Source organism: Echiichthys vipera (assembly GCF_963691815.1).
Source record: "Echiichthys vipera genome assembly, chromosome: Y".
Lineage (NCBI taxonomy): Eukaryota > Metazoa > Chordata > Actinopteri > Perciformes > Trachinidae > Echiichthys > Echiichthys vipera.
This window is the reverse complement of record NC_139849.1, coordinates 13,073,834-13,218,012: the sequence shown is the minus strand read 5'-3', so window position 1 is coordinate 13,218,012 and position 144,179 is coordinate 13,073,834. Positions and strand designations below refer to the sequence as shown.

Genomic DNA, 144,179 nt, shown 5'->3' with positions numbered 1-144,179 from the left:
GAACCTGTGCTAAATCTCGCACAGTCTTTTAGGTGAAGAGACAGGACGCGAATAGCTTTGGTTGGGTGACGTTTTTAGACCAAACAAAAACATCCCTCAGACATTACAATTCTGAACATTCTGAACCTCTCTCATCACAAGGTCTCTAACACAGGGTACAGATGCACAAATATGCCAATATATCATCATGAGTTAGTTATTTGCATTATCCATTAAGAAGGTGAGACAGAGGAGACACTGAACTGTGTCTGACCTGACAAAACTATGATTATGACTTACAAATATCCAAAATTCCCACATTACCACAAAGTTTATTTTTCTTACCACATTCATACGCCCATTTTATTGTAGTTGGGAATCCCTACACTCATGCAAATTATATTTGCATTTTAAAAATTTCTACTCCTTTAAAGAATTGATTGATCATTCATTGTCTCCCTAAATGCTTATGTATTTTCCAAGACACTTCTCTCATTTGTTAGTCAGAAAACAGCAAGCCCGGTATTTAATTATTCCAAAATGGCGCCTAAGTATCTCGTCTGCCTTTTCTGTTCTTTATTCACTTTCACAATCCACGCTAAATACTCCGGTGACGTATATGGTGCAACCATGAATGAAGTTATAACACTTCGCTGCTCTCGTCAACTGGGGTCAATGCCGGCAATGCCGTTCTAGTAAAGGAAGCTTCTACACAGACTCACGTCTGTGCGCCTTCACTCTCGGGGTTACCCCAGAACATGCACCACTTTTCCCGTTTCAGATAAAAACAGCTACAGAACTATACCGCCCTCTGTTGTCCCACAGAAATGTGAATCCCTTAGAACCTGAGTCTGATGTCAAAGTGGATATACACACATATGAGTCCCAGACTCGGCTTATAGCAAAATTGCGATGCCTCTACATATGAGTCCCAGACTCGACTTATAGCAAAATTGCGATGCCTCTACATATGAGTCCCAGACTCGACTTGTAGCAAAATTGCGATGCCTCTACATATGAGTCCCAGACTCGGCTTATAGCAAAATTGCGATGCCTCTGTGAGCTAAAAACTCACTTATAGAATTCAGGGTATCCTCAGTTCCCCGGGCCTCTAACCCAGTAACCTCCTAGGTTTTGTCCGTATCCTCGTCAGAATAACGGTGGGGTCAACCACGACCCAGGACCATTCTCAGTTTACCATTCTCAGTTTTGCCATTATCTCAATTTAAATAGTTTACTCACTGTGGCGCAGGCAAGACACAATGTTTTAGAATGCCCAATGTGCAGAGTTTCGATTAAACAGGTTCTGCTTACCTTTACTGATGTGCCAGCTTGTGTCTCACGCTGTTCCCCGTGAAGAAACCTTTTGGGTCGAATTTGCCTTCTCCTCCTTCCGATCCCGGACGAGCCCCCAAATTGTTGAGATCAACCTGCAGTTACCTCCCCGGGTCCGTTGATCGGAGGATAGAAGAAGAGAGTCACCAGCTCTCAAGCTCTGTGATTGGATGTTTTAGTCGCAGTGCAACTTTGGAATCGTAGTAGACATCTTGATGTCGGAACTCTCAGGAGGATCCTTAATTGACCCGCGCCAGACCCAGGTAAGTTTTAACAGATTCTCCGGATCATTATAATGTCGACAAATATACAAGCATAACCACAATGAAATATCTCCAAAGAGCAGTTTTTGTAAGAGACAAAGAGAGAAACTTCAAGAGAACCTCTGTATCATTTTTTTTTCTGCAGCAAGTGTTTTCATTTGAAAGCCTGTTATACCCAAACCCAAATAATGAATAGTATTGTATTTATATGTGTTTAATATTAAGCTGATTTAAAAAAATGTAGAAATAAAGTCTAAACACTTATCCCGATAGACACTTGACTAATTATGTTATGTATGTATTATGTTCAGCTTAATTGAGGATATCAGTGGTGTCCTTGCCACTGGCAGGCCTTACTCCATACAGTACACCCAGTGCACTGTATGGCATACATTGCAGTTAGTTTACAGTACATGTGATATCAGCATTTGATGATTTCTTATTGATTTTATGCTCCTTACATTGTCTGTTTAAGCACATTACAGCATTGCGTGTCAATTGAGCACAGTTTAAAATGTTGAATTAAATATTCTACAGGTTTTTATCAGAAGTCATAGATTGACCCATATATTCAGAGTTATACAGCAATTGCCTTGACCCTTCCGTTACCTGCAATCATACTCTAAGCATATGGCAATGTGTGCCACTGATAGAATCACAGCACACCAGGTAACATTGGGATTAAGGTACTGATAAAAAAACTGAAGCTGGAAGACAGATTGCGTACATTTTGTACTGTCTACTTATTAGTGCAACTGATTTGTGCACTAATAAGGACAAAAATTGACTTGTTAGTGTAGTAAAGCATACTGTTGTCAGGAACAACATGGTGTCAGAGTTGCTTAGCCCCCATCTGAGATACATAAATAACTATTCAATTCAATTCAATTCAAAAAACTTTATTTGTCCCCGGGGGGCAATTCAGGGCACACAGAGCAGCAGATAATGACAGTGCAAACTATACAATTTTACAAACTACAAAATTTTAACCTAACACAAGAATCGTCGGCGTGAGATGTAGAAAGAAGAAAGAGAAAGACATGTGTGTATCAGATGTAAGCAGACATGTGAACGGGTGTATAAGATGTAAACACGCAGTAGACTGTTGAAACAGGTATAAACAGAACTGTAGGGCAGAAAAGATATAAGTGGACAGTGATCGGATTCAGATGAGGTCAGACATGATACATATGTGTAATGAGCAGACGTAAACAGAACTATAGTGCAGTAATAGAGTATAAATATAATATATAACTATAAGCTAAATAATAAAGTGATAGTGGTGCATGGCAGGAAAACAGCAGTCTAAGTATATGCTAGCTCTGTGTAACAGATGAATCCTGAAAAATAAAGTGACCATAGTGCTGTGATATTGAAGATGCATACTGAAGTATTTTCAGAACGTTGTGTTTAAGTGTCTTATAGTCCTTCTGTAGAAATGTATTAGACATGTAGATAATATAAATGACATGTCATTCAGCAGATATTATTTAGCGCTGTTGGTAATTTGTAAATAAGCTCTTTTTAAGGATATGATATAAAGATATGATGTTCATCTGTGACAATAATTTTCTACACAAATCAATTTACTTATACACTGAATGTTTTCCAGATAGATAATCTAGATAGACTGATAGATTTCCCAGATGAATTGACTTAGTTCTGGTGTTAATTATTAAATTATAATATACATAACCCCAATTGTCATTTGTGTTTGAATGTATGATAAAGTAATCAGATTTAACCTGTGGAAGGTTACACACGTCATATGTCAAGTATTGACAGGATATTATACATAGCCAAAAAAAAAGGCATGCCCCTTCTGCCAGGCCCCAAATTCCCTTGGGAGAAAGACTTGCGCGGAATGTGTCCTCCCATTTCCAGTTAATGAAAAACGGACAAATCAAGAAGCAAAGCTGAAGGACTGTGAATGGGCGTCTTCTGTCAGGACTCACAGAAACTCCTGCAGGACCATAAAGTCCGCCCAGCTATCTGTGAGTTTTAATCACTGTAATTTAACAAGGGGTTTGTCCCATCAGACAATAACATAATGATCGGTCTTACTTTTAATGAATGTGAAACCACTATGAGAGCTGTAAAAAAAAAAGAGTTTTATCATTGATCAATATGCCTGTTATAGTTTGACTTAATTGCATGTATGAATTATTGAAATATTGTGACAGATTGTACAAAGCTTAGTTCCTAAAGGCTGAGCAAAAAGTAATTTAACATTATTTGCAAATTTGGGGGAGTTGAAGCTCTTGAGTGGGTGCTGATTAGCCTCGCTTATGCATGCCTAAACTCCTTTTATGCTTATTTGTTAAAACATTGTGTAAATGCATATATATTTTTTACTGTATTTCTTGCAGGTTTTTAAACTAAATGCTCTTGGCTGCTGCCCAATACTTTTTCTTGGGCAGCTGGGCCGCAATGGGGCAATTTGCGGCGACATGGTTCACCATATTCCTGTGACTGATGGGGTTGTCCAGGAGATAGTGAAGAAAATGAGGAAACTCTATGAGCACCTCCTCAAAAGTAAGATCATCCTTGTTCAAGATAAATACATCATAGTTTACTATCCTATAGTAGGGGTGTAACGATTAAGCTACTCCATCGATGTATCGATTGATATTCCTACGGTCCAATTACATCGATAGGTGCTCTGGAAGTTGTCCTTAACTCTGGACATATATCAATATAAAATTCCCCTGTAACGTAAATAATCTATTGTATTGATAGTAACAAACTGCACATTGTTTTCAAGCACAATATACATTATATCGATGTATTTTAGCACCTTTAATAGTAAATAAATATAAGATTAAAGGGGCCTTTACATGATAAGCGGTTTTGCACTGGGCTCTGTGAAAGAAATTCTCTGGAGTCCTCAGTGTTTTCTCAAATCATATCTTTACTAAATACTGCTGCAGACAGGAGAGCGGTCATACCAACACCGGGTATCCTTCCATCTCTGCTGCTCCTCCAGTCACTTCAACATTTAAAGCCATGACATCAAAAGGTCCTTACAAACACAAGGCACATCAAAGCAATCAAAAACACACTACCCCATATTTATGACCCCAGTGGGTGTTATCAGTGTTTACGACCCCCCTTTGTTACCATTTGCAAACCCTGTGACTCCTATCTACAATCCCCAACACTCATTTCCAGCTTGATTCTTATGTTAATCAAGGATTTACAATCATAGATGAATAAGGTAGGTCATCTTTGGTTATTTCTCACATTCCCCCCTTTTGACACAAAGTGTCAAATAATTTTTTGGAAATAACACAATATCATCAACTAACTCTTTCTTTGACTACACACTACAAACATTAGTAGAGATTCACTCTTAACTCTCCGAATATGACAAGGAAAAATAAAAACAACGAAAAACATTATAACAAACACAATTCTATTCACACCGTTTCTTCATCTGAGCCACTATATAGGTTTCTTTGCTTTATTTTGCCTCATTCGATGCCATGGATGCCATTTTCTTCTCTCTTCCATGTCCTGGTGTCAGAGGTTACTAGCACTTAACACACCGTCGGAAACAGTCTTTACCACTGTCCCATGTTCTTCTTTAGCACCATCATCTGCAATGGCGTTGCCTGTGAAAACTGAGTTGTTATAGTCAGCGTGAACTCTTTTAACTGTAAACAGGTAAAAGTGTTAGAGACAAAAGGTTAAGAACAAAAGGGTTTCCTGTAGGAGTGAGAATGCCACAGTTTTTCCCAGAGTGTGAAAGTTAGGGACAATATTAAAGCATATTGTGACTCTGACACTGTATCATCTGTTGCCCCTAGAAAGAAAAGTACAGATTAATACAAATAACTCTTCGCTTTAGCAGACGAGTTATTTGGCAGTTTAGTTCAAAGGCAAACACAGAAAGAGCAGTTAGATGGACTCCTCGCAGAACCATCTATGAAGAAAAACAGAATTATCGTTAGACACTATGTATCAAACAATGCTTCCCATGGTTTTGAACCACTGTTAAACATTTCCATTCAAGAATGGTTCTCCATCTTCAGCTGTAGGATCAAAGCTCAAAAATGAAGACAGTACAGCGCTTCAGGCTGACATTAAACATTAGTGTGACAATGAGTATCATGCAGAACGTGCACACTTCGAAAATACAATAGGGTCAGATGTTAGTGTTTGTTAATCGACATAAAACTACTGACATACAATTATCATGCGAAAATTAAAAAGAAACAATCAGAGCTCGATCAGTTAGGTCATTTTAAGTCGGTACAGGCTGTTTGCCTCAGCAGTCACAGTCTAAAAAGTCAGTCATTGGCCAAGTTTCTTTATACAGGGGGAGATCTCCACAGAAACATAAAATAATCCATAAGTGGCAATAGAATTGATCTATTTATTTATTTATTTATTTTAAAAACCCATCCAGTTTCTATGGATGCAGTCAGGACCCACTTATTATCATTATTAATAATATTATCCTGATTATTATTGTTATATCTAATGCTTCAATTTGCAAAAACAAGACGTATGTTTCTGAAAACTTCACCATCACTATGGCAGTTTTTTAAACCAGGTTTCCCAGAAAACTATATCATTAAATTCCAAAAATTCAAATACCATTGAGAGTGAAAGCAAAAAACCCAGAATAATGAGTCAGGATTTACAGTGATGCATCAATATTGCATTTTCTAAAATCAATCACCAGAAACTCAAACCTGTGACATCTATGATGCCTCTTTAGGTAAAATGGGAGTTATATTTGAGATATTCCACAATGGCATGTTTGTTTTATAAGAAATAATCAGTGTTGCTTTCAATATCTTGATTTTTTTTCTTATGTGAGCTAAAAAATATTTTGTCTGAGCATAGTAATCAAAACCTTAACTTTCTGTTTGTCTAAACTCTTACTGCAAAACCCTAATTTTCCCTATTGACACCAATACTTATTCTTAATAAATGTTCCTATATGTATATGCAAGTGTATGTATGTGTTGAACATTAACATCCTGTTCATTCTAAGTTCAACGGTGTCATCTAGTGTGGATGTTTATCTTTAATTTCCTATTGTGATTTTCAAATGCTCTGACCTTCCTCCGCTGTTTGTATTGGCCTGTTCATTGGGGAACGATGAAAAAACACGCAACCAGGACTTCTCTGGATCTTCAGCATTGAGCCATTGACCCTGTCTCCTTCTTTCTCTCCTTCTGATGTTGTCTCGATGAGGCCATCTTTGTCCAGGATTCTGTGCCTCATTCTGCTTGTATAGTGAACCAAATGGCTGGTCGAATGTTGCCCCATTGGAGTTCACACCTCTTTCGCTCCCCCTCCTTGCAATCTTTTAGTTCCTCTGGCTGCCACGTCCTGAACACAAGCTCTTCAGTGTTCAATTCAACTGAACATCTGGTGCCGTGGACATCCGTTTCCTTTTCTTCAGGCCAGTAGTCGAAAAGAAGTTGCTGTTTGGAGAGAGAACTTTCTGGAGAAGCAAAGTTATCTTTCTCTTTGTTTCAGTCTGTTTTCCTCTGTCACTGGTTTTGTGACAACTGACACATCAAATGCAGGTTCAGTCTCCCGTCCCCCTCATTGTCAGAGTCCTTCTGGGAATATGCATATGGGCTTGATGGAGGACTGCATGGCCTGGGGACAGCATGAGGAGGACCTGCCTTTTATCCCTAATCTCTTTCTTGTCTTTCTATAACTGAGTTTGCTTTCCTCCTATCTTTCCCTACTCGCTGTCCCTTTCTCTCTCATCACTTTACCCTCTTCACTATATATGTACCTAAACATGTGCCTAATAAAAGACGAAAAAACAAACAAACAAAAAAAACTCTTAGTCTAGTAATGCCAAAATGGAAGCTCTCAACCACATTAACCCATTTATCTGCTATAAATTTAGCAGGATCTGTAAAAATTTCCCATTTTGTTTCCCATTTTTCTGTTAACCCACTGGGATGTGCTTTTACTTTCAATGGGCTTATTGTTCACTCAGACAGATTTCACACATGCTGATCTTTCCATCCGAACATGGTTAGATCTTATCACACATACACTAACTTTGGATAATCTTTCAGCCAGGTGGTTTATAAAACACATTCGTTCAGAGCAACGCACCCTTTTAATATCCAAACCGGATATTTAGACACTGAAATTAGTTATTCCAAAGTTTATTTTTCTTACCACATTCATACGCCCATTTTATTGTAGTTGGGAATCCCTACACTCGTGCAAATTATATTTGCATTTCAAAAATTTCTACTCCTTTAAATAATTGATTCATAAATCATTCATTTTTCTCCCTAAATGCTTATGTATTTTCTCTCATTTGTTAGGTTGCACCAACCTCTCACAACACATTATATTAATTTATGTCTATTCAAGACATCACTTATATAGCTTTAAGTGCATATATATATATATTTTTTTAATTAAACTAGTTCTACAAAATAAAATTACACAGAAAATATGAAGACGGTCCAATCTCCAAACGGGACTCATTGGACCTTGATATTCAACCCTACAGGATTTATAGAATATCAGACAGCAGACCACATTGTCTCGAACTGTCACCTAGGATACCACGCCTTCTCAGAGCCTCAAAATCACACAGAAAATGAAACTAGTCTTCAAAACCACAAAGGACATGAAGACGATCCGACCTCTACAAATAGACTCGTCAGACCTTATATTCAAACTCACAGGAATTACAGAATATCTTGACAGCAGACCACACACAGGTTCTCGAACTGTCGCCTAGGTTTACACACACCTTCTTTTGAGCTTCAAAAACCCCACAAGTAAATGAAGCTTGTCTTCAAAATCACACACAAGATATGATCTAAAAAACACTGTACTCACGTTTAAAATGGATGGAGCGTCTGCTGTCCAGCACCCGTTCCTGACATCAGGCGGAATCCTGTCCTCCTTTGGTGGAGCGGAATTTTTCCTTACCGGTTTAACCTTCAGTCAGAAATCAGGCCTGATCAGCAGAGCGTCCATCCCATCCTCGTCGCCAAATGTGAAAGAAATTCTCTGGAGTCCTCAGTGTTTTCTCAAATCATATCTTTACTAAATACTGCTGCAGACAGGAGAGCGGTCATACCAACACCGGGTGTCCTTCCATCTCTGCTGCTCCTCCAGTCACTTCAACATTTAAAGCCATGACATCAAAAGGTCCTTACAAACACAAGGCACATCAAAGCAATAAAAAAAAAAACACACTACCCCATATTTATGCCCCAAGTGGGTGTTATCAGTGTTTACGACCCCCCTTTGTTACCATTTGCAAACCCTGTGACTCCTATCTACAATCCCCAACACTCATTTCCAGCTTGATTCTTATGTTAATCAAGGATTTACAATCATAGATGAATAAGGTAGGTCATCTTTGGTTATTTCTCACAGCTCACTGCGAGGTTGGGCGCAGAGACCCAGTAAATGGCGGAATCAACATTAGTATTAAAACATCTGTTAGCTTGTAAGTTTTTCCTACATCTTCCTAACTGACTTGATGTCGCTCTTTGGTTGCCTAGGAAACGTAAACGTCACACTCAAAGCTTCTGTCATTGGTTGTGCTTTTGAAAGGTCAGAGTTCAATTGATTTGAACTTTGAGCGCAGCGGGAGCATGGACATAGAAACAAGAACGGACAGCGTACCAAAAATGCGCCCCATTCATTCCTTTGGAAAGCTGCTCAGTGCCTCTGGCTCCCCTAAGGACACCGCCATTTTTCCTTCTTGTGAACACGGGAGGACTTTCGTATTCTTTTTCCTGTCCATGGTATCTATGGCTCGGTAGATTGTAGATTGAGTATGGAGACGGGAACTAAGCTGCTGGATGTGTTTCACTACAACTCTTTTTAGCCAGTCACGCTCCTTCTCCTGCGCATAACTCCATTTTGGTCGGGTCTAAAATTATGAAAACATACATTTTTTTAGTAGAGGGTATGAAGATAATTATGAGCCTTTCGATTGGTATCTAAAACATTTTTTGGTGGAGATCTCTTCTTCCCCGCATGTGTGGGAGGGAATGGGCGAATGTGCTTCTGGGCACAGGACCAGTTTTATTGCACTTATAGGCTATAACGTTTCCTGTTCACTTCACCGCAGTGGTGAAATATAAAAAAGAGCTTTGAAAAAATTCTTCCACCTGTAAAGAAGTTGTTAGATGTTGAGCTACCTTGAATGTTGACTGAATTGAAAGTACTGAAGTTGTTATTTTCAGATTAAAATTTAATTAATTTTGCCAATAAATGTTGTTTACATATTTATATCCATAATAATTTTACCCCTGATTACTTTACAAGATAATCTTCACCTGCATGTCCAGTATCCAGGTATTATTAATTCCCCCGAATATTTGGCCAAAACGGTTACTTGATCTATTTCAACTCATTGCATCGTATTGTATCGTTGTAGAAGAGCCAGATATCGTCCTTAAATCATATGGTAACCATAGAAAACGAAAATATCGTATCATTTTAACAACCATATCGTTACACCCCTATCCCATAGTGTACCTGTTCATGGGCTCTGTGTCAGTACATTCAACAAATGTAAATATACATGTTACATCTAGCCCATTGTAGCATTGAGACCTAATCCATTCTGAGCCTTTTTAGAGCCTTTTAATAATTCATTTGCAATATTTGCAGAGGTGTTTATTCCACAAGCAGCTGGAACACTTAAGGATGGTCCACCAGCCCCCCCTGTGGACAATCAATCTGGAGCAGGACCAGAACCAGGACCAGAACCAGAACAAACACCAGGAGAAGAATTTGTTCTTCCCCTTCTACCTGTTGTTTCTCCATCTTCTCCATCTCATACCGCCTCCTCCATCCTTCTCCTCTTCTCCATCTCAGCCGCCTCCTCCATCCTTCTCCTCTTCTCATCCTCTGCCTCTTCCTCCGTCCGTCTCCTCTTCTCACCCTCAGCCTCTTCCTCCATCCTTCTCCTTGTCTCATCCTCAGCCTCTTCCTCCATCCTTCTCCTCTTCTCACCCTCAGCCGCCTCCTCCATCCTTCTCATCTTCTCAGCCTCTTCCTCCATCCTTTTCCTCTTCTCACCCTCAGCCTCTTCCTCAGTCCGTCTCCTCCTCTCACCCTCAGCCTCTTCCTCCATCCTTCTCCTCTTCTCGCCCTCAGCCTCTTCCTCAGTCCGTCTCCTCTTCTCACCCTCAGCCTCTTCCTCCATCCTTCTCCTCTTCTCACCCTCAGCCTCTTCCTCAGTCCGTCTCCTCTTCTCACCCTCAGCCTCTTCCTCCATCCTTCTCCTCTTCTCAGCCTCCTCCATCCTTCTCCTCTTCTCACCCTCAGCCGCCTCCATCCTTCTCCTCTTCTCACCCTCAGCCTCTTCCTCCATCCTTCTCCTCTTCTCAGCCTCTTCCTCCATCCGTCTCCTCTTCTCACCCTCAGCCTCTTGCTTCATCCTTCTCTTGCCTCAGTCTCCTCCTCCATCTTCCTTCTCCTCTTCTCAGCCTCCTCGTAAGTTTGAATCGCCGCTACAGAGCCTTTCAGTCCTGGGGTCCGTTTCACAAAGCAGGTTTAGTGAAAACTTTGAGTCTGTTACAGTTTTTCTTGATTGCTAAGACACATTTCTTGAAAGCTTCTCTCCTTTTCTCTAAACTGTGAACAAAAACCCCAATTTTCAAGCTACATTCACAAAACCTCAGACTCTTCTTGCAAAACCAAACTTTCACCCCAAAACAGTTCAATCTGTGCCCAAAACGGAACTTTGTTGTCAAATCATGCCCCAAGTCAATCAAAATTAAAAACACTACTGAGCAGCCACTAAACACTACATAGAAAAATAGAAAACACAATGCTCAGGACATGAAGCTGAATGCATGTTGCAAAACAAAAAAACTTGCATTTAGCACTTTACACAAAGACAAAAAACAGAAATCTTGTGCATTAACATGTAGCACTTGTACAGTACAAAAAACAAAGATCTTTTGCATTTACAGTACACATATTATTCGTTCAAAACAAACCGTATGCATTTGCCACTTGTGTACAGTTCGGCATTGTCCTCACGGACCATATCAACAATTTGGGTCTCTTGGTGTGGGGAGAACATACCTGTCCTCACACCCTTATGTGACAGTCTTTCAATTCTACAAAAAGAGAACATGCAGTTACAAAAAATATACATGGAATACTAGGCCTACAGACAGTTAGACTAACCCTCCATTACAATACTACAGTACATTGGCACAGTGATGTACTGAAACATATAACTACTTACAGTATACTGTGGTGCAGTATATACTGTAATATGTCATACAGTAATTTGCTCTCAACATGTACATACTTTACTATAATGTCAAAAAAGATAATTACCTGTTCTCTTCTCTAAATCTTCGGATTATGGTGGACACAGTGAATCTACCGATGTTTGGTTGTACCCTTTGTCCGGCCTCCCTCGTGCTCATGCCATGGACAAGAACATGGTCAATTACAGTAGCTCTGATTTCGTCAGATATTACTGTTCTTTGTCTTCGCTGACCACCTTGACCATCTCGACCACCTCGACCTCCTCGACCTCCTCTCACACAAACTCTTCCTCTTAAAATTTCTGTCCATTGTAGTGCCTCACAAATCAGTGCTCTCTGAACTGGCTTTATATATTCCCTCACATCATTAGCCACAAGTGTTATCAATTTTGAGTTGTTGTGTTCAAGTAGTGACAACCGTGCTTTAATTGTGTTTGACTTTTGCCATTATTACAGTTTTTCTCAATTGCTAAAACACTAAACCCTGTTGTCTGAACCAATTTCTCTGTTGCTTGAACACACTGATTGAATCAATCACTCTTTTGGCAAAACCATGAGCACTTTTCACCTGTTTAGACACAACTTACCAACACATTTTCATTGTGATGCACATGTGCTGCATAATGGTGAGCACAGGTGGCAAAAGTCAAACACAATTAAAGCACGGTTGTCACTACTTGAACACAACAACTCAAAATTGATAACACTTGTGGCTAATGATGTGAGGAAATATATAAAGCCAGTTCAGAGAGCACTGATTTGTGAGGCACTACAATGGATAGAAATCTAAGAGGAAGAGTTTGTGTGAGAGGAGGTTGAGGAGGTCAAGGTGGTCAGCGAAGACAAAGAACAGTAATATCTGACGAAATCAGAGCTACTGTGATTGACCATGTTCTTGTCCATGGCATGAGCATGAGGGAGGCCGGACAAAGTGTACAACCAAACATCGATAGATTCACTGTGTCCACCATAATCCGAAGATTTAGAGAAGAGAACAGGTCTTTTTTGACATTATAGTACAGTATGTAAATGTTGAGAGCAAATAACTGTATGGCATATTACAGTATATACTGTACCACAGTATACTGTTAGTAAATATATGTTTCAGTACATCACTGTGCCAATGTACTGTAGTATTGTAATGGAGGGTTAGTCTAACTGTCTGTCTGTAAGCCTAGTATTCCATGTATATTTTTTGTAACTGCATGTTCTCTTTTTGTAGAATTGAAAGACTGCCACATAAGGGTGTGAGGACAGGTATGTTCTCCCCACACCAAGAGACCCTAATTGTTGATATGGTCCGTGAGGACAATGCCGAACTGTACACAAGTGGCAAATGCATACGGTTTCTGTTTGTTTTGAACAAATAATATGTGCACTGTAAATGCAAAAGATCTTTGTTTTTTGTACTAAAGTTGTGTTAAGTGCTAAATGCAAGCTTTTTTGTTTTGCAACATGCATTCAGCTTCATGTCCTGAGCATTGTGTTATCTATTTTTCTATGTAGTGTTTAGTGGCTGCTCAGTAGTGTTTTTAATTTTGATTGACTTGGGGCACGATTTGACAACAAAGTTCAGTTTTGGGCACAGATTGAACTGTTTTGAGGTGAAAGTTTGGTTTTGCAAGAAGAGTCTGAGGTTTTGTGAATGTAGCTTGAAAATTGGGGTTTGTGTTCACAGTTTAGAGAAAAGGGGAGAAGCTTTCAAGAAATGTGTCTTAGCAATGGAGAAAAACTGTATTATTATCCATTATGCAGCACAGGTGCATCACAATGAAAATGTGTTGGGAAGTTGTGTCTAAACAGGTGAAAAGTGCTCATGGTTTTGTCAAAAGAGTGATTGATTCAATCAGTGTGTTCAGGCAACAGCGAAATTGGTTCAGACAACAGGATTTAGTGTTTTAGCAATTGGAAAAACTGTAACCCTGAAATGAGGGAAACTCTGAGTTTTCCGTTTCACAAAGGGAGGTAACTCAAACCAGAGAAAGAGGGGTAACTCTAGCCTGTTTCACAAAGAGAGGTAACTTAACCTCTCGGTCAGTTACCATGGTAACATGCTCTCTGAAACTAACCTGGTCGGGACCAGGTTTTTCTCAGAAAACCTTGAGTTTCTCTCTGTCTCCGCCCTCTTTCAGCCACACACGGTATTTGATTTCCTCATTCATTCAGTCAGCAGGCGAGTTTTGATAGTATAGTTCTGTCGTCTGTTTTTTCAGAAAATCATTGCAAAAATCAGTCATTAGAAGTTATATTAGGTGGTTTCTATTTCACTACCACGGCGTGTCCTTTGATAATGATTCCGTGGATGAAGGTGCAGCATTACTGCACAGAGAATTAAATATTCGTCGGGAGATGATTATCAGACCGTGCATAGACGTCCTTAATATACTGCAGCCATAATTACAAAATGAATGAAATGGATCTTTTGAGCAAGTTGACGGCAGGGATTCTGAATACGGCACAACACCGTTTCATGTCATCATGTCATCATGTCATCATCATTTACATACACAACCTCATCGTCCTTACATTTCCAACATTAACAACCAAAGTCATGCTCTCACATCCCAGCAGATATTGTGTGTTGCGCTGCGTTTTTTTGCAAAAGGGAGTTTTTTATACAACATATAAAACAGCCACTTACGGTAATTTTTACTTTACAATGTAAAACATGCTCAAAATGAGGCGTCACCATGAGATTGTGCCGATGTTTTACCTGTTTGAACAATGTTTCTATGTTTCATCTTAAGCTGCTGCCAAGTGCGCTTCTCCCCCGTGTGAATGCACCTAAATTAAATAAATTAATAGGCTACCACTCAAGCAGTTCCCCCTATGATATTCTCGTGATTGCAACAGGACTACATTTAAACTTACGCACTGACCCGAGCAGCAATGTCCGTCTCCCTCTCCTTTGCTGCTGCAGCGGTGTTAAACTTTCGGCGAAAAACCTGCTCAAGCTCTCCGTATGAGCTCATTAATATTTACAGTTCTAGTTGTAGCGTAGCCCTCCCCTTCCCCGTTGCTATGGTGACTCGTCGAATCAGGGCTCCATTGATGCTGTCTTTTTTTTATTTGTGGTGCATGCGCTTAACTCCAGGTAAAACTACTCTGAGTTCACCTAACGCAAATCTGCTGTTCTGGAACTGAAAACTCAGAGTTTCCTATCTCAGAGTAAATCAACTCAGAGTTCAGGGTTAGACTCAGAGTTTTTTGAACCTGCTTTGTGAAACGTACCCCTGGTTCTGTCAGTACCCTCCTCTCTTCCGTTATGTGTGAGTTTGTCTCCCCCTGTCTGTGTTTCCCTGCATGTTCTCTCCCTCGTCTCTGTATAGGTCCGGTAGGCGTTCCCCCAAGCTGCAGCCTGTTATGCTGATTACCCCAACACCTTAAATACCTGAAGCTGACAGGCATGCAGCGCCGGACCGTCGTCGACCCTGTATTGGTAAAACTATTCCCCCCGGACTGGCATCCCCTTTCTCGTTGTGGTTTTCACGCTCCCCGTAGTAAGTTGATTAATCGTGTTTGTTTCCCGTGTTCCCGTCCGTCTCCCTGATCTTGCGTCGTCTTCCTGTTCCTGTTATTCCCGTGTTCGTTTAGTTTGTATTTGTATTTGTATTCTCTGTAGTGTTTTTGCGTTTGTCCGTTTATTATATTAAACGTTTATTTTGTAACTTTACTTTTTATCTGTGTCTGCATTGGCTCCACCTTTTGTGTTATACCTGTACCGTTCATGACCGAACGGTCCGGCCATAACATGGACCCCAGGGACATGGAAACCGAACCCCTGGGTTTTTCCGTGCGTCCCGCGGTTACTCCTCAGGGAGTACTCCTCGGTAAGCACTCACAGACGCTGGAAGGAATCCTGACAAGTCTCAGTCAGTTGACTGCCTGCGTTGTTCGTCTGGAATCAAGACATGTGGGACCTCTCCTTGCCGCTCCTGTGAATGTTGAGTCACCAACTATTACCGTGAGTACTCTCCTCCCTCGTGAGCCCAATGTTCCGGCACCAGAGCGTTATTGTGGAGCGTTGGGTGAATGCGGAATTTTTCTTTTCCAATGCTCTCTGGGGTTTGGTCAACAGCCCCGCACATACGCTAACGATAGCACCAAGATAGCGTATGTGCTAGGCTTGTTGTCTGGTAGGGCTCGAGTCTGGGGAGCTGCGTTTTGGAACAACCCCCTGACTCAGCAGGCAACGTTCCAACAGTTCTCCAGTGAGATCATGTGGGTATTCGATCATCCCGTCACTAATAGCGATTCCAGCAACCGGTTGCTGGATTTACGCCAGGGTTCCACCAGTGCGGCAGATTACTCCGTTGAGTTTCGCACTTTAGCGGCAGAATTAGGGTGGGATGATCGGGCTCTTCAGAGCATTTTCGTTAAGGGGCTTAATGAGGAGGTTAAGGACAGTTTAGTGGGTAGATCTGAGACTGTTAACCTTTAGGAGCTCATTAGCCTCGCTATAAAGATTGACAACCCTCTGCGTGAGAGACGCCGTGAGAGACGCCGTGAGGGACGCCGCGAGAGACGGTCAGGGTTTCCCGTGACTCCTGTTCCTCCTATTAGTTTTCCCGAGCAGATCCCTGTGGTACCCGTGAGTAGTCGGGTTCCTTTATCCTCCGCCCCTGACCAGGAACCCATGCAGCTAGGACGTAGCCATCTGACCCCCGCGGAACGTGAGCGGCATTTCCGAAACAGGTAATGCATTTATTGTGGGGATCCGAATCACCAGGGGCCCCATGTACTAAGACTTGCGTGGCTTTCTTACTAAACCATGGCGTACGCTAGAATCCAGAAACTGGCGTAAGCACAAAAAAATTCAGATGTATCAAAGTGTGCGTACGCATGGATCCAAGCACTTTTCCTTTGTACATCCCAATCAACGTGGAATTGAGCACACATGTAGAAGTGCTAAACTCCTCCCTGTCCACGCCCCCATTTAAATATGCAAATCAATGTAAATAGGGCCTGCAACGGGATTCCCTCTCTGCACCATCAGATTTAAACGATGAGTAAAGGTAAGAAGCGCAACTTCAACGAGTCTAAGCTCGAAATTGTATTAAATAAAGTGGAGACCCGAAGAGCTATGTTATTTGGTAGCCTCTTTTCAGGGATAAACACAAAGAAAAAGACATTTGAGTGGGAGTCTGTGTGTGAGGCAGTGAACGCTGTGGGGTCGGAGCAGCGCACAACCACCGAAGTATCACCGCAACGGGCGGGGTGACAGGAGGGGAGGAACTGACCCCCTTTTGATCAGAGAGTGGCGGCTATTATGGAGGACACAGCTCTAAGCGGAGTTGTGGGGGCCCATGAAGGCGACACAGATCATCTTCAAAATGTCATTATACTGGTCGTACAATAGGCTGCTCACATTACACATGCTCGTGCGTTAAGTTGCCAGGATATAAACACATTGACTCATGTTTAATTACTTCATTTTTTTATTATAATTTCTCAATAGACGATGAGACAGGAGAGGGCTCATCCCTCTGCACCGTGCGCCCTGGCGTCTCCACCGGCACCTCCAGCACCACGCGCCCCGGCGACTCCACGCCAGCTGACGTCAGCCCGACTGGCCGTGTCCTTTCACAAGCTGTGCTGGAATCACAGGAGGAAATAGTGAGAGCAATCCGTGGCGTCAGTGATCGTCTAGATCAAATTGTCAATGCACTGGGAGATATTTACCATGCAATAAATGCACTTACAAAGTAAATTGTGTCCTTGCCTCTTTACATCGTTGAAATCAGACGCTGCCGGGGCCGTATCGCTTCACGGGGTGGGTCGAGGTTGACGGGTCCGGCATCCGGTTCCTCTGGTGGGGGGATCTGCTCTGGCAGTGGTATGCCATGGCGGTGTGCCAAGTTGTCCAGGACACCATAGGCCAGCACGATGCGGCACACCTTCTCAGGTGTGTACAGCAGCACCCCGCCCGACCTGTCTAGACAGCGCCAGCGCCCCTTCAATAGGTCAATTGCCCTCTCCACCACTGCCCGAGTTTCGGGAATGGCGGTCGTTGTACCTCCCCTCTTGGTCGGTGCCGGGGTTAGTTAGAGGGGTCAACAGCCACGTTCTCAGGGGGTAACCATTTATATAAATGTATATAAAAAAATCACACTACTGTTCGCGGGAAAACAAACAGGACAAAACAACTTCATTACAAGGATTGACAAGACTGATCACACTTATATTAATGACTGCAGAGGTGGGCCGTGGCTACTGAAGTGTGACATTTCCAACTTTATGCACGCGTTTATTGAGACGAATAATGAACACAAGGAGTCAAGATAGCTCTGCCATTCTTTTTTCACCAAGGAAAAAAACAAATACACATATTTGAATGCGCGTGTCCAAACGGGCATTTTGCTGGTTTAAATTCGGGGCGCATTAAACGGATAAATTATTTACTCACCGAGAAGCCACTCATGCCAGCCTCCAACCTGTTACCAACCATGCTATTGTTTAGATTGAACGAGTCATGCGTTGCCAGAAACCCCAGAGTGGTCAGCACCTGTGTGGAAACGGACAACCCCGGGCTCCTGGCTGTGTGTCGTTCTAGGGCTGGCCGCAGCTCCGCGCACAGCTCCAGTAACACTGGCCTCGGCAACCTGAAACGACTCATGAGCCAGTTGTCGTCATTTGCCAACAGATCTTCCCGCTCTCTAAACAGCCTCTGGCGTCTGACATGACCATTTGCGATGTCTTTTAACAAGGCCAAGGCTGCCATTGTTAATGCCATTTTTTATTAAATTGCGCATGCTTTTATATCCTTCTCCTTATTTTATATCCTTATGATTGCAAACACGTGTGTGTTAATTGTCCATTAATGTGTCTCTAATGCGCACATTACACTGAGGATGAATTGTTTTCACATAATTAACAGTTTCCCAGCATCACCTCTAAGTGTCGCCAACGAAACAATAGCTGTAGAAACGTGCGTACGACAGCCATGAAGTTTGCGTGGCGCACCGCACATTTCCACGGTCATTTCACTTTTGATACATCTGAACGTTGGCGTGGAAAATGGCGTACGCCACGTTTTTGTGCGTATGCAACATTGATACATGAGGCCCCAGATCTCTAATTGTCCCAAATAATCCCCGTCAGCGCATTAATCTGGATGTGGTGTTGTCGTGTGAGGGCAGGGAATATTCCCTTCAGGCTCTCATTGACTCAGTTGCAGACACTAATATCATAGATTGTGATTTTGTTGCCGTAAACGCCATCCATGTGAGCCAGCTGGAGACCCCCTTAAGTGTTAACAGTCTCAGTGGGAGCGAACTCGCTCAGATCTCTGCTGAAACCTTACCCTTAACTATGTCTCTTGCTGGTAATCACAATCGATTGCATTTCATGTTATGCCTTCCACCAATGCTCCAGTAGTTCTTGGACTTCAATGGCTTGTCACTCACAACCCGGTCATCGACTGGTTAACAGGTCGGATTGTGAGTTGGAGTAGTTTTTGTCATTCTTCCTGTCTACGCTCAGCTCCTCCCCGTGCTCTCAGTCCCATCGTACCTGATCCGCCTGATTTGTTTTCCGTACCTCCTGTGTATCACGATCTCGCCGAGGTCTTCAGTAAGACTAGGGCGCTATCTTTACCTCCTCACCGTCTTTACCACAGCCCCATTGAGCTGTTGCCCGGATCAACTTTTCCCACTAGTCGTCTTTATAATCTGTCCGGTCCCGAACAGGGGTCTATGGAGACCTATATAAACGTCTCACTCAAATCAGGGATTATTCGTCCTTCATCTTCTCCACTGGGAGCGGGGTTTTTCTTCGAGCCGTTGCATGGCACAACCGTTTTCTCTAAGCTCGACCTCCGCAATGCATATCACCTAGTGAGGGTGAGGGAGGGGGACGAGTGGAAAACGGCGTTCAACACGCCACTGGGTCACTTTGAGTACCTCGTCATGCCTTTTGGCTTAACTAATGCCCCGGCTGTTTTTCAGGCGTTAGTTAATGACGTTCTTCGGGACATGCTCAAGCGCTACGTGTTTGTGTATTTAGACGATATCCTGATTTTCTCGAGGGACTTGAATGAGCGTGTGGTGCACGTTCGTCAGGTTCTTCAGCGTCTCCAGGAGAATCGTTTGTTCGTTGAGGCCGAGAAGTGTGAATTTCATGTGTCATCGGTAGCCTTTTTGGGGTATATTGTCAAGAGCGGACAGGTTAGGACTGACCCTGCAAAGGTCACAGCTGTGACCGAATGGCCCACACCTACCTCTCGTAAACAACTTCAGAGGTTTTTGGGTTTCGCTAATTTCTACCGCCGGTTTATTCGTAACTACAGTCAGGTAGTTTCCCCTATGACCAGATTAACCTCTCCCTCTACTCCATTTTACTGGACCCCTGCCGCCAACACGGCGTTCTTGACTCTAAAGAAGCGTTTTTCTTCCGCTCCTGTTCTTGTGCAACCGGACACTGGTCTTGAATTCATCGTCTAGGTGGACGCTTCGGATCTAGGAGTGGGGGCAGTCTTATCCCAGCGAGCGGTGTTCGACAAGAAGATTCACCCTTGTGCGTTCTTCTCGAAGAAACTGTCCCCTGCAGAGGAAACTAGGATGTCGGAAACCGTGAGTTGCTAGCTGTGAAGCTAGCATTGGAGGAGTGGCGACATTGGCTGGAGGGGGCAGAGGTTCCATTTGTGGTCTGGACGGACCAATAGAATCTGGCCTATATTCAGACGGCCAAGAGGCTTAATTCCCGTCAGGCCCGGTGGGCCTTGTTCTTTGGTCGATTTAACTTTACTTTGACATACATTCCAGGGAGTAAGAACATCAAGCCTGACGCACTCTCGCGGCAGTTTGGACCTGCCGAGGAGGAGGAGCGCGGTTTGGAGAACATCGTCCCTTCATCGTGCGTCATGGCAGAGTTAACCTGGGAGATCGAGGCCACGGTCAGGCAGGCGCAACGCTTTGTCCTGGCCTGCACCGGCTGCGCTCGAGGGAACGCATCTCATCGACCTCCAGCGGGTCTTCTTCATCCTCTCCCGGTTCCCAGTCGACCATGGTCTCACATCGCGCTGGATTTCGTTACCGGACTTCCCTTGTCTCAAGGTAAAGACACCATGTGACTATAGCTTTTCAAAGATGGTGCACTTTGTTCCTCTACCGAAGCTGCCGTTGTCCATGGAAACAGCACAGATCCTCGTGGACCACGTATTTCGCCTAGGGATGGCCGATATTGAGTTAAAAATGTAATATCGGGAATTATCGGTATCGGGTTTTTACAACCGATGTTAGTTCTGTAGGCTTCAGCATTTCCGAGTGTACCTGAATGCAACAAGGGCCGTAGGCTTCGGCATTTCCGAGTGTACCTGAATGCAACACGGGCCGTTTACAGGCGCGTGCTTGATGACGTATAACAACAACAACACGCTCACTCGTAGGTTGCTAACCGTTGCTAACAAGCTTCAGCTCTCCCGGTGCATGAGATGTCCGTGGTTTGGAAGTATTTCCAAGTGTCACCTACGAACAGTATATGTGCGCTTTGCAATGACTGCAAGGCGTTGGTTATGAGAGGAGGAAACAAGGCGTCTTCCTTTAATACATCACATTTGATCATCCACCTCAAGAAGAATCATGCGGAGTTAAACGCTACATCTGTGCAGCAAAGTGATGAAAAGAAGCAACAGCCGACACCGAGAAACAAACTTTTTCTATCGTTCAAGATGCCGGATTCACCAAACGTGTGGAGTTCCTCGAGCCCCGTTATGTCTGTTTAACGCCCAGTCGCATGTATTTCTCAGACCAGTGCTGACCTGAACTTTACAGCGTTGTTTACAGTCACGTCGAGAAGGTAATTTCTGGTGCTGTATCCATTAGATCCAATACAGGTTAGCATGTTGAGCTTGACTGCTGATTTATTGATTGTATTATTTGTCAAGTTACTCAGTCTGGGAAAAGAAAACTAAGTTTGTTTACTACTCTGGACTGAAGCTATGCATCTTCCTTGTTGTGATGTTGTCTGTAGTGTGTTTGAGGCAAAATATTCTCTCTAAAAACACAAACAATTAAATGAATGGCACTTTTTTATTTATTTATATTTACTTATTTTGTACAGACTGTGTTTACATTTGAAAAGCCGTGTTGCATCTATGTATGCATCCAGTGGGGCATCACAATAGAATTAGGCATAATGTGTTAATTCCATAATAGGTGATATGTGATGAATTTTGGTGTAAAAAGGCTGCATATATCGGTATCGGGTGATATCGGTATCGGAAATTAAGGGTTGGACAATATCGGGATATCGGATATCGGCAGAAAAGCCAATATCGAGCATCCCTAATTTCGCCTCCATGGGATACCTGCGGACATCGTCTCCGACCGTGGCCCCCAATTCACCTCCCGGGTCTGGAAGGCTTTCTGCCAGGCCTTAGGGGCCAAGGTTAGTTTATCCTCTGGGTTCCAACCCCAGTCAAATGGTCAAACTGAAAGGACCAATCAAGATTTGGAAACTGCTCTCTGTTGCATCTGTGCCCACAACCCTTCCTCGTGGTCTTCGCAGCTTTCCTGGGTCGAGTACTCCCACAACTCCCTAACCAGCACCGCTACAGGTATGTCCCCCTTCAAGGCGTCTTTGGGCTACTTACCTCCTCTGTTTCCAACCCAGGAAGCGGAGATTGCCGTGCCATCCGTCCAACACCATCTCCGAAGAGTGCGTCGGATTTGGAGGGAGACCCGTGGGGCGTTACTCCGAACGGCGGAGCAGAACCGTAAGATTGCTGATGGTCATCGCATCCCTGCACCTAAGTACAGACCTGGACAAAGGGTATAGTTAAACTCTCGAGACATTCCCCTGAGTGTCTCTTCTAAAAAACCTGCCCCTCGATTCATTGGTCCTTTCGAGATCGAGGCCATCGTGAACCCCAGTTCTGTCTGTCTGAAGCATTCTGCGTCCCTCAGGATCCATCCAACTTTTCATGTTTCTCAGCTCAAGCCAGTAACCACCAGCACATTGTTCCTGCCCGCCGTCGCCCCACCACCCCTCCGTACCGTTGACGGCCATCCGGCGTACACAGTCAGGACAATCCTAGACGTGCGACATCGTGGTCAGGGGTTTCAGTACCTGGTGGACTGGGAGGGCTACGGTCCTGAGGAGAGGAGTTGGATTTCCAGATCTCTCATCCTGGATCCGTCCCTGATCCGGGATTTCTACCGCGCTCACCCTGAGAGGCCCGGAAGAGCGCCTGGAGGCGCTCGTTGTGGGGGGGGGGGGGGGGGGGGGGGGGTACTGTCATGATCTGGTTCTGTCAGTACCCTCCTCTCTTCCATTATGTGTGAGTTTGTCTCCCCCTGTCTGTGTTTCCCTGCATGTTCTCTCCCTCGTCTCTTTGTAGGTCCGGTAGGCGTTCCCCCAAACTGCAGCCTGTTATGCTGTATATATATGTTATACCTGTACCGTTCATGACAGACCTGCTCCACCTTAGCTCCACTAATGTAGACAGAACAGTGTGTCTTTTCCTTCTTCTTTCTAAAGTCAACAATCAGCTATTTGGTTTTGCTGATGTTGAGAAGTTGATTGTTGATTTGCACCTGATGTAAAGTCATTGCTGTTTAATCAGCCAATAATGGTGCCGTCTTCTTGATTTTTGACTAAAGTTCTTCTCAATGTCTGTGATTGAAGTCGAGTGTGTTGTAATGTATTACATATGTATTTTTCATGACGTGTAAAAGCAATGGCAAGGTTAGGCAAGTGTTAAGTTGTTCTTTTATGTAAATGTATCTTTTTAATTCAAACATTCTTAAATATCCTTCAACATTATATGTCTATCAAGGTAATTTGTTTTTTACATTAAAGTCACCTTTTTCATGGAATTCTGCTCCCATTCGCAAAGTACCAGACTTTTTAAGTGACTATGCTTCAGCCATTATTCCAGAACCCACATAAGACTCTCCTCTTCAGTGTTTCCTATCTTTGCAACAATGTCTCCCATCCCATTTCTTAAAATGTATTTTTAATAACATCATTGCCATTTATAATAGTAATTCACAGATATACTTAAATATTATTTTGTACTAACTTAATACTTTAAATGCTCACCAATGCAGAAACTCTGTCTGTCTATACATTTTATAGCTGTGTTTTGTAAGTGCCTCTCATCTCTAAATATTTTACTACAATTTTTACATTGTTGCTTTATCAACACATTTTCATTCAAGACCGTTTTTTAACATCACACATAGATTTAAGATTTGTCTCTATAAGAAATGCGTTTTTCTCTCACGTCTACAAGTCACTTTTTCTGATGTCATGCCTTTCAGGGAAAGGAAGAAGTCAAAGTTAGCTGGACAACAGGCTCCAAGTGGTAAGTTTTTCCTTAATGAAAATTAAACTGTCTGTTGGTGTGAAAAACATAGGATCTATACAGTGATACATTGATCACCCTGCCATTTTAGAGTTACATTTTGGGTATTTGCCCACAAACACTTTTAATTGCTTTTGAGCAGTACTGACAGTAGCATGACATATTAATATATAGTAAATGTTTAATAAAGACATTATAAACAATTGAATGTGTCAGAAGCAAAGGTCATCCTATAACCTTTGTTTTATGTATATGTGTTTTTCTTTAATTTCCTGGCAGCGGCAAGGACTGGGAAGATACATGGGAGCCAGCCACACAATACAGCTGATACTCTGAAAAGTGGACCTTCAAAGCCTCGTTACAATTAAACACACACAATGTTCCAATGTTTCTGGTGAACAGGGTTCTGGTTCCTCCTCGTTTAAATACTTTTCTGTGACACACACATACACACACACACACACACACACACACACACACACACACACACACACACACACACACAGCTTACACACACACACACACACACACACACAGCTTACACACAGTTTACACACACACACATAGCTTAAACACACACACACACACACACAGACACACACACAGCTTACACACACACACTTATATATACTTTTTAAATAATAAAATCTTTCTGGTACGTTTCATGTCTATTACTGAATTCTTTTCGATTATTTGCAAATACAGCAATTCCTCTAAAATGCAATATTCAATTCAATTCGATTTTATTTATAGTGCCAAATCATAACAAAAGTTATCTCAGGACACTTTACAGAGTAGGTAAAGACCACACACTATGACTTATTTATGATTTACATAGACCCAACAATTCCCCCATAGAGTACGGTGGCATTGAAAACCTTCCCTATAACAGGCAGGAATGTCAGACAGACCCAGCTCTGTGGAGGATGGACATCTGTCTGCACCGGAGAGAGGAAGAAAAGGAGAGAGAAAGAGAGAAAAGACAGATGGACAGAGAGAGACAAAGACAGAGACAGACACACTTCCAGTAACTATAATAATATCTATAGTAATGTGAATATGACTTATATGTTATGGCAGTTAATACAGCAGAATAGTAGAAACAAGCACAGCTAAGGTTATAGATTATAATAGCAGCAGGAAGCGTCATGCAGAACCACGGCAGCAGGCACCACCACGATCAGCGGAGACCTGCGAGACGACAAAGCACAAACAACTCCGGGGAAGAAGTTGAATTAGTAACATGCATTGATGAGAAATGGATGATACAGACAGAGAGGAGAGAAGCCCAGAATATCTGGAAAAGTATTATCCCCGGCAGACTAGGCCTATAGCAACATAATTAAGCAGAATATAAGCTCTGACTGGTCGCGACCCGACCCCGGATAAGAGGTTGAAGATGAGAGATGAGATGTTTAACCATACATAACAAAATGATTAAAGGGTAAATATTATGAAAAACTCACTTTTCCGGTAGTTGTGCACATACATTTGAGTGCCTGGAGTGCCTACAAACACACAAACTGTGAAAGAAGAGAATCCTTTAGAAACCTTGCCTCACTCTGAAACCATGAGACAAGAGGAGCATCTGTGACAGAAGGTAAAGACAGTCCTTCAGCAATTGACAGTACGAGAAAGATATTGTGTTTTCTAGCATTGAAGCCTGAAAACACTTTCTAGTATTAACCATACATGAAAGTATATACCTAAGAAATTGCTAAAAAAAAAATGTTTAATGTAATGTACTATTTTAATTGGGGGGTGGTCAATATATGACATACCTGGTTAACTATACACAATAATACCGCTCCAGTTGGTCCTTATTCTATAATCAGTAAATCGACAATCATAACATAGGTAATTGTTCAAAGAATTGCCTCATATACATATAGCAGTCATACCCGTACAGTACAGTGGCAACAAAAACCTTCCCTATAACAGGCAGGATGGCGGACAGACCCAGCTCTGTGGAGGACGGATATCTGTCTGCACCGGTTGGGGAGGAAGAAAAGGAGAGAGAAATAGAGAAAAGACGGACAGATGGACAGACATAATGTAATACTAAGATAGAGATATAGTCCAACTGATTTCATTGTTTAGGGTTAGGATAGGGTTATGGTGTTAGTTAAAGACAATCCATAACTAGCACAGAAGTCCAATAACAGACGACCGCTCAGATTCAGATCAGGGAGGCCGTTCCTCCCAATCAAGCCTCTCCAGGTGTCTCCATCGTTGCCCACGTGGGCGTGGAAGTCTCCCAGCAGAACTATGGAGTCCCCTACTGGAGCCCCATGCAGGACTCCATTTAAGGGTCTTCAAGAAGGCCGAATACTCTGAACTGCTGTTCGGTGCATATGCACAAACAACAGTCAGAGTTTCCCCCCCACCACCCGCAGGCGTAAGGAGGCGACCCTCTCGTCCACTGGGGTGAACTCCAACACCGCGGCGCTCAGCCGGGGGTTTGTGAGTGTCCCCACACCCTGGGTAACTCCAGAGAAGGATAGGGTCCAACCCCTATCCAGGAGTACGGTTCGAGATCCAGACTGTGTGAGCCCAACCAGATCTTACTGGTAGCACTCCACCTCCACACAAGCTCCAGCTCCTTCCCCCAAAGAGAGGTGACATTCCACAACCCTAGAGCCAGCCTCTGCTGCCCGTGTCTGGTCCGTCGAGGCCCCTCACCTCACTGCCACCCGTGCAGCAGTGCCCCGACCCCAGCGGTTCCTCCTGTGAGTGGTGGGGCCACAGGATGGAGAGGAGGGAGGTGCCACGTCACTTGCACGGGCTGTGCCCGGACGGGCTCCGTGGCAAACCCGGCCACCAGGGGCTCTCCGGCGAGCCCTCCAACAGGGGCCCCGGGCTTCCTCCAGGGTCTCTCTTCCTCTTCCTAAATTGTGGACTATTTTAGGCTTATGCAGTGTGCTATGAACCTGTCCTAGTCAAAAACAGACAGCCCATATGGTGTTTGATAGGTAATTACTAAGGATGTCATCATTATGTACCTACACACAGAATACAGTACTATCAAAATGCTTTTATTATTGTAGTTAACATATGTATTTATCATAATCAAGGAAATTGTGGACTACTTTAGACTTTTGCAGTGTGCTATAAACCTGTCCTAGTCAAAAACAGACAGCTGATATGGTGGATGAAATGTTATTTCTGAGGATGTCGTTGTGATATGAACTTACATACAACAAAAGATGCAAGCAAAATTGTTTTTTTTTATTGTAGCTCACACATTTATAACATCTGAAGATGAGGAGCTTTAGTAATATATTTTTTTATTTTACAGAATATCACAAAAACATTATTACAAATATTTCAGCCATACACGAATGTGCATATCTGATTTTTAAAACATAACTGATAAAAACGTATGGTTTACCCGCTACCTCATGATGCTAATCAACATTGTGTGCTAAAAATATAAATAGTGCATTTGTAAATAAAAACATATATACACATAACATGGCTACACATACTAAATATAGTAACACAAATGTTTATAGTGAACTTTATTGGTATTGGACATTTCAAAATTGTTATAAAGTGTTTCATAGTAGAAATGTAATAAAAACAATTTTAAAAATCCTGTTCCTGTGACAAAAAAAAACAACAAAAAACTCCCGTTCCCAGAAAATAATCACAACACTGACCCGACTCCCGTTTATCTAGCAGCATGTGTTAAGTTAGGTCATTTACATTGGTTTTTAAAGTCGAAAGCACTGAAGGTACTTTGGAAAGGGCTTCATAGTTCGTCATCAGTAATGTCAGAGTCGCAGTCAGACTAATCATCCGCAACATCTGGCAAGAAACTGATGGTCTCTGCTCCAGTCAAAATTTGCAGGTAGCAGTGTCTCACATGAGCCATCATTTCTCGGATGTTATGCTGCTTTTTTCTGATGATGCTCTGCAGACCTTTCAACCCGTCTCCAGTTAGGCCCCACTGGGAACCTTGAAAGTATAACAGAAAAAGATAAACCCGGTTTCAGTAACCTCAGCAGCCATGTGTACATTCATATGATGTATAATTTCAAAACATACCTTGCATTGTCGCCCTAGAAACCAGGCAGGACAGCTCTTTCAGGGAGTCACCACGATTTGAAAGAGACTTCCAATGCTGGTTCATCTCTGTGACAAGAATCTTTTTCTCCTTCTAAAGACTCTTTACCGCCATGACAATGTCAAATGCTCTTCTCTTTGTCCTGAGGTCGACAGAATCTGGAAAGCATTTGTAAAAATACATAAATTTATATATATGAAAGATCAACATTCATCTATGAAGTTTTATGGAGTTGCAGTCATGGAGGCATTAAAGCTGTGCCACATTTGATGGAAGTATTCAACAGATTTAGTGTATCTACCTCTGTCTGGAAGTTGCCATGGCCAAGCTGTGTCTCCTGACAAAATGTTTTCCAAGCACAGGGTTTCTGTGTTTGGAACCATTCCATTGTATTTTTCCACAACAGAAGTCAGGGTCCCTTTCTCCTCCCTGATCTTGCGGCAGATCCTGGCACGACCTTTGTTGCTGTCTGTGTCTTTGTAGAGACGCTGGGAACGTCTCTTGACACTTGCCACCAGCACCTCAATCCTGGCCGCCAAGGCAGCAGCATCAGTGGTGTTGTTGGTTGCTGCTGTATGAAGGAAATGTGTGTTACACTTTGAGTAATGTATAGTAACAGTGCAATTTAATCACATGTTTATTCTCAAATACCATTATGATAAGGCAATGGATTGAAAATGTTTGTTTTGTATGCCATGTTCTGATATGGAATGAAGGCCAACAGTTCCCTTCTTTTCATGGAATAAGTGGTAACCCATTAAGTAAAAGTTAGATTCAATGTTGACAAAACTCCAGTAATCATTTCCTTACCATCTGCCCACTCCTTTACATCATGACCCAGTCTTCCAACTGGCTCTCAGTCACTGCCAATTCAGCCTTCAAGGTCTCCAGGTTAAGCAACTGGTTTTCCAGAGGTTTTGTGGCCTAGAAATGACAAAAAAGTCAGAGACAATAAAAAATAATTAAGTAAACATTCAGTCAACAGCCTCAACTACTGCTAACACTTAAAAAAAAGATTGTATTACTTTCTGGTATCTGCGGGACAGTGAGGTGGGCAAGTTGTTGATCTTTTGCCGATTCCAGCGCATGGCCATGAGTGTCAGCATGTCTGTACGTCCTGTAACAGAAAATATGATTTTGTCAATATTCAGCTAAAATCAACCGCTCCTGTAAAGAGTCTTAAAACATTTTCCCGTCCTCGTGAACTCAATATCGTTTATCATCTCATCACAACCCTCTTATCTAGCCATCTCACCTGCTTTTGACTTATGTTTGGTTGTCACTGCTATCCGAGAGAGGAAGGCATTGACCTGTTCCACCTCCTCCCCTATAGTTAGTCCAGCCCCCTCCTGATATGCACCACTCCATTTCACCTGGTTATAATGCATTCAAAAACAGGGCATGTTATAACTTGTCAATGTTGACCTAGATGTGTGTAGGTTTCCACATAAATGGATTCTGTCACATGGTAACAATTGCTTACTTCACATTTGAAGTCATGGGCTTTGGCATGAAACACTGAGAGGAAGGGCTTCATGTTCAAGAGATGCTGGAACTCTGGGCAGCTTTTTACTACCTTTTGGAGGTAGGGCCAGTATTTGCATGTCACATCCATGCAAAAAAAGGTACTACTGGCCAGCTTTTGTTGTATATACAGGGGATACTCAGAAATTTCTCCCCTGTACATATTGAGGGGCACAGAGTAGCACTCCATGCCGACAGACTGCAAGCTCCAGTCCCTCCTCATCCAGCTTGCTGGCCGATCTTTGGGAGGTCTCTCTGGCGGCTGACCATTCCCCTCCACAAACACCTCTTCCGGAGACCTACAATGTAAAAAAACATGATTCATGAAAATGGTCCAAAGAATAACCTAACTAAAAAAGAGGGAATTTATGTATTACTGTATATATAATTATAGTCTGAAATATTACATGTTTGGTTGTGCAGTGAATGTAGTTGACAAATCTAGTGACAACTTCATCCTTTGCTATGAAGACACCTTCAAAAATGGCCTGTTCCTCAGATCTAAATAAAAAAAGGGACAGTTTATGATATCTCATATTTTAAGGTTAACTGGTGCACATTAAGATACTTATGTTTTGTTATTAGCTCAAACACTGACATTATAAATATTTCAGAGTACCTAGCTGCATTCTTGAAACGGAAATGCTTGCGGTTTCCATCCACAGAAACTGCAAGCATATCTGGGCTGCACGCAGGACAGGTGAAGTGCTCCTCCTTGCAGATGCTGTCCACCTCATAACGCACAGCCTCCCACTCAAAGAAACGTTTCAGAAAGCTGTCAGCTGAGATTTTCCCAGTCTATCACAAAAAGGACACATTACACAAATTAAAGGACCCAGGTTTTGAACACACAATACAAATAGTTTAAAAAGGACAAATAACTTCAATACTCACACGACCAAAGCAGACAGTTCGCTGATCTAGCATTCTTAAAAATGCCTGACACGACAGTCCAGGAGCAGCCATTTTCATTTCTTCAAATGAGAAGAAAACATCCGTAGCATCTATAGTGGCAAAGTGAAGGGTAGCCGGCCAGTAGTCACTGTGAAGAAGGTCCTCAATTCTAGCAGTCCATGTGGCGTTGCATGCGTCACAAGCCAACTCAGGCATGCTGAGATCATGTCGTCCTTGAAAAACAACAGTGTGTAAAATTTCCCACACTTAATTGTATGCATTATTGTATAGTCTTATTACGATTACATATACACTACAAAGCTATCACAAACATATGTGGCTAGGTATTAGGTATTATTAGAAAAAAACTTTTTAAACAGGACAAGGGTTCTTTATAAGAATCACACCTGGTTTGTGAATAGGCAGTTTACCAGTTAACGGTTGTTTTTATAATAATGTTGATTTATCCGTTTACTGCCTCGCGGTGAGCCCTGCGCAAAAACATTTTCATGTGAAGGCCCCTTTAGGGACTCATTCCCTCTCAGCCAATCACTGTGGGCATGGAAGGTATGAACATGATGTCATCCATAGCAATGAGGTCAACCCTTCCCTCTTGTCTTAGCTTAGGAGTCCCTCCCATTCCTTAGTAAAAGTTGATGTCAGAGGCTTTGTGAATATGTTTTAAGAAATAACTCTGAACTAAGAGTTCTCCTAAGAAGCACTAAAACTTCTTAGTGCTGAGATCGATATTAAAGAGATCTTGGTGGCAATGGCTGGAAGGATCCTGCAGCACTGGCATCTCGGTTGTGGAGGGGGTGTCTGGTGTGCATTCCAACATCACATTCTGCACAGAAGAAGGGGCACGGTCTGCAGTCACGACAACGGACAACAGCAGAATTGTTCCTGCACGGCAGATGTGCATTTCTACATCTTCTTGTGCCACTGCGGCGTTAACCAGACTTGATCTTGCTGCCCTCCAGCTCGCTGAAAATAGACTTTTTCTTGTGCTCCAGTTTGTTGAAGCCAGAAGAGATGCTCTTGCCGATGGTGCTTCCTGTGGCATCCCTCAAGGACTGCTGGAGATCTCGCAGAAAACCCTCTGTTAAAAACGTTGAAAGCACAAATAGTTTTTTATTGTATTTAAAAGTGTCACTGTATGGAGTGGCAGTGAACAGTGTAACTACTATGACATAGTAATTATTAAAAACGCATATTAAAATACAAAGATGGAGTTTATATAGTAACCCTGTATTAATTACACCATAGAGATACAAGTTAACATTTCTGAACTTTATGCTTTAGGCTAATGGAAACCAAATTAGGTACATACCAACAGTCTCTGGAGCAAAGGCCACCTCAGAGTGAGTGTCGGGAGCATCGACAGAGGGACAAGTCTTCTGACTGCAACCCGCTGTACCAGAATAAAACACAGCAGCAATCAAGTATACCATTAAATCAAACAAATGATACACAACATCAGTTAACATAACAAGACGTAAAGTGGTGACTCTTACTTCCGCAACGTGATGATTTATTAATTAGTTTGAATAGTTTGTTTGCATGTGCATGTGTTTGTATAGAACAAACAGAGACATTCATTTCACAATCTTGTGTTGTATAATAACAAATTTCAATGGAAAATTGTGAAAATGTGATATAGAGGTAAGCATGCGACAGACCGCGATGCCAAACCGGATCTTAAACATATCATGAATGTAAAAACAATATTTACCCTCATTCGACTGATTCCTGCTTGATCATGGTCTTGCATGGATTAAGTTACCGTCACTGTCTTTGTTCTTCCACCTCACCGTTGGCCCGGGTGAGATCGTTGCTGCTGCCTGCTCTTTCTGCAGAAAGTCATCAACCATTTGAAGGTCATCACTGAGCTCCGGCTGCTACACCAGGTTATCCACACTCATGAGCAGATCCTCGAGCTCTGTATCACTCATGATGAAGGGCAGAGACACAGACAGACAGAGAGACAAAAAGACTGGCAATAGAGAGTTGGACAGATAAGACAAACACAAAGGAAAGCACAGTGACACAGAGAGAGAAACAGACAGATAAAGAAAGGCTAAGAGGTAAAACACAGCAAGGACAGGTTAACAAGACAGACGTGGCTCTTAAAAGTGCCTTTGGGTTGTTTTGTTTGTAGAAAAACAAAAAGGGTTGGTTATTAGAGGACAAATTTGCAGCACCTGTTGATAGAAGACAACGTAATTAAGGAACTCCAAACTGAACAACCTAAATTTCACACCAGTTTTTTTATGTACTTATTTACAACATTACTATTTGGCTAGTAACTAACAATTTGAGCTAATGTAACTTAAGTAAAACACATCACTTCTGGAGATTATGGATTTTTCTTTTGATTGTATTCTTTAATTGACAAATAAAAAGGTAAAATTTTATCTGAAGAGATATGTAGGTCTTTTCCCTGAACTGCAGAGGGGAAGTGGTTTCAACAGCGTTGAACGTCTGGCAGCAGCCAATCATTTATATATTTATTTAAATAATAACAACAACAACAACAACTTTACAGACTTGCTTTTATGTTATGTCGTCTTCTAATTAAATTGTATTTATCTTATTTTATTTAACCTGCTTATTTTGTTTATATTTTATGCTATTTTTGCTGGCCTTTTACCTTGTCATCTGTTAATGTTTTCTTGTTCATCTGTCAGTTTTACTGTTAGTTGAAGCATCAGACTTTTTATCTCTGGTGTCAGAATACTGTGTATGGATTGTGGAGATGTTTTTGTCTTTGCGCTGCCTGTCAAAGCACTTTGTAAATGTCTGTTTTTAAAGGTGCTTCATATATAAAGCAATTATAATTATTATTATAATTACATACAGAGATTATAATATTATATTTTAATGTTTGGCTTTTCACTGGAATCCTCAAGTATGAAGGCCGGTAGTTTTTTGCTAAATTCTATCAAACTTTATGTTTAACATACAAATATAAATAATATTTTATTGTTTTCAGGTAAAATAGTGTAAAACTAAAGTTTGGCTAATGGCGTCCGACTGGCGATAGTGACGTAACGTATCGTGTAACTACGTTGATGTAGTTCCCGTCTCCGTAGAGCCCAGTGTACTCAGGCAGAGAAACAACTCTGCTGCTCACACTTTTAAAACATTGTGTCCAATGTTTTTATTATTACTGTTTATCTCATGGACACAGTAAAAGGCTTTTCTAGCAGCATGACCTACAGGAAATTGATATATGTCATTTCAGGCATGGACGTATTAATAATAGGAGATGATGGTACGTCATCTCCTAACATTGTTAGTAGACTAATATAAACATTATTTTATTTTTTTTCGCTATGTAGCCTATGCCAGTGTACAATTTAAGTGTATTACAATATAGGTAGTGAAACCTCATCATACTAAATAGGCCTACTTGTGGTATTTTATTTAGTTAGTGCTTGGCATAAATATATGAATACAAATATAAAAACAGTTACAGTTATATTCAAGATAGTGCTTAAGACAGGGAAGTAAAACTAATATTACTATTTTCTTTAAGTGGTATTATGGCACAGTTTAGTCAGGGGATTGATTTAAAAATGCTAAAATAAAGAATACAAACATTACTTTGCCTGATTCAAACCGTTATTTCGGCTAATTTAAATACATATAAAACATATGCCAATTACGTTTATGGACAACATTTACTCAGTCTACTATCTACCGAGCCATAGATACCATGGACAGGAAAAAGAATACGAAAGTCCTCCCGTGTTCACGAGAAGGAAAAATGGCGGTGTCCTTAGGGGAGCCAGAGGCACTGAGCAGCTTTCCAAAGGAATGAATGGGGTGCCATTTTTGGTATGCTGTCCGTTCTTGTTTCTATGTCCTTGCCACCAACTACGCTAACCACACTAAAATCACATCATGATCGACAACATTTATGAAAACTGTTTCATATTCACGGAAACTGTCTTTTCAATTTTATGCAGTTTCACTTCAAATAATATAACCGAAATAAAGTGAACCTCAAATGCACAGCATTTTAATTAAATTACTACCCAGCACTTCTAGAGGTGCTACCAACAACATTATGGCTGATTTTATAATTTTTCCTTCATTATTGTGGCTTATAGTTTAGTATATTCTCTATTATCAAGTCGCCGTTCTTACCTGATTAAATGGAAGACTGCATCTGCGCATCGTGGGATCGTCGCATACGATGACATCATTCAAGTGCGTTATATGCTTAAATGGCACGTTTTTGGAATAAAATATTTATTACTAAAAATACTAAATATTACACTGCGGTACAGAACGAAACATAATAAAAGCCAATTGTCTGATGTCATATTGCGTCAGTAGGAAAATCTTAACAACATGATTTTTTGGGAGTTCATATTGTAAGATTCAGCCGTTGTGGGAAATAGACTGTGGTGTGCAACCGTACTAGGCGTTGCTGTTTAATTATTAATCAGTTCACATTCATATTCTAGTTCATTTGGAAAAAAAAAAAGTTGAAAACTGTTTTGTCAAGCAACTGCCGCTGAGGATCATGGGTAGTGTAGTGACTTAATTTATCAAAAACGGAGAAAGAACTCCTTGTTTCTCAAAATCGAAGGGGAAAACAAGAAAGTTAATGCCCATACAATTCACCCGTCTCTTGTGTGTAATCAACAAGGCTACATTTGTGTTTTGTGTTGAGAAATGTCGCAGATATCATTGTAAAATAGCCGCTAACGTAAAAACTGACAGTAAGGTGAATATTTCCGGGATTCAGGTCCTCCGTTAGCCAATGGAACAGATTTTCACAGCGTCTGGGTTTGCCGTGGTCGGGTTAATACTGAATGAATGGATGGCAGCGGCACTCGCCCTGAGCTTCAAATATCGCCGCGGATGGGCTTACATTGGAATGAGTTGAAAGCCCCTTGAGTCGGGTTTGCACGTTTAAGGAGCGCCCCGAGGAGCCCTGAGCTTCAAATATCGCCGCGGACGGGCTTACATTGGAATGAGTTGAAATCCCCCTGCATCGGGTTTGTACGTTTAAGGAGACCTTTTTAGTCAGTAACTAACGCCAAAGGCCCCTGACTAAGCGTCAGTTTCTGACGTGTTCAGTGTGAGACTGTGTTGGATTGAGAGCAGGGTGTGTCTCTCAACACGCGCACCGACCGCTGATCAACAGGCGTACCTGTTAATGATACTAACCTGTCAAAAACAAAAGGTTCAAAGCAAGTGTCAAGACTGTCGCCATTCCCCATCTTAGTATTGATATATGACCCTACCCTGATTAATCCAATGCCCTAAGGCGCTAGAACTTAGGAAGACCGTTCTTTTTGTTTAAGGGTCAAACAGTTGGCGATAACATGCCCAGGTCTATGACAGTAAAAACACTCCCGTTCCTCTTTCTTCGGACTTGGCAGTTTAGACAATCAGGTAGTGCAGCCAGTGTAGAACTGGGCTTTTTAACAGAGACTGATGAGAAGGCAGTCTTGTGAGTCAGCACATACTCATTCGCTAGTATAGCAGCAGCAGACAGGCTGTCCACCTTTTGCTAATTCAAATATACAACAATGCAGTCAGGCAAACACTTCTTAAAATCTTCTAACAAAATTAACTCACGTAACAAATTAAAGCCATTTGCCTGACATATCTTGCTCCACTTATCAAATAGGGTTCCCTTTTCCCTAGCGAACTCAGCATAAGTCTGATTTGGGTTTTTTTTTAGAAATCGGAATTTCTGTCTATAAGCTTCCAGGGACCAACTCGTACGTGTGCAAATTGCGGCTTTAACAGAAGGAATGCAGCTACAGCGTCTTGGGCTTTCCCATGAATTTTGCACTGAAGTAGGAGAGGCCATACTTCATTGGGCCACCGCAAGGCCACCAAGGCAAGACGTTCAAAAACACCAAAATACGAATCCACTTCTGTCTCTCAAAATTCAGGTACTAATGCAATGTGCTTACTAATATCAAAAGGAATTTGAGGTGAGGTGGTGGAAGGGTGAGACATCTGTGCATAGGTTGATACACTTTGCACATGAGCCTCTTTCTGTGATTCAAGTTCCAGCTGATGCAGCATCACAGCTTTGTCAGCTTCAATCTCCAGCTTTATTACTTCCAGCTGGAACTGTAACTGTGCTTGTCTTTTGCTGAGATTCCATTTGAAGACGGGCAGGGCAGACTTTCAGTCGGGCCTCATCTATGGAACCAGTACTGATAGAAGGGGAAGGATCATAGTCAGGGTGCCAGCCACAAGCACAGGAAGCTCAGCCTGTGCAGGCAACGCAATAATCTTCCATTCCACCAACTTACCAACAATTAGAGCTTTAAGCTCTTTTTTCAGTATCTGCCTTGAGAAGGAGATCTCGAAGTGATTCGCAATTTGTATCAAATCATCTTTATGGCAGGTATCTATCTGATCCAGCGAAGGACCAGCCACAAAGCTGTCTAGACGGCACATGGCGCCCCATGCACACAATTAACTAACTAACAACTAACAATTTAAACTCAATGCTAACAATTTACCCACGGGAATCCTTTTAACAGGTGTGTTACAGCCCCCATTTATGTTACAACCCAGCTTGTGAGGGGAAAGGGAAGCAACATAAAACCAGCTGTTCTTAGTATTGTAAGGTATTTATTAACAATAAAGTTTAAAATTAGAAAAGGATAACTACAACAGAAGGAGAGGGCCTATGGGTGCTGCAAAAGCAATAAACAAATATAACTGAAAAAGGACTCTTTAAAACTAGAGCTGAAACAAAAGGCAAACAAAAGATCATCCACTTAACTAATCCTTTAAACCAAATACAATACCCAAATACATCAAACTAATACATAGATGAATAACAATAATTAATAATAATTAATTAAAGGAGAGCTAATTGTCCCTCTAAATGATGAAATGTCTTGCTCAGAGTTTTACTCTGTGGCACTGAAAGACAAACAGCTCCTTGTTGCAGCAAGAGCTCAGTAGAAGTACAGACAGAAGAAAGAAATAGACTGACTACAACTGTAGGCTACAGTCACGGCCTTTGTTTTTTGTTTACAAGTTTTACTCAGACTTTATGTTTGCACTTTTTTTGTTGCTTTTTTGTGTACTATGTTCTGCTTTGTGTTGTTTTATATTAATTTATACAATTTTAAGTTAACCAGGAAAGATATTTATTTTTTTCTGTTAATTTTTGTTATTTTGTATAAAAATTGCTGATGATTATTTATTTTCTGTGTTTATATCACTCAAATATTAATGTAATTCAATTCAGGTTTGAGTCAAATAGTAAAAAAAGAAATCGCTTCACATATACAAAAAAGGACTAAAAAGATTCACTACGCCAGGAAAAATGAAGGCAATCGGGCCTGACAATAAGGTGTCTGTTGGAATAATTGTGCATAAAGTTATCTCATATTTACTCAAATTGCCTTTACATATAATCTAACTTTATTTGGTGTGTGTGAACAGCTAATTTGTGCAGAGTTGTTTTGCAGGTCGAAGAAATCAGATAAGCATGACTGTTGATGAGTCACCAAAAAGGTATCTGTGAAAACACAGACACTGCTCAACTCATTAATGACAGGACATGTTTTAAGGAAGAACAACATGTGCCCCCTCTTCCTTAGAGTTGTAAACTCATAAAGACAATGAATTGTCCATATGTGACGAGTTGCAGCTGTGTGCCCCCTCACCTTAAGAGTTGTAACTCATTGTAACTTGGAACCACCGAAAGGAAATAAAAAGGGCTCGGCAGAGTGCGCTTCAGAGCGGTAGGATATTGTAACTGAACGCATCTCTGTCCGTTCTCCTTGCAAGTAAAACATAAACATAACTCTTGTCTTTCTCTCTTTTGTTATGTTTTGGATGTTTTAGGTTGCTTGAACCTGACAGTGTCCCTTTTCTTTTTTTTAGGGAATTGGCAATCCGAGCAGCGGCTCTACTCTGAGTTCCTCACGGACGGCTGAACTTCTCACCCAATCTCTAAAGGAGACTCCAGCCACCCTCTTGAGAAAACCCATTTCGGCCGCTTGTACCCGAATCTGTCACATCTATATGATGTATTCAAGTGCTTAAACAAATGTATATGAATTTTCTGGTCTTAAATGAACACAAACAAGTTCAATTCAATAGCAGATGCATATTGCAGATGTAGTAAGTTGATAATTTATACAGTTTATTTGCATCATCATTTTGTGATATGCAACTGTCATAAACAATCCTCATATTCATTGCAGATGCATATTGCAGATGTGGTCACGTTATTGGTAAAAACCTAATGTGAATATACACGTTATACTATAATGAAGAGTCTGAAAGCACAATAGTAAAGAAGTTTTTTCAAACAGAGTTCCTTCAGGTGATGGTGGCAGGCTGATGCAGTCGTTGGTGAACAAGATGATACAACTGGACCCATCAGAACCTTCAGGTCTGTGCAGTACACACTCTGAGGAGGATCAGTTCTTCTTAGACAAGAAGGTAGACAGATGCTTTATGATGCACTGATCACACAGTAAATGGATCAATACTTAGTGGTGAATGTAAAAACTAACATCCGGTAACGTTTGAGGTATCTCCTTATTTTATATGGTATAAGTTATTGATTTGATTTGGATTTCTTTGCTACATCTGTAAAGGGTCTCCACACAGAGAAAGGTGAGTGACCGGTGCCAACAGAAGGAAGAGCTGTGGAGGGGCATATTTGGTGTCAGTCATCTGGTTGCAGAGAAGGGTGACTGCATGGACAACATTTTTAGTTCTCAAATGTGTGGTGATGATGAATGAATGGATGGTCATTTATATGTGATTCTACGACTGTGAAAGAAATTCTCTGGAGTCCTCATTGTTTCTCAAATCATATCTTTACTAAATACTGCTGCAGACAGGAGAGAGGTCAGACCAACAGCCGGGTCTCAATAATCTCTGCCTGTCTCCAAATTTCTTCAGCAGATATACAAGTCAGATCAAAGCATCTTACAAACACAATGACATTAGAATAAACAAAACACACTACCCCATGTTTATGGCCCCCGTGGAAGTTATCAGTATTTATGACCCCCCTTTTGTCACCATTTGCAAACCCCTGTGACTCCTATCTACAATCCCCCCAGCAGTCATTCTCAGCGTGACTGTTATGCTAATCAAGGATTTACAATCATAGATAAATAAGGTTTTGGTTAATTCTCACATTCCCCCCTTTTGACACAAAGTGTCAAATAATTTTTTGGAAATAACACAATATCATCAACTAACTATTTCTTTGACTACACACTACAAACATTAGTAGAGGTTCACTCTTAACTCTCCGAATATGACAAGGAAAAATAAAAACAACGAAAAACATTATAACAAACACAATTCTATTTACACCGTTTCTTCATATGAGCCACTATATAGGTTTCTTTGCTTTATTTTGCCTCATTCGATGCCATGGATGCCATTTTCTTCTCTCTTCCATGTCCTTCTGGTTTAATTTCTTTAGCACCATCATCTGCAATGGCGTTGCCCTGTGAAAACTGAGTTGTTATAGTCAGCGTGAACTCTTTCAACTGTAAACAGATAAAAGCGTTAGAGACAAAAGGTTAAGGACAAGGTTTTCCTGTAGGAGTGAGAATGCCACAGTTTTTCCCAGAGTGTGAAAGTTAGGGACAATATTAAAGCATATTGTGACTCTAATACTGTATCATCTGTTGCGCCTAGAAAGAAAACCACAGATTAATACAAATAACTCTGTCGCTTTAGCAGACGAGTTATTTGGCAGTTTAGTTCAAAGGCAAACACAGAAAGAGCAGTTAGATGGATTCCTCGCAGAACCATCTATAAAGAAAAACAGAATCACTGTTAGACACTATGTATCAAACAATGCATCCCATGGTTTTGATCCACTGTTAAACATTTCCATTCAAGAATGGTTCTCCATCTTCAGCTGTAGGATCAAAGCTCAAAAATGAAGACAGTACAGCGCTTCAGGCTGACATTAAACATTAGTGTGACAATGAGTATCATGCAGAACATGCACACTTCGAAAATACAATAGGGTCAGATGTTAGTGTTTGTTAATAGACATAAAACTACTGACATACAACTATCATGCAAAAATTAAAAAGAAAGAATCAGAGCTCGATCGGGTAGGTCATTTTAAGTCGGTACAGGCTGTTTGCCTCAGCAGTCACAGTCAAAAAAATGTCAGTCATTGGCCAAGTTTCTTTTTACAGGGGGAGATCTCCACAGAAACATAAAATAATCCATAAGTGGCATTGAATTTAATCTATTTATTTTTTTTAAAAACCCATCCAGTTCCGATGGATGCAGTCAGGACCCACTTATTATCATTATTAATAATATTATCCTTATTATTATTGTTATATCTAATGCTTCAATTTGCAAAAACAAGACGTATGTTTCTGAAAACTTCACCATCACTATGGCAGTTTTTTAAACCAGGGTTTCCCAGAAAACTATACCATTAAATTCAAAAATTGAAATACCATTGAGAGTGAAAGCAAAAAAAAACCCAGAATAATGAGTCAGGATTTAAAGTGATGCATCAATATTGCATTCTCTAAAATCAATCACCAGAAACTCAAACTTGTGACATCTATGATGCCTCTTGTAAAATGGGAGGTATATTTGAGATATTCCACAATGGCACTTTGTTTTATGAGAGACAGAATGACAGGATCTATGCCTTCAACAGATTCTGGGCTACATGGATATTGTCTTTTGCATGGGCTGAACAGTAACAGGAATTGCTCTTTTTACATTTCCAAAATCAAATTTATTTTGAGCCCACAATTTCCCAGGTACTTGTTGAAACCAATGCTTCCTCTTCAGTAGTTAATGTCATTAGTGTCACCTCATTTGTGTATGTGTGAATTTTTCGATTGACTGCTGCTTTCATGTTTACAGGATAAGATGTGATTTTCATTGATGGGGAGTAACAACTACCATTTGGTCTATTTTGCCAGTATGTCGTCAGTAAAGCTGCCTTAACCCAGGGTCCCAAATTGGTCCATGCAACATCGGATTTTTTTTTCCAGTGGAATGTGAGGCACAGACCCAGGCATTGAAAACAAGGTCAACTGAGTTTCAGACAGACTTACTGACGCAGCTGCGAACTCTAAACCCACAACAACTGTATCTATACCTATGTCCTCCTTATACCCTCCAACATTCCATGTATTTTCATAGGTGTAATCTTTAGATTTTTGTGAGAAATGTGACACACACTGCAGATACTTAGGTGTCTCTGTAATCTGTGGTATCATGGACAACAGTTTGTCTATATCCTTTAAATTTAGTCCAAGAATTAGGTCCCAAGAATATTGATAATCACGCCCAGAAACAGAGACAGGATATAGACCAGCTGTGGCACATGTCACCTTGATTCCTGTGGAATCACAATGTACATCAATGCCTAGAGCACACATAAGGTCACGTGCTAACAAATTATCAGGAGAAGGAATTGATGCTCACCTCTGTAATCTCCAAACAATACAGTCAGTGGCTGAGACAATGGCTCAAAGCCTGGAACCCCTGAAGCTCCTATTGTCTTTAAAATTTACTTGTTTTGGGTGCCTCAGGGAGCAATTTGGATTGGATAACAGAGACTTGTGCTCCCGAATCTACAAGGAATGTCACATTAATACCTTTATGTTTAATAGCAATGTAGGGGGTGTTTTAGAGTCTTGTGTTAAGTGTATATATTGTTGATATGTGACAACTGGATTGTCACTATCCTCAACAGTGTCTACATGTGTATATGTGTCTATGTGTTGTATTTTCTGACCTGCCTGCCCCAGAGACTGCACAGAGAGACCTCTTGGTGGTGCGTGTGGCCATGATTCCCCTGGATTTTGTCCTCCTCGCTGGTCGGATGTCATTGGACAATCATATGACAAATGCCCATGGCCCCCGCAATTGTAGCACTGTATCTTGCATCTGTCTCGGCTGTTGGTGTGCTCCTGGAAATCCTGGCTTGGACCCAGTCTACGCCTCCCTCTGATGTTGGGTTGGTGCGGCTTCCATTTATTTTCAGGATTATATGCCCCACCCTGCTGGTAATACATCAGTTGAGCAGTCTGAAGTTCTTGTGTCTGTTTAGAGTCCAAATCTACCTTATTTCGTCCGGCGTGTAGAACATGTGTCCAAACATTCGCTATGGTCCCAGTCTCCCATCCAACACATGTAGCCATGACACGATCCTTGAGGCTAGGATGAAGTCCATTAATCAAAGCTGTTTTCAGCAAATCATTGTATACCTCATTGTCTGCGTCGATGCCGGAGTGAGCTGCGAAAACAGATTCCATGCGAGTGCGATAGTCAGCTGCTAACTCACCCTCCTTTTGTTTTGTGTTGTGGATCTCAGGCCAACACACTCTTAAGGGGAAAGCAGCACGGACAGCTTCAGCCGTCCTGGTCATCATGTCATTGAAACACATTGATCCAACAGATGGGGATGAAGACCAGTTGGCCGGTCGGATGTTGGCCCATCTGAGCTTAAAGCACCTCCGACACACAGCTTCTACCTCCTGCAGAGTTGGATTATACATTGTTAACAGCTGTTGCATTGCCGCCACCCATTTCTCACCTCCAGTTTTTTGAGGATCCGGCAGTTCTCCTGCAATCTCCTTCAGTTCATCCGGTTGCCACGGCCTGTAAACCAATACTTCTGGCTCCCAGTGAGCCTGTGCCTCTTCATCTGTTGGCCGTGGCTGTGGATTTGGAAAACGTCAGCATAGGCATCTGGTGGTGTCCTTTGTCTTTGTGACCCCTGAGCCAGTAATTGAAAGAAGGTGCTACTGGAGAAGAGACATCTCTGGGAGAGGTGGTGTTAACTAGTTGATTGGTAATTCCAGTCTGTTTGTTGTCACTCCTCGGTGTTGAAAGATTTGACAGATCAGGGTACAGCTCTGGTTTCTCCTCCTTCTCCCCTTCACTCTTTTGGGGGTAGTCAGCATCCGGTGATTGTCCTTGTTTTTTTGTCTCTGAGGGAGGAGGGGCTGCAGACATGGGGGCACCATATGGGGGAGGCATATTCCATTCTTTGGCCCTACGTCTTTGTTTTTCTTTCTTTGTATCACCTTCTTCTCCTATTTCCTTTTTTAACATTAAACCTGCAACAGACTTAGCGTCCCTAAAAGCTGCTTCTCTTTCCCATTTTTCAAATGCTTGCCAGTCTATAGTTTTTCTTACTTTCTTTCCCTTTTTCTCTTCTAACAACACTCTACACCTTTTCAAACAATCAGTGCTCAATGTGCCTATTATAGGAAAAACTTCTTCAGTCAAATGGTGCCACAGTGGAACATTTTCAACAACACTTTTACCCCATTTCTCTGCCACTAATTTAGAAGGACCCGTAAGAGGATCAGATACTGACTTGAGTTTCCCAGTTTTGTTACCCATGTTGTCTATTGATTCACTTAAACGGATGTGCTTTTCACTTTCAATGGGCTTATCAATCACTCAGACTATTTCACACGCGCTGATCTTCCCATGAAAAGATGGTCAGATCTTATCACACATCCACTAACTTCGGATAACCTTTCAGCCAGGTGGTTTATACAACACATTCGTTACGAGCAACGCACCCTTTAATATCCAAACTGGATATTTAGACACTGAAGTGAATTACCACAAAGTTTATTTTTCTTACCACATTCATACGCCCATTTTATTGTAGTTGGGAATCCCTACCCTCATGTAAATTATATTTGCATTTCAAAAATTTCTACTCCTTTAAATAATAGATTCAGAAATCATTCATTTTTCTCCCTAAATGCTTGTGTATTTTCCAAAACACTTCTCTCATTTGTTAGGTTGCACCAACCTCACACAACACATTATATTCATTTATGTCTATTCAAGACATCACTTATATAGCTTTAAGTGCATATATATATTTTTATTAAACTAGTCTACAAAATAAAATTACACAGAAAATATGAAGACGGTCCAATCTCCAAACGGGACTCATTGGACCTTGATATTCAACCCTATAGGATTTATAGAATATCAGACAGCAGACCACATTGTCTCGAACTGTCACCTAGGATACCTCGCCTTCTCAGAGCCTCAAGATCACACAGAAAATGAAACTAGTCTTCAAAACCACAAAGGACATATGAAGACGGTCCGACCTCTACAAATAGACTCGTCGGACCTTATATTCAAACTCACAGGAATTACAGAATATCTTGACAGCAGACCACACACAGGTTCTCGAACTGTCGCCTAGGTTTACACCCCTTCTTTTGAGCTTCAAAAACCCCACAAGTAAATGTTGATGTGCACAATATTTATTCATATCCACAGTTATTGTAAATGAAAAATGTAATAAATGATTATCCTAGTTTTCTGTTTTCCTGCTGTGATTTTACAGTACTGAGTGTATTAACATGAACTACAGAATACTCTTGCTTGATTAATCACAAGGCACATTTCTATAATGTTGATAACAGCTAACATACTGTATAAAGAGCATTGTAACAGATTACAAGTTGTGGTAAAAACTGTTATCAATGTGTTCTTAACTGATTACAATACCGTACATGTTGCTTATGTTAAAATTCACACCAGATCTGCAACATAAAAAACACACTTTGGCAAGACCTTCATAAGAACTTTTATTGCACATTAAAATCTGAATTAATTCATATTCATTCATTCATTCATCTTCAACCACTTGTCCCTGTCGGGGTCGCGGGGGGCTGGAGCCGATCCCAGCTGACATCGTGTGTAATGTAAACCCTTTAAAGATAATTCAATCAATTCAGTGCAAAAATTTACATTCAAGTGTATCTCTGTAAAAATACATAGAGTAAATACAAAATGCAATATGTCAGCTCCCTCAATGCCAAGGCTGTTCCCCTGTTCTCTGTAGCTCTGTCAGCCCATCACCGGACATAATCTCCTATAACCCACACACTGACTGGATGGACAGAAAAAACTGTAATGGTGAGAAATTTATCATATTGTAGACTGTAGAGGAATAGCCTTAGTTATAAACAATAAAATGTCTGCTGTACTGTTTTACATTAAATAGCAATAGAAATGTAACTTATTCCTCACATAGAGCGGGTTTACATGCCATGGTGACTGTCACACTGTTTTTGTTCCTGAAACAGTAAAGATTAATATCAACAGCTTATTAGTTAAATACTTTGAATGTCATTAACAATATTAATAATGCAGACTTAAAAAATAAAAAACGTTAATTCTTAACACACATAATACTGAGCTGCACTCAGACAGTATTCTGTGGTGTAAACTAGTTAAATTATCTAAATTCGTCTGCTGATATCCTGAGTCTTAAACAAACAGCACGCCATTATCAAACTGAAGGTAATATTATAATAATGTAATATAATGCCGTTATCGTTCCATTATCCACGTTATCTACAGTCAACTAATGACAGTGAAGGCTTACACAGTGTAACTTCAGCTACAATAACAACACAAGGTTAACAGTTATTTTTCATGTTTACCAAACGCAGTTCTACTACAGTAATGAAGGTTGAGTTAGCTGTACAGCTTCCCTCCAATTATTCAAGCTAATGTTTTTAGCAGCAGCAGCCGCTCAGACACGTCAGGTTGCTGATAGAAGTGGGCGGGCACATGGACCCCTCGTGAGGTCCAACTCAGGATCCAATCGATGACCCTGGTCCCCCCAAGTTCCTCCCTTTACTTTCCATTGCAAAATTTAAAGATGGCAGTGCCCCATGGACCTAGAAAAAGAAGATGGCAGCGTCCGGGTAGGTTTCTTTACGAAGGTGTCAGGATACAGGTTCTGTTGGTCTCTTCTCTCTTCCTTTTGTGTGTTTGTCTCCCTCTGTCTGTTTCTCCCTGCATGTGTCTTCCCTGTGGGTTTGTTTGTCCGGAGCTGGTAGGCGTGGTTCCACACCGGCTGTATCCAGTTCTGCTGATCACCTCCCTGAGTATAAGAAGCCGGAGGTGACACACTTCCGGCGCCGAACCGGTGTTCTCATTTACGTGGTAACTTCTCTTTGTGTTGTTTGTTTATTAATTATTGTTTCTTTGTTCCTTCCCTCCGTATTTTCCCGAGATCCCGTTACCCGTACCTGTTACCCTCGACCATCTCGTCCTTGTTGTACTTTTTCCCTGTAATTGGTTCCCTTTTGTTTTTTTTATTAAATATTTGTTAAGTACCATACCCTGTGTCCTTGTCTGAATTTGGGTCCGGTTCCATTGTGTTATTCCCCCCCACCGTTCATGACAGAACGGTGCGGCCATAACATGGACCCCGCAGACAAGGAAATCGACCCTCCGGGTTTCTGCGTTCGTCACGCGGTATCCTCTCAGGGTATTCTGCTCGGTCAGCATTCGCAGACGCTGCAGGTAATCCTTGGGAGTCTTAACCAGCTGTCTACCTGTATTCCACGCATAGAGAGACAGAATGGGCCTCTCCTTGCTACCTCTGCGAATGCTGAGTCACCCGCTACCACAGTGGGTAACCTTCCGCCCCGTGAACCTTATTTCCCTGCACCTGAGCGCTATACTGGGAAGTTGGAAGTTGGGGGAATGTAAGATTTTCTTATTTCAATGCTCGCTAGTGTTCGGTCAGCAGCCCCTCACCTACGCCAGTGATAGTTCCAAGATAGCATATGTGCTAGGTTTGCTAACCGGTAGGTGCAGGGAGCAGCTTTCTGGAACAACCCTCTCACACAATATGCAACTTTCTAGCAATTCTCTAACGAGATACCTTCCGTGTTTGACCACCCAGTTTCGAATTGTGTCACTAGCAACCTATTACTTGACCTGCGTCAGGGCTCCGCCTGTGCGGCGGATTATTCTGTTGATTTCCGTACCTTAGTAGCTGAGTTAAGGTGGGATGATAGGGCTCTACAGAGCATATTTTTCAATGGGCTGAACGAGGAGGTAAAGGACTTATTAGTGGGGAGATCTGAGACCACTAACCTTCAGGAGCTCATCGGCCTTGCCATCAAGAATGATAACCGTCTCCGTGAAGGGCGGCGTGAGAGGCAGTCATCCCCCTCCGTAACGCCAGGCCCAATAACTGTTTCCCTCGACCCTATTCCTAGTGTACCTGTTTACAACCGTGTCTTCCGCTCCAGTCCAGGAAGAACCCATGCAGTTGGACCGCAGCCGGTTGACCCCCGCCGAACGTCAACAGCGTTTTTGAGGCAAACTGTGTATTTACTGTGGAGCTCCTAACCACCAGTTGGCTACCTGTCCGCTTCAGTTAAACGACCAGGATCACCAGTCGCAGACGGGGTTCTGGTGAGTCGATCTGTTGTTCCTGCTATTCCCCGTAACCGCATTCATTTGGACATTGTTTTGAGCTGTGATGGCAGAGATTTTCTCCCTTCAAGCTCTAATCGACTCAGGGGCGGATACTAACATTATCGATTCCGAGTTGGTGGGAACTAGTCAGTTCCCGACTGTTCATCTAGACACTCCGTTGGTGGTTAATGGTCTCGGTGGTTAGGAGCTTGCACAGATCTCTGTGGAGACAATTCCTAGGACCATGTCACTTGCTGGTAATTATTCTGAGACCATAGTTTTTCACATTATGCCGTCCGCTAATGCTCCCTGGTTCTTGGTCTCCCCTGGCTTATCACTCACAACCCTGTTATTGACTGGGTAACAGGCAGGGTTTTGAGTTGGAGCAGCAGTTTTCATTCTTCCTGCCTTCGTTCGGCTCCTCCTAGGTGCCCCAGTGACTCCAGACCCTCGTTGCCTGAACCTCCAGATTTGTCCTCCGTGCCACCGGTTTATCATGACCTCGCGGAGGTGTTTAGCAAGGCTAAGGCGTTATCCCTGCCACCTCACTATGCCTATGATTGTCCCATTGAGTTGTTACTCAACTTTGTGGTCAACTTTCCCTACCAGTCGTCTTTATAACCTGTCAGGACCCTAACGTGAGGCCATGGAAACCTACATCAACGACTCACTTAAATCCGGGATCATTCGTCCTTCTTCCTCCCCCCTGGGAGTGGGTTTTTTCTTCGTGGCCAAGAAAGACAAGTCGCCACGGCAGTGCCCCATGGACCTAGAAAAAGAAGATGGCAGCGTCCGGGTAGGTTTCTTTACGAAGGTGTCAGGATCCAGGTTTTGTCGGTCTCTTCTCTCTTCCTTTTGTGTGTTTGTCTCCCTCTGTCTGTTTCTCCCTGCATTTCTCCCTGTGTATAAGAAGCCGGAGGTGACACATATTCGGCGCCGGACCGTTGTTCTCATTTACGTGGTAACTTCTTGTTGGTTTGGCACCCGTTTCTTGTTTTGATTGCATTTTCCCTTTGTGTTGTTTGTTTATTAATTATTGTTTCTTTGTTCTTTCCCTCTGAGATCCCGTTCCCTTGTCCAGATCCCCGACGGGTAGTACCTGTTACCCTTGACCATCTCGTCCGTGTTGAACTTTTCCCCTGTAATTGGTTCCCTTTTGTTTTTGTTATTAAATATTTGTGTACTTTGGGTTTAATTGGATCAATAGTGTGATTATCAAATGAAATATTTGATAAAGAAAATTAATAAAGAAAAATTACTAAAAATTAATAACTTTAATTTATTAAAACTTCACACGGAGAACCAATCAAATGTAGGGCCTTGACTCAAGTTCAGATTATGAGATTGAGTATTCTCAATAAACTTAGCGTTAATCAAGTAAATATTAGCTATCACCAATAATTATCAAAGATAATAAAAATTACTCTAGTCAAACAGTAGAGGCTGGCTCATTCATCTTTGTGTAATATTAAATAAACAGACATACGGTAAACACAAACATTTATGAACAAATTAATAAATGCAACAAACAAAACACAATAAAGAAGAAGAACTTTATTAATCCCACACGGGGAAATTGGATTTTTTCACTCTTATTATTATACATGTTACACACACAGACCCGAAATACACACATGCACAAACAGGGCCTATACATGCAATTAAGGAGAGATGTTAGAGCGAGGGGGCTGCCAGTGACCAGCGCCCCGAGCAGTTGGGGGTTCGGTGCCTTGCACAACAGCACCTCGGAAGTGCCCAGGAGATGAACTGGCACCTCTCCAGCCACCAGTCCACGCTCCATACATGGTCCACATGGGGACTTGAACCAGCGACCCTACGGTTCCCAGCCAAGTCACCTATGGACTGAGCTACTTCCGCCCCTTGGACTAACTAAAGCTAACAGCAAATGTGTGTGTTTGTGTGTGTGTGTGTGTGTATGTGTGTGTGTGTGTGTGTGTGTGTGTGTGTGTGTGTGTGTGTGTGTGAGAGAGACAAAGAGAAGAGGTGGGGGCTTGGACGCCTGCAGAGAAGGTGTGAACATTTAAGTTACACAAAGGCCCGCAATCTGGAGATCTCAGTTGTTATTCAGGTTATGACATAGTTACAATTGTATCTAGCCGTTCATACAGTCCTATAACATGTAGTAATGCCCAGTTGGTGATTAGTTACCAGTCCATGAGATGGGAGATGTTTTGCGTTGCTTGATGCCATCGGCTGGTTGAAGAAAGGTTCTTGTCTTAGTCGTTGCTTTTAGGCAAAAGAGGAAACAGATCGCTCTTTGCTGTGCTCAGTTGAGAATAACCGGTTGGTTAACCTTCACTGGTGATCCTGGGCCATAGGCCAGGTCCAGGGCCGAGGGGACAGCGGGCAGCTGGTCTCCTGGATCCGCAGGAGCGCGTCGAGTTGAGTGCGAAGGAAGAGAGGCCAAGAGAAAAGAGGAAGTGCAGGTTGTGTGCTACACTTTATATAGGCCCTGGTGATGTCATCGCCAGAGGTCAAGTCAGCCAATGAACAGTTTGGGGGTCCCTTGGAGAATCACACCTGGGTGTGATTTGTGGGGGAGAAGGCATGGCAGGCCTTTGTTTTATGGCCATGCCCTCAGAGACAAAGGCAGCCAGGCTTTGGGCCTAGTCGTCCCTTTTGCCTGAGCAGGCCGAGGCCTTCTCATAATAAAACTGAAAGTTCACGTTAATCCAGAAATGAACAATCATCTTTGGGTGCCGGTTGCACCTACATTTGTTTAGTACCATACCCTGTGTCCTTGTCTCCATTTGGGTCTGGTTCCATTGTGTTATTCCCCTGCACCGTTAATTACAGAAGGTTTGCAAATCTATGAATGACGTCACCGTAGCTCCGTCCATTAATTTATAAATTAATTGGTGTGAAGGTGCACGACAGAGAAAAAAAACAGGAGGAAAAAGAGAAGGCAAGAGAAACCCCAGCCTGAGAGCCGCCTTATTAATTATTTTGCTACATTTCTCCATCTGAGATCCAGGTTGTTTTTTGTTCTTGGGCCCAAGATACACAAATAACTGAACTGACATAAAAAACTGAAGGTCGAAAACAAAGATAAACTGATAACTGAATAAAACTGACATCATAAGGAAACTGAAAGTCGACAACCAGTAAACACTGAAGTGGTACCACATTTCTTTTCTTTTTTTCCTAAAATGTTTGGGGAAATTAAATACTTAATTTTTATTTTATTTATATATATTTTTTAAAATCCATTTGGGGTTGTTTAAATTAGTAATTTATATTTATTTTTCTTAAAGATCTTCCTACTTTAAAAAAAGGGGTAAAGGAAACTGAACAAGTTATTTACATAAAATATAATTTTCTGTTTCATAAGCCTGTGGTCTTGTGTGTTGTGTTGTGTGGGTTGGAGGTCATATTTATTCTCTCATAGAGCCTGCAATTGCCAATCTTCTTCCCAAACCTAGTAGATCAGTGCGTGTGAATCTGAGTTAACCTGTGATAATCCTGAACTGAATGGTCCTAGGTCTAAGATTTTTGATACAAGCCTAGATCCAGATTTTGTCGATATCATACTTAGGATCAGCAGTATAGCTCTCTTTTATAAAAGAGAGGGACACACGTCCAGGTTACACATGATACATGCACAATAATAATAATAAACTTATATGATGTATGACTTCTGGTTCAGTAAAATACAGTTATGAAGAGATTTTGCAATATACGTATGTCACATGCTTTCAGGTTTGTTCATTTGGTACCACACAAACATCATAGCAGTGTGGCCATACAAGACATTCCAGAGACTTTGGGGGCCGAGGACAAGGTAATATGGGATTGTTTAAACAAATACAATCAGTCTTCATCACAACTAAAATCTGATTATACATTTAAACTCACTCAATGCAGCAATTAAGGGAGTTTAGAAGAAGAATTACTTTATTTTTATCCCACACGGGGAAATTCAATTTTCACTCTTATTATCATACATTTTACACACACAGGCCCAAAATACACACATGCACAACCAGGACCTATACATGCAACTGAGGAGAGATGTTAGAGCGAGGGGGCTGCCAGTGACCAGCGCCCCAAGCAGTTGAGGGTTCAGTGCCTTGCTCAACAGCACCTCGGCAGTGCCCAGGAGATGAACTGGCACCTCTCCAGCCACCAGTCCACCCTCCATACATGGTCCACACAGGGACTTGAACTAGCGACCCTACGGTTCCCAGCCAAGTCACCTATGGACTGAGCTACTGCCAGTTTTCAATGACTCATTAATATGAATAATATTAGAAGGGTACTATTACAATGTATTTAATGATTTGTGCTCCTGCAGGGATCGGAGAAAAGATTAAAACGGTTTAAAGCCATAATAAAGAAAGTTTCTTCAACATTTTCAAAGAGCCTGAAAGCCTGTGATCACAGTGAACCAAGGGCAACTCCTTCTCCCCTGAACCTGACCTGATAAAATGACCCCTACTGTGCATAGTTAAGTGACACGGACCTGAGAGGCCGAATATGCCTATTTTTCAGAATCAGAAAAAACTTTATTGCCAACTATGTACTCAGATTTCATACTAAGATTGTGAATGATGTTTGTTCATAATGGATGCAAAATACAACATTATACCCAGAAAATTTACACTAGATTTTAAAGTTACACAAATGAAATTATGACAAAAAAAGAATGGCTCTATAAGTTACAAGTTGTCCTTTATAGTTTAGCATTTTACATTTAATTTAGACTATCAAGCTAAACTGACTAGATTTATTTTATTCTTTAACATCTGTGTTTCAGTGTTCATACAAAATGCCTATCTATTTTTTTTTGCTTACAGGTTTCATTGACTATTAATGTTTTCATCCACTAATTGTTTGTTTCCAGGTTTTATTGACCATTAATGTTTTAACCACTAATGATTTCTAGAAAAGGTACTAGCCTGTTGCAGAACTTTAGGTGTTCCATCTAAGGTGCCTTGATTCAGTGCAGCACTGCAGGATATGTTCTGTCCAAGTCCTGTGACTACCCTTCCTGTGAGAGAAGGCAGAGAAGGGCACTAAAGAGATGGGCACTACAAGTGCCCCAGGTTGAATCACCTTGTGAGGATCTGCTTCGCTAAGTCCACCCTGCATATGATGGAACTCTCCAGGGGTAATGAAACCCCTATCACCAGAACCTCAGAGTTGGGAAAAATGCAGAGAATGCTCTGTGGAGATCAAGTGGTGGTGTGTTTTCACTGTGGAGGCAAGGAGGCATCATTTCCTGATGTCATTCCAACAACCACAACCACAGTACCTCTCACTGGTTGTTGTGGCCATCCAATGTGCGTAGAGTGCATGGCTTGAAGACCACCCTTCCTGTCAACTGTTGTTCCTACATTATTAAAGTCACACATCAACGTCACCAAAACCTCTTTCTTACACCTCTGTGACATTTCACGCCTTCGCCCCACTCTCTCCTTTGCAGCCGCCAGAACACTAATCCATGCCTCATGTCATCACGTTTCTATTGTTGCATCCAGCAGAGTGAACTGTACAGTGTTGGACTGGCTGATAAATTTAATACTAATGTGTTATGTTTCTTTCCAGGGTACTAATTGTTGATTTGATTATGTTGGAGGTTAATCAGTTATACTACTTAAATGCAACAAATGGCTTGTTGAATTAAAAAAAAACTTAAAGGAAAGCATTTCCAACATTATTTTATTGAATACATTGAACGAAAAAGAAAATGCACCACAAATTAATTCGAGCCAAGTAGGCCTATGTATGTATTGTACAAATAAATCAATGATTGTTGATGGACTGCGTTTAAGGGTTTCACAGTAAAAAAAAAAATCTGTGTAACCCACACACAGCTATGTCAGCTGAACTCCAATACGACAGGAGCAGGAGACCGTTGTAATCCTGTAGCAGTTGCCATGGTCCTCGTGACGTCAAAGCCCCTCTCAAGGTGCTCAGGAAACCCCCTGGTGCGGTCGCCATGGATACTGGCGCGGGGTGGGTTTTTGGAGGAAGCGGAAATGTCAGAGCAGGCGGAAGTGGTACTGCCCTGAATACCCTGAGCAGCAAGCGGAGGACTGTCTCACAAACTCCCATCGTTCAGAGATAAAATCGGGATTCCTAGCACGCTCTAAATGTGAGTTCACTTGCATATCACTCGATTACTGTCTTGTGTACAGGGTTAGGACACTGTTTCGGGGGGGGGAACAGCAGCTCCAGCGGTGGCCCCTTTCCCTGCCTCTGCGGCGGAAGGTGCCTATTGTGGTTTTTGAGGCTGGGTGCGAGGATTTAGGCCGAGAACTATGGCTAAATAGCGAGACATAACAAGCAAAAAAACACCCATCATGAGGTTGCACCGTGGTCTTAATAATGTGCTGTATAATGTGCTGTATAATGTGCTGTAGATCGCTCATTCTTAAAGGCCCAGCAGGCTCCGCTCGATGCCATGCATGGTGTTTGGCCATTTTGACAGCTTTGCAGAGCCGTGTGCCCCAACCTCGTGAAAGCAGCGTTTTTAACCGCCAATACTAAAACACAGCCAGTACATGACACCACAAATAACGTAACGATAGTGGTGAGCTGCTGGCTGTACCCGACATTACGGTTAAATGGCCCCCTGTTATTTGCAGAACAGCGTAACTGACACCTATTAGCTTAGCTCAGTTATGGCGTAGTGATATGAAAGCTAACACACCCTGCCCTATTTCCCGGGAGTTTCCCCTTCAAATGCGATTTAAATTTCAACAGTGTTTCCCATGCACAGAACAATGTCTGACGCGGCGCCACACAATCAACACTGAGCGCCGCAAATTTATTCCGGATTTTTTAATTTTCTTCAACGCGCTTTTGAAATATTGTTACTTTTATTCATCTCCGCATAGCACTCTTTCTCCTTGTCATCCTCGCACACACACGCACGCACGCAGACGCGCACCTCACTGCAGCCTGTCTGCTGACGGTCTGCAGTGTGTGTGTGCGCGCGCACAGTTTTGCTCTAACTTCTGGTTGGTGCTGAAATCTGAGCTAGGGATGTAACGATGCATTTTGAGACATATTTTGAAATCGATTCAAATGTGTGACGTTTCGAATTGGTTGAGATGAAAAATAAATCAGATGCCACTATCTACTTTTGACTTTTTGTTGACGTCCGCAGTCAGTCTCTCAAGATGGCGCAGCCGCAGCACGACACGCTGGTCTGTTTTAATCGGAGGTTCTAACTCAGTTTTGTCTTTAGGAAATGAAATAAGTTGTGTATCTTCATCCATTTCCTGTCCTACGCGCTGTCAGTGACACAGGCTGGCAGCAGTGCGGAGCAAGTTATTACGTATCATTACGAATCATTTCAAGAATAGCCCAGTACGCTACGGAGGCGCATGCGTGAAAAGAGACGGAGGATGAACTCAGAGCATACAGCTGGAGCTGGTGATGGTCAGAGCAGAGAAGAAATAAACAGTTATGTTTTAGTAAATGTTTCATATTTCCTGACGCTGGTTTGTTTCTGTAAACGGTGCCTCTAATAGAATGGTATTCATCAGGTGTACGGGAGAACACAGGCCAAGCCTCAGTTTCTTTGTTTTTTAAATTGCATTATTGCTTTTGTTATTTAAACAAATACATATGTCCAGCTTAACTTTTACAAAGAAAAGGAGATGTGCACTGTTTTGCAGTTTATACCTCAGAAATAAGAATAGCCTGTATATTTTGGAGATTTTTTCAATTTTTGTGAAAAACATTCTATTGGAACCGAATCTATAGTGAGAAGAGTCAGTGTATTCTTCCATCCCTACTGATCATTCTCCTTAAATAACAGTGTGTGTAATAACAGGCTTGTGGTCTAGCTTCAGTATTGTTCTCGTTGTTATTGTTGTCAGGCACCTGGCCTGGTTAAAGATTATCGAAACAAACATGATAATAAAGCAAAAGAAAAGCTCTGTCATGTCCATCATGGTGCCAAAAAGATATTTCAGTCAAATAAAAAAGGATTTCTGCAGATCAAAGGGACTGGGTGGCTCTAATGTGTCCCACATAAATATATACAAGTATAGCCTAATAGATGTATTAATCACATAAATGTCAGCCCCATCACGCTACAAACTTTAAATGGGATTGTGATTATTAAGTTCCAAGAAACACGGAAGTTTGAAGACATATCTTTGCTATACCCACTGTCGTACCACACGTCGCATCCCGCTGAGAGCGACATCCAATTAGCAACCGGGTATATATCAGGGGGCAAAAGAGGGCCTGCTCTCTGATAGGGCCTCTTTCCACTCAGTGAAACGGCATCTTGAGTGACTCACATGCAAATTAGAGGTGTTTTTGGCGAGATAGACCCGCCTCATTCAGGGTAGTCGACACATAGTGGAAACGCACCTAAAGACAGACAACCATTCACACCTACAAGCAATTTAGAGTCATCAGTTAACCTAACACGTTCATGTCTTGGACTGTGGGAGGAAGCTGGAGAACCCAAAGAAAACCCACACAGATACGGGGAGAAAATGCAAACTCCACACAGAAGGGCCCCAGCGGGGATTCAAACCAGGAATCTTCTTAGACTTCTCTTTATCGATCCCTTTGGTATGAACTCCCGCAGCTTTTCAGCAGCTTACAAAAACACAAGGGTGGTATGAAAAAAAATACAGTATAGGATAACCAATAAACTCTTAGCTATATAAATACAGTATAACGTAAAACGAACAATAAACTCTTAGTCAAATATATATGAGGTAGATGAAAGAATACAGGTAAAATAAAATTCACGGACAATGAAATCAGATAAGTTAATCAAATATGTATGACAGTATATGAAAGAAATGAGCAGTAGGATTAAATTATTGCACTTAAGTGGTGGATAAAGTTATTGCACAAAAGAAGAAAAGTGTCCAGGTGTGTAGGAGTAGATTATTAATGTCACAGTGAGTGGCTCCCTCATCCTCTTAATTTCCTCCTCCCCCCGAGTGAGGAGTTGTAGAGGATGATTGCCTCAGGGGGCAAAGGAGTTCTTGAGCCTGTTGGTCCTATACTTGGGCAGGAGCTAGTGTTGCTTTCGTCAACGAAAATTATGACGAAATATTGTCGTCAACGGACCTTTATCACGTGACGAAAACTAGACGAGACGAAATGAAAATGCAGGGCATGTGACGATGACTAAGACTAAATATATAATGCAATTTCGTTGACGAATAAAAACGAGACGAAATGTGGTTTACAAAATAAAAACTATGCTAAAATGTCTCTTCATTTTCGTTGACGACTCGTTTAGTCACGTTGTTGTTATTATTATTATTATTTTGTAGTTTTTCTCCCAGTCTCGCGTCTGGACAACGTCACTTCCTCAATCCTCATACGCGGCATTATTTAGATTCTGAAGATGCCGCTGCTGTTGATTAGCGTTAACGACAACTAAAGAAAAATGAGGACAAATTGACACCAGCCGGGGGTCCTGTTTGGGAGTAAAAGAAGAAACACTTTCATCACATAGACGTGGAAAGGAAAACGGAATCTGTTATGGAAAAAGAAGGGGTGAAATGCAACCACAAAATCACTGGAAAAAAACCCCACCATGAATCTTAAGAGACACCTCAGGGCATCCCATAATGAACGAAGTCAAGACATTAAAGTAACAATACTCTCTGTTTTATTCAGCTCATGCGACATGATGTGCGTGTGCATTAAAGATATCTGCATGGGTTTGACTAAAAGAAAATGTTGGTTTCGTCAATACTACTAGGTACTTTTATTATGTTGATTAAATATAATTGCATTACTAGAAACAGACTAATATACAATTTTCTTTGACTAAAACTAGACTAGACTAAAAAGTATATAACCGTGACTAAAACTGATAAAGACTAAAATGACAGCTTGACACAAAGACTAGACTAAAAGTAAAACAGGCCGCCAAAAACAACACTAGCAGGAGCAGCCTTCCACTGAACAGGCTCCTCTGGGTGCTGATGACAGTGTGCAGGGGGTAGCTGGCGTTGTCCATAATGTCTAGCAGTTTGCACAGTGTCATCCTCTGTGCAGTCACCAGCGATTCCAGTTTCATGCCGACCACAGAGCCGGCCCGCCTGATCAGTTTATCCAGTCTGGAGGTGTCCTTCTTGGATATGCTGCCCAGCACACTACAATGTAGAAGAGGACACTGGTGACCACAGACTGGTAAAACATCCACAGCAGTTTGCTTCAGATGAAAGACCGCAGTCTCCTCAGGAAGTACAACCTGCTTTGTGTCTTCCTGTACAGGTGGCTGGTGTGTGTTGTCAGGTCCAGTTTATTGTCCAGCCACAGCCCAAGTCCACAGCCTCCACCTCAGCTCCCTCTAGCAGGAATGGTCGAGGTTTTGGTCTGGACCTCCCAAAATCAATGACCAGCTCCTTCGTCTTGGAGGTGTTAATCTGTAGGTGGTTAGTGTGGCACCAGAGAGCAAAGTCCCCCACCAGACTCCGATACTCCTCCTCTCTGTCACCCCTGATACATCCAGCGATGGCTGTGTCATCGGCGTACTTCTGTATGTGACACAGCTCCGAGTTGTAGCAGAAGTCCGAGGTGTACAGTGTGAAGAGAAGAGAGGCCAGCACTGTGCCCCGAAGAGCTCCAGTGCTGCTGACCACAGTGTCAGACGTGGTGTCCTTCAGCCTGACGTACTGTGGCCTGTCAGTGCGGTAGTCTCTGACCCAGTCCACCAGATAGGGGTCCACTCCCATCCTGTTCAGTTTGTCCTGAAGTATAGGGGGCTGGATGGTGTTAAAGGCACTGGAGAAGTCCAGGAAGAGAATCCTTGCTGTGCCGTTCCTTTATCAAGATGGAGTGGTCTCGGTGCAGCATGTAGAGGATGGCATCCTCCACACCAACACCTGGCTGGTACGCAAACTGCAGGTGGTCCTGGGCATGTTGTACCTGGGTTCTGAGAAGGCTGAGGAAGAGCCGCTCCGTCTTCATCAGGTGTGAAGTGAGTGCCACCTGTCGGAAGTCATTCAGCTCGCTTGGCCTGTTCTGCTTGGGAAACAGAACGATGCAGGATGTCTGCCAGAGGGTAGGCACTCTCCCTAGCTGCAAGCTAAGGTTGAAGATCCGTTGTAGTGGTTCCCCCAGCTCTGCAGCGCAGGTCTTCAGTAGTCCCGGACAAACTTTATCGGGGCCTGTTGCTTTCCTGGGCCGGAGCTTCCTCGGCTGTCTTCTGACCTGGTCTGTGGTGATGTGAGCCGGGGATTGTGTTGAGTTGGAGGAGGGGGGGGGGGGTGTAGAAAGGAGAGATGGCTGCAGTAAGGATGGGGTTGGGGCAAGGGCTGGTTAAACCTGGTGAAGAAGTCATTCAGCTCGTTCGCCCTCTCCATTGTCACCCCTGTAGCGCTTGTCTTTGTGTTGTGACCTGTGATGGTCCTCAACCTTTCTCCTATATCAGTCCTTAGCTTCCCTCACACAGTGTTGGCTTTCTGCTGTGCTGCGTTCATGGCATGCTCCTAAAGGCAGCCCTCTTCTTGTTGAGGACAGCCTTAACTTCCCGCGTTACCCATGGCTTATTAGTATAACAGTGGACAGTCTTGACAGGGGAGACCACGTCTGTACAGAAGTTCAGGTACTTCCTCAGACAATGTGTCAGCCCCTCTATGTCCTCACCGTGCGGGTTGATCAGCACATCCCAGACTGTGGTGTTGTAACAGTCTCTCAGGGCACTTTCCATCTCAGGGGACCAGCTCCTGATGGTGCGAGTTGTCACTGGCTGTTTTTGGACCAGGGGCGTATACAGTGGCTGTCGGTGAACCGGGTTGTGATCAGAGCACTGATGAAGTCCAAACCTACCTCCTACTAACGACTGTCGTTGGCACTTGGAGCACAAAGGGTTCCAGTGACATCATCGGCCTTGTGAAGGGTTAAATACCTGGATCTCCACACCAGTTAGTTGGACCAGTCCAAGCCTGGTCAGATGCGTACATGAACTGATGAAGCCTCTTGGATGAGAAGTGAAACGTTTTCCTAGACAAATAACCAAGTCCAGTTGCTTTTGACTGAAATTGCTTTGGGGATATAGCACTTTTAATCTCCTTCGATCTAGTCTAGTATACTGGGTTGCACCAGCATATTAATGGGCTCAATTGAGCAGCAGTATAGTAATCTTTTAAGCATGGGAGAGGGATCCCACCGTTGTTTTTGGCCAATTGTAAACTCTGATATCTGATTCTTGGCCACTGTCCCTGCCAAATGAACCTCGAAATGTGCTTGTCCCACTCCTGAAATTGTTGTTCAGATATATCTAGTGAAAGGGACTGAAATAGATACAGCAATTTTGGCAAAATAACCATTTTGACAGATTCCACAGGTGGCCCAAAGTTAAGAAATGGTATAAGATCCCATCTCCTTATGTCTTCCCTAATCTTTTTGTTCAGGTGGAGGCAGTTAAGTTAAAAACAACATAATCAAATCTATTGGAATATTTACCCCCAAATATCTAATTGAATCCGAATCCCATTTCAAGTTGTACTTATTTTTCACATTTATCGAGGGGCTGTAATTAAAACAGAGAATTTGTATTTTGGAACATTCAGCTTGTATTCCGAAAAGGATCCATATTGTTCCAAAAGTACAAATAACCGTGCCAAAGAATGGTCTGGGTTGGATAAATACACCAATACATCAGCAAATAACAAAATAATTTGCTCTCCTCCTTTCATTGCTATTCCTTTAATATTATCTTCCTGAATGATCCATTGGCTCAGGGGCTTAATAAAGATTGCGAACAAGAGAGGACTGATAGGACAGCCCTGTCTCGTTCCTCTTTATAATGAAATAGGATTGGATACCCAATTAATAGCCCCATTCATTTTAATTCTCGCCCTTGGGCTATCATAGAGTGCTTGTATTATTTTCACTATGAAATCCAAATTTGTCCAAAACTCTATACAAAAAAAGAACAATTTACACAATCAAAAGCTTTTTCTGCATCTAGCCCCACTAAAGCTGCTTCTAAATGATGTTCCCTTTATATAGTTAATTACGTGTAATGTCCTTCTGATACTATCTTGAGTTTGTCTTTCTCGAATGAAACCCGTTTGGTCAAGGCTAATAATTTGTGTTTACAATCCCTCTATATGTTTGGTAAGTATATGGGTAAATATTTTATAATCCTGGTTCAACATACTTACTGGCCTAAAATTACCGCACTCAGACTTATCCTTCCCCTCCTTCGAGATTAATGATATTACTGCCTCCCTCCAAGAGGGTGGTATACTTTTCTCTTAGAGAACCCAGTTAAAGATGGACTGCAACACAGGGACCAAAGAACCCTCCATGACCCTGTACCATTCAGAAGGGAACCGGTTTGGACCTGAAGCCTTATTTGATTTAAAATGTGTTTATGGCTGAATTCATTTCTTTCTCTGTTATCTTAGCTATGAGATTCTTACTCTGCTCACTATTCAGTTTGGGCATATTAATCTTCTCAATCTTCCATTTTCTCTCCATCAACTTGAGGTTGGGAGTATAAGTTTTTATAGTATTTTTTCAAAACAATCTTATTTCTTTTAACTTGTAGTGTATAGTATTAGTAATGGGATTTTATGAATTAAATTCTCTGCTTGTTGTTTTTTCAGCCTATAAGCTAATGGTTTACTAGCTTTTCACCCTCCTTCATAATATATCTGTTTTGTAAAAATTAACTTTTTTTTTTATGTCTTTTGTATAGATCTCATTTATTTCATTTTTATCTTAAGTAGCGCTCTAATTTTCTGATCATTTGTGTCTTTGTGACTTTGTTCCAACTGTTTTAATTCCCCTTCCAACTGAGCTAACTCTTTCTGACTTGCCCTCTTTAGGTGGGCACTGTATCCAATTACTATTCCTTGAAGCACAGTTTTACATGCATCCCATAAAATTGGAGGGGAAACCTCACCATTGTCGTTCTGTTCCAAGTATTCAGCAATATCCTTCTTGATTGGTTCCTTTCTGATTCATAACAAAAGTATTTAACCTCCATGTGGTATCTCTCCGATGCTGTTCAAGATTTAGTTTTAAATAAATAGGGCTATGGTCTGAAAGGGCCATGCTCCCCAGGTCGCAGCAGATCTTTAGCAAAAGTAAGAAAATAATCAATCCTCGAATATGCCAAATGTGGATTAGAAAAGAATGTGTAGGGGATTTAATTCTCTCCAGATATCAATTATCCCGATTTATTTCATTGCCAGATTAATTTTTTTGTTTATCGCTTTAGGTTGGGCTGTATGTGTATTTGAGGAGTCAAGGTTGGGATTGAATCTAATGTTTAGACCCCCCCCCCCCCCCACACACACAGATCAGAATCCCATGGGTCTCCGCTGTTATCAAATCAAATATCGTTTTAAAAAGCTTCCAGTGAGAATGAGGGGCAGCGTAAATATTCAAGAGTAACCAATGAGCCCTCTAAATTTTCCCTCACAAAAATAAATCTCCCCTCGGTTTCTTTCTTTTCAAAGACTGGCTCGAAATTGGTCTTGTGTCCAGCCGAATAAGATGAGTACTGATCTTTGAAACCCAATCGTTTTAATTTAGCATGTTCCGTATCTAAAAGGTGTTTCCTGTAGAAATGCCACCTGAACTCTATCTCTTTTTAACTTAGTTAATATCTTACTTCTCTTAATGGGATTGAAAAGGCCATTCACATTATCAGTTGCTATTTTAACTGCTTGCATTCAGTGTCCAATAAGGGGAGAAAAGATTAGACATAAACCCCGATTCACACCACCCTTAGTGTCCATAAGTAACAAGATAAATCACAGGTTACCCCACAGAAGCTGCAAAGAACCGCAGCAAAAAACAGCAACAGATACTGACGCAACACACATAACACAATAAGAACAAGAAAGGCTCCAACTGTGGGGTCTTAATATTGACCCTGGTGAAGTCCTGATGGTTAAAGGGCTCTGAGGTAAAGCCTCTCCTACTGTTAGGTGGCAGAGGGCCTACTTGCATGGCACTGTCTTTGTCCTGGCAGCATATAGAGAGAAAAAAAAGTCCAGGTGCTTAATGATCAACAACGGGAGACCCCTCTTTGCCATGTCCTCCGTTGCCTCCACCGCCGAGTCGTACACCACAGCATCCTCCTGATAGAAAACTCTGAACCTGGCCGGGCACGGCGTCTAAAGCTTCTCCTTCAGGACCGCTTTCGCTTCAGCATATTCTCTTCGCTTTCTTGAGACATCAGACGCGTAGTCGTGATCCAGATTGACTCGTTTTCTGAGGTGTTCAAATCCTCGCTTTTGCCTGGCCGTTCTCAGCAGCTCTTCTTTCATCCTGTAGTTTGACATCTTGACAACGATAAACCCCAGGCGGCTCCAGACCCTCCCGCAGCAAGCGCTCCACATACACCACCATCAACGGGGAATTCTCCTCCACTCCCTCTTTAACTACGTGAATTCTGATATATTCTTGTCTGGAGCGGCCCTCTAAATTTGTCAGCTTAGCGTCCAGATGTACCTGAAGCAGGTCCTGAATGGTATCCTCTGCCACTTGTAGCCGTGTTTCAGTTGCATCAATTCTTCTCTCCGTCTCTACTATCCTAGCACTGGTTTTGTTCATTTCCTCCTGAATCGCTTTCAGCTGCTGGCTGTTTTCTTCTCTGAACTCTCTCAGTTCTTTCAGTATTAGGCCCAGGTCCCCGCTCTCTTTTTGACCCACTTCGGGGTGCATCTGCGTGTCGTCGTCATCCTTCATTACGGTGCTAGGCGTGGAAGCTTGGCTAGCTCCGTCGCCATCGAAGAACTCTGTCTGCATTGACTTTTTGTTTTTCCTTATAGGCATTCTCAAGGCCCACTAACTGTAATCAAACTTTAAACTATTCTTTTTTTAGATATCCGGGTTGCAGTTTTGACTCGCATTATCAGGGGTAGTTCTCTAAGCTGACATGGCCTGGCTCGTCAAACCGGAAGCTCCCGAAAAGTGGAGCTTTTTGACCATTATACTTAAGCCAGGCACTGCACATCAGTGTGAGCCCTGCGGGGTGGCGCATCGTGCTGTGGGGATGCTGCTTGTGAAGGTAGAGACATGGACATGACTGCAATAAAACTAATTTTCAATTTCAAATGTTTACAACTCTCACTTCCGCTCTCTCAAATCGAGTTCTCGTCAGTGCTGTGAACGCCCATGTGTCTTCTCTCATGAATAAACATGGTGCATGGTGTACAGGCTTCATGGAGGTAGGCTGGCTAACTCAATCATAGATAGCAACTGCTAACGTGATTTAGCGTATGCCTAGCTTGAAGCGTGTGCCTGTGATATTGTAACATGCGGGGAGGGGGGGATCTGTATTGAGTGCACGAACTGTGCCTGAGAGTCCGCTCTGCGCTGAGTGGACAGGATGATAGGGGCACTGTGGATTTTAAACAACAAAAGAAAGCCAAACCACAGGCCATTTATCCTTCGCGGAATTACATCAATGATGTCATTATTTGCTGTTTTATTTTACTTATTACTTTTTTTTTAATGTTATATTAGGATGAGTAATTAACAATTGTCTAACCAGTATTAGTGATTGATTATGAAACAGCTATGCATCTTTACACGTTTCATCTTCTAGGCCAATATTTTGGCTATTCCCCTCTAATAGTTTTACCTGTCCCTTAATTCCTTCCTCTTCTTAACCTCGCTCTACTTATACCGTTGTTTCTCAGATCTTGCTTGCCCCTATTTCTCACACTGGTCCTTCTTGTTGCCTCTTTCCCAGTCTCTGTCTCTTTTGCCTTTTCCTTCTTGTAAAAGGAGAGCCTCAGTGCAGAAGTTCACCCCCTAACTTCTCTTTCTGTTCCCTGTACTCCTCCTTGCAGCCTAAAAATGGATAGGAACGACCTGGTGCAGAAAGCCAAGCTGGCAGAGCAGGCCGAGCGCTACGACGACATGGCGGCTGCCATGAAGTCCGTGACGGAGCAGGGCCAGGAGCTGAGCAGCGAGGAGCGTAACCTGCTCTCTGTTGCCTATAAGAACGTGGTATGGCACCCATCTAATGGCTCAAGCATGTTTTATATAAATTTCTTCCAAGTCTCTATATGCTCAGGATGATACTGTACTTAAAATAGATTGACCTTAGACAAAAACATAGATTGTGCAAGAACTATTCAGTTTCATCATTTTTAAAGGTTTAATATTGAGAATGTGCCTTCTAGTGTCTCAAGATCGTAGTCGCAACAACAAACAATTTGGGCGTGCGTTTTAATGCCGTTGAACTCCTTTTTTTTCAGTCCATGGAGTGAATGCTTGGCCTTGACCCTTGTTTTTGCCCATGTCTGGTCACTCAGCTGCTGGGACAAATAACGCCCCCTTCACTGAGGCTCCAAAGGGATTGGCAAACTCCATTTCACCCAGTGCCAGCCTACAGTAGCTGTCTGTTTGGCAAAAATTAAAATTTCAAAATTCAACTTGAGTAATGAATAGTTGTTGTTCTATCAATGATAAATAGAAACAGGAGCAGCAGCAGACAGATTGATCTTGAGAGGAGGTTGACCCTTGACTACTCCTTGCCTTAAAAAGGGGCAATCAGTGGTTAAAGTGATGTGAAAGTTCACTCAGCGGTTCCACTTCCACTTTGCACTGCAACATAGCCTGCTGATAGATTAAGTGATAATTCTGCTCCATTTTTCAGCTCTACCACACATATTGTTAGTTTTGTACTGCAATATGAATATGACCAATATATTGTCACACTCTCAAACACCTATGGTGCATTTCAACATGATTATCTAACTTTACGGAAGCTCAGAACATCTCCCTCTGCAGTTACGGCCTCTTCTTCTTTCTCAAATTTGTCTCAGGAAACATTTCTGTGGTGGTTTGGGGCAACTGGACATAATGGCCCTCATTTATCAAACCAACGTACGGCAGAAAAACGTGCGTACGACCATTTCCAGGCAAACTTCGGCATTTATCAATTTGGACTTGAGCGTCAGCTATGATCAAATCTCACGTCAGGTCTGAGATTGTGTACGCAAATTTGAGCCTGTTGATTTGCGGTGCAGCACAGCAAAATCTGGCTGAAAATAATGAACAAACCTCAGCTGTCATTGATATAAGCAGTCACACATTAAGAACAGATCCAAACGGATTCTTAAAACGAATAAAAAAAATAAAAATTGTGGTTGGAGCAATTGATTGTACTCATGTGCGTCTGAAGGCACCATCCATGAATGATTACGCATTCATCAATCGCAAAAACTACCACTCGATAAATGTACAGGTGATTTGTGATGCCAAGCTATCGCTTTTGAACGTGGCGGCCAGGTCGGCTCCAGCCCCCCGCGACCCCGACAGGGACAAGCGGTTGAAGATGAATGAATGAATGAATGAATGAATGAATGAATGAATGAATGAATGAATGAATGTGTTGGCGCACTGCAGAGCCAAAGTCATCTCCTCGGTAAGTGGCTACCCTCGATAAATTGCATTAAATCAAACAAGGTATCAGATGATTACAATTTGGGTATGGTTCTTCTAGGTGACAAAGGTTATCCTCTAAGGGAATACCTAATAACCCCGCTGGCAAACCCCGCTACAGAGCAGGAGCGCAGGTTCAACAGTGCGCACACAAGCACACGGGTCACAGTGGAGCGCTGCTTCGGGTTGACTGCCTCCGTTATTCTTTTCCATACAGCGTTTTTATGGGCCCCTTTTATTCCACTCTTAAGACTGCCAAAAAACACATCTTTATTTTGCTCCATCTCGGATGTCAGGATGCCGATCTCTGTGTCGGAAAAGTTTATTTTCTTACCAGTGTTTCGTCTCTCCGTGTTTGACCTCAGTGGGCGAGGCCTCCGAACCAGGAATATTTAAGGGCGTAACATGTTAATGACGATCGAATTCAGCCGCCGCATTTATCAAGGTCCGCTCATTCGTACGATGAGATTGGTCAGATACGAATGTTTCATAAATCACACGTGTGTCCTGTCGTAGGACCAATTCTCCGCTCAGATCTGCGCCCGTTTTCAGGCAAGATTGATAAATGAGGGCCACTGTGCAGGCTGCAACGTTCGACTGTACACTGCTGTTTATCCTGTTTTGGCTCATGACTTGATAAAATGCCAGTTTTGTAAGCAGTTGTACTCTTTTTAATATGTTCCGCTTTCAAAGGAGTAGCATTTTTGTAACACATGTTGCAAAACATTTTGACCCTGATGTTTATTTAAAGCATCAAGTGACAGTTAAATACTCACATTTAGCCTATTTTCTATGTGTAGTGTTGCTGCACTTCTGTATTTTGTGTTTATTTTTTTCATGAAGATTTTATAGTCTATAAGTATAAAAGCACAAATTACGTAAGAGCAGCCTCAGGTTTTCCAGAACTGCTGCTCTATTTATTATTGAGGTTTACCTGTTTTTTTTATTTATTTATTTTTTTTTCCCTTACCACAGTTCCGGTCAGTACATTTTTATGTTGCATATTTCAATACTAGCTGTAACCCAACCAGGAAGATTGTGAAAGTCACTCTGTGGGTATGTTTAGTTTTGACATAGGGAATAGAATAAGCCACACTTTTCTCACATGATGGGCAAGCAAACGATCATGCACGAAATGTTCTAATGCTAGGATGAGCAATTTAGGGGCCAATTTAGTTGGAGATCATCTTGAACAACAAGCTCCTTAATGTTTTAAAATTTACATTTCAGTATGATGGTTTTATGAGGACACCGCTGCATTTCTTTAAAATTGTTTAATGTTGTTGTGCTTATGCATTAATGTGTCTAAGATGGTGTCTCTCTACATTGGTTTATTGGTTGACAATGTAGTTTTTGTTGTCGTTAGGTGGGGGCCCGTCGTTCATCCTGGCGCGTCATCTCCAGCATCGAGCAGAAGACTGAGGGGAACGAGAAGAAACAGCAGATGGCCTGCGAGTACCGGATCAAGATCGAGGCTGAACTCCAAGAAATCTGCCACGACGTGCTGGTATGGAGAAGGATAGGGAAAGGGCAAGCAGGGAGGGAGGGGATGTGAAGATGAAAAGAAAGAGAGAGAGAAACAGAGAGGACTAGATTGATGATGGGCAGTGAAGGAGTGGTACAGAAGATATAGCAGTGGAGGAAGAGAGAAAAAAGCCTGGCTGAGGGAAGAATACCAGTCACATGAGTTTACTCCTGGAGACAGCAATAGTGTTGCCACCAGCAGCACTGGCAGCTGTTAAGAGTTGTCAAACAAAGCTTTCATTTTCCTCTATTTTCTGTCTTGCTCGCCCCAGGGTTACTTTAGCATCTTTACTTGTTTTTTTTTTTTGCTGCAGAGGCAAAAGAGTGCTTGACTGGAAAAGCAACACTGCAAGCAAGTCATGTGAAGTCACTCACAGTTGGTGTTTGTGTGTGGGCGCAGAGGGGGAGGTGGACTGCCTGTATGTAGATTTTTATTTTTTTAAATAATTATATTTTATGCACCTTTTGTTACTACTGCAGCATCTGTGAGCTGAGTTAATCGGGCTGTAGGGCTGAAACAATTAACCGAGTAACTCTATTTGTTTAATTTCTATCTCACGCATTATGCTGCCTGTTCAGAGCAGGGATCATTGTTGCACACGGACAACAATGATCCGGATGCAGTGGCGTGCATCCGCAAAAGTCAGAGGATAAGTTTGTGATCATTTCACATTTAAAAAAGAAGCCAAAACGATGCAATGTGTCCACTGTTAACTAGAACTGTTCTACCACAACAGCACAACATAAATGATACAGCATCTCAGCTGAAAGCAGCCCATTGTTAACGCCACTTCACCAAGCGCCACTGTTCAGTTTAAGGAGGTTTGTTGCTGTAGTGACGGATAATAGGAAGAGAGTGCGTAACGTTGGCTGTTCTCGTGAATGCCTCTATGTTTAGTTTTTCATCGCAATGTTAAACAAAACTATAAAGACTGATCAGGAAGGTATCATGTTTGAGTGTGTCAGTGGCGTTTTGTACGTTGCTTGTTGTTGCGGTAAACAAGGAGAGCGAGTTGCTCTTCCTGATGATTTCTATCTCTAAAGACAAATAGATTCATTTAGAAAAAGAATAAAAGCTGTTTCAGTAAACACCTGTGTCACGTAAAATTTTATGCACCACTTTGAATTGTATGAATAGTAACTTATATAGTAATATATGGTAAATTGCGAGTGTATTGCCAACACACCCTCTGTTTGGTTACCACACCAAATAGGCCTTCCCCAGACATAATATATTTTTTTGTAAAATAACACAAATTATAATACATTTTTGTGCAAAATTGTATTTATACATATATATAAACTTTTATCTGATTAATCGATGGAATGATCAGTAGAATACTCAATTACAAAAAGATTTGATAGCTTCAGCCCTATCCTGCTGCATTAAGAAAGACAAAGCAGGTTGCGGGAGTGTTGCTACAGGTATGAGGTGAGAGGAGATGAAATGCAACCCAGAAAGTCCAGTTTGAGTGATGCATCCATCAGTTTGAAGTGGCAATACATTGCCAAGTAGCGATGCACCTATCAGTTGTACCAATTTCTTTCTTTCACACAAAAAAAACTGCTTCAAAAGCCCCTTTAACAGTGCCACAACTAATATTACATATTCAATGACAATCAATTTTCAATTTTGTGAAACCTCAATGAAATGTAAATGTAGAAGCCAGTAGAAACGCAATACAATATAAATATATTGTCTCTTAACACGGCTTTTATCGAGTTTTAAATCGGAAAGGTGTAGCCTCTATACTTTAAATATACAGTGCCTATAGAAAGGCATGATAGCCTTTTGAAATAGTCACTTTTTTTGTTTTACAGCCTGAAATACATAAATATATTTTTCCAGTGTGATTTATGCATTTTGCCTTAAACATTCAAGTGAATTATTGATTTTTTTTTAATTTCTGATAATGACTAAAAAAAATTAAGAACTAGAATAGCAGGGTTGGAAAAGTGATGAGCCCCCAGGTTTAATCCTTTGTGGAGGCAACTTTTGCTTTAATTACAGCCATCAGTCTGTTTGGATCTGTCTCTACCAGCTTTGTGCACCTAGATTGGAAATATTTCCCCATTTACCTTCGGAACTGTTTGAGTTCAGTCAGATACTGTGGTGAGCGGTGATGTTCTGTAGGTTTCAGGTCAGGGCTCTGGGCCACTCTAGGACATTCACCTTCCTGTCCTTTAGCCACTCTGTTGTTTTTATGGAGGTGTGTTTTGGGTCGTTGTCATGCTGGAAGGTGAACCACCTGCCCATTTTCAAGTGTCTAACAGAGGGCTGCAGGTTTTCCTCAAGAATTTGGGTGGACTTGGCAGCATCCATTTTCCCATCAATCCTGACCAGTTTTCCAGTCCCTGCTGAAGAGAAACAAGCCCACAACATGATGCTGCCACCACCATGCTTCACTAGAGGTATGGTGTGTTTTGGTTGGTGTGCTGTGTTTAGTTTATGCCAAACTGTCAAAATATTTCAGTTGCCTTGACAAAAACAACACATGGAGACTTCCTGATATTCTTTTACAAGAACAAACAGTTTTCATCAAATCAGAGACGAGACACTTTTTACGTATCTGACAAGGGGAGAGCAGAGGTAATGGCACGCCACTAGTCCGTTCCTCACAAACCTCTCCAACTCTCCATTCTTCTCTGTGTCCTTTTATTTGAAGTTTGCATGCATAATCATAAGTCCATGAATAATAATTAACCAGTTACATACAGTATATTCCACATCACGCAAGGTCACTCATGAATAATAATGAACTAGTTACACACAAAGTATATCTTATCTTCACAAGGTCGCAGTTGGTTTTTGCTAATTCAGCATTTTCTTTTACAGGGAGTGAACGTCTTATCAGCCTTTCCTCCAGATGGGTCAAATATAATTGGTTCACATACCAAACTTAGTGAAGAAATTACTTTTTCGATTACATGCATGAAAACAAACATTTCTGATAATATTTTATACATTTCTTTAACATTTCCCTCCTGTTTATCAGAAATGTTATAATTCATTCTCATATCAGACACATACCATTCTCTTGGCAGAGCTTTCAGTACAGTCGTCAGGTTCGAAAACAACAGAGGTAATCAGTTTGGACAACATATTTTATGTCAGCCAGTGCACACTCCTCACAGCCATCACAGTATAAGTGTGTGTCTACTGTGGTGGATCTTTTGTTATGTGCATGTGTAGTTATCAGGCCTCTCCTGTTGATATAACAGAGCCTCAGCCGTGGTTCTGCTTATCACTTTGGACATCAGGGATTGTAGACAAGGCACGATGCACGTGATGAATACACAGCATAGGAGGAGAATCACAGTTATGGGTGTCAGAAACTTCAGCAGAATCTCACACCAGGCCCCTCCAGTAAGCCATGCCCTTCCCTGCCAATGAGGTTACGATAATAATCACCTCTAGGATGTCGTATGCGGAGTGTGTATGGCTCAACAATAGGTGTCCATATGCTATGATTACGGAACAAGTGTTTGCATGTCGTCAATGATTTATTGAGAACCTGAAGTGACCAAGTACCTTCTGCTGTGAGAATAATGTAATCACTACAGTATATCAAAGTCTTACCATGACCCTGCTTGTTGTCTTGATAACATTTCCTACGTAATCTGAGATTTACAGACCTCGTCATACCAGTACCGTTACGGAGAAGAAATGAATCGTCACAGTCATCAATCACAGTTTTTACCATTGGAACCATTTCTTCATCCTTTGAGTCTTGAGGTGTTGTCCACATCCACGGGGCGAAGGCAGCAAAAATCATCAGTGCGACCATCGTTGCACCTGCAGTGCTGGAGGCTAGCCATCTTTCATGGTATTTTGGCATGGTTTCACACTTATGCTCTCGTTCCACTAACCTGAGAGGATCGTTGATTTCTTCACTGACGTTGAGACGAATGGACCTAGGCGTTTCCAAACCCCTTTGTAGTCAGACTTCCCCTACTCAGCGGTTGGAACGAGATCACTAAGAGTCCTCACTTTGCAATGTGAGAGATGTATCCAGCTGGACCTCTCAGCGATCTTTACAGCAGTGGGTATGGAGAGAATAACTTGGAATTGCCCCTCCCACCTTGGACTGGACCAGCACTTCCGCTTTATCACCTTCATGAACACGTGGTCACCAGGCGTCACAGTTTTGTCCTTCTGGGGGCATATAGGAAAATCAGGCAGATTATTGGTTTCTTTACATTTTCTATGGCTCAGCGCCTGTCTCATATAGTCTGCCAATGTTTTCTCAGAGTCAGGCTCATCTTTTATTTTTAAATGTAAGTCAGGTAAATAATATGGTCTACCATACAGTGTTTCAAAAGGAGTCAATTTACATCCGCCTGTAGGCATAATGTGTAAACTTAGTTGTACTAAATCAACACATTCAGGCCATGGTCTTCCAGTTTCGTTCATGCATTTGGTTAGCTTATTTTTAATTGTGCCATTGAATCTCTCAACAAGTCCAGCTGAGGCCGGGTGATAAGCACTATGGTATTTCAAGTCTATTTTTAGGTTTTTTCCTATTTTATTTATTGTGTCGTTTACAAAATGTGAGCCATTATCTGATCGTATTCTTTTTGGTATCCCAAAGGTTGGGACTATTCTTTTACATATAGCTTTCGCTACTGTGATGGCATCAGGGTTAGCGCATGGAAACATTTCTACCCATTTGGAAAAGGCATCTATTATAACTAAACAGTATTCTACACCTTTGCTTTTGTTTAGTTTTATGAAATCCATATGTATTTCTTCAAAAGGATATTCTGGTTTTGGAAATGCGCCTCGTTTTGGACGTTGTTGTCCTTGTGAGTTATGTTTAATGCATGTTAAACATTGATTACAAAAATTTTTTGAATATGTATTAAACCCATAAGTAGTATAGTAGCTGTTCACTAAGTCTGTCAACGCCCATTATTGAAGCCCATTTGAACAGCGATCGAGGTAACCAGGGTTTACCATCAGGTCCAATATAAATATCATTTATTTTTGTAGCTCCTTTTTTCTGCCACATTGATTTCTCCATTTGTGGTGCTTGTTGTTGTCTTTGTCGTGATATGTCACACGTCACTGGTGTATTTTGAGAAGTTGAAACATGCAAAACAGGATGTGCAGCTAATTTAGCTTCTTTGTCTGCCATTGCATTGCCGATTGAAACCATATCTTTTCTTCTTGTGTGAGCAGATTTTGGTAACATTATAGCTTTTAAAAGTTCTTGTAATAACTTATCATGTGTTATTGGTTTTCCTGTTGACGTTTTAAAACCTCTAAGTTTCCACTGTTGGCAGAATAGATGTACTGCTCCATATGCAAATTGGCTATCTGTGTAAATTGTTACATCCTTTACATGCTTCAGTTAATGCTACTATTTCAGCGGCCTGTGCCGATAAATTCGATGGTAATTTCCCTGTTTTTAGGCATTTATCTATAGTTGTTACAGCGTAGCCTACACAATTCTGTCCTTGTGCATTCTTACGTGCAGAACCATCAACAAATACTATATGGCCATGTGTCAAGGGTGTGTCTAATAAATCAGGACGTGGTTTATACACTGACTGTGTTTCATGCAGACAATCATGTTTAGTGCAATCCGTTGATACTGGTATCAGCATAGCTGGATTTAATGTTGTGCTTCTTTCTATATTGAGATGTGGTTGCGACAAAAGTGTAGTCATGCATGACAGATGTCTGGCAGGTGATAGAAAGGTCATTTTGGTTTGTAATAACAGGGCTGCTACTGCATGTGGCACTTGTAGTGTTATTGGATGAAATAATACTACTTCCGCAGAGGCCTGTACAGCCATTGCTGCTGCGATCACAGCCTGAACACAGGGCGGGGATGCTCTAGCCACTGGGTCCAGTTGCGTTGAATAGTAGGCTAAGGGTTTGTGTTTTTGCCCATGTATTTGTAATAACACTGACGTCATAAATCCATTTTTACAGTTTACAGTTTGGATAAAATGTTTATCATAGTTTGGTAAGGCGACCGTCGTTCCTGCCAGCATTTTATTTATGTTACAAAATGCTTTTTCTGCCGTTTCTGTCCAAATTATTTTATCTGTAATTTTTTTTATCTGTAGGTGTAGAGTAAATGAGATCAAGCAGAGGTCTTGTTACTTCTGCGTAATCCATTACCCACTTTCGGCAGTAGTTGCAAAGTCCTAAAAAGGACATCATGTGTCTTTTTTTTTTATTGGTCTTGGTGCAGACAAAATGGCTGTTTTTCTTTCTTGATTTACCGTTTTGCCATTTTGGGTCAACGTGTGACCTAGGTATTTCACTTCTTCTTTCCACAATTGTAATTTACTTTTACTTACATTGTATATTTTATACATTTCTGATAATATTTTATACATTTCTTTAACACAAACATAGAGCTGAGTTCAGCCCAAAAAGTTACACTTTGGTCTCATCTGACCATATAACCTTTTGCCACATGGCATAAGAATCTTCAATATGATTTTTATGAGACTCAGTGTGACATTATTTTAGAAGAGGCTTATTTCTTGCCACCCTGCCAAACATGTAGAACTTGTAAAATTGTTTTCACATGCACAGATCGACCAACCTCTGCCATAAAGACTTGTAACTCCTTCAAGGTGACCATGGGCCTCTTGGTAGCTTCCCTGATCAATCTTTTCCTTGCTCGGTCATCCAGTTTGGCGGGGCGCCCCGATCTAGGCCAGGTCTGAGTGGATCCATATGCCTTCCACTTCTGGACAATACTCTGAACGGTACTCATCATTTTATATCCTTCTCCTAACTTGTGTCTATCCACAACTTTATACTGGAGCTCTTTTGAAAGCATCTTTCCAATCATGGATAATTCTTTGTATTACCATGCACTACTAGGAGTGGAATCCTCAGGGAACAGCTGATTTTATTCTGATCAAAGCCACCACAATTGATGTCAGGTAGAGACCAATTAACTTGATGTGTAATTTGGAAGGTGATTGGTTATACCTGAGAATGTTTATAATGGTTATTCTAAAGGGAATCATCCCTTTTCCAACCCTGCTATTGTAGTTTTTCATTTTTTATTATTCTTCAAAAAATATAAGAAAAATCATTTTCACTTGAATGTTGTAAGGCAAAATATGTAAATTACGCCTGGAAAAATATATTTTTATGTATTATAATTTGAGGTTGTAAAACAAAAAAGTGACTATTTCTAAAGTATCATGACTTTCTGTAGACACTGGCCAACACCTTGTAGATTTCAGGGGACACTGTATGCTTCGAAAGGTAACAACGGAGAATGGCCAGTCAAGATGAACTACATCATCTCTGTACAGGGTGTTTCTGCAATTTAAATTTCGAGGCGACTACCACGCTAAAATTTTCTGCCACCGCGCTGGAATCTTGATTGAAAATCAATGTTGTTCCATGGAATACAATGAATAAGGAAAAAATAAGTTATCTTTGCCAATTCATTACAACTAGAAATGCAGCTGTATCTCCCCATCTCTGTCCTCATTAGTATTTTATAATGCTACAAATTATATCCAGCTACGAAAACAAGCCTGAAAAGTCGGAGATTAGAACGGAAGTACAGAGAGCGCTTACTATGGAGACGATAACCCGTCTTTCCTCTTCTCCAACGGGGGGTTTCAGAATGTCCTAAACACTGCAAGTAGCTGCAAGTTTCAACTTGACTCGTTGCGAATCTTTGGTCGGAACTGGGCTATAGGGGCGTTAACGCACCCCACGCAGAGCAACAAGGTGGTTTCATTTGTTGCTTGGCGACAGGTGGTACTTTTGAAACACATAGTTTCAAACAAAAACCCATGTTTCACCCATATTTTATGCTTCGCAGACCTCATGTTGCGGAAGATCAGCTACTTTACGAAGAAAATATCACATTTAAGCTTCACATGTAATATAAAAAAGGTATTCAAACAGAACGTGTAAGTATCAGACATATGAGTCAGAGATCTTATTTTCTGACACACACATCAGTTGTGGATTATGCGAACCAGTGCAGGTTTTGATGTCAGCCCTGGCATACTTACTGGAAATAATAATATTGTAAACACTGAGTGATATTTTGTAGGGAACTGCTTTGGTACTTTTTGTGAGTTGTTTTTCCTCTTTCCAAGCACTAGGAAGTGTCATCAGCACCATCAGCACTAACAGTAAGACTATTACTAATAACAGCCAGCACTGGGTCCCAGGTTTGGTGGAATGCTGTCAAAGATCCCCTCTGTGAAAACCTTAACTTCTCTAACCGTAGACACTGTAAAATTTTGCAGAAAACATGTTTCCAATTAAGGAGAATGTTACGTCTGGTGAGCAGGGTGGTAAAGGCCATGACACGTTGCAGATTTTTAGACGGAGGAAGCCCAAAAAGAGCAGTCAGAGGATTTGGTTCCAAATTTGTGTTAAGAGCCTGTTTGAGGGTTTGAAATATATCGAACCAAAATTTAAAAAGAACTATGACATAACGTCCGTCAGTATATAGGATTACATTTGTCTTCTCAAACAGGACCCTTTTATGAATGATGATAGCTGCCCCTCTAACTCTATCTGTAAATTTGGAATGGAATAAGCTGGCTCTGGGGGCGTGGAATGTCACCTCTCTGTCGGGGAAGGAGCCGGAGCTTGTGCGGGAGGTGGAGCGCTACCAGTTAGATCTGGTGGGGCTTACCTCCACACACAGTCTCTGTTCTGGAACCGTACTCCTGGATAGGGACCCTATTGGTTGGACCCTATTCTTCTCTGGAGTTGCCCAGAGTGTGAGGCGCCGGGCCGGTGTGGGGATACTCACAAACTCCCGGCTGAGCGCCGTGGTGTGGGAGTTCACCCTGGTGGACGAGGGTGTCGCCTCCTTATGCCTGCGGGTGGTAGGGGGGGAAACTCTGACTGTTGTTTGTGCATATGCACCGAACAGCAGTTCAGAGTATTTGGCCTTCTTGGCGACCCTGAATGGAGTCCTGCATGGGGCTGAGTAGAGCCGCTGCTCCTTTGCGTTGAAAGGAGCCAGTTGAGGTGGCTTGGGCATCTAGTAAGGATGCCCCCTGGGCTCCTCCCTAGGGGTTGTTCCAGGCACGTCCAGCTGGGAGGAGGCCTCGGGGAAGACCCAGGACTAAGTGGAGAGATGTCTCCACACTGGCCTGGGAACGCCTCGGGATCCCCCAGTTAGAGCTGGTTAATGTGGCCCGGAAGGGAAGTTTGGGGTCCTCTGCTAAAGCGGCTGCCCCCGCGACCCGACCCCGGATAAGCGGTTGAAGATGAGATGGTGTCACCTGATTTGTGACGTTTCTGCAGGAAACTGCTGGCCCTGACTCCATCTGTGGTTGCACTCTGCGACACTGCTGAGCAACTTAGTCAATTGTTTCAGATGTGTGTTGAGAAGGGCAAGATACCTACAGTGCCTTGAAAAAGTATTCATACCCCTTGAATTTTTTCACATTTTGTCACTCTACAACCACAAACTTAAATGTTTTTTATTGAGATTCTATAGACCAACACAAAGTAACACATAATTGTGAAGTGGAACGGAAATGATACATGGTTTACAAAAAGGTAGGCAAATAAAATTCTGAAAAGTGTGGTGTGCATTTTTATTCAGCCCCCTCTACTCTGATACCCCTAAATAAAATGCAGTGCAATCATTTGACTTCAGAACTCCACCTGTGTGTAATTTAGTATCAGTATAAATACAACTGTTCTATGAAGCCCTCAGTGCTTTGTTAGAGAACACTAGTCAACAAAGACCATCATGAAGACCAAGGAACTCACCAGAGCGGTCAGGGAAAAAGTTGTGAAGAAGTTTAAAGCCGGGATAGGTTATAAAAAAATATCCAAAGCTTTGAACATCTCAAAGAGCATTGTTCCATCATCCAAAAATGGAAGAAGTATGCCACAAACTGCTAGCCTACCAAGACATGGCTGTCCACCTTAACTGACAGACCAGGCGAGGGGAGCACTGGTGAGAGAAGCTGCCAAGGCCACTCTGGAGGAGTTGCAGAAATCCACAGCTCAGGTGGGAGAATCTGTCCACAGGAAAACTATAAGTTGTGTACTCCACAAATCTGGCCTTTATGGATGAGTAGCAAGAAGAAAGCCATTGATGAAAAACAGACATAAGAAGTCCTGCTTGCAATTTGCCACAAGCCATGTTGGGGACACAGCAAACATGTGGAAGAAGGTGCTCTGGTCAAATGAGACCAAAGTTGAACTTTTTGGCCTCAATGCAAAGGGCTATGTGTGGCGGAAAAGTAACAATGCTCATCACCCTGAACACACCATCCCCACTGTGAAACATGGTGGTGGCAGCCTCATGCTGTGTCGATGCTTTTCTTCAGCAGGGACAGGGAGGCTGGTCAGAGTTGATGGGAGGATGGATGGAGCTAAATACAGGGCAATCCTGGAAGAAAACCTTTTGGAGGCTACAAAAGACTTGAGACTGGGAAGGAGATTCACCTTCCAGCAAGACAATGACCCTAAACATACAGCCAGAGCTACAATGGAATGGTTTAGATCAAAGAATATTCATGTGTTAGAATGGCCCAGTCAAAGTCCAGACCTAAATCCCATTGAGCATCTGTGGCAAGACTTGAAAGTTTCTGGTCACAGACACTCTCCAGCCAATCTCGCTGAGCTTGAGCCATTTTGCAAAGAAGAATGGGCAAAAATGTCAGTCTCTAGATGTGCAAAGCTGGTAGAGACATACCCCCAAAGACAGCTGTAATTGAAGCGAAAGATGGCTCTACAAAGTATTGACACAGGGGGGCTGAAGCAGCGCCAACTCTTGTTTCAGAAGCTGTTCGATGAATTGTGTCTCTGAGCTGCCCTCCGTTCCCTCTTTCAGGCCGGATGTTATTCCGTCGCTTTTTTCCCTCTTGGTCTGTCAGCCTGTCTTGAAATATTTTCTGTTGTTTCATCGATTGGAGTAGGGCCTCTTTTGCCTCTATGTTCCAGTTTTCCATCTCTTCAGTTCTCCCCTCTGCCTCTGTGATTCCCTTGTCTTGTGTACCTAGCTCAGTCGTTGTTTCTGTGAGCTTTTTTTTAAATCCTCGAGTTTTTCTTTCATTTCTTTTTTTTTTTTCTTCCTTGAATGTCGCAAACTCTGCTTTCAGTTCGGGTTTAAAATCTTTTATTTCTTTGACGATAACTTTAAGTCCAGCTCGTATTAGCATAGCTGCTTCGGTCCTCGTGTTCTTCCTCAAGTTCTGAGTCTCGGTCATTTCTGGTTGTTTTTCTCGTGTAGCTTTCTTTTGTCTTCTTGTTCTCCCACCCCTTTCCATCTCTGTGTCAGGTTATCTATTTCTATCAGGGTTGTCGGGTTCAGGGAATTTTATTGAGTGCTGACCGGGAGCAATTCCTCTATGGTGCCATTTTGGGCTTGACCTAACCGGAACTCCCCATGTCTTTATACTTGAACAAACTCGTCCTAGAGATTTAACATGACCAACTTCAAAAATAGATCAGTACCATCTTAAGACATGTCTGATCAAATGATACTAAAAACTTTGTTTTCACTGCACCGTGTGGGCATGGCGCCAAAGTCAGCTCCTGCGCCAAACAAGAGGAAGTTGTTGAAACCTGACTATATATTGTTCAATTTGCATCAAATTTCAAGGCCTAAACTCCTTCATCTGAATTTTGTCTCTTAGTGATAGCGCCCCCTATTGTCAAACATTAAATTACAGCCCCTCCCCCAGAATTTACGTAATATTTTTAAAATTGGTATGGATTTTGACTCATATTGAAAGTGCCCCCTATTGGCAGGATGAAAAATGACAAATATCATCCGATTTACATAAAATTTCCATTCTGGGTTCTTTACTTCATGTATGGAAATAAAAGGCATGTTTTGTGGATTTTGCCTGATTGCATGGTGGCTATTTTGTGCTTCTCGCCATGAAACAGTAAGTGGCTCTAACTTAATCATACATTGTCCAAACTCCACCACATTTTCCAGGCATGATGACAGTCCAGGCCTGAAGACAAACACATGCCCATAGAGACCAACCTACCTACAGTGCCACCTACTGGAAACAGGAAGTCAGCCTAATATGACATTTGATTTCCATCAAATGCTCAATGTGCGTTCGACACATAATACAGAGCAACACAAAGCAGGTTTAGTTAGGCATTTCTAGCGGCACACAGGGGACACGGGAATCGCTGCAAGAGTTGCGGCATCCCACTGTAGGTGCAACCGGCATCCCAAAGATGATTGTTCATTTCTGGATCAATATGAACTTTCAGTTTGATTATGAGAAGGCCTCAGTCCGATCAAACAAAGGGAAATATTAGGCCCAAAGGCCTGGTAGCCTTTGTTCTTAGCGCATGGTCACTGACAAAGGCCTGCCATGCAACTCTCCCCCAACAGGTCACACCCAGGTGTGAACTCTTCAACGGACCCCAAAACTGTCAGTCCATTGGCTGACCAGACTAATGGTGATGACATCACCATCGTGCCTTTTAAACTGTAGGACATGCTCCTCCTCACTCTCTTTCTTCGAATCGCCACACTCGACTCGACGCTCTTCTGCTGGATCCAGGGACCAGCTGCCAGCTGTCCCTAAGCCCTGAACATGGCCTATATGGAGTAGGATCATCAGCCAGGTTAACCAACCGGTTACCAACTCAACTGAGCAGAACAAAGAGCGATCTGATTTCTCTTTTGTCTAAGAGCAAACAACCAGAACAAGAACCTTTTCTTCAACCAGCTTCCTTCACAAGGACCAGCCACTAGCATCGAAGCAACGCAACTTATCTTTCCCATCTCATCGACTGGTAACTAACCACAAACTGGGCATTACTACATGTTATAAGACTGTATGAACGGCAGAAGCAGAACTGTAACTTTGTTATAACCTGAATTATAACTTCTGAGATCTTCAGCTTGCTGGCTTTTGTGTGACCTAAATGTTCACACCATCTCTGCAGGGGTCCAAGCCCCACACCTCTCCTCTTTGGTTCACACGCACACACAAACACATTTGTTGTTAGCTTTAGTTTTATTGTGTTTTGTTTGTTGCATTTATTAATTTGTTAATAAAGGTTTGTGTTAACAATATGTATGTTTATTTAATATTACACAAAGATGAATGAGCCAGCCTCTACTAAGAAAATAACTTTTAAATACTTCAACTGAGTAAACTTTTACATTTATCGGTGTTCAACCCTCAATTAGTCGTTTAATATGTTTAATGAGACTTTAGTAGTTGGAAGTAGTTTATTAGTTGTCACTCTGTCTATGACGGTGGTGCCTCGAGGAACTCTGGTTTAATTAGAGTAATTTTTATTATTATCTTTGATAATTATTGGTAATAGCTAATATTTACTTGATTAACGATAAGTTTATTGAGAATACTCGATCTCAATCTGAACTTGAGTCAAGGCCCTACATTTAATTGGTTCTCCGTGTGAGGTTTTTAATAAATTAAAGTTAATCATTTTTAGTAATTTTTCTTTATTAATTTTATTTTTAAATTTTCATTTGATAGTCACACTTTTGATCCAATTAACCTAGAGTACCTACACCATCCTAGCGTAAAGTCGTGGCTGCGCCCAACGGGGTCCAGCTGGCTCCCCGACGCGCAGTGGGTGCGAAGGGCGGTTCATTGCAGCTTGTGGCTTTAATTATTTTTCTTCTGCCTGTTTTTTTGCTACTCAACTACTTCAAGATTATTCAACTTAGAAACTTTAAAACATTCAGTTCATTTAGAACCTTCCTGCTAATATTTTTTCCATTCATAAATTCATAAATATTCAACGTTTTATGACATTTTTTTAACATTAAAGTCTGTGGGTGGAATATTCAAAATTTTATAAAATTCCATACATTTTCATGCACATTCAAAGGCTAACCATTCATTCATACATTCACATAGTAACCCCATTCCAACTTTAAAACATTCCTCATCTTTCCTTCATTCTAGGTACAGTTCAACTTTTAAATCAGATTAAAACTCTTATAAATATTCAGCCTTCTTTGAGCCTTAGGGAAAATGCCTTTCTCAGCTTTTTACATTAGTGTGTATTGGATGGAATGTTCGGATCCAGAGTGTGGGTCTCAACTGACAGAGGGCACACCAGCAGGCAAAAAACTCTCTTAAACCTACTCTCATGTCTACAATTTTAACTGTACATGCATCATTTATACATCAAAATCTAGAACAATTTCTGCCCTTTCCAACAATGTAACAATGGAAGCAAACGGACTGACAGAACTGGCACAGTGACCCTCCAAGTGACAGGAAGTCAACCAACGGCTCCATTGACTCCTGTGTTAAATGACAGGCCGGGGAGTGAAAACTGGGCCTTTCTAAAAACTGCTCTCATGCTAAAAGTTTTCGGTCTACGTTTAGAAATATTACACTAAATATCCACCAGGGTGTTGTGCCTGTCCTTGTTAGAGATCTAAGCAATCAAAGCTATGGTGGAGCTAAAAGCAGGATACTGAGAGGCGCAATTCAATGAATCCCTATAGACTTAGTCTGACGCTGGATGAAGACAGGACTAAGCATCACCGTGGCGACCTCTCACTGCTGCTGCAGGCACAGGTGATTGACATCTTTGCAGTCAGATCATCCAGGGTTCCAGACTAACTTTTTTCACCTGGAGCACTGTGGCCCCCAACTGAAAATTTTAGGGCCGCAACCAGAAATTTTAGGGGCACGCCCTGTAAGTCAATAATAGATGCATTAAAATACAATGCGCTGTTTCAAATTCTGTGTCACATTTTTATTGTGCTCTTTTGAAGATGCAACATAAAAGGTAAACAGATAGCGATGGTAGCTACAAAGTAAAGTATTAGTATTAAAGTATTAGCTTAAAGGACTTGAAAAGTCGCACGATAAAAATAGATTCATAAAAGAAAGCACTTTAGTAAGAAAAAATATTAAATATAAACATTTCTTGCGAACATTTGAGCAACTAAGTTGAACAAAGAAAAAATTATAACGTCAAAATTAAAAGAAAGCACTCCACGTGGAGTGAAATGAAGAGTTGCAGCAAACAGAGAAAAAAAAGTTCTAAAATAGAAGTAATTGTAAGAGCCAGAAGTGGGGAAAAAAGCGAGTTTGGGTCACCTTCACTAGTTATTTTATCCACAAAGGCACAGAGGTGTGTCTCAGGGCAGATTGACTTTCTTGTATGGAATAAGACAGCGGCGTCTTATATCCAGGGTTCTAACAAAGAAGATTAAACTATCTCTGGGTGATTTAATATTAATAATCTTTCTCATATCCAATTTAACCCATATCTTTAGAAATGCAGTTTAACAGAGAGCCTTACTGAGATAAAAAAAAGCGTTATTTAGAAACAGAATAATGTAGAGGATGCTGGCCTGAAGAACAAATGAGTTCTTGAGCCTGTTGGTCCAACACTTGGGTAGGAGCAGCCTTCAACTGAACAGGCTCCCCTGGTTGCTGATGACGGTGTGCAGGGGGTGGCTGGCATTGTCCATAATGTCCAGCAGTTTGTCCAGTGTCGTCCTCTCTGCCACCGTCACCAGCGAGTCCAGTTTCATGAAGCCACAGAGCCTGATCAGTTTATCCAGTCTGGAGGTGTCCTTCGTGTGTGTGTCGTGCTTGTTCGCCCTCTCCATTGTCACCCCTGTAGCTCCGGTCAGATGAGTAATAGGCTGCTCTGGCATTACGTAATGGGCCTTCCTATATGATTTTGTGAAAAGACTATAAAGTCATTGATTTCCAAACCATAAGCCTAAACAAGGTCGAGGGTGTGATTAAGGGCGCACTCACACTGTCCTTCCGCACCAGGCCAAAACCGTTTTTTCAGCTAAAGCCTAGTGCGTTTGACCAGTGTGAGTGCACCCGCTCCGCGCATAACTGCAGACAGCGCGTGTATGAGCACGAGCACGAGGCCTACGACAGTTCTGACGTCATTTATGTGCGCCTGTTTGGACATAGAAAAAAGGACGGACCATTCGCGGACATTTAACAACAACAACAATGACGGCGAAAGGTTCACGTTGGTGTGATGCGGAGGTGGAGTGTTTACTGCAGATTTGGTCGATGAAAATATTCAAAAACAGTCGGACAAGACGCACAAAAACTCTGAGGTCTATGGAAAGATTTGTAAACAAAGCGGCGCATCGCGATGACGGCAATCAATGCGTGTGATGACGTATGGACAGCAAGAAGCATTTGCGCGAGGCCCAGGCAGTGTGAGTACAAACGGGCCTGGGGCGTGGGGGAGAGGGCGGGGGGACAAGTACCCTAAAGCCCGGGGGGTGTGGAAGGAGATTGTGAGTGCGCCCTAAAACAGTGAGTAGGTTTATGTAAACTCTGACTAAACCAATTAAATCTAATAGAGAGATAAACGCAATACTAAGGCTATTATTAACAACGTCCGCGTGAATATTAAAATCTCCTACAATGATTACTTTATCAGATTTAAGGACTAAATTTGACAGAAACTCTAAAAATTCAGATAGAAATTCAGAGTAGGGACCAGGAGCATTGTACACTATAACAAGTTTAATTGGCTGCACAGTTTTCCAGTTTGAATGTGAAAGACTAAGAACAAGACTTTCAAATGAATTATAATTTAGTTTAGGTTTAGGGTTGATTAATAGGCCTGAGTCATAAATAGCTCCAACGTCTCCTCCTCGGCCACTGCCTCGAGGAATATCAGTATTAATATGACTGGGAGGAGTGTATTCATTAAGGCTAACATATTCTTCATGACACAGCCAGGTTATAGTCAGACAGAGTAAATCAATATGGTTATTTGATATCAGATCATTTACTAATACAGCTTTAGATGACAGAGATCTGATGTTTAAAAGTCCACATTTTATTTTCTGATTTTGTTGTATTATTGCAGATTTTGTGTTGATTTGTTTCAAGTTTTTCTTTATAGCGCCTCTTCTGTTCATTTTTGATCTGGTTCATTTAAATGGTCGTGGGCCAGACAGTGTTTGTATACTATACTGAGCTGGAAAGTGCTCCACAGGGAGCGCAGAGAGATGTATTAAACTGCGACTCTGCTTCCTCATCCCAGCACTGGGTTGTCATGGTTTTAGGCCGCTAACAACTGCGTCCAGGTTCTTAGAAATGAGAGCGGCACCCTCTCAAGTAGGATGAATACCCTCTCTCCTAATAATAAGACCAAGGCCAATTATCTACGAAGCCCACATTATTTACTGGGCACCATCCTGACAGCCAGTTACGGAATGATGACATGCGGCTATACTGTAATGTCATCGCCAGTAAAGGAGTTTGAACTTTTAAACCTTGTGAATTGCTCTCTCCAGACGGGTGTTTTCCCCACTGCCTTTAGAACGACAGTGGTGAAGCCCGAGAGTCATTAATTAACCTAACACCTGCATGTCTTTGGACTGTGGGAGGAAGCCGGAGAGAACCCACACAGACACAGGGAGAACATGCAAACTCCACACAGAAGGGCCCCAGCCGGGATGCGTACCCGGAACCCTCTCGCTGTGAGGCAACAGTGCTAACCACCACACAACATGAAGGCAGACTGCCAGCGACCTTGTATGAGGCATCTATTTCATTTCTCCTGAAGAACGACAGGGATCCTACTTCATGGGGCAGCTACAGACTGGTCTCACACATAACAAAGGTCCTCACCCCCCGCCTCCAAAGTGTGATTTAATCGATAATTTCACTAGACCAGACAGGCTTCATATTAGGGAGACGACATATTCTCACCTGGGTCGGACACGCCCAAGGTCATAGTGGCGTTAGATGCGGAGAAGCCTTCGACGGGGTGGAGTGGGCCTTTCTATTTTTTATTTTGGAGAAATTTGGCTTTGATTTTAATTTTATTTTTTCGGTTAAACTCCTGTACAGTATGCAATCCCCTTTGCATCTATAATTATCAACGGTGTCCACTCAGCATATTTCCCTCTGAAACGTGGGACCCGGCAGGGCAGTCCGCTCTCACCCTTGTTGTTCAACATAGCCATTGAGCCTTTAGCCATCTGGCTAAGAAACAAGAATAAGTCTGAAGGCATTTATCGCTTTAGTCTAGTTCACAAACTCCTTATATGCTGACGACCTCCTCTTATTTATTTCATTTTTTATCATTTGTCTTAACAAATCGTTTTTTACTAATCTATACCAAATACTTAACACCTTTTATTTGGCAGATTAAACCAGCCTGTATCAAAAAACATTTTTCAACTCCCTAAACCTGAAGGGGGACTAGCACTCCCTAATTTTCGCCACTGCGTCAGGGCTTGCAACATTAATAAACTTTTATATTGGCTCTGCGGTGGCGTTGCAGACATCTGCCCGCCTTGGGCTCATACTGAGCTCACCATTAATATTTGGATCCTGTTTAGGAAGCAGTACAGCTTGCAAAGGACTTCAGTCCTTACCCAAGTTTTGAATATCTATGCGTTTCCCCCTTCCTGCACCGACACTACATTCCGCATATAGTCAGATAAGGGCCTCAAAATGCTTAATGACCTGTATGACGAAGGTGTTTTTGCATCCTTTGCATTTATGTCGGACAAATACAGCCTGCCCAATAGCCACTTTTTTCGGTACCTTCAAATGAGACATTTTATCCAAAAGCAATTCCCACATTTTCCGAACCGCCCCCCTGAAGCTGAGATGGACCAATTCCTGGCTCTCAACGTACAACTCAAACATAATTTATAATAAGATTGCTCTTCTTAGCCCAGTCCCCACTGCCTCACCTAAAAATGCATGGGAAAAGGATTTGGGGGTAGACATTACTGATGTAATGGTCCACTCATCCTCGATTTGTGTCAGGCACGGCCTATTACACATTGGAAGGTGCTTCATAGAGCCCATTTCACCAATGCTAATTTGGCTGAGATATACCCTAGTCACAGTAATGCTTGTAAACACTGTAAGCAGTCCCCAGCCGACCATGCACAAATGTTCTGGACGTGCCCGAAGCTTGCTGAATTTTGGTCTGATATATTTCAAATCCTCAAACAGGCTCTTAACAAAAATTTGGAATCAATCGCCTGATTTTTCTTTTTCGGCTTTCTCCGTCTAAAAATATGCCCATTACGCAACGTGTTGTGGCCTTTACCATCCTGCTCGCCTGACTGAACATTCTCCTTGAATGGAAATTTTTTTTCCACCGACTCATAGTAATAACTCAATAGTTGGATACGTGAATTTTTACAATGTCTAAGGTTAGAGAAGTTAAGGTTTTCACAGCTGAGATCTTTGACAGCATTCCACAAAACCTGGGACCCAGTGCTGGCTGTTATTAGTAATAGTCTTACTGTTAGTGCTGATGATGCTGAGGACACTTCCTAGTGCCTGGAAGGAGAGTAAATTATAGCAACAGCAATAGATGAGAAACAACATACTGTAGGTGTATTTATTCATTTACGTAAAGTGTTATACACAATCGATCATTCCTTACTTTTGCAGAAATTGGAACAATATGGTATTAGGTGTCATGCATTATTGGTTTAAAAGTTATTTAAATAATATGTTCCAATATGTCGTGGTGTGTGTGTTTGAGGTAGTGACCTACTGAAGAGGTTCACAAACCTTGATGAATTGAGTATGAACTAGTCTGACATACTTATTAATTCCCACGTTGTGAATGTGTTTTTCAGATGTCTGTGAAGTTTCCAGATCCGTTAAATTATTGTGCATGCAAAAAGGTTTTTATAGACACTTTATACCAGTTTTTAAAATTCAGTAATGGTCTGCGCCGTGCCAGCATTAATAGTTTAATTCCATTCATTCCAAGTATGAATCGGTGTGACGTTTCCAGGAACAGTGTGATCAACTCAGGCCCTCGTGTTGCATAGGTGAATTAGCTACTTATTGTGTGAAACCGCTCTATAAAACAGTAAGAGGTTTTATTTCTGCTGAATTACAGTCTGGTCAAAAGCAATGTTATGGTGCCTAAGGAGTGAAATGGGAATACTCCTAGTTTAGTCTTGTTAAATTGCGAGAATACAGTGCTTAAATGCTCTTTTTAAAAGTACTGCAAAGTCTGTCTGTACTGAAAATACTCTGCTTTAACTTTCGGCCGCCGTGCCATGAATGTTCTGTGTGTTTTATCATGAAGCTGCTGTGAAATGCTGTTATCCGGAGGAGCTAACATATTAGTTGACAAAACTAGAATGAGAGAAAAACTCACTGATAAGTTAATATATCTCGAAAAATTTGGTGAAGCTGATTGCATCCAAAATTTTAAGTTTACTTACTCTTAACTAGTTTATTTTAAGTGACACAAACTTAATTATGTAAGTTACACACACATTCTAAATTAAGTAGTTCTAACTTGGTTATTTTAAGTGACAAAAACTAAATTTTTTACTTTTCACTTGGTATTATGTTTTAACAGTACAAATAATCAAGTTTAGTTAACTTAAATATTGCATTAGGTTACTTAATTTTTTTGTTGAAACTGATTACATATATTTTTAAAGTAGCTCTTGTACATCGATTAATACGTGTTTCAGTCTACTTCCTTTTTGGCAACGTAAAGTGAGTGAGAAATAGCTGCTAAACATTTTAAACATCAGTTTATCGTGTACTGATCAGAACTTACCAATGAATACAATTTAGAAAGTATGAATTATTCAGACATACACATTGTTTTATTTTGAAGTTGTAAGTAAGGTGGGATACTATTCAATACCTGTTTAATATGAGGATGCATGTTTTATGGTTTCCGATTTGCATCCATTTTATACCCTACAATAACAACAATTCATATGATAATACTCAAAAACCTGAAACTAGAACGTGAATGAAATCCGAGTGATAGACAGACACGTTTGAAGACTTTGTCCTCACTGACAAGCTCTTGATGACACTAGGACAGCTCATACAGAAAAAACATTTATTCTCAATTGTATAAAAAGAGTTTTTTTTCCCAAGCAACTGAAACAATGTAACTCTTTGACAAAAAACAAATAGTGTCTTCCATGATCAACTGACTAAAATTCTAATCCTAAACTATTAATGACTCACCTCCCACAGCTTCAGAAATCGAGTCGTCCTCATGTAGATATGCAGGAAGTGCACGGAGGACAGCAGCACGTCTGACATCAACTTGTTCCTTGAACATGAGAACATATTCTTGCTTAACTTAGGACACTATAGAGCATGGGTGTCAAAGTCAAGGCCCGCGGGCCAGATCCGGCCCGCGAATGAATGATCTTGGCCCCCGGGATGATATTTGATTAGTATTAGAACCGGCCCGCACGCCACAGCCGCCTGCTGGTGTTTTTCACCAATGCACCAAAACTACATTACCCATAATGCAACGGTAGCCCACGAACTCACTGAAGCGCCGCAAGTGGGCCGCCTCGGCTTCATTATTCATCAGCATTCAGGGCAGATGTCAACTTTCAGCCCCCCCCCCCCCCCCCCCCCCCAATAATGACTAAACAGAAGGTGGACGACGAGAACAGGGTGTTTGAAGCTCATATTCACAAAGCTGTGTGTCTTTATCTTGATATTAAGGAACACGTTTTTCTTTTTTGCTGTTTGCCTGTTGAAAAAATGTGTCACCTGAAATTACTGACCAGTGTACTATATCACTCTATACAACAGCACTGGATTATTAATTTAATTGTTAAATAAAATACGGTACACTGTGTTAGGTCTTGGTTCGACAGGTCATATACAATCATTTGAATATGTTTTAATAAACTTTAAACCAGTCCGGCCCTCGGCTTGTAGCAAATTTGTTTTTTTGGCCCTCTGATGTATTTGACTTTGACATCCCTGCTATAGAGCATAGCCACATAATATCACAATAAAGTGCTCTCACTTCTGAGGAAATTAGGATTTCTTAAACAGTTTAACCAAAATCTGCTGTAATATTAATTAATATCAATCACTAATAAACATAAACAACTAACCTGGAGGTCATACGTGTGAAAGAGCTGACCCAGAACATCAGCTACTTTCCCTGTGAGTGCAGCTTTCTTCCTGAACGAGCTCTGAAGGCATGTCGGTCCAACTCTGCATAGAAGTGGTTCTAAAGGTTTATGTTTGCAATTCTATTGAAGTCGGCACAGACCTGCACAAATATTAAATTGCTGTTAAAGTCAAAGTGTAGTGCATAGGCCCTCTCATGTCAAATCATTGACCTTGTAATGTGTCAGATCTGTTTTTGGGGGATTTTATCACTGACTCAATCACACAGGAGAATTAAATGTAATACATCTGTCAGTTTTGGTCACTCCTCTGAACTTCTGCTGCAATTTGTAGTCTCACTTGCTCAAGACCTGCACCATCTTCACCTCTTGGAAAATTAGGTCGAAAATTCACTTCTGCCTGCTTTAGTCTTTTGATGTTAGTGTGGGGTGCTTGTTTGTCTGGATTGTTTTGTCTCCTCTTACCAGAATTCACAGCAACCTCATGATATCCTGCCCGGCTCAACTTAGAGCGGTAGTTCCCAATCTTAAACTTGAGACTATTTTTCCAACCATACCATCCTGTCCGAGATCCTGGCTCTTTAAGACAAGGATGTTTCGAGACATGCGCTTCGGCTACCAGTTGAAATTCGTTATCATTGGGGTATGCTTTGAAGCTATGCATTTTGGCTGCTATGGTCTCAGGTATGTCATGCTTTTGTCCCCTTGATGACTTAAGAATTTTCCCTGTCCACTCATATGTAACGTTTTCATCACTGAGTATGAGTTCTACCTCGTAGGAAAAAGCGGGGACTGGAAAAACCTCATATTATTATGTCATCAAATGCTACTGAATTGGCATCACTCTCAGGCCCAACAACTTTTAGTACAGCCTTCTGTGGAAGCTCTTCAATGTCTACAAGGGAACATATCTGCCCGTCAAAATCTGGAGTGATGTTTTCCCTCAAATATCATGGTCCATAGGTGAACAAGAGGCCCAAAACGTTTAGTTAGTTCTGGGTAGTGCTCAACGTAAGGATGCTTGGGTTGGAGTTTAAAGTTCGGAAACACTGCTTGAAGACCCTGTCTGTGATCACTTATTTTAGTCTGCATGTACTGGATGGATTCTTCTGCAAAAGCTGAAGACACCACCAACTTGTCAATCCACCAGTGTGATCTGTAGATTCAGGAGGATTACACTCAAAAGCATCCTGCTCAGGAGAATTCTGAGACAGACCACCGTCATCAGATTAAACTTGAGTCAGCATCGGTTGGCTGGTGGTTTCTGTCAAAACAATATCATCCCTAAAATCTGAGACATCACAGTCTGGATGATTCCTACTTTTGTGGGCATTGAATGATAAGTACACATTAGTACGGTAGTGACAATATTTGAATGGGCAATCAACCATCTCATGTTGTTTTAAATGTGTCCTGAAATGACTGAGAAGACTTTTATCATCAAACGGCTGCTTGAATCCACATACAGGACAGATGAATGACACACATCCCACCTGATTTTCATTAGGCTCAGGTTTCTGTCTATGTAACCATGTAAGGTGCATTTTCAATGCATTTACTGACTGAAATGTGCAGATACAGTCATCATACAGACAAGGCAAAGGACTGACTGAGGACAAATTGCTATGTTGTAAACGATAGTGTTCAAGTAACTGTGCCCATTTATCAAAGACTGCAGCACAAAGTTCGCAATTCCCAGCCATTGGAAAATTAAGCAATATTATCCCCAATCTAGTAATTCACAACTCTACCATGCATAGTGAAAAAAATTAAGAACATTTTTTTGGAAATTTTCAGTGTTATGCATTGCTTCACATTTTAGTAACTTTGCACAACATACCAGATTGAAGACTCCGTAAATCAGTTAGTTGCTTCAGCTTCAGCCTTAATAAAAATGAGATTGAAAAGTTAATTAGGTTGCAACACATTGACAAAAGCTTTATGTACAATAAGTTAGAAGCATTACTTAGCCAACATTAATGACAAATTCTGAAATATGACAGCGCAGGCAACTAATGCATGTCTTCCTGAGGCCTGAAGCAAACTAGTTCAACAAACTAATGTGAATGCTTTTAACCTCTGTGTCAAAAAGTCCTTATTTATGCATAGAAACAAAACATATCTTCCAAATGTCCTTTTATCAGTAAACAAAAGGCTTTCTCAGATTGAAAATAGACTTTAATTTGCTCTAACTTAACATTATTTTCAAATGTTTAAAATCCTTTGCCAAATTCAATGTTTTTGAAATCAGGTTAGCTTCTGACCGGGGACATTGGACTTCATCATCTATGGCAACTGTCAGTTATTTCCCGCACTGATTATAGGCCTAAATTACAATTCAACAACGCATAATTTAATCAACGCATAACATAACTCACCAAATTAGTGCGCCCAAAGAGAAAATCAATATAATGGCGGTCAGTGCGGTAAGCACAGTGGCGAGAGTTAGCTTGTCGGGTAGAGAAAATTGCTTCATGCCACAAATTTCCCAAAGTAAAATCGTTCTCCTTTCACTTCGAAATGTAACGTTACGAAATGTAAACCCAAGTTTGCACGTTGCAATCTTCTTGTCTCGTTCGGTTACATTCCTCTTCCACTCCCTCAGGCTCGGTTAGGCTCGGTGAAGAAGCACGTATGCACGTGTGTGACGTCAGGAATTACTGTAAAACTATTAACTAGAGTACAATGACAAAAAATTAATTAAAGTAGTTGAGCACTGTAAACTTAAAATTAAAAATTTGTTCTACTGACTCAGAAAAACAGAGGTGAATTAACTTTTTTAAATATTTGAGTTAACACAACCCATTTTATTTAACAAGCTTTTACATTTCGGGCTTACAGTGTGAGCTGAGGCTGAGCTAGCAAGCTCCCATAAGAACTACAGGTCGGCCCTCTTCCTGAAATCAGTAAGAGTAAGACAGGAAGTTGAAATAGCGCCCCTAGTGGCCAAAGCTGGTTATGACTGTGACCAAAACAGTGACTTCAAAACTTTGCAAAACAGAATGAAAGCTCACAGACAACAGCTAAGGTTTTGGGGGTTTTACTACAAAAACAAGGAATATACAGTATTTATATACATAATATACATGATAGATTAGGACATGACATGAAATGACACACAATGATCACCGCAACGGGCGGGGTGACAGGAGGGGAGGAACTGACCCCCTTTTGATCAGAGAGTGGCGGCTATTGTGGAGGACACAGCTCTAAGCGAATTGTGGGGGCCCATGAAGGCGACACAGATCATCTTCAAGGTAAATGTGTTAAACTCAGAAATGTCATTATACTGGTCGTACAATAGGCTGCTCACATTACACATGCTCGTGCGTTAAGTTGCCAGGATATAAACACATTGACTCATGTTTAATTACTTCATTTTTTTATTATAATTTCTTAATAGACGATGAGACAGGAGAGGGCTCATCCCTCTGCACCGTGCGCCCTGGCGTCTCCACCGGCACCTCCAGAACCACACGCCCCGGTGACTCCACGCCAGCTGACGTCCGCCCGACTGGCCGTGTCCTTTCACAAGTTGTGCTGGAATCACAGGAGGAAATAGGGAGAGCAATCCGTGGCACTGGGAGATATTTATCATGCAATAAATGCACTTACAAAGTAAAGTGTGTCCTTGCCTCTTTACATCGTTGAAATCAGACGCTGGGCCGTATCGCTTCACGGGGTGGGTCGAGGTTGACGGGTCCGGGCGTCCGGTTCCTCTGGTGGGGGGATGTGCTCTGGCAGTGGTATGCCATGGCGGTGTGCCAAGTTGTGCAGGACACCATAGGCCAGCACGATGCGGCACACCTTCTCAGGTGTGTACAGCAGCACCCCGCCCGACCGGTCTAGACAGCGCCAGCGCCCCTTCAATAGGTCAATTGCCCTCTCCACCACTGTTGTACCTCCCCTCTTGGATGGTGCCGGGGTTAGTGAGAGGGGTCAAAATATATATATATATATATATATATATATATATATATATACTGTATATATATATAAATAAAAATCACACTACTGTTCGCGGGAAAACAAACAGGACAAAACAACTTCATTACAAGGATTGACAAGACTAATCACACTTATATTAATGACTGCAGAGGTGCGCCGTAGCTACTGCAGTATACTTTACGCACGCGTTTATTGAGACGAATACTGAACACAAGGAGACAAGATAGCTCTGCCATTCTTTTTTCACCAGGGAAAAAAACAAATACACATATTTGAATGCGCGTGTCCAAACGGGCATTGTGCTGGTTTAAATTCGGGGCGCATTACACGGATACATTATTTACTCACCGAGAAGCCAGCCATCGCGCACCGTGCCAGCCTCCAACCTGTTACCAACCATGCTATTGGTTAGAATGAATGAGTCATGCGTTGCCAGAAACCCCAGAGTGGTCAGCACCTGTGTGGGAACGGACAACCCCTGGCTCCTGGCTGTGTGTCGTTCTAGGGCTGGCCGCAGCTCTGCGCACAGCTCCAGTAACACTGGCCTCGGCAACCTGAAACGACTCATGAGCCAGTTGTCGTCATTTGCCAACAGATCTTCCCGCTCTCTAACCACCCTCTCACGTCTGATATAACCATTTGCGATGTCTTCTAACAAGGCCAAGGCTACCATTGTTAATGCCATTTTTTATTAAATTGCGCATGCTTTTATATCCATCCTTATGATTGCAAACACGTGTGTGTTAATTGTCCATTAATGTGTTTCTGATGGGCACATTACACTGAGGATGAATTGTTTTCACATAACTAACAGTTTCCCAGCATCCCCTCTAAGTGTCGCCAACGAAACAATAGCTGTAGGAACGTGCGTAAGACAGCCATGAAATTTGCGTGGCGCACCGCACATTTCCACGGTCATTTCACTTTTGATACATCTGAACGTTGGCGTGGAAAATGGCGTACGCCACGTTTTTTTTCGTACGCAACATTGATACATGAGGCCCCAGATCTGCTCATTAAAGTACCGACAACGTCATCTCACCAACTCAGCTTTCTAGGAGGGGGATCCAAGAGGAAGGAGAAGAGGCTGTCCAACAGGGCGGCATGCGATAGGGGACGTTTCACTTTGGCAACGGATATTCAGCTTCTAGGGTCACTTTCGTTGTGAACCCTAAATCTTCAGCCTTAAGCCAAAAAAGAGTCTGTGGACAGTGAGACTGTGGAATGGAATGAGCACGGAGCTAAAGCAATGTCCAGACATGGTCCAGTTTTAAAAAAAGTACAGAGGAATGATTTTCAGAAGGTATAGGGACGAGGAAGGGCTTTAAAAACAAATAAACAAAAAAATCGCTTTCTGTAGAAATATGGGCTATATATATGTATATTTACGGTTATTTATCCATATGTATAAGTAGATGTGCTTCTATGGATGTTTATATGTAGGCCTATAAATTGTAACTTTATGTATATTATTTGTTATTCATAACATTTTATAATATTGATGATTGTATAGTTAAGATTCACAAATTGTACATATAGTGGATAAAAGATACAGACTACTTAGATTAGATTATTTAGAGTCAAGGTTCCATTCATTCACACAGACCGATCGAACCGCCGACCTTTCGGACATTGGCCGACTTGCTCTACCAACTGAGCCACAGTCGCCCCCGACTGAATTGGGAATAAGGGGTAGAAGTGAAAACTTCTTTCTACTCCTTTCTACTCCTTTTCAGACAGAAATTATTGTATACCTATTTGTTGGTACAGGTTTTTTTTTTTTTTTTTTTCTCTCATTTATAAAACTAATTTAATTTTGTTTACTTTTGTATTCTTTTTTCTGACATGTCTGAAATAAAAAAAATCAATTCAAAATAAGATCCTCAATGATAATATACAGTATGACTGAATGATAGATGCATACAGACTGGGACAAACTTAAAATATAATCCTTGGCGGATCCTTAATGTCAATACTTACATAATCAGGTTAAATATCACCACATTTCTGTAACTTCGGCAATCTTGATCATAGAATGACCAGAGTCGTTCCAAACAACACTAATTTCTTTACAGATGTCTTGAGAAGATCTTTTCTTCATTAGTTAACAGATAAATTTCACCTTTTGACAGTGTCTGTTTGTCGAACATAAATAAGCCTTACATGGTTCTTCATTTAATGACCGTGACGTCATTTTGTTCACTCTTCAATGAGTTCCAGGTTTGTCTAAAAGGTCAAACGGTCCTCAGAGTAGAGAAGCAGTTCGTAGCTTGGTCAATGAACAGAGAGAAGACAAAGCCAGGCCAGGGAGAGAGAGAGGAGATGTCTGATAAGGCTTCTTGGATTTCTGATTTGACTGACATCTAGGGGCGTCATCACAAAATGTGTCCCCATTCTTTAGATGATTACATATGGGGCAATGTTTACTACACTCACACAAACATTGGTTTAAGCGAAGGCTACAGTGCAAACAGACTTGTCTTCTTAATCCCACCTATAATTGAATTGTCAATTTACTTGTACACCAGGCACGTTTTGTTATAAATACACAATCAGCTGTCCTTTTTATATTTGTTTATAAACCGTTCTTGTCTTCTTGATTGTTTCAGAATCTGCTCGACAAATTCCTCATTCTCAATGCAAGTCAGGCGGAGAGCAAGGTGTTCTACCTCAAAATGAAAGGAGACTACTTCAGATACCTGTCAGAGGTGGCCTCTGGGGACGCAAAGAAGGGTGAGTGTGTGTGTGGGTTTGAGACATGAAAAAACGTCAGCATGATTTGTTGACTGTGATTTTAATTAGAAAAATAAGCAAAGTGTTATTCCCTAAAGGAGCAAGTAGACAGCAACAGCACTTATCATTTAAGATGTTCCGTTCAAGCCGAGATAGTCGAGCAAAGTGGGGTTTGTTGACTCGGGGCTTGAAACCAGGGAAGGGAAGGGAAGTGTGGCACCTGGCTAACCAAAGGCTAAACAGAGCATCCCCTTTTATTGCTCAAACAGAATTCAGTTGCTGTGTTGCGTCGGGCTTGCAGTAACGCCATTTTATTGCTAAGAGCTAGAAGCTGTATTTTAATTAGTGATCCACTGATACTGCTGTTCCAAATGTCATCAATGGTAGACACCTGTACTACAGAAGTATTGTAGAAATCAAGGGCACAGTGCTACAACAATATTGCTTTAAGGCACAAATTGAGAGAAATATAGGCCTGACGTCTTCTGGTCTTGTGTGACTGTGAGCTGTGAGAACGCAGCTGCCCTGCAAGATAATTGAAAGAGAGAGAAAATAGATATAGACCAATATACTGTAGACTGTCCGGCAGTATTAATTTTTCATCCGTTTTCCTCCAGAAGTGACCGTTGGTCTTCGTGGTAGCCTATTTTAAAATAATAAAACAAGACAAAACGTGTTGTCACTGAACACTTCTACCACACAGGTAGAGTGCTTTCAGTGCACTGTGGACAATTGAGTTAATCTAGGGATAACGTGCAGATCTTTTTTTTCCACCTGGACCAATCGATTGATTGATAAGTCAGTAGAATTTCAGTCGATAAAGATTTTCTTTTATATCATACATTTCTGACTACAAGTGTAGAGAAATGCATCGTTTTATCATAATTGATGGTGTAAAAAATAAATAAATAAAATTATTTTCAGATATTTTCCTGTGTCCTCTTAGAAAACAGAAGGTAGGCATGGTTTGAGGTTTGAGGGTTTATGGGAACAGTCTCAGCCGTGATGTCATTTGTTCACATTAGTCATACCAAAGCTTCACAAGCCACTGGCAGCGATAGTAATATTTCAAAATTAGACTTGAACATCTTAAAAAGGTCATGACATGATCACAGAAAAAATATCCTAATCATTTAATACGTCATCATTTTGTTAGCTATTTACATCCTTTTTCAAAGCGACAGACTTAGTGGTGAGACAGACTTGTTTAGATGGTTGCTAAGAGACCCTAACCCATAATGGTTTGTTGCCAAGGTGTTCCTGTTGTAAAGGAAGAGGAAATTGATAATGACAGAATTACTGCACTGGGTTTACTAGACGGCAGCTTGACATGTGAAACATAGGTTTCGTGTAGTCACACATGGAATTAACACCAGGCTTGTTATTAGACCGGATTTTATTCAGACATGTAAGCATTAGGGTTTCAGTCTGGGCCTGCCCATCCTGAAATATCTCAACAAATAACTGGACTGATTGCCATGCTATTTTGTACAGATGTTCGTATTCCCATCAGCTTCAGCTGCATGTTGTGCTAATTGGCAAATGTGAGCCTACCAATGCACTTAATAAGATGGTAAATATTGTTAACCCTTTATTTAACCAGGAATATTCTCATTGAGATTTAAAATCTCTTTTCCAAGGGAGTCCTGGCCAAGACAGAAGCATAAAAATACAAGTTTCACATTTAAAACCGAAACGGCACCCAACTAAAACATGACACACAACTTAATATAATAAATCACCAAAAATAAATCAACAAAATAAAACAGCATTAGAAATAAAAAAGCAGATCAGTGCTCAGAGACAGTACATGTGCAAATTGTATTTAAAAAGTCCTTAATCCTGCTTTTGAAATGGTCCATGCTGATGAGGGATTCCAGGTTGAAATTATCCTGTAGTTTATTCCAAGATAGGGGTGCTAAATATTTAAAAACTCTTTCACCAAACACAGTTTTGGCTCGAGGAACATTAAACATAATCAGGCGGGTGGTGGGGTTTCTGGTGTTTCTAGGAGCCAGTAGAGAACACAGATAGGATGGAAGTTGATGTAAAGTCCAACTTCCTCATAGAGTACAATGGTGAGTTCGGAAACCAGAACCAGAGATGTATCGTAAAGCAGCGTGGTTCACAGAATCACGCATTTTTAAAGATGACGTATTTGCGTGCATTTACAAAATATCACCGTAGTCAATAACAGATGAAAGAATGGCTTGGATGATTTTTTTTCTAGCACTCAAAGAAAAACAGCATTTATTTCTATGCAAAAAACCCAACTTCACCCTGAGTTTTTTTAGTAAGGCACTCAATATGGTCTTTTAAAGACAGATTTTCCTCAAGGAAAAAGCCCATATATTTATTGACTTTCTCAATCACCTTATTATTGAGAGTAACAATCTGTAAGTTCTTTACATGTGTCTGACGTACAACTTTTTAGTTTTATCAACATTTAATACAAGTCTCAATCCACAAAGATTTTTCTGAACTACATTAAAGGCAGATAGAAGGTCCTTAATTGCACTTTCTAAAGATACTACACAAATTATTAATATAGATAGTAAATAAAATAGGTCCCCTTGGGGGGACACCATGTTGTATCGTCATTAAGTCAGAAAATAAACCGTCAGCTCTGACACATTGTGTCCTATCGTTCAAGTAATTTTTTTAAACCATTTAACTGTTTTAGAGGCCATTCCTAAGTTAACAAGCTTCTGTAATAGAACAGAGTGGTCGACTGTGTCAAAAGCTTTGGATAAGTCTAAAAATAATGCAGCACAATGCTCTTTCTCATCAATTGCATTTATAATATCGTTTAAAACCTTAATTGAAGCGTGTGGCAGTACTGTGTTTTTTTCTAAAAACAGATTGTAAGTCATTTAGAATGCCATTACTCGATAAAAACTCCTTTAGTTGATTACTTATAAGTCCTTTCAAAACCTTAGCAAGCACTAAGAGTTTAGATATAGGTCTGTAACTGTTAGGGTTTGTTGGATCGCCCCCTTTAGAAGTGGGACAACATGTGCAGACTTCCAGACTTTAGGTATTTTGCCACTTACTATGGTCAGGTTAAAAATATGTGTCAATGGCTCTGCTATAATCTGAGCAGGGAGATGTAACAAAAGAGGATCTAATCCATCCGGACCAGCAGGTTTCTTAGTGTTTATCTGTTTTAGAGCCTTACGTACCTCACTTATCTCAACAGGAGCAAAACTAAAATCAAGATGCATCTTTTGTTCATTGGATGGAGAGTTTAGAGTTGTTTTTAGTGGCATCCAGAGTCGATAAAATGCTGATTTAAAGCAGTTAGCATGTTTGTTTTGTCTGTAAAAATTTCATTTTCTAACTTTATTGCCTGTGGAAACACATTGTTACTTATGTCAGAAGACACAGACTTAAAAACCTTCCAAAACTTAGAGGGATTATTTACTGTATGTCGGACATTTCTTTGGTATAAAAGTCAGATTTAGCTTTAGGAATTAAGGAAATACATCTATTCCTCAGGTACCGAAAATGTGTCCAATCCGATTGACTTTCTTGCAGTTGCCCATGCAAGATTTCGCTCATGAATTTTGTCAGAAAGTTCATCAGTAAACCACATATTGTCACGACCTTTGACCTTGTGTTTTCTGAGAGGAACATGCTTATTAGTAATATCCACGAAAAGTGATTTAAAATAAGACAAGGCAAATTCAGGGTCTGGTATTGCAACTGTTTTTGCCCAGTCACATAAATAAAGATCATGCAAGAATGCTTGCTCAATAAAAGATTTAAAATTCCTTTTGGTTATAATACGTGGCTTCTGTTTAGGACGTTTTATGTCCCAAATTGCAGAAATTACACAGTGATCACTAATTGCAAAGACAGCAGTGGCTTTATATTTTTCTGGAGCACTTGTTATGAACAAGTCAAGGGGTGATGATTTTTCGGGGTGTCTAAGATTAGGTCTTGTTGGCAATTCTATGATTTGTGTCAAGTATGCTGCATCACAGAAACATTTAAAGGATCTGAGACTGGGGAAAACCAGTCCCAGTTTAGATCTCCCATGAAAACTAGCTCATTATGTTTAACATTAGCTTAATACTTAATACTTGATAATGAGGACAATGTATCTTTTGATGCTGATGGAGGTCTGTAACATCCTACTATTGTCATAGCACAACCTTTAGTAAATTCAACCTTTAACACAAGGAATTCATATTGTTTAGGGACTGACTTTGAAATAAGAACTGATGAATGAAATGTTTTCTTTGTATCAATCGCCACTCCTCCAGCTTTCGCCCAGCGATCTGCACGAAAGACGTTATAAACATCCAAATTAACATGATTATCCAGTATAGATTTACTCAACCATGTCTCTGATACAAACATAACATCAACATTTTTTGAATTTGCCCATATTTTAACCATATCCAATCTGATGCTAAACATCAGCTGGTTAACATTGCCATTGTGGGCATGTTATCATGCTAATGTTAGCATTTAGCTCAGACTGTTAAAACCAAAAAGTTTCTACTATTAGAGGACAAGATTTACCTCACGTCACAGTAAACAGGGTCCTCTTGTGAAGATGCTGTTTCCACAAAGTTTGTTGATGTGACAACCAAACACACGGGCAGGGTTGGGGAGTAACGGATTACTTGTAACGGTGTAATCAGAATCAGAAATACTTTAATGATCCCAGAGGGGAATTATTTTTGCGACAAAACTCCAGATATACAGATAACATAGCGTAAATTAGAAAAACTTTTAAGAAATATATACAAGATCAAAAATACCAGACTAATGTGCAAAAGAACAGATTGTCTGTGGTTGAGTCTGAATTACAGATAGGGGGTGACAGGCTCTCCAAGGGATGTATTGTATAATTAAATGATCAATGGCAGGAAAGATTTCCTGTGGTGGTCTGTGGTGCATCTGGGTGCAAGGAGTCTTCTGCTGAAGGTGCTCCTTGCTGGGGCAGTGTGTCGTAGAGAGGGTGGGAGACATTGTCCAGGATAGACCGGAGCCTGGACAGCATCCTCCTCTCTGCCACGGTCGTCAGGGTGTCCAGCTCCTCCACCAGGACATCACCGGCCCTCCTGATCAGTTTGTTCAGTCTGTTGGTGTCTGCGACCTTCAGCCCACTGCCCCAGCATGTGACAGCGAGGAAGATCGCACTGGCCACAACAGACTCATAAAACATCCTCAGCATCGTCCGGCAGATGTTAAAGGACTTCAGCCTCCTCAGGAAGAGTCGACTTTTGCCCTTTTTGTAGACAGCCTTAGCTTTTCTAGTCCAGTTCAACTTATTATTGAAGTACACCCCCAGATACTTTTACTCCTCTACAGTGTCCACAGGGACCCCCTGGATGGAGACAGGGGTCACATATGTTTTTACCCTCTTCAGATCCACTACAAGCTCCTTGGTTTTTGTCACATTGAGCTGCAGATGAGTCAGCTTACTCCAAGTGACAAAGTTGCCCACAACAGTCCTATATTCACTATCACCCCCCTTTCCCCACTCACTCACTCACTCTCACTCATCTTCAACCGCTTATCTGGGCTTCGGTCGCAGCAGCTCTAGCAGGGGGCCCTAAACTTCCCTTTCCCGGGCCACATTAATCAGCTCTAACTGAGGGATCCTGAGGCGTTCTCAGGCCAGTGTGGAGATCTAATCTCTCCACCTGGTCCTGGGTCTTCCCCAAGGCCTCCTTCCAGCTGGACGTGCCTGGAACACCTCCCTAGGGAAGCGCCCAGGGAGCATCCTTACCAGATGCAAGAACCACCTCAACTGGCTCCTTTCAATGCAAAGGAGCAGTGGCTCTACTCTGAGTTCCTCACGGATGGCTGAACTTCTCACCCTATCTCTAAGGGAGACTCAAGCCACCCTCCTGAGAAAACCCATTTTATCTGCTTGTACCCGTGACCTCGTTCTTTCAGTCATGACCCAGCTTTCATGACCATAGGTGAGGGTAGGAACGAAGATTGACTGGTAGATCAAGAGCTTTGCCTTCACCTTTCGTCACAACGGTGCGGTAGAGCGACTGCAATACCGCCCCTGCTGCTCCGATTCTCCGGCCAAACTCACGCTCCATCGTCCCCTCACTCGTGAACAAGATCCCAAGGTACTTGAACTCCTTCATTTGGGGTAAGGACTCATTCCCTACCCGGAGTAAGCAATCCACCAGTTTCCTGCTGACAGCCATGGTCTCAGATTTAGGGGGGGCTGATCCTCATCCCAGCCGTTTCACACTCGGCAGCGAACCAATCCAATGAGTGCTGAAGGTCACTGACCGACGACGCCATCAGGACCACGTCATCTCCAAAAGGCAGAGACGCAGCACCTCCCACAGTATCTCCCGGGGGGACCCGGTCATATGCCTTCTCCAGATCCACAAAGCCCATGTAGACCGGATGGGCATACTCCCAGGCCCCCTCCAGAATCCTTGCGAGAGTGAAGGGCCAGTCAGTTGTTCCACGTCTAGGACGGAATCCGCATTGTTCCTCTTCAATCTGAGGTTTGACTATAGGACGAACCCTCCTTTCCAGCACCTGCAGCTCTGCCTCTGCAAAGGGAGGGTGTGTTAGTCGGATTAAGGAGCCCCCCTTTCCAATGCAACCAACTATTGCTGAGTCATCAGAAATATTCTGAAGGTGGCAGGACTCAGTGCAATTATTTTTTTGAGGTGAAGAGAAAAGGAGAGAGGACAGTCCCCTGTGTGGCCCAGGTGTTGCTGACCACCCTGTTAGACACGCAATTCTGTAGGCGTACATACTGTGGTCTGCCCATCAGGTAATCAACAATCCAGGACAGGATGGGGGCCTCCACCTGCATCGCCATCTTCTCACCCAGCAGAGCCGGACGGATGGTGGTGACTGCACTGGAGAAGTCAAAGAACATGACTCTCACTGTGCTCGCAGGCTTGTCCAGATGACTGTAGACTCTGTTCAGCAGGTAGATGATGCAGTCCTCAGCTTCCAGGCGGGGCTGGTAGGCAAACTGTAGTGGATCAGTGACAGGCCTGACCATAGGCCTTAGCTGTTCCAGGACGAGTCTCTGCATAGTCTTCATGTTGTGGGACGTCAGGGCCACCGGTCTGTAGTCCTGAGGGCCACTGGGACGTGGCGTCTTTGGGACAAGGCAGGGCATCTTCCTCAGCTAAGGGACTCTCTGAATGTGCAGTCCTCCACACAGCTGGGGGGGGGGGGGGGCACAGGCTTTAAGCACCCTGAGAAAGTATAAAACCTATTGAAGAATAGGTTCCGTTCATTGGTCTGGTCCACACGGTCCTCTAACCCTGTGCTACCAGTCGTCTGGAACCCGGTGATGGTTGTCATGCCACTCCACACATCCCTCATGTTGTTTCGCTGGACTTTGTTCTCCAGCTTTCGCCTATAATTGTCTTAACCTCCCTGATTTTAAGTCTAAATACAGCTTGCACTCTCCTCACCTCAGCACGGTTGCAATCTCTGAATGCTCTCTTCTTTTCATTCAGGATAGCCTTAATGTCCTTGGTGATCCAAGGTTTATTCTTGCCGTAGCAGGTTACAGTCCGAGCTGGGACATTGAAGTCCACACAAAAGTCTGGTCTGTGATGCTCTCAGTGAGCCCATCGATGTCCTCCCTGTGCGGCTCACAAAGTGAAGGCCAGTCAATCACTTGAAAGAAGCCCTGCAGTGTCTTATAAGCCTCCTCAGACAACCTCCTCACAGTCCTTGTGGTCGTAGACTTCCTCTTTACCGGAGGGACATGGCAGGGTTTGAGGTGAACCAGGTTATGATCTGACCTGCCCAGAGGGGGGAGAGAGGAGAAGATGTATGTATCCTCTCTGGTAGGACAGCTCACGTACTGTTGGAAGGTCGGCAGAACTCTATCCAAGGTGATGGGGTTAAAGTCGCCCGGTGAGGGCACTGGGGTGTTGAGTCTGGAGATGGTGGTGTGTATGATGCTGCAGGTTTGCAGAGGGAGGGATGTACAGAACAACAGTGATGACAGGTGGGATCTCTCGAGGCAAACGATATGGATGGAATCCAACAGCCAGCAGTTCAACATCCAGGCTACAGAGCTGTTCTTTAACGGTGATATGACCAGGAATACACCATCTGCTGTGTACAAGAATGGCAAGCCCCCCTCCTTTCCTCTTACCGCTTTCGGTGCAATCCCGGTCAGCCCAAAAAATGTGGAAGCCATCCAAGGCGAAGTTCTGGTCCGTAATGTCCCTGTGCAGCTATGTCTCCGTGAAACACATCTGACTGCACTCACGGTACTCCTGTTGGCTCCATGTTAGTGCCGTTAGTTCATACATTTTGTTGTACAGAGACCCTGCATTTCCCACGACAACAGAGGGGAGACACGGCTTAAGTTTTCTCCTCTCCATAAGCTCTTCCCGTCTCAACCCTCCTCTATTGCCCCGATGTTGCTTCCCACCTCTGCGTCCCCGATGTGTTTTTTTTAACAGCACGAAAAGAAACTAGAGAAAGTAACCTCATTGTAGAGGGCAGAACTTCCCAGAAGTTAGGGTGAAGAAACATAATGAATAAAAGGTGAATAGAAGTTAAAGCAGTGTGCAACTTTCGCGCATGTGCACTGACCTATTTAACATACAAAATACAGGTAAGGGAGAAACAGGGAGAAACAGTGGTTAATTGATTCATTGACTTTATTTCTCCGCGCAGCGAGTGAGGCAACAGGTGACACACAGACTGATCTGATCAGTCAATGTAGATATGGTTCATATGTTTCAAACACATAAACGGAGTGAGAAAACTCAGGTTGGAGTCGATCGACTTCATAAAATGGAAATGTATCTGTTCTGTGAGATGAGCGAGTGACGGTCGTCACATCGCTTCTTAGCTCGCTCTCTGTGGAGCAGTGCCGTATGTTGCCAGGCGTGGGGGTGGGGCCCTTTTTAGATGGCGACATGTGGAGATGGCACAATAAAAATGTGACACTGAATTTGAAACAGCACATTGTAATTTCTGCACCCGGTAATGATTTACCATGTATGCCCCTAAAATTTCTGGTTACACCCCTAAAATTTTCAGTTGGGGGCCACAGTGCTCTTAGAGCGTACTCACACTGTCCTCCCGGACCGAGACCCGGACTTTAGGGTACTTGTCCCCCCTTCATCTCCCCCCCGCGCCCCAGACCCGTTTGTACTCACACTGCCAGGGCCGGCCAATGCTTCTTGCTGTCCATACGCCATCACGCCGTAACACGTCGCACGCATTGATCGCGTGTGTGTGGCTTTGTTTACAAATCTTTCCATAGACCTCGGAGTTTTTGTGCTTCTTGTCGACTGTTTTTGAATATTTTCATCCGACCAAATCTGCAGTAAACACTCCACCTCCGCATCACACCAACGTGAACCTTTCACCGCCATTGTTGTTGTTGTTAAATGTCCGCGCATGGTCCGTCCTTCTATTTACATGTCCGAACAGGCGGACATAACGCTACTGCCGTAGGGCTCGTGCTCGTACACATGCGCACGCTCGTGCTCGTACATGTGCAAACGGCTCCGCTAAAGCCCACCTCTTTCCAGCGGGCCGTGGACGGTCCGCTGGCCGCAGTTGAGCACGGAGCGGGTACACTCACACTGCTTAAAGGTACTAGGCTTTAGCTGAAAAACCGTTTTTGGCCGCGGCCAAAAGGACAGTGTGAGCAGGCTCTTAGTGAAAAAGTTAGTCTTGAGACCTGTAGACCAGGTACAGCTGTAACAGGGGACGGTCGTAACAGCTTAGATTGCTCCAAGCTGAAACAAGCTACAGTGAAATCACTCATTCTGGAGATGTATCCTGAACACATCTCCTTGCTGTAAAAAAGAGCCACATCAAGATCTCACAAAGTAGGTCATCAACAAAAAGCGTGTTTTTGTATAATTAAGTATAATATTGGATACTTTCCTGATATTAAATATCCTAAAAATTTAAACACATATCTTTAGAATTACTGTTTTCTAAGCTAGAAATAAAAATGTCTAACATCTGCCAAAGTTAAGCTAGGCCACATGAGGTCAACACCCAGCTGTAACACCCAGTGAATCCTGAAGGCTTGGATGGATAGATATATAGGTAGATATATGGATGTATCTGTAATGTGTTTGATTGCAAAATGCCAAATATCAGAAAGAGAAAAAGCTGTTTTTTTATCTACTTGTAGGGGAGAAGGTTTTTCTCTTTTATGTTTATTGCTGAGGATGTCCATCTCACACCCACGATGAACAGTTGCAGGACAAACATACCACATTTGTGTTTTGTGTATTTGCATAACTTTTCCTCCAAAAACAGGAAGAAGATCGTTCTCTAATGCAAGCCTGAACTAAAATCAGTGTCCCAGATAAACACGTTCAACTAATTCAATTCAATTCAATTTTATTTATAGTGTCGAATCATAACAAAAGTTATCTCAGGACACTTTACAGAGTAGGTAAAGACCACACTAATGACTTATTTATGATTTACATAGACCCAACAATTCCTCTGTAGAGTACGGTGGCAACGAAAACCTTCCCTTTAACAGGCAGGAACGTCGGACAAACCCAGCTCTGTGGAGGACAGCCATCTGTCTTGACCGGTTGGGGAGGAAGAAAAGGAGAGAGAAAGAGAGAAAAGACACACAGATGGACAGGGAGAGACAGACAGACACACTTCCAGAGATGCAAGCAAGCAAAGCCCAACAGTAACTATGATAATATCTATAGTAATGTGAATATGACGTATATGTTAAGACAGTTAATACAACAGAATAGTAGAAACAAGCACAGCTTAGGTGACAGAATATGAAAATGATAATAATTATGGTGGCAAACATGATCAATGATGAGTAGTGGCAATAGCAGCTACGATACAGCGAGACATACCACTGGTGGTGTTTTTATGGCTACAAATTTTATAGTTTATTAAACCAGTGATATTAGTAACAGTTATAATAGCAGCAGGGACCTGCAAGACGACAAAGCACAAACAGCTTCGGGGAAGAAGCTGAATTAGTAACATGCATTGATGAGACATGAATGGTACACAGAGAGGAGAGAAGGTCAGAGTGTCAGGAAAAGTATTATCCCCCGGTAGGCTAGGCCTATAGCAGCATCATTAAGCAGAAGAAAAGACTCTTAACAGACTTATTGGAGCAGCCTGATAATAAGGAGTTGCAATAGTCCAGCCTAGAAGTAACAAATGCATGGACTAGTTTTTCTGCATCTTTCTGAGACACAATGTTCCTAATTTTTCGCAATATTACGCAGGTGAAAATATGCAGTCCTTGTCGTTAGTTTTATGTGAGAATCGAAGGACATATCCTGATCAAAAATAACACCCAAATTCCTTATTGTGGTGCTGGAGGACAACACAACATCATCCAGAGTAACAATGTCTTTAGCTATTGAGTTTCGGAGGCCTTTGGGGCCAAGTACAATAACTTCAGTTTTATCTGAGTTTAACATCAGAAAATTGCAGGTCATCCAGCTTTTTATTTCCTTAATGCACATTTGAAGTTTAGTGAAGTGGGACTCCGTGACTGACTTTAGTGTGCATGGAGGATTTGTCATTAACATGTACAAACTGAGATCTATCTGATAAATATGACCTAAACCAGCTCAGTGCGTTTTTTTTAATGCCAATTAGATGCTCCAGTCTCTGTAGCAGAATGTGATGGTCAATAGTGTCGAAGGCAGCACTAAGATCTAGTAAGACAAGTACAGAGACAAGTCCTTTGTCTGAAGCTATAAGAAGGTCGTTAGTAATTTTCACCAGTGCTGTCTCAGTGCTATGATTCGCTCTAAATCCTGACTGGAAATCCTCAAATATCTCGTTATTATGTAAAAAGTCACACAACTGATTGGCAACTAATTTCTCGAGGATCTTAGAGAGAAAAGGAAGGTTAGATATAGGTCTATAGTTGGCTAGTACCTCAGGATCAAGACTGGGCTTTTTGGGAGAGGTTTAATTACAGCTACTTTAAAAGACTGTGGTACATAACCTGCTGATAAAGACATGTTAATCATATCTAATACAGGAGTGCTAACTGAAGGTAACACTTCTTTAAGTAACCTAGTTGGGATAGAGTCTAGGAGACAAGTAGAAGGTTTTGATGCTGAAATAGTAGAGGTTAAATTGTTAAGGTGGACTGTAGAAAAGCAGTCCAAGAATATATCAGGTCGTACAGTTTCTAAGGTTCCTGGGTTTGATGAAAAATTGGTGCCAAGCGAGTTGATTTTGTCTCTAATAGTTATAATTTTGTCATTAAAGAAGGTCATGAAGTCGTTACTACTGAGGGTTATAGGAATACATGGCTCAATAGAGCTGTGGCTCTCTGTCAGCCTGGCTACAGTGCTGAAAAGAAATCTAGGATTGTTCTTATTCTCCTCTATTAAAGATGAGTAATATGCTGCTCTGGCATTACGGAGGGCCTTCCTATATATTTTTAGACTTTTTTGCCAAACTAAGTGAGATTCCTCCAGTTTAGTGGAGCGCCATTTACTTTCCAATTTTTGCGATATTTGTTGTAATTCAGGGGTTTGTGAGTTATACCACGGAGCTAACTTCCTCTGTTTTATTATCTTCTTTTTTAAAGGAGCAACAGAGTCGAGTGTTGTTCGTAGAGAACCTGCAACACTGTCAACAATGTGATCAATTTCAGAGAAACTAACGTTAGTGCAGGAATCTTGAATATTAGGATAAGGCATTAAAGTAAATGCAGATGGAATCGCATCAGATAAACATCTAGTGTAGACACTTTTACCCAGAGGTGAGTAGTCCTGTAATATGAATTCAAAAGTTATTAAATAATGGTCTGATAAAATAGGATTCTGTGAAAAGACTATCAAGTCATTCATTTCCACACCATAAGCCAAAACAAGGTTGAAGGTGTGATTAAAACAGTGAGTAGGTTTATGTACACTCTGACTAAAACCAATTGAATCTAATAGAGAGATAAACGCAATACTAAGACTATTATTATCGCTGTCCACATGAATATTAAAATCACCTACAATGATTACTTTGTCAGATTTAAGGACTAAATTTGACAGAAACTCTGAGAATTCAGACAGAAATTCAGAGTACGGACCAGGAGCACGGTACACTATAACAAATATAATTGGCTGCACAGTTTTCCAGGTTGAATGCGAAAGACTAAGAACAAGACTTTCAAATTAATTATAATTTAGTTAAGGTTTAGGGTTTATTAATAGGCCTGAGTCATAATTAGCTGCAAAGCCTCCTCCTCGACCACTGCCTCGAGGAATATGAGTATTAAAATGACTGGGAGGAGTGTATTCATTTAGGCTAACATATTCTTCAGGACACAGCCATGTTTCGGTCAGACAGAGTAAATCAATATGGTTATCTGATATCAGATCGTTTACTAATACAGCTCTAGATGACAGAGATCTGATGTTTAAAAGTCCATATTTTATTTTCTGATATTGTTGCATAGTCGCGGATTTTGCTTTGATTTGTATCAAGTTTTTCTGTATAGCTCCTCTTCTGTTCATTTTTGATCTGTTTCATTTATATGATCGTGGGACAGACAGTGTTTGTATACTAAACTGAGCTGGAAAATGCTCCACAGGGAGCGCAGAGAGGTGTGTAAGACTGCCACTCTGCTTCTTGATCCCAACACTGGGTTGTCATGGTTTTAGACCGCTAACAACTGCGTCCAGGTTCTTAGATATGAGAGCGGCACCCTCCACATTTATTCCATTTATGGTATTAATGCACTTCTCCACTTTATTCTGTCTATCAGGTCTTATATTGTATCCATCACAGCACTATGGTCACTTTATTTTACAGTATTCATCTGGTTACACAGAGCTAGCATATACTTAGACTGCTGTTTTCCTGCCATGCACCACTATCACTTTATTATTTATTATCTGCACATAGCTTATAGTTATAATATATATTTATACTCTATTACTGCACTATAGTTCTGTCTACGTCTGCTCTTTACACATATGTATCATGTCTGACCTCATCTGAACCCGATCACTGTCCACTTATATCTTTTCTGCACTACAGTTCGGTTTATACCTGTTTCAACAGTCTACTGCATGTTTACATTGTTTACATCATATACACCCGTTCAGATGTCTGCTTACATCTGATAAACGCATGTCTTTCTACATCTCACGCCGACGATGTCCTCCGTATCTAACCTGTACTACACAATAACATCCTGACACTTATTCTACCTGTACTAACACACTAACATCCTGACACTTACTCTTCTCTTACACTTTATTCTTGTTGTTAGGTTAAAATGTTTTGTATAGTTGCACTGTCGTTATTTGCTGCTTTGTGGGCCCTGAATTGCCCCCCGGGGACAAATAAAGTTTTTTGAATTGAATTGAATTGAATTGAAAGTAGGATGAATACCATCTCTCTTAAAAAGACCAGGTTTTCCCCAGAAAGACTGCCAATTATCTACGAAGCCCACATTATTTACCGGGCACCATCCAGACAGCCAGCGACGGAATGATGACATGCGGCTATACATGTCATCTCAAGTCAAGTTGGGCAGGGGACCAGAGAAAACTACGGAGTCCGACATAGTTTTTGCATAAGCACACACCGACTCCACATTCATTTTAGTGACCTCCGATTGACGTAATCGGGACGTAAACTAGACCATTGAAGTAAGCGAAAAGTAATCCAAAAGTATTCAGAACACATTACTTTACCTGAGTAACCCAAGGGAAATCATTACAGTTTACATTTTCCCTGGGTGTAGGGACGTGACTGCACCGTTGACAAGCCTCTCCCTACAGCATGTTGTTCAAGCACCCATTTGTAAACTTGTTTCTTTAGCTGTGGCCAACTCGGTTTTAGCCCGCAGTTAGCTTTTTTTGATTTCATTGCATTTAGAGTATCTTCCGCGTTTCGCCAGTCCCCTCACAAGTTTCTCTCTCACTCTAAACTTTCTTTCTGCTGTTCGATTACCGTTTTCATCTTCAATGGTACAGGAGTAATAGGAGTAGCAGATACTGGCACACAAGCCTAGAGCGCCCTCTCGTGGCTGTCAGTGTGAAAAAACGAACATGTCAAATTATATATTTTAATGTATAAGTTGCAGGACCAGCCAAACCATGAAAAAAAGAGTGACTTATAGTCTGGAAAATAAGGTACTTGTTTTTTATTTATTTCAGTAATTGAGAATAAATGACATGTTCAGGATCACTGTGTAGCAAAAATAAAGTGACTGTTGGTTATCTCTGTTTTATAGACACGGTAGACAACTCTCAGCAGGCCTACCAGAAAGCCTTCGAGATCAGCAAGAAGGACATGCAGCCAACACATCCCATCCGGCTAGGCCTGGCCCTCAACTTCTCCGTCTTCTACTATGAAATCCTCAACTCACCCGAGCAGGCCTGCTCTCTGGCCAAGCAGGTGGATGCACAACACTTTGTTTATTCACTTAAGAGCGCTGATTTTGAGTGTTTTTATGGTAATGCAGGTCAGGTGGCCCCTCCTCAGAACAGTCAAAGCCAGAACCAGTTAAAAGTCAACGTGGAGCCCAGCTGCTGAGTTCTTGCTCCTGACACGACATGTCAGAAATTAAAACCTCTAGACTCATGTGAGACTTAAAGTTGTACTCGATTTTATCTATTTAATTGCCTTTTAAGTTAATATTTATCAAATAGTGAGTTAAAGCAATGGCCCACTAATGAAAGCACTTCTACTTGCTGTGTGTGTGTGTGTGTGTGTGTGTGTGTGTGTGTGTGTGTGTGTGTGTGTGTGTGTGTGTGTGTGTGTGTGTGTGTGTGTGTGTGTGTGTGTGTGTGTGTGTGTGTGTGTGTGTGTGTGTGTGTGTGTGTGTGTGTGTGTGTGTGTGTGTGTGTGTGTGTGTGTCCTGTACATGAAATGAATAAAGCAATATTTTCTTATGACTTTAGTTGTTTCAAGGAAAACATTTTCAACAGGCCAACAGCAAAAAATAAAATGTAAAAAAAAAAATAAAGTATGTTCTTTAATATCAAGATAAAGACACACAGCTTTGTGAACATGTGCTCTGCCTCCCACCTAGTTTGAAACATCCTGTTCTCGTCGTCCACCTTCCGTTTAGCCATTATTGGGGAGGGAGGGTGCTGAAAGTTGACATCTGCCCTGAATGCTGATGAATACTTGCGGTGCTGCAGTGAGTTCGCGGGCTACCGTTGCATTGTGGGTAATGTAGTTTTGGTGCGTGAAAAACACCAGCAGGCGGCTGTGGCGTGCGGGCCAGTACTAATACTTATCAAATATCATCCCGGGTGCCAAGATAACTCATTCCTTGACTTTGACACCCATGGTCTAGGAAGACGTTTCACCTCTCATCCAAGAGGCTTCATCAGTTCATGTACGCATCTGACCAGGCTGGGACTGGTCCAACTATCTTGTGTGGAGATCCAGTTATTTAACCTCTAGTGAAGGTGTTCACAAGGCCGATGATGTCACTGGAACCCTTTGTGCCCCAAGTGCCAATGACAGTTGTTCGAGTTACAGTCGTCGGTGGGAAGTTGGTTTGAACTTTGTTAGTGCCCTACTGGGTTATAACGACATTTGTTGGAGTCACAGGGTGCCCTTTGTGAACAGTTGTTCTTTGAGGTTAGATTGTTGAATCTCCTGGGAAGGGATGAAAGGGCAGCATTGTAAATTGGAGATAAGTGGTGTCTCAAACCTCCTCCTCTGTTTAGCAATGGTTTCTCTACTTTTGCATAGATGATCTTTTCATCCTCTTTCAAACCTTCTGTCCTCTCTGTCAAGGATGTGGACATTGTTGTCATCAAAGGAGTGGGCTTTCTCCTCGAGCTGTAAATGGACAGCAGAGTCCAGGCCTGAGGAGTTAGCTCTCCTGTGTTGGGCCATGCGTATATGAAGTGGTTGTTTTTTCTCCAATGTAGAGATCTCTGCATTCCTCAGTGCATTGGGCAGCATAAACCAGATTGCCCTTGTGGGTGTGTGGTGTTCTGTCCTTGGGATCCTTGGGTACTAGTCTCTGTCTGAGTGTGTTACTGGATTTGAAATACACAGGGATGCAGTGTTTGTTGAAGAGAAGTTTCTCTGATACCCCAGCCACATACGGAATGACTGTGTTGTTTCTCTTGTTTTTCTTTCTCAACAACTTTGGTTTTCTTTCTGGAAACAGCTGCCGTTTTCACAAAAGTCCCGCTGGGGTAACCACAAGTTGTGAGGGTGCCTCTCAGGTGCTTGCGTTCTTCCCCTTGGGCCTGTGAGCTGGTGGGTACGTTATCAGCTCATTGTTGCAGGGTTCTTATAACTCCAAGCTTGTGTTCCAGGGGTTGGTGGGGGTCAAACAGTAGATATTGGTCTGTGTGAGTGGGTTTTTTTGTATACCCCAATGTGGAGGCTCCTGTCATTTTCCATATGGAAGCCAAAGGGTTCCAGTGACATCATCAGCCTTGTTAACACTAGAGGTTAAATAACTGGATCTCCACACCAGACATTTGGATCAGTCCCAGCCTGGTCAGATGCGTAAATGAACTGATGAAGCCTCTTGGATGAGAGGTGAAACGTCTTCCTAGACAAACAACCAAGTCCAGTTGCTTTTGACTTGCATATCTTTAGGGATGATTTAAAAACTGTTTAAAAGGTCACTATTTTTATTTGAGAACATTCCAAAGAGCCATCGTAGAGCTCATCAAATGAGACAAACCAAACCTGTAAATAAATGTTTCACATTTTCAACTCTCTTTTCCTCCCTGCAGGCTTTTGATGAGGCGATCGCCGAGCTCGACACCTTGAACGAGGACTCGTACAAAGACAGCACGCTGATCATGCAGCTACTAAGGGACAACCTCACTGTGAGTACACACTCTTAACTCACTTTTTTACACCAAAATGTATCTGTGAATGTCCCTATTTGCTGTGTTTTATCATAAAGTTGATGATAATCTACAATAAAATAGGCCAATGCAGTTTGAATTATCACTGAAGAAAAAGCTATAATAAGCATCAGCTTACTAAGTGTTTAACGGCTTAAACAGCTATAAAACACACCAAGTAGTTGTGCACTGATATGTATTTGTCATCTTAATCTTATGTTCATCTGTTGAGTTCATGGACCTAAAGCATCCAGAAGTTTCACAGCCAGTGTAGCTTGTAAATGCTACGGTATATTTACATCCTCAGTGATACTAAGCCCTTAATTTCTCTATCTAAACTAAGGGATGTAGAATCATTTCTTAACCACACCTACTGACATTTCTGTCCATGCTTTTGTTTCCAAACCTAACTATAAATCAAAGCCGTAGGCGGCGATGAACGCGCCCTCACACCCTTCACGCATCCGTGGGATGCTGCGCGGATGGTGCGGGGAGGCGGGCTATCGATCACAACTCTTGCAGTGCTTCCGGTGTCGCCTGTGTGGCGCTAGAGAGTGCGTACAAAACACACTTTGTATCCCTCTGTATCAAGTGTAGAACGCACATTGAAAATTTTATCTAATTGACATCAAATCTGTCATATCAGGCTGACTTCCCGTTGCCAGTAGGTGGCACTGTGGCTGTTGGTCACTAATGGCACATGTTTGTCTTCAGACCTGGACTCTCATCATGTCTAGAAAAATTGGTGGAGTTTGGACAATGTACGTTGAAGTTAGAGCGACATCCTGTTTCATGGCGAGAAGCACAAAATGGCCACCATGCCATTACGCAACATGCCCAAAACATGCCTTATGTTTCCAAACATGAAGTGCCATGAAGTAAAGAAGGCACACTGTGGAAATTTCATTTGAATGGAAGGATTTTTTTCAGTTTTTCCTCCTCCCAATAGGGGGCGCTATCACTGTGAATCAATATTGTGATGCAGTTTTCCCCAGGCCTGGACTGTTATCATGTGTGGGAAATTTGATGCAGTTTGGACAATGTATCTTGAAGTTAGAGCTTCTTCCTCTTTCTTTCAAAATGGCCACCATGTCATTATGCAACCAGGATAAATCATGCCTTAAGTTTAGAAACATGAAGTACCAAACCCACCATAAAAATTTTATCAAAATCTCAACTAGGATGATGTTTGTTATTTTTTCATCCTGCCAATAGGGGGCGCTATCACTCTGAGTCAATATTGAGATGTAGATGTGGTCAGGACATGACTCTTCATTCATGAGAAATTTGGTGCAGATTGGATAATGTATGCTCAAGTCACAGCTACTTCCTGTTTGAAGGCGAAAGGCCAAACTTGGACGGCATGTCATGGCAACAGCGAGGAAAAAAAAGAAAGAAAATGTGCCGAGTATCGTTTGATCAAACATGTCTTTAGATGATACTAGCTGATTTGGAAGTTGATCATCTTAAATCCCTAGGAAGAGTTTGTCAAAGTATGACACGAAAATGGGCATACAATTGGCATACAAAATGGCCGACTTCAGGTTGACTGAGATGAGTTTTATATGCCTACCGGTTTTCAGAATTTTATGTCAATCCTGGGGGAGGGGGTGAAATTTGGTGAAAATTGTACTACGGTCTATGGTCAGGTTTAAACAACTTTCTCTTGTTTGACAATAGGGCCAACTTTGGCGCCACGCCCATACTGTGCAGTTAAAATGCAAACAGAGTATCGTTTGAACAGACATCTTAAGATGGTACTAACCAATTTTGAAGTCGATTGTCTTAAATCTCTAGGACGAGCTTGTTAAAGTATAAAGACATGTAAAAACATGTGACTACCTGTTGCCAGCCGGGGACGTTATGACTGATTCAATATTGAGATGTAGGTATGGTCAGGACAGGACTCTTGTCATGCTTGACAAATTTGGTGCAGATTGGACAATGTATGCTTAAATTACAACTTCCTGTTTGAAGGTGAAAGGCCATACTTGGGCGCCACAAAATGCAGAGTATTGTTTGGTCAAACATGTCTTTAGATGATACTAAAATTCAAAATGGCCGACTTCCTGTTGACTTAAGCATATGGCCCCAAGAGGCTTTTGTTGTATGTCTCAATGAGTTATATTTGCCTACCGGTTTTCAGAATTTGATGTCAATCCTGGGGGAGGGGCTGTAATTTAAGGCTTGCCAGCAGGGGGCGCTATCACTAAGAGTCAATATTGAGATGGAGGTGTGTCCAGGCCAGGACTCTGGTAATGTATGTGAAATTTGGTGAAAAATGGACAATGTATGGTCAGATTAAAACAACTTTCTCTTATTTAGCGATAGGGCCGACTTTGGCGCCAAGCCACGCCCACAAGGTGCAGTTAAAACGCAAACGGCGAGTATCGTTTGGTCACATGTGACCTCGTCATGTATGAGAACTTAAGTGCAAATTGAACAATCTATGGTCAAGTTATAGATACTTCCTGTTGTTGGCGATTCGGCTGAATTTGGGGCCACGCCACGTCTACACAGTAAAGTTAAAACGTAAACGCTGACTATGGTTTGATCAGACATGTTTTTAGATGGTACTGACTGATTTTGAAGTCGATCATGTTTAATCTGTAGGAGGAGTTTGTTAAAGTATGACATGTGCAAATGTCAAAAAATCGCCACTAAATTAAAAATTGCCGACTTCCTGTTGAGTTTACGATATGGCTCCAGAGACTTTTTTGTTTGTCTGGAAGACTTCCACATGCCTACCAATTTTTGTAAATGTACCTCATTCGTAATGCTATCAAAGATCCCCTCTGTGAAACCCTTAACTTCTCTAACCTAAGACATGGTAAAATTTCACATATCCAACTATTATGAATCGGCGGAGGAACATCTTTCCGTTTAAGGAGAGAGAGGAGTTACATCTGCTGAGCAGGGTGGTAAAGGCCACGACACGTTGCGTAGTAATGGTAAGAATTTCAGGCGGAGGAAGTCCAAAAAGAGCAAAAATGTTTGTTAAGAGCCTGTTTGAGGGTTTGAAATATATCGGACCAAAATTCAAAAAGCTTCGGGCATGTCCAGAACATGTGTGTGTGGTCGGCTGGGGACTGCTTACAACGGTTACAAGCGTCACTGTGACTAGGGTATCTCTAAGCCAATTTAGCATTGGTGAAATGGGCTCTATGAAGCACCTTCCACTGTGGGCGCACTCACACTGTCCTTCCGCACCGCGCCCGGGGCTTTAGGGTGCTTGTCCCCCCCTCTCTCTCCCCCCGCTGACCAGCCCGTTTGTACTCACACTGCCTGGGCCTCGCGCAAATGCTTCTTCCCTGTCCATACGTCATCACGCAATAACATGTCACACCCATTGATGACGTCATTGCGATGCGTCGCTTTGTTTACAAATCTTTCCATAGACCTCAGAGTTTTTGTGCGTCTTGTCCGACTGTTTTTGAGTATTTTCATCGACCAAATCTGCAGTAAACACTCCACCTCCGTATCACACCAACGTGAAACTTTCGCTGCCATTGTTGTTGTTAAATGTCCGTGCATGGTCTTTTTTTTTTTTTTTCTATGTCCGAACAGGCGCACATAAATGACGTGAGAGCCGCCGTAGGCGTCGTGCTCGTGCCCGTACACGTGCGCACGCTCGTGCTCGTACATGTGCAAACGCGCTCTACAAAAGCCCACCTCTCTCAAACGGGCTGTGGACGGCCAGCTGGCCGCAGCTAGGTGCGAAGCGGTTGCACTCACACTGGTCAAACGCACTAGGCTTTACCCGCAAAACCAGTTTCAGAATGTCCCTCCACTGGACCTCAGTAATGTCTACCCCCAAATCCTTTTCCCATGCATTTTAAGGTGAGGCAGTGGGGACTGGGCTCAGAAGAGCAATCTTATAATAAATGACAGATATCAGTCGTTTGTGTTGTATGTTGTGAGCCAAGAATTGGTCCATCTCAGCTTCAGGGGGGCGGTTTGGCTAATGTGGGATTTGCTTTTGGATAAAATTTGAAGGTAACGAAAGAAGTGGCTATTAGGCAGGCTGTATTTGTCCAACATTAATGCAAAGGACGCAACAACACCTTCGTCCTACAGGACATTAAGCGTTTTGAGGCCCTTATCTGACCAGATGCAGAATGCAGGGTCGTGTAGGAAGGGTGAAACGTTATTTAAAACTGGGGCAAGGATCGAAGCCCTTTGCATGTCGTACAACTTCCTGAACTAGATCCAAATTTTAATGTTATTGGCAACAACCAGATTAGGTGAGACCTTGTGGGAAGTTATGGGGATCTTTGAGCAAATCGTAGAGTGCAAAGAGCGTTAGGAAGATGTTATCTCTGTATGAGCCCAGGGTGGGCAGACGTCTGCAACTCCATCGCGGAGCCAATATAAAAGTTAATTAATGTTGCAGGCCCAGAAGTAGTGGCGGAAATTAAGGAGTGCTAGTCCCCCTTCAGGTTTAGTGAGTTGAAGAATATGTTTTTTGATAGGGGCTGGTTTATTCTGCCAAATTAAGCTGTTGATCTGATTAGTAAAAAATTATTTATTAAAACAAATTGAGAGATGCTGAAAAGGATACAGAAACTTTGGTAAAATTACCATCTTTATAAGATTAACCCGGCCTGCAAGGGACAGGGGGAGGCTCTCCCATCTAGACAAGTCTGACTTTCATTTATTTAATAGCGGCTGGAAGTCCTTTTGGAAAAGCTCCCTGAAGGAACTGGTGATAAACAACCCCAATTACTTGAACCCCTTGTCGGCTGTTTTAAAGAGGAACATGGATTGTGGTAGTGATTTCGCCAAGTCGTTGACAAAAAATAACTCACTCTTCTGAATATTCAACTCATACCCTGATAGGTGCCCAAACTGATCCAGAATTGATAAAACTGGTCGGAGGGAGGATGTGGGGTTTGAAATAAATAAGAGAAGGTCATTGGCATATAAGGAGAGTTTGTGGACCAGGTCAAAACAAGTGATTCCTTCAAACTTCTAAGCCAGATGGCTAACGGCTCGATGGCTATGTTGAACAACAAAGGGGAGAGAGGACAACCCTGCCGGGTCCCACGTTTGAGAGGGAAATATGCTGAGCGGACATCATTAGTGTTTACAGATGCAGAGGGGGTTACATAAAGAAGCTTAACCCATAAATAAAATTGGAATCAAAGCCAAATTTCTCCAAAATGAAAAATATAAACCTCCGCTCTACCTGGTCGAAGCAATATTCAATAATCTTCGGGTATTGAAGAATGGATGTCTCCCTAATATGAAGCCTGTCTGGTCTAGTGAAATTATCAATGACATCAAACTTTGGAGGCAGAGGGTGAGGATCTTAGCAAGGATGTTACACTCTATGTTTAACAGTGAGACCGGTCTGTAGCTGCTACATTAGGTAGGATCCCTGTCTTTCTTAGGGAGCAATGAAATAGATGCCTCATACAAGGTCGCTGGCAGTCTGCCTTCAGTAAAGGAGTCATTGAACATACAAGGATGGGAGCTAAAAGCATCGAGTATGTCTTAAAGAAATCGACTGTAAAACCATCGGGACCAGGAGATTTCCTGTTTTGCATAGACTTGATCGCTTCATGCACCTCCAACAGAGAGATGGGTCTACCAAGTTCACTAGAGATACAGCTTTTGTTTAGAATCACCGGAGAGATGTCACGAAATTGTCAAACTACAGTTTGCAAAGAAACCAGGCTGACCTGTGTTATTGTGTAGATTAAAATATAAGCACATAGAGAGTTGTTATTTAACATATATGTAGGAAATCTACACGTATTATGACTTAAATAAATCAACTTTAATAATTTAACTTACGTCGATGATACAGGGCACCACACCTTTTGATACAGAATATTTATTAAACTTAGGTGAAGGTTTAATACCTGTAAATGTAGAAGAATACCTTTAGCAATTTAATGTAATGTATTAACTAAATTTATCAGTCTTGTCTCAAATCTGTTAGTTCGTACCGTAACAGTGACCATCAACTCTGCATAGAAGGGAAGATTCTCACAACGACGTGAGAAACATTTATTTAATTAACTTGTAAGAATAATACAGCACTGAATTAAACAAGGGATAAATAGGTTAAAGGCGGATATAACAAGCTTAAACAGGGTAGTTCAAACCGGGCTGGTTTTAAAAACGTTACTGGCGGACCTAAACTGACTCTAATTAACCTATCAACAGAACCTTGATCAGAAGCTAATTACCACCAACATTATTAACCAGAAGCTGTAGAAAAATTGCCCCCGCGACCCGACCCCGGATAAGCGGTTGAAGATGAGATGAAAGAAAAGATGGTAGCATTCAGAGATCGCAACCGTGATGATGTGAGGAGAGTACGGGGGTGCTGAAACTTAAAATCAGGGAGGCTAAGGACAATTATAGGAGAAAGCTCCAGCGAAACAACATGAGGGATGTGTGGAGTGGCATGAGAACCATCACCGGGTTCCAGAAGACTGGTAGCACAGGGCTGGAGGACCGTGTGGACCAGGCCAACGAAATGAACCTACAGTATTTTTCAATAGGTTACAGTTCGCCGTGCGACTGCGATTATCATCCTCTTCATCCATACGTGTTGTCTACATTTATTTATCATTATTTTTTATTTATCATTATTTTATTTATTTACAGTATGTTTACTCCATCTAAAGCCAATGAAGCATAGACTTGTGTTTTAAATACAATTCATTTCAATTTGATTTATAGTGCCAAATCATAACAAAAGTTAGCTCAGGACACTTTACAGAGTAGGTAGAGACCACACTCTATGACTTATTTATGATTTACAAAGACCCAACAATTCCTCTGTAGAGTACGGTGGCAACGAAAACCTTTTCTCCTCCCACCCTCCCCTAGATCCCAAAACCTTTCTTTTGTAGTTCCTGGTTTATTGTCCATCTCCACTGTTCCTGTCTGTAGGGTTACAGGCTCAGTTATTAATTTCACTCTTTTAGCATTTAGCTTGACTAAAATGCTGTGCATTGAACATGTCTCGGTTTGGAGTTCATTCACTCATATGAGCTACAATACGTATGTAAAAATGTCTTGTAATTACTTGGAAACATGAAGGCATACATAGTCAGATTTTAACATACACTTTAAAAGTGAAAAATCCTCAGAGAAGTCTGGAAGTTTGTGTCTGGAAAAGTATGGAATTTTGAAATGTGTAGGAAACCTGGGAACGATTTTCTTTCTACTGCACTACACCTGCCAACTGTATCAACGCGTTGAAGTCCCTCATGGTCTGACATGGTTGAGCTTGAATGTTTTTTATTTTTTATTTTTTTTGGCGCTTTGACCCCCATACACCGAGTGCCATGTAGTTCCATTTTATTGGAGAGAAGGCAGACATCTCTATGATACTGACACTGGGGAAACTCCAACCAGAACAATCTAAAATGATTAACAGCACTAGGGGGAGGAGGACGAACATTTTGGGGTGAACTGTCCATTTAATGACCATGTATTGTTCTCAGGAGTGACTTATTTTTGCTGTATTTAAAATGAAATGAATTGTGATGAGTTATCACATCCTTGCTTACAGTGACAGGATGGCCGAAAGATGTAATTTCTCCTTTTTTCTGCAGCTGTGGACATCAGAAAACCAGGGTGACGAAGGCGAAACCGGCGACGGAGAGAACTAGAGCACACTGTTAACCCATCCCCACTCTCTTCCTCCTCCTTTTATCGCTTTTCCTCTCTTCGTACGCTTTTCATTCCCTCTTTTTCAAGCCCAGCCACCCAACTTCCCTTATGTATAACCAACAGCATGAATAGTACCTGACCTTCACAGACAGATATAATATAATACATATAACAAAAAAGGAGGGGGTAAAGAGAAACGACTCCACTCCCCCATCCCTCCTCCCACCCTCCCCTAGATCATGGCACTTCAAGGCAGGCCAGCAGACTAAACCCGCTGGTCAGTCTAGTCTTATAGTACGCAGGGATTTTTTTTTTTAGATTTTTTTTATTAAAGATTATTTTTTTGGCAGTTTTTCAAGCCTTTATTATGTATGACGGACAGGAAATGGGCTGAGAGAGAGAGGGTCAGAGTCAAACCTTTGGCTGCTGCCTTGAGGACCTTCAGTTTCTTTACATGGGGCTGCTGCTCTACACATAGATAGTCGTCGTCGCCCCCCCCCCCCCCCCCCCCCCCCCACACACACACACACACTAAACAAAACAAAAATAGTTACTAAACTGTCTGTCTATTTTCAGCAAACACTTCGATGAAAAAAAAAAAAAAAAACTATATTCAGCTGGATGTTTATACAGAAGGGTCCTCCTACAAGGCAATGTCATTCTGCATCTTTTCAGTTCGGAGCTAAAACTGATTTGAAAACTTATTAAAAACAAAAAAGCATACATTCCATCGTAATGTTTGAGACAATTTTAGACATTTTCCCCCACAAACGGGACCTGCCTGCTCCCTTGGATCCACCTCCAGTCCAGGTGCTGTTGAACATCAGTACTGCTGTCCCTAATGTTAATTCTTTAACATGTTTATTTCCCAGTGCGATTGCTTTTTTTTCTTTTTTTGATGTGTATGTGTGTATAACAAATCAAAATCTTTCCGGTTTTTGAGAACTGTAAAATTGTCAAACATTTTTAGAGCTTAACATCTTTGGTACCTTTTTTTTTCTTCCCCCGCCCTTCTGCCCTTTATATGCTTGTACTGACAAGAATACAAAAAGTCCACTCAGCGGACTTGAAATTTAAATGTTACATTTCAGATTAGGAAAAAAAGGAAGCAGCGATTTTAAGGTACATGCGTTGAAGGAGCCAAAAACTCCCGGCAGCCGATCAACCAATCATCTGTTTGTGGAAGCAACCTGTAGTTTGGATCACGGTTGATGTATTCTGGCTAGAGACCATTACATGCATACATGTCGAGGCAATCTCATTAGATTGTCTTTTTCACTGCATTTAGAAAAGCTAAAGCGCTCGATCGACAGTTAATGGTACAGTTCTTCAAAAGCAGTACGAACCGCACACTAAACCTAGGTCCCATTCTTTGAGAAATATTGGGATGCCACTCTGTCAGAAGCACCTCCTTTTCTTCAAAAGTAGGTTTTTTTTTTTTCATATTCACTCAGTGTCACAATAACCTTCTCACTAACCATTTCAACATTCCACTCTTTAGGTGTAGAAAAGTCATGTGTCAATGTTTATTTTTTTCTTTTGCTGGGGACAAATGTTTTCATGCACTGATGTTAAAAACGTCAAACGTCTTTTTCTCGTTTCTCGTTAGCTGATCAAAAAAGGTAGTTATTCTACGCTTTATAAGGAAAAGTTATCCCATGCAGTAGTGAATGTGGAACCAAACCTGTAGTAGTTGAAGTTATACTAGATTTGTGTATGTCTTTTAAAAATAAATCCAACTCTAGTTTCACCGTACATGTTATCAACAGGACAAAATGTAAAAGGCAATTTCAAGTGAAATAAAGGTTTTATCAGTTCTGAATCAGCCCTGTTCTGTTTATTATATTTACCAGCCTGTTAATGCAGCATGTTTGTTTTTACTATCTTACCTTGACTTTTTTGGCATATTTATTTTTTTACTTTTTTCGACACGCCATACTGGCTTTTTTCACATTTGTTCAACAATGCTATACCATGACTTTATCAATTTTTTTTTAACACACCATACTTTTATAGTAATTATTTCAACATGTCATTGTTCTACGTCATCTACGCATGCGCAGCGTTGATAGATTTCACTGGATACCGCCACTTCGGCTCCGGAAAATATTGTTTTTAATATAGTTTATCGTTTCGATATTTGGAAATACTCGTGCCCAGCTTTTATTGTATTTATTTCTTCAAACCATGGACCGAAGCTTTTAACCATCGGGACTGTGGTTGCTCTTTGCTTTGGGAGTAATAAAAAACTTGATCATATTTTTCCAGCAAAATTCTTTCCACATCCTGGAGCTGGTGGTGGTTCGCTGCACATCACATATGTTGAACCAGTCTTCCTCAGTTAATGCTATTTTACTTTCCTTTACCCATCTGTCTCTTATATACAGTAAAGATGTTCCTCTGTTCTTCTCCAGACCCTCGTACATTGCAGAAACCACTTTTCCAGTAATGTTTTTATATGCATTACATAGTGTTATAGTTACTTTGTTCAGCTACTGAGGTAGACCTGGTTTTATTTCTTTCTCAAAGAAGTCCCTAATTTGGTAATACCTAAATTGGTTGAAATCCTCCAATCCTTATTCCCTTTTTAGTTTTTGAAAGCTTTTAATTTTGCCCTAATCAATTATTGTGCATTTGCTGTAATTCCCTTGTTTATCCATTGTCCATAAATACTATCCATTGCCCCTGGTTTAAATTTAGAATCACAAGTCAGCTAGCTTAGAATTTTGATTTCCCTCTCTAAGTTGTATTTCCTAACCACTGTAAACCAGATTTCAAAAGTGAAGGATCAAGCATATTCTTGTATTTGTTAAACATGTCCCTGCTTGCAATCATACTTTGGATATGGTAACCCTCTCTTTTTAAGTCAATATCTTTCTATCTCGCAGTATACACAGGATGGGCGGCACAGTGGTATGGTGGTTAGCACTGTCGCCTCACAGCAAGAGGGTTCCTGGTTCCCTTCTGTGTGTAGTTTGCATCTTCTCCCCGTGTCTGCATGGGTTTTCTCCGGGTTCTCCGGCTTCCTCCCACAGTCCAAAGACATTCAGGTGTTCGGTTGATTGATGACTCTAGATTGCCCGTGGTGTGAATGTGAGTGTGAATGGTTGTCAGTCTCTGTTTGTCTCTATGTGCCCTGTGATAGACTGGCGTCCTGTCCAGGGTGTACCCCGCCTCAGGCCCGATGTCTGCTGGGATAGCCCCCGCGACCCCGATAGGGACAAGCGGTTGAAGATGAGTGAGTATACACCGGATCACACCAATACACCAAAAGTCGAATCTGTGCGGCATAATAGTATTCTAAGAGGTTTGGTAAGGCTAACCCGCCCCGTTCCTAGAAATCTGGAGAATGCAACATGAAATTTTTTTGTTCCATTCTTTGAATTGTGACCTGGGAATGTCTACTGGTAGTGACTGAAACAAATAAAAAATTCTCGGTAACACATACATCTTTATGATTTCTATTATTATTCTAGAGCTGAAATCCAATGTCAGTGCCGACGACCATCTTTCCATATCCTTTTGAATATCTTGATTGGGTCCAATAATTAATTTTGTTATTTGCTATGTATTTTATTGTTTTTGCTTCCCATTTGAATGTATATGTTTGTTGTATGACTCGGGACGCGGTATAGTTTATGGGTAGTACCTGTGTTTTTGTCACATTGAGTTTATAACCTGACAAGTAATAAAATGGATCCAGTCTTTCCATAAGTCTTGGAAGACAAACATCTGGTTGTTTTATACTGATCATGACATCATCAGCAAAAAGCCGGATTTTATGTTCTGCGCCCTTCACCTCCATCCATGCTATTCCTTCATCTTCTTTTATTGCTTGGGCCAAAGGCTCGATAAAAATCGCAAAAAGAGTTGGTGATAAGGAACAGCCCTGTCTGGTAGATCTTTACAGTTTTAACCAGTTAGTGAGACTGCCATTCATTTTGATTCTAGCCTTCGGGTCTTGATATAGTGTTTTAATATTGTTTACCGAGTCTGTATTAAAACCAAATTTTTCTAAAGTTAGGTATAAAAATTTCCAACTATGCTGTCGAAAGCCTTTTCTGCATCCAAGCTAGGCATCAGTGCACTTTTTCCATTTTTGTACTTCTTCAATTATATGTATGTATATATAAGTCCTCCTTATATTGTCTTGTGTTTGGCATCCCTTAAGAAAGCCAGCGGCGTGTCTCTTAGCTAGGATGATTGTATATATCTTATAGTCACAATTTAATATTGATATTGGCCTATAATTTTCAACTAACGTATACATCCGTTTTGATTCTCGCCTATTGTTGGTACATCTAATGAACTTAAAAAGTTTCTTATTAGTTCCTCATCTGCCAAGTCTGGCTGGGTATACAGCTTCTTGTAATACTTTTCAAATACTTTTTCTATTTTTCCTGCAAAATTCCAGTGAATTGGTTAAAGGATCTCTGATTTTATGAATTGTATTCATGAGTTTGATGTTTCCTTATTCGCCTAGCTAGTCATTTTGTAGCTTTGGGGCCTGATTCGTAATAAGTCTGCTTACCCCCTCCCTCTCCCCCCTCTGGCCAGGCCCGTTTGTACTCACACTGCCTGGGCCATGCGTGAATGCTTCTTGCCTGTCCATACGTCATCACGCCGTAACACGTCACACGCATTGATTGACGTCATCGCGATGCGCCGCTTTGTTTACAAATCTTTCCATAGACCTCTGAGTTTTTGTGCGTCTTGTCCGACTGCTTTTTGAATATTTTCATCTGACCAAATCTGCAGTAAACACTCCACCTCCACATCACACCAACGTGAACCTTTCGCCGCCATTGTTTTAAATGTCCGCGAATGGTCCGTCTTTTTTTTTTTTTTTTTGCTATGTCCGAACAAGCGCACATAAAATGACGTCAGAGCTGCCGTAGGCCTCATGCTCGTACACGTGCGTGCGCTAGTGCTCCTACATGTGTAAACACGCTTACAAAAGCCCACCTCTCTCAAACGGGCCGTGGCCGGCAAGTTGGCCGCAGCTAGGCGCTTGGTTGCACTCACACTGGTTAAACGAACTAGGCTTTACCCCATGGAACCTGTTTGGGCATGGTAAGAATGGACAGTGTGAGTGCGCCCTTACTTTTGTCTTCACTTTCTTGATTTGTTGAAGTAAACCTGCATCCTTTGAGTCTTCATGTTTTTGTATTAACTATATTAGTTTTCCCCGCATAACTGCTTTCATGGCATCCCAAAGAATAGTCGTTCTCTTTCCTGTAAGTATTTATTTCTGTTTTGATCTCCTCAACAATTCCTGGATTATTTAGCACACTAACCTTCATTCTCCATACAGTATTTCTTTTCCTGCTGTTCATATTTAGTGTCAGGTGGAGAATACAATGATCTGATATGTCAGCTACTTCAATCTTACACTCTTCTATTCTAAATCTATCTGATATATTCCTGAAAAAATAATCTATCCTTATTAATTCTGAGTGGGGAGCTGAGTAGAATGTAAAGTCCCTCTCAAATGGGTGTAGATCCCTCCAAACATCTGAAATTCCTAGCTCTGTTAATACAGTATTTAAGTATCCGGACACTTGAATTTTGCTACTTTTCTTTATATTAGTTGTGTCAAAATCGTGATTCAGTGTAATGTTAAAATCCCCTCCACATATTAGTATCTCTTGTATTTCTTGAACGACAATTTCAAATAAATTCTTGAAGAAACTCTTATCACTGTCGGGAGGTTCATAGACATTAACAAGTGTAACTAGTTGATTCTCTATTTTCCCCTTAACTAGAATGTATCTTCCTTCTTTAGCTTTCATTACCTTTAAAGTCTCAAATTGTATTGCATTTGAAATTAAAATCATTACCCCTCTTTTCCTCACAGTTTTGTATAAGCCATAGTATGTATTTTTAAATCCCAATTTTTTAATACTTTTCGTGCTCCTGATCTGATTAATGTGTTTCTTGTAGAAAACTAACCTGTGATCCTTCTTTTTTCAGTTTCGCTATGACCCTCCCTCTTTTCATCGGATTATTTAACCCGTTCACATTTAGAGACACCACTTTAAGTTGACTATGTTGCATCTCCTCCTTTCTTTAGGTTTTCCCTTTCCCTCTAACTGACGCCTACAATTCTAACAACGATATTAACTTGAACACCAAAACAATGCTTCCGATAACATCGGGCCTCTTCAATCATGCCCTTGCCCCTGTTGGGAGGAGAGGGGAAGGTCCCCCAGCAATGGAGGGGCCCGTCACTAGAGGTGAATCGAGGTCCTGCATAAAGTCCCCCTTGCCTTCTAGTAGGGTCCAACATTTCTCTGCATTCCCACTCTACAAGTCAGAATAGAACATATGAAAAGCCTAGTAGTGGGAGGCAAGCTATTACCTAGTATACAAACTCTATATTTGACAATAGGCAGATGAATAACCAGATATCTCCTGCGGTATTTCACTGATTATGCCCGTTCTTCCCATTATTTCCCGACATTTTCTCAAGGATACATCACCACTTAACTGTTCTCCATATTTATGAACTAAAATGTTTAAATTAACATAAAAGCCAATGCAAATAATACCTTTTCCCTACCCTTTTTTCCTCTTATATGCCCGTTCATTGACATGCCGTACTATACAGTAAGTAGGCTGTATGCTCATCATGATTCATACTCATTTTAAGGTGACCCCTTATTCGCGTCTGCATCTCCATCTTCGGCTCTCCGAAACTCCTGCAGCTTTCCCCTAGCACGTTGAGTTAATCCACCAGGCGCCCATGGTCCTCTGACGTGTTGCCACCGCGATGCTACTTGTATCCGCGCCTCCATCATGCGCCCCTCAACAGCTTCCCTCATCTGTACATCCATTCCCCTTTTCCTCATCTCCCTAGCTGCCCCTGCGCGCTCTCGTAGAGCCGAGGTCTGTTGGACCAGTGGATTCTGATCCTGGTCAGGGGCGTTTGGAACCGATGCCTTTAGCCTTGAGGGTCTTTTTGATTTCCATATAGGCTCTGCGTTTCTGTATTACCTTGGCCGCGTAATCGTTGCCAAAGAACAGATGTGTGTTGCCAAGCTTAACCCGTTTTTGCCAGGCTTTCCTTAATATCATCTCCTTGGTATCAAACTGGAGAAAGTTTATGATTATAGACCGCAGAGTCTCACTGGGGCCGGATCTCCTCGCTGCCGCTCGGTGTGCTCGCTGAATTAGCAGGTTGGTCCCTTCTGGTAGAGTTAGCTCTCATTGTAGCAGCTCCTCAACAAAACGGATGACCGAGTCCCCTTCCGAGCCCTCCAGGACTCCAAATACCCGAAGTTGTAACTCCTGGACCTTCCCTCGAGGTCGGTTAGCTTTTCCTGTAGCTTTCGCTGCTCACAAAGGGTTTCAACAGAGTGTCTTTGGCTTCCATGTTGAATGTCTCTAGTTCCTCGATGCGTGTTTGTGCCTCCTTAAGACTTTTCAGTTTGTCACTGTTGGCCTTAAGCTTGTTGTTGACGTCTTCTTTAAAATTGGCAAACTCCTGTTTGAACCTTGTGTCGAGGGCCGTTATGTAATTTTTCATTTCTTGTCTGAGTTCACGGATTTCTTCAGTGATGTCCGTCAAATATTTGTACAGTGCTGGCGTATCATCCTTGGCTAATGCTCCGCCGGCATTCCCCTCTGCTTCACTGCTTGCCTTCATCGCGATGCTCTGCAATTCTTCCTGTGTTTTACGGGTTTTTCCGGCTTTTTTGATGCGTTCCCCCACCGATCCCTCGTGATATCTATTTGAATTCAGTTTACCATTAGTTGGGGGGTTTATTTGTCTTTGACTGGTAGGAGCTACAAACTACTCTGCCATTCCTCTCTCTGCACCGCCGGAAGTTGAGGCGCCAATTTTTAAAGAACTTCTTCAACACAGTGGGATCTAAAAGCAACTGGTGAAGTGGGCTGCCTGCCCAGGAGTCAAGAAGGTCTCACTGGACATTCAACTCCAGGGCCGGAATTAAACTCCCCTCCTTGTGGTGGTTCTGTGTCCCGGGGTGAAAGATCCCCAGCACAGGCTGCGATGTGATGGCCGTGTGCGAGTCCTGTCTCCCCACCATATCAAAACTGAGGGAGAGCGTCTCTGGCCTGAAGGCTGACCTCCAGGAGAGGGACAAAAACCTCCTGGATCTCTCCACCGTCGCTACGACCCAGGCGAAACTCTTCGCCCATCTTAGGGTATAGCGCTGGTGACCAGACCATGACGGCCGCCGACAACACCACTCTGCCGTGGACTGGCTCCATCACCACCGGATCTCCGACACCAGCACTCACGAGTCCCGCTGGCACCACCAGGGAGCCGAGCCCAAGTCTTCGGCACCCCTCACCTCCTGATCCCTCCCCTCCGTCTCGGTTAGGAGCAGCCCCAGGCCGGCGCACCTCCAGGCAGCCCGTAGAAAAGTGCATTCCCTCCGTGCTGGTTGTTGGGACCTCGATGTTCAGGCACGTGAGGGTACGCGGCGGCCAGACCTTCTGCCGCCCTAGAGCCTGTGTCAGGGAGGTTTAGTCCTCCACCCTCCAGCTGTGTTCACATTACAATTCGGCCCCCACGCTGGTCCTGCAGGCCGGCACCAACGATTTAAAGAACCCCCAGTCCGAGGTCCTCAAGCAGGATTTCAGGTCCATGGTTTTGGTGACGTCATGTGCCTCCGCCAGCTGCACCTGTGGCTTAAAGGATACTGCCTGGGTAAAAGTATTCCATTTGTGGACAACTTTACGGCTTTCTTAAACAGACCTAGGCTTTTTAAACACGACGGCCTGCACCCTAATCAGGAGGGGTCAAGACTTTTATCTGCCAACATTGGCCTGACTGTCCAGTCCTGCACCACCACCACCTCCTGACAGCAACCCAGTGTTGGGATCAGGTTGCAGAGTCACAGTTTAATACACCTCTCTGCGCTGTGCTTGCCACAGATGCACAGGAAGCAGAGTTGCAGTCTTACACACCTCTCTGCAGTCACTGTAGATCACTTTCCAGCTCAGTATAGTATACAAACGCTGTGTGCCTCACGGTCATCTAAGTTATAAGTCAAAAATGAACAGAAGAGGAGCTATACAGCAAAACTTGACACAAATCAACACCAAATCTGCGATAATGCAACAAAATCAGAAAATAAAATGTGGACTTTTAAACATCAGATCTTTGTCATCTAAAGCTGTTTTAGTAAATCTGATCTGATATCAGATAACCATATTGATTTACTCTGTCTGACTGAAACCTGGCTGTGTCATGAAGAATATGTTAGCCTAAATGAATCCACTCCTCCCAGTCATACTAATATTCATATTACTCGAGGCAGTGGTCGAGGAGGAGGTGTTGCAGCTATTTATAACTCAGGCCTCAAACCTAAACTAAATTATAATTGATTTGAAAGTCTTTTTCTAAGTCTTTCACATTCAACTTGGAAAACTGTGCAGCCAATTATACTTGTTATAGTGTACCGAGCTCCTGGTCCGAGTTTCTGTCAAATTTAGTCCTTAAATCTGATAAAGTAATCATTGCAGGAGATTTTAATATTTACGTGGACATTGATAATAATAGCCTTAGTATTATCTCTCTATTAGATATGATTGGTTTTAGTCAGAGTGTGCGTAAACCTACTCACTGTTTAAATCACACCCTCAACCTTTTGGCTTATGGTGTGGAAATTAATGACTTAATAGTCTTTCTACAGAATGCTCTTTTATATTTGTTATAGTGTACCGTGCTCCTGGTCCGTACTCTGAATTTCTGTCCGAATTCTCAGAGTTTCGGTCAAATTTAGTCCTTAAATCCGACAAAGTAATAATTGTAGGTGATTTTAATATTCATGTGGACAGCGATAATAATAGTCTCAGTATCGCGTTTATCTCTCTATTAGATTCGATTGGTTTTAGTCAGAGTGTACATAAACCTACTCACTGTTTTAATCACACCCTCGACCTTGTTTTGGTTTATGGTGTGGAAATTGATGACTTAATAGTCTTTCCACAGAATCCTATTTTATCAGACCATTATTTAATAACTTTTGAATTCATATTACAGGACTACTCACCACTGGGTAAAAGTGTCTACACCAGATGTTTATCTGATAGTGCTATAACTAAATTTAAGGAAGCGATTCCATCTGCATTTACTTTAATGCCTCATCCTAATATTCAAGACTCCTGCACTAACGTTAGTTTCTCTGAAATTGATCACCTTGTTGAAAGTGTTGCAGGCTCTCTAAGAACAACACTTGACTCTGTTGCTCCTTTAAAAAAGAAGATAATAAAACAGAGGAAGTTAGCTCCGTGGTATAACTCACAAACCCGTGAATTAAAACAAATATCGCGAAAGTTGGAAAGTAAATGGCGCTCCACTAAACTGGAGGAATCTCACTTAGTTTGGCAAGAAAGTCTTAAAACCTATAGGAAGGACCTCCGTAATGCCAGAGCAGCCTATTACTCATCTTTAATAGAGGAGAATAAGAACAATCCTAGATTTCTTTTTAGCACTGTAGCCAGGCTGACAGAGAGCCACAGCTCTATTGAGCCATGTATTCCTATAACCCTCAGTAGTAACGACTTCATGACCTTCTTTAATGACAAAATTATAACTATTAGAGGCAAAATGAACTCGCTTGGCACTATTTTTTCATCAAACCCAGGAACCTTACAAACTGTACGACCTGATATATTCTTGGACTGCTTTTCTTCAGTCGACCTTAACAAATTAAACTCTACTATTTCAGCATCAAAACCTTCTACTTGTCTTCTAGACTCTATTCCAACTAGGTTACTTAAAGAAGTGTTACCTTTAATTAGCACTCCTGTATTAGATATGATTAACATGTCTTTATCAGCAGGTTATGTACCAATGTCTTTTAAAGTAGCTGTAATTAAACCTCTTCTTAAAAAGCCCAGTCTTGATCCTGAGGTACTAGCCAACTATAGACCTATATCTAACCTTCCTTTTCTCTCTAAGATCCTCGAGAAATTAGTTGCCAATCAGTTGTGTGACTTTTTACATAATAATGAGTTATTTGAGGATTTCCAGTCAGGATTTAGAGCAAATCATAGCACTGAGACAGAACTGGTGGAAATTACTAACGACCTTCTCAAAACTTTCGGACAAAGGACTTGTCTCTGTACTTGTCTTACTAGATCTTAGTGCTGCCTTCGACACTATTGACCATCACATCCTGCTACACAGACTAGAGCATCTGATCGGCATTAAAGGAACCGCACTGAGCTGGTTTAAGTCATATTTATCAGATAGATCTCAGTTTGTACATGTTAATGACAAATCCTCCATGCACACTAAAGTTAGTCACGGAGTCCCACAGGGTTCTGTCCTTGGACCGATTCTTTTCACCTTATATATGCTTCCCTTAGGAAATATTATAAGGAAGCACTCCATAAATTTTCATTGTTATGCTGATGATACACAATTATATTTGTCGATCAAACCAGAAGAAACCCATCAGTTAGATAAACTTCAAATGTGCATTAAGGAAATAAAAAGCTGGATGACCTGCAATTTCCTGATGTTAAACTCAGACAAAACTGAAATTATTGTACTTGGCCCCAAAGGCCTCCGAAATTCAATAGCTAAAGACATTGTTACTCTGGATGATGTTGTGTTGTCCTCCAGCACCACAGTAAGGAATCTGGGTGTTATTTTTGATCAGGGTATGTCCTTCGATTCTCTCATAAAACTAACAACAAGGACTGCATATTTTCACCTGCGTAATATTGCAAAAATTAGGAACATTGTGTCTCAGAAAGATGCAGAGAAACTTGTTCATGCATTTGTTACTTCTAGGCTGGACTATTGCAATTCCTTATTATCAGGCTGCTCCAATAAGTCTGTTAAGAGTCTCCAGTTGGTCCAAAATGCTGCAGCTCGTGTACTAACTAAAACAAATAGAAGAGAACATATTTCTCCTGTATTAGCTTCTCTGCACTGGCTACCTGTAAAATCTAGAATAGAATTTAAAATCCTTCTCCTTACGTACAAAGCTCTTATTGGTCGTATCTTAAAGAGCTCATAGTACCGTATCACCCAACTAGATCTCTGCGCTCTGAGAATGCAGGGCTACTCGTCGTTCCTAGAGTCTCCAAAAGTAGAATAGGAGGCAGAGCCTTCAGCTACCAAGCTCCTCTCCTGTGGAACAAACTCCCAAATGTTATTCGGGAGGCAGACACTGTCCCCTTATTTAAAAGTAAACTTAAAACTTTCCTTTTTGATAAAGCTTACAGCTAGGGCTTACGATGAGACTTTATTCTGCTTAATTATGCTGCTATAGGCCTAGTCTGCCGGGGGATAATACTTTTCCTGATACTCTGAGCTTCTCTCCTCTCTGTCTGAATCATTCATGTCCCATCAATGCATGTTACTGATTCAGCTTCTTCCCCGGAGCTGTTTGTGCTTTGTCGTCTCGCAGGTCTCTGCTGATCGTGGTGGTGCTTGCTGCCGTGGTCCTACATGACGCTTCCTGCTGCTATTGTCACTGTTACTCATATATACTATCACTAGTTTAATAAACTATAAAATTCTAGCTGTATCGTAGCTGCTATTGCCACTACTCATCATTGATCATGTTTGCCACCATAATTATTATCATTTTCATATTCTGTCACCTTAGCTGTGCTTGTTTCTACTATTCTGTTGTATTAACTGCCTTAACATATACGTCATATTCACATTACTATAAATATTATAGTTACTGTTGGGCTTTGCTTGCATCTCTGGAAGTGTGTCTGTCTGTCTCTCTCTGTCCATCTGTGTGTCTTTTCTCTCTTTCTCCTTTTCTTCCTCCTTAACCGGTCAAGACAGATGGCCGTCCTCCACAGAGCTGGGTCTGTCTGACGTTCCTGCCTGTTATAGGGAAGGTTTTCGTTGCCACTGTACTCTACAGAGGAATTGTTGGGTCTATGTAAATCATAAATAAGTCATTGAGTGTGGTCTTTACCTACTCTGTAAAGTGTCCTGAGATAACTTTTGTTATGATTTGACACTATAAATAAAATTGAATTGAATTGAATTGAATTATCAGACCATTATTTAATTACTGCGTGACCTCAGCCGATGAGGTAATCGGGCGGTGGAAGGAGCACTTTGAGGAACTCCTTAATCCGACTAACACGCCCCTGGTGGGGTTGGCCTCCGCCAGGGGTTTGCTTTGTCACCAATCCTGTTCGTGATTTTCACGGACAGGATATTGAGGCGTAGTCGTGGTGGGGAGGGGTTGCAGTTCGGTGGGCTGAGGATCTCAGGAGGTCAATCTTTGTTCCTACCCTCACCTATGGTCAAGAAAGCACGTTCATGACCGAAAGAACGAGGTCGCCGGTACAAGCGGCCGAAATGGGTGCCCCAAGGCGCCTCCCTAGGGAGGTGTTCCAGGCAAGTCCAGCTAGGAGGAGGTCTCGGGGAAGATCCAGGACTAGGTGGAGAGATTATATCTCCACACTGGCCTTGGAACGCCTCGGGATCCCCCAGTTAGAGCTGGTTAATGTGGCCCGGGAAAGGGAAGTTTGGGGTCCCCTGCTAAAGCTACTGCCCCCGCGACCCGACCCCGGAAAAGCGGTTTAAGATGAGATGAGATGAATTCATATTACAGGACTACTCACCTCTGGGCAAAAGTTTCTACACTAGATTCAATTCAATTTTATTTATAGTGCCAAATCATAACAAAAGTTATCTCAGGACAATTTACAGAGTAGGTATCGACCACACTCTTTTGACTTACTTATGATTTACATAGACCCAACAATTCCCTTGTAGAGTACGGTGGAAACGAAACCTTCCCTATAACAGGCAGGAACGTCAGACAGACCCAGCTCTGTTGAGGACGGACATCTGTCTGCACCGGTTGGGGAGGAAGAAAGGTAGCGAGAAAAGGAAAGATGGACAGAGAGAGACATGGACGGACGCAAAGACAGAGAGACAGACACACTTCCAGAGATGCAAGCAACCAAAAAGTAACAGTAACTAGAATAATATCTATAGTAATGTGAATATGACTTATATGTTATGGCAGTTAATACAGCAGAATAGTAGAAACAAGCACAGCTAAGGTTATACAATATGACAATAATTGTGGTGGCAAACATGATCGATGATAAGTAGCGGCAATAGCAGCTACGATACAGCGAGACATACCACTGATGGTGTTTTTATGGCTACAAATTTTATAGTTCATAAGACTGATGATAATATATATGAGTAATAGTTGTAGGAGATAGAGCCTACACGTATCATGGCGAGAATAGAGTAGTCGCCGAATTAATTGTGAATTAACTCGACTTAATACCTGTTAGCAACTTAAAGTAATTGATTATTTCAATTAGTCAGTCTCGTCTCAAACGCGTTAATTCGTACCACAGCCTTATCAGTGACCATCACTTTCTGTACAGAAGGGAAGACTCTCACAACGACGTAAAGTTATAAACATTTATTTGGGTAACTGGCAAGGAGAATACATTCATTCATTCATTCATCTTCAACCGCTTATCCCGGGGTGCTGGAGCCGATCCCATTTAACATCGGGCGTGAGGCGGGGTACACCCTGGACAGGACGCCAGTCTATCACAGGGCACATAGACAGACAACCATTCACACCTACGGGCAATTTTAGAGTCATCAATTAACCTAATACGTGCATGTCTTTGGATTATGGGAGGAAACCCACGCAGACACGGGGAGAACATGCAAACTCCACACAGAAAGGCCCAGGCCGGGATGTGAACCTGTAACCTTCTTGCTGTGCGGCGACGGGGCTAACCACAAGACCACCGTGTAGCCAAGGAGAATACAGAATAGTGCAATACTGAATAGATGAGTGACAAAGGGTTAAATGTGGATATAAAAAAATTAAAACCAGAGGGATTCAGACCTAAAGGGCTGGTTTATAATATTACTGCCGGACTTAAACTGGCTCTAATTAGCCTCTCAACAGAACTCGGGTCAGAACTTAATCATCACCAACGTTTCTTAACCAGAGATTGTAGTAAAAGGCCAACCTTACTTTGCCGTTGATATTACAGTCGCCCGGGCGTCACACATTACCGATGCAGGTTCCGTAGGTCCAAGTCCCGGTGTTTGACGGACCAGTGGGTCACTGTGAACTGGGTCAACTGCGCAGTTGGATCAGCCGGGCTTTTCTGCTTATCGTCCCGGCTTGGATTCCGGCCCTTCAGGTTCCTTGGCTCTGGCTCTTGTTGGTGGTCAGGAAGAAGTTCTGACCGGTTCTGTTGGGCTGGTATCGCGCAGAATTCAATGTACTCTTCCGGCCAGACAGACGTAACTAAGAACAGCACATGGGGCTTTATTACACTTATAAAAAGATAACAACATATCGTAGAAAACTTATAAAGTCGCGCGATACTTTATACGCAGTAAGAAAACAAAATATAACATAACGTTTCTTGTGAACTCTTGAGCAACGAAATTGAACAAAGGAAACAAAACAAAAACACAAACGGAAGACAACTGAATAAAATAGGTGCGCAGGAAGAGCAGAAAAGGGAAGAAGAGGTAAGAGGGCAGAGAGTGAGAGCCACCTCTGTAGTGAGCCTTTATTCCCTGGAGGCGCAGAAAGGGGGGTCTTGGGCTGACCCAACCCCCTGGTTCGGAGCGAATTAGCTGCTTTATATTCCAGCATTCTAACAGGGAAGATTATACTATCTCTGGGGGATTTTCCGTTATTAATCTTTCTGATATCCAATTTAACCAAAATCTTTAGACAGGCAGTTTAACAGATAACCTTACTGAGTGAATGGAAATATTATTAAAACACAGAATATTCAGGAATTAAACAGAGACTTTGCACTTCTGAAACCACATAAACATAATCACAAACAAGATACAAATAAAGCATACACAGTTACATATTTAAAAGAATGTCTTTGAACAGCCAGTTGCGATGAAACAGCAAACTTTAACTGTTTTTCCAACTTTTTAACAGGAGTTTTAAGGAGAAGTTCTGTTTCTTGTTCTTACCACGCCCTATCACTGGATGCCACTCTGTCTCCTGGGGGAAAGACCGACCCTTCAGTTCAACTTGCGGTCAGATTTGACGTTGATTTAAGGGTAAAGGTTCCTCCATCCTGGGAGGAGATGTCCTGGAGTGCTGGGTTTTAACTACCCTAGTAGGGGTTGAGGTTGTAAAACACACCTTTATCTCACATGCCAGGGTTATAAACTTCTTATCTCACACTCCCCTTCTGTGAAGCTTAGCAGATGGCCACAAAAGGGAATCAGGAATGCGTGTTCACAAATGAGAACTTTCAGACTGAGGTCCCTACATAGTTATAATAGTAGCAGGAAGCGTCATGCAGGACCACCGCAGCAGGCACCACCGCGATCAGCAGAGACCTGCAAGACGACAAAGCACAAACAACTCCGGAAGTTGAATTAGTAACATGCATTGATGAGACATGACTGATACAGAAGGAGAGGAGAGAAGCTCAGAGTATCAGGAAAAGTATTATCCCCCGGCAGACTAGGCCTCTAGCAGCGTCATTAAGCAGAAAAAAATCATCTTAAAAATAAAAACATTGTTAAGGGCTCATAAGCCCTAGCGTTAAGCTTTATCAAAAAGGAAAGTTTTAAGTTTACTTTTAAATAAGGGGACAGTGTCTACCTCCCGAATAACACTTGGGAGTTTGCTCCACAGGAGAGGAGCTTGGTAGCTGAAGGCTCTGCCTCCCATTCTATTTTTGGATACTCTAGGAACGACAAGTAGCCCTGCATTCTCAGAGCGCAGCGATCTAGTCGGTTGATACGGTACTATGAGCTCTTTAAGATACGACGGAGCCTGACCAATAAGAGCTTTGTACGTAAGGAGAAGGATTTTCAATTCTATTCTAGATTTTACAGGTAGCCAGTGCAAAGAAGCTAATACAGGAGAAATATGTTCTCATCGGTTTGTTTTAGTTAGTACACGAGCTGCAGCATTTTGGACCAACTGGAGACTCTTAACAGACTTATTGCAGCAGCCTGATAATAAGGAGTTGCAATAGTCCAGCCTAGAAGTAACAAATGCATGGACTAGTTTTTCTGCATCTTTTTTGAGACACAATGGTCCTAATTTTCCCAATATTACGCAGGTGGAAATATGCAGTCCTTGTCGTTAACTGTATGAGAATCAAAGGACATATCCTGATCAAAAATAACACCCAGATTCCTTACTGTGGTGCTGGAGGACAACACAACATCATCCAGAGTAACAATGTCTTTAGCTATTGAGCTTCGGAGGCCTTTCGGGCCAAGTACAATAACTTCAGTTTTATCTGAGTTTAACATCAGAAAATTGCAGGTCATCCATCTTTTTATTTCCTTAATGCACATTTGAAGTGTAGCTAACTGATGGGTTTCTTCTGGTTTGAACAAATACAATTGTGTATCATCAGCAAAACAATGAAAATGTATGTAGTGCTTCCTTATAATATTTCCTAAGGGAAGCATATATATGGTGAATAGAATCGGTCCAAGGACAGAACCCTGAGAGGCCCTGTGACTAACTTTAGTGTGCATGGAGGATTTGTCATTAACATGTCAGCTGGGATCGGCTCCAGCCCCCCGCGACCATGATAGGGACAAGCGGCTGAAGATGGATGGATGGATGTACAAACTGAAATCTATCTGATGAATACGACTTAAACCAGCTTAATGCGGTTCCTTTAATGCCAATCAGATGCTCCAGTCTCTGTAGCAGGATGTGATGGTCCATAGTGTCAAAGGCCGCAGATTTAGTAAAACAAGTACTGAGACAAGTCCTTTGCCTGAAGCTATTAGAAGGTTGTTAGTAATTTCCACCAGTGCTGTCTCAGTGCTATGATTTGCTCTAAATCCTGACTGGAAATCCTCAAATATCTCATTATTATGTAAAAAGTCACACAACTGATTGGCGACTAATTTCTCGAGTGTCTTAGAGAGAAAAGGAAGGTTAGATATAGGTCTATAGTTGGCTTGTACCTCAGGATCAAGACTGGGCTTTTTAAGAAGAGGTTTAATTACAGCTATTTTAAAAGACTGGTACATAACCTGCTGATAAAGACATGTTAATCATATCTAATACTGGAGTGCTAACTAAAGGTAACACTTCTTTAAGTAACCTAGTTGGAATAGAGTCTAGGAGACAAGTAGAAGACTTTGATGCGTAAATAGTAGAGGTTAATTTATTAAGGTCAACTGTAGAAAAGCAGTCCAAGAATATATCAGTCATATTTATCTGATAGATCTCAGTTTGTACATGTTAACGACAAATCCTTCATGCACACTAAAGTCTGTCACGGAGTCCCACAGGGTTCTGTCCTGTGACCGATTCTATTCACCTTATATATGCTCCCCCTTCCTTTCTGCATCATTCATGTCTCATCAATGCATGTAACTAATTCAACTCCATGTTTTCCACCATAATTATTATCATTGTCATGTTCTTTCAATCTTGCTGTGCCTGTTTCTTGCTATTCTGCTGTATTAACTGCCATAACTTGTAAGTCATATTCACATTGCTTTAGCTATCACAATCGTTACTGTTACTTTTGTGGTTGCTTGCATGGCTGTGAGTGTCCCTGTCTGTCTGTCTTTGTGTCTCTCCCTGTGTGTCTTTTCTCTCTTTCTCCCTTTCTTCCTCCCCAACTGGTGCAGACAGATGTCTGTCCTCCATAGAGCTGGGTCTGTCTGACGTTCCTGCCTGTTATAGGGAAGGTTTTCGTTGCTGCCTTGCTCTACGGGGGAATTGTTGGGTCTATGTAAATCATAAATAAGTCATGGAGTGTGGTCTTTACCTACTCTGTAAAGTGTCCTGAGATAACTTTTGTTATATGGCAAAAAATTTAATTGAATTGAACATAATATGACTTTTTTTTTATACATTTCCTCAACATACTATATGGCTTTTTTTTTTTTTAATTATTTGACTTGACTTTTTTAAACATTTTTTCAACATGCTATACTATGACTTTTTTTTTTTTTTAACATGCAATACGATAACTTTTTGGCTTTTTTTCATCATGCTATACTATGACTATAATTTTTTTTTAATACGCTATACTATGACTTTTTTGGTTTGTTTTGGTTTCATTTATTGTCCATAATGTGGAAATTTGTCTATGGTCTCATAAAAACAACAGCAACACTTACACGCAAACATCCTCAGGGCAAAAAGCAGGACAGCGGTGGCGCTTACAATATAGACGCATCAACGGGACATGGTGTTCAGTGCTCCAATGGCATTTGGGATGAAGGAATTTTTAAAAATATTACGATTAGCCCTGGGTACTTTGTATCGTCTACCAGAGGGAAGAAGTTCAAACTCCCTATTGAGTTGATGAGAGGGAGCGTTTGCTATTTTGACCGCTTTTTTCCTAACCACTTCCTCGTACTCGTAAGTTTACTATTCTCTGCAGCTTGCTTCTTCCTTTAATGTTTAGATTACCGTACTACATTGCCATGTTAAAAGTTAAAATGCTCTCTATCAGGTTCTTATAAACTGTTTCCATAATAAGCTTGCTCACTCTAAAGGAGTTGAGCTGGCGTGGAAGGTGGAGACATTGGTTAAAAGTTTTAAAAATATAGTCAGTGTTTTCACTGAAATTTAGGTTGCAATCAACATATGTACCAAGATATTTGAACTTGTTAACTCCCTCTACAATATGTCCCTTAATTATAAGGGGCTGCACAGGTTCCTTTTCATAAAAGACAAGTTCTTGTGTTTTTGTTATATTGATCTTTAAGAAGCTTTCATCGCACCACTTCTGGAGAGCGGACACATGTGCTCTGTAGACTTCCTCTCCAACTATGTCCTCCTTCAATAAGGCAACCAGGGCCGTATCATCTGCATACTTAAACAAACGAAAGTTTTCAACAACTAATTGGAATTTGTTTGTGTATATAGAGAAAAGTATTGGGGATAAAATAGTCCCCTGCGGAGCACCAGTATTAAGCACAAAGATGTCGGACCGAGTATTATTAACCAGAACCTGTTGAGGGCGGTCAGAGAGGAAGTCCCTAACAAGGTGGATAATGCCACCATTTACTCCCATATCAACAAGTCTCTGCAGCAGGGTGTGAATCTGCATGGTTTAAAAGCAGAAGTAAAATCGATAAACAATTCAATTCAATTCAATTTTATTTTATTTATAGTGTCGAATCATAACAAAAGTTATCTCAGGACACTTTACAGAGTAGGTAAAGACCACACTCAATGACTTATTTATGATTTACATAGACCCAACAATTCCTCTGTAGAGTACGGTGGCAACGAAAACCTTCCCTATAACAGGCAGGAACGTCAGACTGACCCAGCTCTGTAGAGGACGGCCATCTGTCTTGACCGGTTGGGGAGGAAGAAAAGGAGAGAGAAAGAGAGAAAAGACACACAGATGGACAGTGAGAGACAGACAGACACACTTCCAGAGATGCAAGCAAGCAAAGCCTAACAGTAACTATAATATTTATAGTAATGTGAATATAACGTATATGTTAAGGCAGTTAATACAACAGAATAGTAGAAACAAGCACAGCTAAGGTGACAGAATATGAAAATGATAATAATTATGGTGGCAAACATGATCAATGATGAGTAGTGGCAATAGCAGCTACGATACAGCTACAAATTTTATAGTTTATTAAACTAGTGATAGTATATATGAGTAACAGTGACAATAGCAGCAGGAAGCGTCATGTAGGACCACGGCAACAAGCACCACCACGATGAGCAGAGACCTGCGAGACGACAAAGCACAAACAGCTCCGGGGAAGAAGCTGAATCAGTAACATGCATTGATGGGACATGAATGATTCAGACAGAGAGGAGAGAAGCTCAGAGTATCAGGAAAAGTATTATCCCCCGGCAGACTAGGCCTATAGCAGCATAATTAAGCAGAATAAAGTCTCATCGTAAGCCCTAGCTGTAAGCTTTATCAAAAAGGAAAGTTTTAAGTTTACTTTTAAATAAGGGGACAGTGTCTGCCTCCCGAATAACATTTGGGAGTTTGTTCCACAGGAGAGGAGCTTGGTAGCTGAAGGCTCTGCCTCCCATTCTACTTTTGGAGACTCTAGGAACGACGAGTAGCCCTGCATTCTCAGAGCGCAGAGATCTAGTTGGGTGATACGGTACTATGAGCTCTTTAAGATACGACGGAGCCTGACCAATAAGAGCTTTGTACGTAAGGAGAAGGATTTTAAATTCTATTCTAGATTTTACAGGTAGCCAGTGCAGAGAAGCTAATACAGGAGAAATATGTTCTCTTCTATTTGTTTTAGTTAGTACACGAGCTGCAGCAACAGAGCCCTAGCAAAGTGGGAGGGGACTTGAAGGTGCTTTGGCAGGGTGTGGAACATACTGACAGTTGCGTCATCAGTTCCCCTGTGACATTTATAAGCAAACTGGAGATGATCTAAGCTGTTAGAAACCGACGCTGTAATTTGTCTGCTTATAACTCTCTCAAAACATTTTCCCAAAATAGAAGCAAGAGCAATTGGCCTAAAATCTTTTAATTTGGTAGCTCCAGGCTTTTTGGGGAGAGGCACGATATAAGACATTTTCCATAATTTGGGCATTGTTAGAGAATTGAGAGAGAATAACTCCAACACAATACCTTTAAGTTCATGAACATTTTCTTTTAAAACTCTACCTCTCAGGCCATTTGGCCCCGGGGCCGAGTTGGGCTTAATACTAGACAGGCTGGCTACAATCTCATCTTCATTGAGTGTGATAGGGGCATATTCCAAAATGGACCTACACACACTATCACACTATTGTTTTTTTAAAACTTTTTTTCACCATAAAAACATATTTAAAAAAAGGTCATAGAATAGTATGTTAAAAAAAGTTTGAAAAGGTTATAAAATAGTGACTTTTTTTTTACTTTTTTCCCAACATACTATACTATGAATTATTTTTAAAAAATTTTTTCCAACATACTATACTATAACTTTTTCTCAACATTGTATACTGGGACTTTTGTTTTTATTTTTTAACACATACTATGACGTTTTTTTGTCTTTTTCTTAACATTGTATACTATGACTTTTTTTCAACCTAAAAAAGATATTTTTAAAAAAGTTTAAAAAATGTAAAAAAAAAAAAAAGGTCACAGAATAGTATGTTTAAAGTTTAAAAAGGTCATAGAATAGTGACTTTAACTTTTTTCCAACATACCATATTATGACTTTTTTTTTTTACTTTTTTCCAACAAACTGTACTATGAATTTTTTTAAACATTTTTTCAACATAAAAATATATTTTTAAAAAGTTTTAAAAAAGGTTATAGAATAGTGACTTTCACTTTTTTCCAACACACTATACAATGACTTTTTAAAACTTTTTTTCCGACAAACTATGCTGTAACTTTTTCTCAACATTGTATAGTATGACTTTTTTAGAACTTTTTTCAACATAAAAATATATTTTAAAAAAAAAGTCATACTATGACTGAATTTTGAATTATGAATTTTGACTTTTTTTTCACTTTCTTTCAATATGCTAAACTATGACTGGTT

The 144,179-nt window shown here is 41.7% G+C and overlaps 1 protein-coding gene across 1 annotated transcript; it reads left to right on the top strand.

Annotated features, from left to right (window-relative positions):
• The first annotated feature begins 53,853 nt into the window (after nucleotides 1-53,853).
• Nucleotides 53,854-122,206, top strand: LOC310966178 (14-3-3 protein beta/alpha-1-like). Its single transcript, XM_083940036.1, has 7 exons — nucleotides 53,854-53,974; nucleotides 64,638-64,797; nucleotides 67,604-67,744; nucleotides 96,158-96,281; nucleotides 111,481-111,644; nucleotides 113,963-114,058; nucleotides 121,657-122,206. Exons 2-7 carry the CDS (start codon nucleotides 64,645-64,647, stop codon nucleotides 121,711-121,713), a joined length of 735 nt encoding a protein of 244 aa, XP_083796162.1. The 5' UTR covers nucleotides 53,854-53,974; nucleotides 64,638-64,644; the 3' UTR covers nucleotides 121,714-122,206.
• Nucleotides 122,207-144,179: the final 21,973 nt, after the last annotated feature.

Coding starts and splice junctions, on each gene's coding strand:
- LOC310966178 (XM_083940036.1), top strand. CDS start 64,645: ATGGATAGGAACGACCTGGTGCAGAAAGCCAAGCTGGCAGAGCAGGCC. Junction 67,745..96,157: donor AAATCTGCCACGACGTGCTG/GTATGGAGAAGG, acceptor TGATTGTTTCAG/AATCTGCTCGACAAATTCCT. Junction 111,645..113,962: donor CCTGCTCTCTGGCCAAGCAG/GTGGATGCACAA, acceptor TCCTCCCTGCAG/GCTTTTGATGAGGCGATCGC.